The sequence below is a fragment of the Phyllobates terribilis genome, unplaced genomic scaffold, assembly GCF_046119375.1.
Source record: "Phyllobates terribilis strain yellow unplaced genomic scaffold, ASM4611937v1 Scaffold_489__1_contigs__length_1346288, whole genome shotgun sequence".
In the NCBI taxonomy this organism is placed as follows: Eukaryota; Metazoa; Chordata; class Amphibia; order Anura; family Dendrobatidae; genus Phyllobates; species Phyllobates terribilis.
The window spans coordinates 620,893-742,852 of NW_027363249.1; the positions used below are offsets into that span (position 1 = coordinate 620,893).

General features: G+C 45.1%; 1 protein-coding gene across 3 annotated transcripts; it reads right to left on the reverse strand.

Moving 5' to 3' along the window:
* Positions 1-59,407: 59,407 nt before the first annotated feature.
* Positions 59,408-110,437, reverse strand: LOC141230049 (uncharacterized). 3 transcript variants are annotated; one of them, XM_073667539.1, is made up of 7 exons: positions 110,344-110,437; positions 96,897-97,110; positions 96,666-96,767; positions 96,468-96,591; positions 96,296-96,384; positions 92,358-92,418; positions 59,408-61,279 (listed from the first exon to the last, which is right to left on the reverse strand). In XM_073667539.1, the coding sequence occupies exons 1-7, from the start codon at positions 110,367-110,369 to the stop codon at positions 59,835-59,837; spliced, it is 2,061 nt and encodes a 686-aa protein (XP_073523640.1). In that variant the 5' UTR covers positions 110,370-110,437; the 3' UTR covers positions 59,408-59,834. The 3 variants fall into 3 exon arrangements, with proteins under 3 accessions (XP_073523640.1, XP_073523639.1, XP_073523641.1); XM_073667538.1 differs by lacking the exon at positions 59,408-61,279 and adding an exon at positions 87,370-88,996; XM_073667540.1 differs by lacking the exon at positions 59,408-61,279 and adding an exon at positions 87,370-88,996 and having other exon boundaries at positions 96,897-96,980; positions 110,344-110,427.
* Positions 110,438-121,960: the final 11,523 nt, after the last annotated feature.

Sequence of the window (121,960 nt, forward strand, 5' to 3'; positions counted from 1 at the left end):
AAATAATTTTTTTCTTCATTTATCTCTGAAAAAATATTTGGGCTTCTAGCAGCGTGTGGGACTTGTTCTATTAGTCCATCTATACTGACCTCCATCAGGTTGCAAATTAAAAATAATTTTTTTCTGCATCTAGCTCTGAAAAAATATTTGGGCTTCTAGCAGTGTGTGGGACTTGGTCTATTAGTCCATCTATACTGACCTCCATCAGGTTGCAAATTGAATAAAAAAAATTTCTGCATCTAGCTCTGAAAAAATATTTGGGCTTCTAGCGGTGTGTGGGACTTGGTCTATTAGTCCATCTATACTGACCTCCATCAGGTTGCAAATTAAAAATAATTTTTCTGCATCTAACCCAGCCAATAGTTTTGGCCTAATACCACAGTTTGGCCACTCAGCTCTGCTCGGTTACCATCCATTGTTTTTTTGTGCAAACAACTCCAGAGTTGTGAATTAGTTAACCACCAAAATGAGTGGAAAAAGGCCTGCTGCTGGTGGAAAGGGGAATAGGCGTGTTGGGAAGGGGAAAAAAGGTTGTGTCCGTGGGGTAGGTGCAGAAGAAAGACCATCTTCCAGCCAAACTAAAATGTCTACTTCTTTTAGCGGACAATGTGATAAGATCCCTTTCTTACGGCCACGCCAATCGCTACAAATTCCAGATGAGGCACAAAAACAGCAGGTGCTTCAACGGATATCAAGTGCTCCTTTAAGTGGGCTCTCCTCCACATCAACTTCAACATCACAAATACTCCAGTCCTCAAAGGTGTCACCCAAATCGCACTTGCTTCCTCACAGCTCCCAAATCTCCAGCTGCCCGTCTGAGTATGAGGTAGAACAGATGGTTGAGTCTGCAGAGCTGTTTACTCATACTATAGCCTGGGAATCAGAGGTCGACTCCAGCGCTTCTGTGAATCCAGACGAGGAAATGATCTGCACTGATGCCCAGAATCTTTATGAGTCGGATCCAGGACCAGACGCAGAAGGTTCTGACCATAATGTAGACCCTCATTCCCAAACTGTAACTCCTGTTGGTGGAGACAATGAGGAAGACGATGATAAGACTCAAATACCTGATTGGAGCGACAACTTTAGTTTTTTGTCAGGGCAGGAACAGGTTGGCTCTGAGGACGATGGGTGTGATAACGCACAGGGTGATGATGATGAGGTCGGAGATCCCACTTACTGTCAACCCACAGTCAGCCAAGAGATGAGGTCAGCAGAGGAGGTGGAGGAAGATGCTAGTGACGACGAGGTCAGGTTGCGCCTTCCTGGACAGAGACGTAGTACTGGAAGCACGTCAACAACTGCATCCTCAAACACAACTCTGCCTCTCACCACAAGTCGTGGTGGCTCTTCAGGTCGCATGGGTGCTAAGCCTTGCATAGCCTGGGCATTTTTTCAGATCGATAAAGATGACCCAACTCGTGTTATCTGTAACATTTGTCAGCAAAAGCTAAGTAGAGGCCAAAAAATACATAGTTTGAGTACTTCATGCATGAACCGGCACATGGACATGAAGCATAAGTTGCAGTGGGAAGCTCAGTGTGCTACAATGCGGTCTAGCCGGCCGGGCCAACCATCGTCTGCCATATCTTGTGCATCCGCGGCCTCTTCATCCTCTGTGACTGGGGGGACAGCAGTCACACCTGTTTTGGGGCGCAGACCTGCCACCTCTTTACCCGCAACAGCCAGCGTGATTGGCAGGTCATCATTTTCTTTGGAGGTGGTAACACCAGCTGGTCTTGAGCGCTGTCCGACATCGATAGCACCACCTTTGGATCAAGGCAACCTAACATGTCCGCCTGCATCTTCCTCACAGACCGGCAGTTTGCCGGGGACACCCTTATCAACCCCGTCTAAGCACAATAGCCAGCCCTCGGTCCCTCAGATGTGGACAAGTAAAAGACCATTTCCTCCTAGCCATGAGAAAGCTAAGAGGTTGAATTTCACCATCTGCAAGCTCTTGGCTACAGAAATGCTGCCTTTCCGCCTGGTGGACACAGAGGATTTTCGAGACCTTATGTCCGTCGCAGTGCCCCAGTACCAGATGCCCAGTCGGCACTACTTCTCAAAGAAAGGTGTGCCTGCGCTCCACCAGCATGTCGCACACAACATCACCGCTTCTTTGAGAAACTCTGTGTGTGACAGGGTGCATTTCACCACAGACACTTGGACGAGTAGGCATGGACAGAGGCGTTACATGTCGCTGACTGGGCACTGGGTAACTATGGTGACAGCAGGACAAGGGGCTGCTGTCCAAGTCTTGCCGTCCCCACGAGTTGTGCGTCAATCCTCTTTATGTCATTTTTCCTCCACTGCTTCTGCCTCCTCAACCTCCTCTCGGTCTTCCACCTGCACCCAAAGCCTGTCTGGTCATGCCACAAGCTTTCTAACTGCGCAGAAGGGATCCTGCACACCTCCTTACTATGCTGGCAGTAGGGCTCAACGTCATCAGGCGGTTTTTACATTGAAATGTCTGGGAAATGTGAGTCACACAGCTGAGGAGTTGTGGTCAGCTCTGGAGAACCAATTTCATGAATGGTTGTCTCCACTGGACCTGAAACCAGGGAAGGCCGTGTGCGACAATGCTGCAAACCTGGGTGCGGCCCTTCGCCGGGGCAATGTCACACACGTGCCTTGTATGGCTCACGTGTTGAACCTGGTTGTCCAGCAATTTTTAGCCCACTATCCCAGACTAGATGGCCTTCTGCAGAGGGCACGGTCGCTGTGTGCTCACTTCCGCCATTCGCATCCCGCAGCTCAGCGACTTACATCTCTACAGAAGTCGTTGGGCCTGCCACTTCACCGGCTAAAATGCGATGTGCCTACCCGGTGGAATTCAACTCTGCACATGTTGCAGCGACTGTGGCAGCACCGACAAGCCCTGGTGCAATACGTTCTGACGTATAGCCTGGGCCAACGAGATTCAGAGGTGGGGCAAATCACGCTGGAGGAGTGGTCTCAGATCAGGGACCTATGCACCCTTCTGCACAGTTTTGAAATGGCGACGAAGATGTTTAGTGCTGACGATGCCATTATCAGCATGACTATTCCGGTGATTTACATGCTGGAGCACATGTTAAACAGAATTCGGAGTCAGGTGGTGGCACAAGAGGAGGTGGAGGAAGTAGAGGAGGAGGAGTTGTATGCGGAAGGGCTAACATCTGCAAGGTCCAGACGGTCGGCAGCACCAAGGCGGCAGGCATGTGAGGGTGGGGGAGATGATTTTACCAGGGCGCATGGTAGCAGCCAAACTAGTGAGGAAGGTGCAGGAGCCCAGGAAGAAGTGGAGGACGAACTGATGGAAGACTCATCAGATGAGGGAGACCTTGATCACATTTCTGTTGTGCGAGGTTGGGGGGAGAGGACAGAGGAAGGAAGCATGATTGCTACCTCGCCACCAACACAACAGGGACTTGGTGCTCCTGGATGCGCAACACACATGAGTGCCTTCTTGCTGCACTACCTGCAACATGACCCTCGAATTGTGAGAATTAGAAATAATCCTGACTACTGGGTTGCCACACTGTTAGATCCCCGGTACAAAAGTAAATTTGCAGAAATTATTCCTGCCATAGAAAGGGATGCACGCATGCAGGAGTATCAGCAGAGACTGTTGCAGAATCTTACATGTGCTTTTCCACAAAATACCAGTGGTGCACGTAGTGAATCTCACAGTTCCAACTTGCCAACCGTGGGACCGTCAAGTGTTCAGCACTCAAACCGTAACAGAACCACAGTATCTGCTGGTAACATCAATTTTGCGGAATCATTTCACCACTTTTTTAGCCCATCCTTTGCAAGGCCACAGGAGACAAGAAGTCTGACACATAGTCAACGCCTAGAGACGATGGTACAGGAGTATCTCCAAGTAAACATTGAAGCCACGACTGTGTCACTGGACCCTTGCTCTTTTTGGGCTTCCAATCTGGATAAATGGCCGGAGCTAGCCACTTACGCCTTGGAGATCTTGTCATGCCCCGCAGCCAGCGTTCTGTCTGAACGTGTGTTCAGCGCTGCTGGTGGTGTGCTGACAGATAAGCGCACGCGGCTCTCCACTGATAATGTAGACAGACTCACGTTCATAAAGATGAACAAATCATGGATCCGAAACGACTTTTCTACCACTGTGTCATCCTGGGGAGAGTAAAAGCTTGATGATTGGTTAAAATCACCCTACCAACCGTTTTAAGCTTTCAAATTACTAATCATGTTTATCTGTATCTTGACTGGAAAATAATTTGGGCTTTGTAGCAGTGTGCAGCACTGATCCTATTAGGCCATCTATAATAAGCTTCACCAGATTTAAAATTAAAAATAATTTTTAGCTGCATCTAGCCCGGAAAATAATTTTGGGGCTCCGAGATGCGCAAGACACATAAGTGCCTTCTTGCTGCACTACCTGCAGCATGACCCTCATATTGTCAGAATTCAAAGTAATCATGACTACTGGGTTGCCACACTCTTAGATCCCCCAAACTTTTCGATCAACCTTTTCATTTTAATAAAGACCAAAAAAATGGTCATTTTTGAAATTATAAGCATTAGCAGGTTGTTAGAAACTGAAATCAAACAGTTTTCAACTCAAAACTTTATTCTAGGTGATGTTACATTTTCACATAGGTTCGAAAGGAGCTTCTGAACTCTCTCGTCCATTGAATTTGTCAGGTTTTGGATGGTTTCTGCTTCAATTGTTTTGCATGAGGACAGAATACCCTCCCAGAGCTGTTGCTTAGATGTGAACTGCCTCCCGCCATCATAGACACTCCTTTTAATGATGCTCCAAAGGTTCTGAATGGGGTAGAGGTCAGGGGAGCATGGGGGTCACACCATAAGTTTGTCCCCTTTTATGCCCATATCAGCCAGAGATGCAGATGTTTTATGTGCAGCATGAGATGGTGCATTATCATGCAGAAAAATGATCTTGCTGTGAAATACACGGTTCTTCTTCTTGAACCATGGCAGGAAGTGCTGTTTGAGAAAATCCACATACATTATGGAGTTCATCTTTAGCGCCTTCAGGGATCCTAAAGGGGCCGACAATCTCTCTCCCCATGATTCCAGCCCAAAACATTACTCCACCTCCTCCTTGTTGGCGCTGTAGCCGTGTTTGCGTGGGGTGTCCATCAACCAGCCATCCTCCACTCCATTCATCTGGACCATCGAGCGCTGCACGGCACTCATCCGTGAACAAAACAGTTTTGAAATCAGTCTTCATGTAATGTTTGGCCCACTGGAGCCGTTTCTGCTTGTGTGAAGTGGATAGAGGAGGTCGACAGGATGGCATATGCACAGCTGCAAACCTCTGAAGGACCCTGCATCTTGTTGTTCGGGGGACGTTGGAGGCACAAGCAGCTTCAAAAACTTGTCTGCTGCTATGACAAGGCTTTTTTGCCGCTGCTGTTTCAACCTGACGTAATTGCCTGTAGGAAAGAGTCCTCAATTTGCCCTTATCAGCACGCACACGTGTGTACTGTGAATCAGCTACATACTTCTTGATTGCCAAGACACTTCATCCTGATCATCGCACAATGTTGATTGTAGTCATGCCTTGACCTAAACACTCCACAATTTGTTGCTTCTCAGCAGCCGACACATCCTTTTTCTTTCCCATTTTGGCAGAAAATGTAGGCTGCTTAATAATGTGAGAGAGCCTTCTTAAGTAGTCTTGCCTTTCATTGGACACACCTGCCAAACTAATTAGCACAGGTGTCTGCAATTGCTTACAGTGATATAAAGAGCCCTGACACACATCACCATCAATGAGTTTAACTGACAAACAAACAAATTCTTCCCTTATCACTCCTAAACACTTTTTGCATAATAATTTGGAACGCGGTGTACATGTGCTTTTCCACAAAACACCAGTGGTTCACGTAGTGAATCTTACAGTTCTAACTTGCCAACCGTGGTCTGTATGGAATTGTTCAATAAAGGGCCCAAAATTAAGATAACATAGATGGGAGAGGTCTCTATGAATAGGAATTCCTAAGTATTTGATACCCTGTGAGGGCCAGGCAAAGGGAAAGTTGGACTGGATGGAATCCTATATGGATTTAGGGAGGGAGACATCGAGGGCCTCAGACTTCGCTGCATTGATTTTAAAATTTTACCATGTAACAAAGTGATCTATTTCAGCCATAACAGCAGGGATGGATATATGTGATTGAGTGATATATACTAGGACATCATCAGCAAATAGAGAGCACTTGTACTCGGTGCCTCCCACCTCAATCCACCTAATATTGGGGTTATGGCGAATTGATGAGAGCAGGTGCTCCGTCACTAGGATGTATAAGAGAGGGGACAGAGGACATCCCTGCCTTGTCCCATTGGTGATTGTGAAAGGTGATGAAAATGTTCTGACGCACCCCCTGGGCCTTGGGACACCCGGAGCCGGACCCTTTTTGGTGGATGCTGGTGGTTGTAGTCTTCGTGGCGGCGATCCGGTTCCGTGGCTCAGGGCGGTCAAACCAGTGGTGGAACTATTTATGTGGTTTTGATGTTTAAATGTCCGACTACGCCACCCGTGGATTGCGGTCAGAGTGAACCGCCGCTACAGGGCAGACCGCTAAGGCAGAGCGTAGCATAACTCCCCACGGGAGGAGTATAGCCTCAGGGCAGTGTATGCGGAGGATGGGGGTGATGGTGCAGGGCAGCAGCAGTAACGACACGGAGTCAGTGATGCAGTTCAGGGCCTTTACTCACAGTTCTTATTATCCAGACCACGTCTGCAGGTAACGGCTGCCCACGTCGTACTGTGCTCACCAGGTGAGGGGCTCAGACAACTCCCAGATAACTTTGGAGCTCCTTTGTGTGTCCTTTGTCTGGCCTTTCTTACCAACACTTCTGTCCGGCTGCCTCGGGCCTCCTCTTGGTAAACTTGGCGCCAGTTTCCCTGACCCTATGTGGTGCCTTCCTAGCGGGTGGAGCAAGGGGCTGCGCCACATAAAATGTCAGAGCCTCCGGTTTCTAGCTGAGGGTCGTTTCCTGCCTCCACTAGTTCGGGGACCGGTCTCCCCCTTTGGCCTGACCCCTCCACGCAGGTGGATTCGGGCGTGCGGTGGCGACTCGCCCGTCCGCACCCCTGGGATCCCTTCATTCCTCGTTCCTGGAGCCTTCTCCGCTCCTCTTCCTTCCTTCTCCCTCTTGCAGGCCTGGGCCTCTGTTACTAGGCCCGCCTCCGGAGCAGAGCTCATGCAGAGCCCCTGCTCCCTGCCACTTCTGCTCAGACTTCTCTGCACTGAACTAAGATGGTGCCCACCTTTTATACTCCCTTCTCAATGCACCCAGGAACTGCTTCCTCCCTGCTCCTGCACTGCAGGGTTCCCCTTCCTCAGTGTTCCCTCCCCCCACTCCAGCCAGGGACAGGGACTGTCGTGCCCATCTCAGGGGCATATTGGTCGACCTGCCCCACGGCAATGTGGTGTAATGCATGCAGGTGTCGGGTCCTGATCCACACTCCATCCTTATCTGAGAGTGAGATATCACACCTCTGGGTGAGGTGCAATACGTCTGTAGCAACCGAGCCCTCGGTGCTACAGTTCCATTTATCTTCAGCCTAGGTGACGTATTGTGATACAGGGCCGTGATTTTGGCTATAAAAGGGTCCCCTAGACCCCTACCCCAAGCTTTTTAAGAGAATCATATATGGCGTGCCAGGAGACTCTATGGAATGCTTTCTCAGCATCCAACGAGAGTATCTACTTACAAATTTTTAACTGCATCTAGCCCAGGAAATACTTTGTGCCTAGTAGCAGTGTCTGCTAGTCAGCGGATTATCCCGGCTGTTAAGCAAGCTACACCACCTGTAGTTTGGACACTTAATTTTTTCAAAGGAAATGCTTCGGGACCACGGGATACTTAGTGAAGAGCATCAGGAGGCACCCCAAGGCATAGGGGCTGGGACTGGCACTAGGATGCCTTGCGGTGGACAGCCGAGCTCGATCCTTATAAAAGCTTTTTAACTGCAGCAGCTTTAGTGGACGCTACTGGAGCTGGAATTACGCGGCTGCTGGCATGAGACTTGCCCTCCAATAGATCCTTGTAAATGGATTTAAAGTGTATTCATTCAAATTAGAGGACAATTTAAATTAAAAAGCTTAGAGCTGCCTCCACCACAGGGGGGCTCTCTCGACCCACCAGCGGACAGGCACCAGTATTGGGAGAGGGGGGCTGGCCGTCAGGGTTCACCGCGGCTCTGGCACAAACCCGGCGACACGGAGGTGGCACGGGCAGGAGCGGACTGGCCGTCTCGGCTTCTCACTTTTTGGATTTTAGAAGGGCATGACATGCCTATATCTGTGTCTCCCCCTCCTTTTACTCCTCCACCTCTTTTCTTTTCGCATGACTATATGTACTTGTCACTTTTCCATGTGTTAGTTGTGTCTTCTGAGCAGTTTGTCAGCTTTTGGACACCTTTGAAGGTGTTTTCTATGTGTTTCTATGTGTTTTTGTTTGCCTGCCATTGGTTTTAACGGTGTTCGAAGGTGTTCGACGAACAGTTCGACGAACAGTTCGGCGAACACACGGGTGTTCGACGGACCGAACCGAACTCGAACACTACGGGGGTGGCTCAACACTAATCACAACCTCCAGGGTGATATTACCGTACAATGCGAGATCACTAATAATGGCCACAGATTATGAGAAAATGACCAGCTCCATAGTCCTGGAGTTATTATAAATGTCTCTAGCGTGAGGCAGGCACTGGACGAGTGTTGGAGGGAGGTATATTCCCCCAGTACGTCCTTTATGTATCCATGCTGTAGAATCTGCCGTACACTTCTGTTCTAGCAGTCAGACATTTCACTCTGCAGATCACAGGCTCAACATTGTGTAAAACTAACACCGTATATAAGAGCTCTCAGAATAAAAACTAGCGGCATGCCGTGCACTGCCCACATCATGTGTACGGGATACAGGACCTGCAGGACCTGGTACGGCCATTATAGTTGATAGATTAATGATACCTGTGCAGATGAAGGGAAAAAAAATATGTGCAACAACAGGAGGAGAAAGTCTCAAAATGTAATTTGAAAAGTATAATAGAGAAATGGGAAACTTCTGGAGATGCAGATAAGTGGAACCAGGGCGAAACGAAAGAGCAGTCAGACAAGCCAATGGCCTGGTAACAGAGGCCAAGCAGAGCCGGGTATGTGGTAATACAAATGGGTGGTGGACTGAGTCGAGGTTTCGGTAATCATGGTGTAACAGACCGGGCAGACTGACTGGGCAGGAGAGAATTTCATGTTTTCTTGATTATAGCATCATTCAGAGAATTCCTGCTCCTAATTATTAAAAGGGGTTGTCCGCAACTATTTTTTTTTTTTTACCATGGGCCTAAGAACTAAAAGGTATGTATTTGCTAACTATATGCCTGTTGGGCCCGGTGCCGATCTCTGCCATTTCAGAGAGGTCACGGATCGCTCCTGCCAGTGATTTTGCAGCTCCCTGTCTGCTCTGTTGATGGGGTGTGACTGCCCTTGTCATGCTGACTTGACAGCTAGCTCCCTGCTGCCTAACTGCAGGGAGCCATCTGTCAATGAGAATGAAGTTGGCAGTCTCGCCTCATTGATAGAGCAGCCGGGAAGAGGAAGAGCTGTTCTGTTGACGTGAATCAGCAGAATCGCTGTTAGGAGCAGTTCAGGAGTGATCAGAGCCGCCACAGGGTAGAACAGGCAGATAGTGAGCAATTACCTGCCTGTTAGTTCTTAGGCACATTGCATTTTTCTATTTCTGTACGCGTATCGAACACCAAAAGTTCTTAATCCTAGTATACAAATACATGTAGGGAGTTACAATTTATATGTTCGACTGCCCCATCATATGGGCGTGTTGTCGAAATAACAGAATAAAAACAAATAATATTGAAAAATTGAGATTAAAATAACAAAAGAAAAAGAAAAGGTTATAATGTATAATATTATATAGAAAAAAAAACCATGGTATATACACCTCTGATTATAATGCATGGAATATACACGTACAGACCAAAAGTTTGGACGCACCTTCTCATTCAAAGATTTTTCTGTATTTTCATGACTATGAAAATTGTACATTCACACTGAAGGCAGCAAAACTATGAATTAACACATGTGGAATTATATAGTTAACAAAAATATGTGAAACAACTGAAAATATGTCTTATAATCTAGGTTCTTCAAAGTAGCCACCTTTTGCTTTGATGACTGATTTGCACACTCTTGGCATTCTCTTGATGAGCTTCAAGAGGTAGTCACCGGAAATGGTCTTCCAACAATCTTGAAGGAGTTCCCAGAGATGCTTAGCACTTGTTGGCCCTTTTGCCTTCACTCTGAGGTCCAGCTCACCCCAAACCATCTCAATTGGGTTCAGGTCTGGTGACTGTGGAGGCCAGGTCATTTGGCGTAGCACCCCATCACTCTCCTTCTTGGTCAAATAGCCCTTACACAGCCTGGAGGTGTGTTTGGGGTCATTGTCCTGTTGAAAAATAAATGATGGTCCAACTAAATGCAAACCGGATGGAATAGCATGCTGCTGCAAGATTCTGTGGTAGCCATGCTGGTTCAGTATGCCTTCAATTTTGAATAAATCCCCAACAGTGTCACCAGCAAAGCACCCCCACACCATCACACCTGCTCTTCCATGCTTCATGGTGGAAACCAGGCATGTAGAGTCCATCCGTTCACCTTTTCTGCGTCGCACAAAGACATGGTGGTTGAAACCAAAGATCTCAAATTTGGACTCATCAGACCAAAGCACAGATTTCCACTGGTCTAATGTCCATTCCTTGTATTCTTTAGCCCAAACAAGTCTCTTCTGCTTGTTGCCTGTCCTTAGTAGTGGTTTCCTAGCAGCTATTTTACCATGAAGGCCTGCTGCACAAAGTCTCCTCTTAACAGTTGTTGAAGAGATGTGTCTGCTGCTAGAACTCTGTGTGACATTGACCTGGTCTCTAATCTGAGCTGCTGTTAACCTGCGATTTCTGAGGCTGGTGACTCGGATAATCTTATCCTCAGAAGCAGAGGTGACTCCTGGTCCTCTTTTCCTGGGGCGGTCCTCAAGTGAGCCAGTTTCTTTGTAGAGATTTATGGTTTTTGCAACTGCACTTGGGGACACTTTCAAAGTTTTCCCAATTTTTCGCATTGACTGACCTTCATTTCTTAAAGTAATGATGGCCTCTCGTTTTTCGTTACTTAGCTGCTTTTTTCTTGCCATAATACAAATTCTAGCAGTCTATTCAGGAGGACTATCAGCTGTGTATCCACCAGACTTCTGCACAACACAACTGATGGTCCCAACCCCATTTATAAGGCAAGAAATCCCACTTATTAAACCTGACAGGGCACACCTGTGAAGTGAAAACCATTTCCGGTGACTACCTCTTGAAGCTCATCAAGAGAATGCAAAGAGTGTGCAAAGCAGTCATCAAAGCAAAAGGTGGCTACTTTGAAGAACCTAGAATATAAGACATATTTTCAGTTGTTTCACACTTTTTTGTTAAGTATATAATTCCACATGTGTTAATTCATAGTTTTGATGCCTTCAGTGTGAATGTACAATTTTAAAAGTCATGAAAATACAGAAAAATCTTTAAATGAGAAGGTGTGTCCAAACTTTTGGCCTGTACTGTATATAGATAACATATATTTTGCACCATTAATTTTGTTGTAAATTATAGATTTTTATAAAATATAGAAGTATTTAAGGTCATCACAGAGGAGATATGCATCATCAACTTTTAAACAGTTGGTGATGGAAACCCATATTTGTAACTACAGTGTCAAAGATGCTGAGAGACTTATTTGTCTTTTCACTGGGCTGGGTTTTTTGTGAACAGCTGAAGAGATGGGTGGGACGGCTGTTCACCATATCTCCTCCTCTGGCTCTAATTCATGTGGATAGAGACATCGCTACATAGATATATATTCATATATATCTCTATTTATATCTTGAAAAATTGTAGATTTTAGACATATATTATACATAGATATATGATAGATATTATATACTTTAAATAATTCTATATTTTAGTACATACAGTACATACATCATAGCTAAACACATACATATATATGTTTGTTAATGTTGTTATATATATATATGCAAATTGCCTCTTCAGAGAAAAAGAGGACTTGTACTCTATAGCGCCACCTATTGGAAGCAGCAATCCTACAAGTCACAATCAACCCTTTAACGAGTCGTGCAATATGACTTAGGATAAAAGCCAAATCAGAATCTCAATTTGCAGACACGGCGTTTCGGGCTGTTGGCCCTCGTCACTGCAAAGTATGAGAACTGATTTGGCTAGGTGAGAGGCTCTGGACTGAGGTCTTTTTCTCTGAAGAGGCAATTTGCATATTCAATTTCCCAGAGAAGCATTGCATGGCGAATAAGCCTCCTTACCTTGACGTGCCAGAGCCGGTGTGTCACTCTCCATAAGGAGAAACGCCACCCCTTAGACATATCATATACAGTACAGACCAAAAGTTTGGACACACCTTCTCATTTAAAGATTTTTCTGTATTTTCATGACTACAAAAATTGTACATTCACACTGAAGGCATCAAAACTATGAATTAACACATGTGGAATTATATACTTAACAAAAAAGTGTGAAACAACTGAAAATATGTCTTATATTCTAGGTTCTTCAAAGTAGCCACCTTTTGCTTTGATGACTGCTTTGCACGCTCTTGGCATTCTCTTGAGGTAGTCACCGGAAATGGTCTTCCAACAATCTTGAATGGAGTTTCCAGAGATGCTTAGCACTTGTTGGCCCTTTTGCCTTCACTCTGCGGTCCAGCTCACCCCAAACCATCTTGATTGGGTTCAGGTCTGGTGACTGTGGAGGCCAGGTCATCTGGCGTAGCACCCCATCACTCTCCTTCTTGGTCAAATAGCCCTTACACAGCCTGAAGGTGTGTTTGGGGTCATTGTCCTGTTGAAAAATAAATAATGGTCCAACTAAACGCAAACCGGATGGAATAGCATGCCGCTGCAAGATGCTGTGGTAGCCATGCTGGTTCAGTATGCCTTCAATTTTGAATAAATCCCCAACAGTGTCACCAGCAAAGCACCCCACACCATCACACCTCCTCCTCCATGCTCCATGGTGGGAACCAGACATGTAGAGTCCATCCGGTCACCTTTTCTGCGTCACACAAAGACATGGTGGTTGGAACCAAAGATCTCAAATTTGGACTCATCAGACCAAAGCACAGATTTCCACTGGTCTAATGTCCATTCCTTGTGTTCTTTAGCCCAAACAAGTCTCTTCTGCTTGTTGCCTGTCCTTAGCAGTGGTTTCCTAGCAGCTATTTTACCATGAAGGCCTGCTGCACAAAGTCTCTTCTTAACAGTTGTTGTAGAGATGTGTCTGCTGCTAGAACTCTGTGTGGCATTGACTTGGTCTCTAATCTGAGCTGCTGTTAACCTGCGATTTCTGAGGCTGGCAACTCGGATAAACTTATCCTCAGAAGCAGAGGTCTTGGTCTTCCTTTCATGGGGCGGTCCTCATGTGAACCAGTTTCTTTGTAGCGCTTGATGGTTTTTGCAACTGCACTTGGGGACACTTTCAAAGTTTTCCCAATTTTTCGGACTGACTGACCTTCATTTCTTAAAGTAATGATGGCCACTTGTTTTTCTTTACTTAGCTGATTTTTTTTTTGCCATAATACAAATTCTAGCAGTCTATTCAGTAGGACTATCAGCTGTGTATCCACCAGACTTCTGCACAACACAACTGATGGTCCCAACCCCATTTATAAGGCAAGAAATCCCACTTATTAAACCTGACAGGGCACACCTGTGAAGAGAAAACCATTTCTGGTGACTACCTCTTGAAGCTCATCAAGAGAATGCCAAGAGTGTGCAAAGCAGTCATCAAAGCAAAAGGTGGCTACTTTGAAGAACCTAGAATATAAGACATATTTTCAGTTGTTTCACACTTTTTTGTTAAGTATATAATTCCACATGTGTTAATTCATAGTTTTGATGCCTTCAGTGTGAATGTACAATTTTCAAAGTCATGAAAATACAGAAAAATCTTAAAATGAGAAGGTGTGTCCAAACTTTTGGTCTGTACTGTATATATATAGATTGAGGAGACATTATAGATACATACTTACATAGTTTCACCATATATACATAAATAATATAATTATATCATATAATAATATTGATTCATTTATATAGCACTATTAATTCCATAGTGCTTTACATACATTTGCAGCACTGTCCCCATTGGGGCTCACAATCTAAACATCCTATCAGTATATCTTTCAGGTTTCATAGTTCCATCTATCTATCTAATACATAAAAATAGAATCTAATAACATTTCTATGGATTGTCTTTCTGTTCCTATGATGTAAAGTATGAAGCGTTGCCATTATTTGTGACATGATAATAAATTGGATCCTTTCACTTTCTTTCTGTTTTTTTCCTCCACCTTGGAAACGGACAATCACACACACATCAAACTACACAAAACAATGGACCACATCCAATTCTAGTCACAACAGCTTCCAAGAGACCATATAGTGTAAACCCGCACACAGGGAGACACCACATAGTGACCATCACTCAAGAAACACAACACCAGATCCCAAAATACAGCACCCAACAAGGAAGAGACAGTGCACAGGTGTGAACGACGTCAAATGATGCAACAAATACAAGACACAAATGCGGAAGGATGATATAGAACAGGGATGTTGGAAAGCGCAAATGGTGTGACACATGGCCACTGCTCCTGTTAGCACCACTAAGGGTACACAGAGGTTCATTTCACCGCACTCCCCATGCAATAGCATCGGGCCTATTTCTAGTATATATATAATGCAAAATCAGATAAGAGTCAACGAAAATGAATTCTTGCAGCCGACTATAGATTATATTCTAAGCGTCCTGTTTCTCCAAAGAAATGATTAGTGTCTCTACACATCTCAGAGTCAGTTGTTTCTGACCGCAAAGAGAACATCTGTCTACTTTCCACTCATTCTAGGACCTTTCAGTAAAACTATATATACTGTATATATACTGTATATATATATATATACACACACATATATATACACACATTATATAGTTATTACAAAAATGATTATAACATTCCCCCCTTTTGTAAATTTCAATATCACATCTCTGTACCCATCAGGGCTTTTGTTTTCTTATTACGGTTTTCACAGGACCCATCGGATTTCAGAGTCTTGGTTATTTTCGGGGAAGGTATAATGTTCAGAATCATTATCATCAGGTTCCATAGTCTCCATTCCTCCATACATAGTCTTTGTTATGGCAGAGTCAATAAGTCTTTGTGCGAGTCCTCTAATGCACAGTATAGCACAACAGCCACAAACAGGGAGTCCACTGGCCACAATGGCCAGAGATATCAGCGCGGAAGTGACCTGGCCAGACCATTTCCCAAACCATCCTTCAATCCAGGAAGAAAAATTGTCAACATATCCAGAGTTCTCAGCCAGTTTATTAGATAGGGCAGTCAGTCCATCAAGGGCATTGGTGATGCTACCATCAGGAGCTGTAGTATTATTAGGGATGAAATTGCAACAAAATCCTCCAACATACTACATACATCTTCTCTTTCTGCTAAGAGGATGCCTAATGCCATTCTGTTCTGCCAAGCCATGAGGGAAGTTGGTCCTAGCTGCTCAGCTATCCCTTTAGCTGTATCTCGAGTGTAATTAACAAATCTCTGTTGGTTGTAGTATATGTAGTTTATCCAGTCTACATTTTTATTTATTGTCACCCACCATATGATGGACTCCCACCCAGCTGCTACCTGGTTCCTAGCCTTATATTCGTTGGGCACTCCTCTGGGAACTCCAATGTCATCTATGTATACACTAAAATCTAAGGATTCTCAGGGGGTGTCACGCTTCTGTCTACTCCCACCACATACCTTTGACCATGTTCCTGTTGACAATAGGTGGAAGGGCATGACTAGCTGGATAACCGCACAATCCCTTTTAGAACCATACGGCAATCTGGCTGGTATTCTTTTGTCACCACATGACCACCATATGTCTTCTCTCAGGGTGGTCCGTTTTGACCATATGACTGAGTAGTTGGTGTTGTGGGAAACACTGATTAGTTCTCTACAAAAGTCGTCCTGGAGTTCGTCATGTCCGTTCCCAGGAAGACTGAAACAAGTATAGTTACCAGGATAAGCAATCACCTGTTGGTGGATATCTGTTTTTTTTAAGTGGGGGAAATAAAAGTGATAATGTTTTGCATTTTCTTTCCTTATCTGAGCGGACAGGAAGTTTTCCATATAGTTTAATTATGTACTGTAACCCTTCTGGGTCCTCCTGATCATGTAGGGGAAAAGGGACAGTACCTAGCTGTGGTCTGGCTGTTGCTCAAGCTACAAAGTTTAGTTTGTTAAGGCTTTTTGCAGTATATCTAAGCAATTCTAACCATTCATTTTTCTCCTCATAGATTGTCTCTAGAGCTAGTTTATCTTCATAGATTAAGTTAGTGAACCCACCTGTGGGACCCATGGACTCCATTATGGTTCTTTCTGACATACTTTCCTTCGGGCGTGTTTTGGTATTATTCTGAACTTCTATGTAGAAATGTCCTATTGGGTCTGTTCCTGATGCATCAGATCCAATACCATATAACCTTTGGTCTCTCATCTTAGGTTTTTTTTAAAATTAATACTAATTTTGCTACAATCATCCTTTTTTGTGCAACGGGAAGTTTATTTTTTCCTAATGAGGAACCTGGATTTCAAATCTGTGTGGCCATAAATTTTATACCCATAGTCTTGGTTGTCCATCCAGCACAAACCAACTAGTAAACATTCGGACTCCCCTGTTATTTTGGTTTATAACACAAACATATTTTTCTGACCCAGTTAGCTTGGCAGCTTGTTCTCCATCTTCACATCCTTTATATAACAGGCAGAAGTCCATCAAAAAGGTGACCGTCTGACCTACTTCAAAAGTGAGATTTAAATTATTAAATCCAAAACCTCTCCAACCCTCTGGACTTTCCCACCCTGCTGGATCTATTACCTTCCAATTTCCCATAACCATGTGTAGGATTCTCAAAATAACTGTCCCTAGTACATCTTTTTTTTCTTCTACTGCCTACCCTGTCTCCGTCCACCGGGAAAAGGGAAGTGGGTGTCTTCACCGGTTTGAGATGAATTCTCCCTTTTGGAGAACCCCCCTTTGTAGCCGGGTTTATGCTTCAGGAGACTGGGTTTGTTCCCTGCCTAACTTTCCCTAGACTTCCGTCAACCCTTTTAATAGTGGGACAGATGTATCCATGATGTACGTTCAGCAATTTTGACAGCAGTGGGAGTGGTCAATAGGACTTGGTAAGGACCTTCCCACTTAGGCTGGTGCCAGTGTTTCTTCTTTATCACCTTCACAAGGACCCAGTCAGCACGTTTCACAACCTCAGGTTTCGGTAGCAGTTCTCCTGAGAAAAAATTAGGGGTAGACACTTATTTGAGTGTTGTTATCATAGCCAATTATTCTGCTAATGTACAGTCTGATTCCACATCTATTCTCTTGAAGGGTTTTCGCTGAGGTAACAGAAAGTAAGGTAACCAAATGTGTTGGAATAGGTGTAGGATCGGAGCAAAACCTTCAATACAGTCAACATTGTCCCACCTGAGTGTATCATGACATGGGGTCTATTTATCCGGAAACAAAGAGACAACTTAACCCAGAGTTAGGTGATTTGGGTTCCAGTATCACCTCTATGCTGACGACACCCAATTATACACTTCTTCCCCTGACATCACCCCTACCCTAATACAAAATACCAAGGATTGTTTGTCTGCTGTGTCTAACATAATGTCCTCCCTCTATCTTAAACTGAATCTCTCCAAAACTGAACTTCTTGTGTTTTCCCCCTCTACTAACCTAACTCTACCTAACATCGAAATTACCTTGGAGGGTTCAACCATAACTCTCAAGCAGCACGCCCGCTGCCTTGGGGTCATATTCGACACTAACCTCTCCTTTACTCCCTATATCCGATCACTCACTCGCTCTTGTCACCTGCATCTTAAAAACATCTCCAGAATCCGATCTTTTCTCACTTTTGAAACTGTTAAAACTCTTACTGTCGCTCTTATTCACTCTCGTCTGGACTACTGCAACTCTCTTCTGATCGGTCTCCCTCTTACCAAAATTTCCCCTCTCCAATCTGTCCTGGATGCGGCAGCCAGGGTTGTATTTCTGTCCAGCCGCTTCACTGATGCCTCCACCTTGTGCCAGTCATTACACTGGTTACCCATTCGCTACAGGGTCCACTATAAACTCATTTCTCTCACTCACAAAGCTCTCCACAGTTCTGCACCACCTTATATCAACTCTCTCATCTCAGTCTATCGTCCTACACGTGCCCTCCGTTCCACAAATGACCTAAGACTAACATCCCCCATAATCCGAACCTCGCACCTCCGTCTCCAAGACTTCTCTCGTGCTGCGCCAGTTCTCTGGAATGCTCTACCCCAGACGATCCGATTGATGCCTAGCCCTGATGTCTTCAAGCGCGCCTTAAAAACCCATCTCTTTAAACAAGTCTACCACCTCAAATACTCAATAAACTAACTTTCCCCTGTTCCCTCCTAAATACTATTCAGAATCTGTTCCCTTCTCTTCATCTGTCTCCACACCCTCCATGCACACGATAACTGCACTCGGTAATTGAGTATTGCACTTGAACATACGTGCTGATGACCGGATCATACAGCTTTATATGACAATCCTGACTTATTATAATTGCCAGACCTGAAATAACAAGCACTTTCCACCTATTGTGTCCCCCCCATTTCCTTGTAGAATGTAAGCTTGCGAGCAGGGACCTCACTCCTAATTTAACTGTTTAAACTGTCTCACCTTGTATTGAATTTATTGTCTGTACATTAGAGATGAGCGTTGTTCGACTCGAACTGTTCGCCAATCTCAAATTCGAGCTGTTTTGGGCGGTGTTCGAGCCGTTCGGCGAACACGAACGATTTGAAAAAAATTCGGCTGTTCGAGGTTATGTTCGATAACTGTTCGTGCACCAAAATCATAACTGGATTTTTTCTCAGTAATGATGAAAATTAATGTTAATACGCAGTTTGAGTGTACAGCGGGGCGGGGGGAGGGCCAGGGGATGGATCTCTGCAGGAATAATGAAGATCTCCATTTTTTTTTCTCTTTCCCGCATTTACAGTGGGGAGGTGCAGTCTGTCAGCCTATCAGCAGCGCACACACGGAGCGAAGTGCTTTTTTTCACACAAGCAAGGGCATGTGTCATTGGCAGTGTATGTCACATGTCCTTGCCCTATAAGACCCAGCCATTTTCCCTGTCACCACCATTTTCTCACTGCTGCAGCTGCGTGTTAGATGGCACCGCTGTTGCTGTGTGCGCTATACCTTGTTAATTTCAAGCCAATTTTCGCACAAATCTACAGATAGCTTGGGAGTAGGGAATAGTTGTGATTGCAGTCCTTTTAAGGACTAGGTTACATCATTTCCTACGACTTTTATCAGGCAGGTCTGTGCTCTTAAATAGATAGGTTGGGAGTAAAGACTAATTGTAATTGCAGTCCTTTTCAGGACTAAGTTACATCAGTTCCTATCAGTTTTTGCCAGGCAGGTCTGTGCCAGTGCTGTGCAAGTTTTTTTCACAGCATTTGGCTAAATCTAGCAAAGCTAATCCTTTTTGGCCTATTGCAGAGTGTGTTAGTCAGTGGAGTAGCCTATCTGTGTTGCAAGATACACCACCTGTGTATAGAATACCAATTTTTTTACTGCACCTAGTGAAGTAAAACCTTTTGGGCATAGCATCATTCTATTAGTCCATCTATACTGACCTCCATCAGGTTGCAAATTAAAAATAATTTTTATCTGCATCTAGCTCTGAAAAAATATTTGGGCTTCTAGCAGTGTGTGGGACTTGGTCTATTAGTCCATCTATACTAACCTCCTCCAGGTTGCAAATTAAAAATAATTTTTATCTGCATCTAGCTCTGAAAAAATATTTGGGCTTCTAGCAGTGTGTGGGACTTGGTCTATTAGTCCATCTATACTAACCTCCTCTAGGTTGCAAATTAAAAATAATTTTTATCTGCATCTAGCTCTGAAAAAATATTTGGGCTTCTAGCAGTGTGTGGGACTTGGTCTATTAGTCCATCTATACTGACCTCCATCAGGTTGCAAATTCAATATCATTTTTATCTGCATCTAACCCAGCCAATACTTTTGGCCTAATGCCACAGTTTGGCCACTCAGCTCTGCTCGGTTCCCATCCATTGTTTTTTTGTGCAAACAACTCCAGAGTTGTGAATTAGTTAAACACCAAAATGAGTGGAAAAAGGCCTGCTGCTGGTGGAAAGGGGAATAGGCGTGTTGGGAAGGGGAAAAAAAGGTTGTGTCCGTGGGGCAGGTGTTAAAGCAACAGTAACATCTGCAGAAGAAAGACCATCTTCCAGCCAAACTAAAATGTCTACTTCTTTTAGCGGACAATGTGATAAGATCCCTTTCTTATGGCCACGCCAATCGCTACAAGTTCCAGATGAGGCACAAAAACAGCAGGTGCTTCAACGGATATCAAGTGCTCCTTTAAGTGGGCTCTCCTCCACATCAACTTCAACATCACAAATACTCCAGTCCTCAGAGGTGTCACCCCAATCGCACTTGCTTCCTCACAGCTCCCAAATCTCCAGCTACCCGTCTGAGTATGGGGTAGAACAGATGGATGAGTCTGCGGAGCTGTTTACTCATACTATAGCCTGGGAATCAGAGGTCGGCTCCAGAGCTTCTGTGAAATGATCTGCACTGATGCCCAGAATCTTTATGAGTCGGATCCAGGACCAGACGCAGAAGGTTCTGACCATAATGTAGACCCTCATTCCCAAACTGAAACTCCTGTTGGTGGAGACAATGAGGAAGACGATGATGAGACTCAAATACCTGATTGGAGCGACAACTTTAGTTTTTTGTCAGGGCAGGAACAGGTTGGCTCTGAGGACGACGGGTGTGATAACGCACAGGGTGATGATGATGAGGTTGGAGATCCCACTTACTGTCAACCCACAGTCAGCCAAGAGATGAGGTCAGCAGAGGAGGTGGAGGAGGATGCTAGTGACGACGAGGTCAGGTTGCGCCTTCCTGGACAGAGACGTAGTACTGGAAGCACGTCAACAACTGCATCCTCAAACACAGCTCTGCCTCTGACCACAAGTCGTGGTGGCTCTTCAGGTCACATGGGTGCTAAGCCTTGCATAGCCTGGGCATTTTTTCAGATCGATAAAGATGATCCAACTCGTGTTATCTGTAACATTTGTCAGCAAAAGCTAAGTAGAGGCCAAAAAATACATAGTTTGAGTACTTCATGCATGAACCGGCACATGGACATGAAGCATAAGTTGCAGTGGGAAGCTCACTGTGCTACAATGCGGCCTAGCCGGCCGGGCCAACCACCGTCTGCCACATCTTGTGCATCCGCGGCCTCTTCATCCTCTGTGACTGGGGGGACAGCAGTCACACCTGTTTTGGGACGCAGACCTGCCACCTCTTTACCCGCAACAGCCAGCGTGATTGGCAGGTCATCATTTTCTTTGGAGGTGGAAACACCAGCTGGTGTTGAGCGCTGTCCGACATCGATAGCACCACCTTTGGATCAAGGCAACCTAACATGTCCGCCTGCATCTTCCTCACAGACAGGCAGTTTGCCGGGGACACCCTTCTCAACCCCGTCTAAGCACAACAGCCAGCCCTCTGTCCCTCAGATGTGGACAAGTAAAAGACCATTTCCTCCTAGCCATGAGAAAGCTAAGACGTTGAATTTCACCATCTGCAAGCTCTTGGCTACAGAAATGCTTCCTTTCCGCCTGGTGGACACAGAGGATTTTCGAGACCTTATGTCCGTCGCAGTGCCCCAGTACCAGATGCCCAGTCGGCACTACTTCTCAAAGAAAGGTGTGCCTGCGCTCCACCAGCATGTCACACACAACATCACCGCTTCTTTGAGAAACTCTGTGTGTGTGTGACAGGGTGCATTTCACCACAGGCACTTGGACGAGTAGGCATGGACAGGGGCGTTACATGTCGCTGACTGGGCACTGGGTAACTATGGTGACAGCAGGACAAGGGGCTGCTGTCCAAGTCTTGTCGTCCCCACGAGTTGTGTGTCAATCCTCTTTATCTCAAAGTTCCTCCACTGCTTCTGCCTCCTCAACCTCCTCTGGGTCCTCCACCTGCACCCAAAGCCTGTCTGGTCATGCCACAAGCTTTCTAACTGCGCAGAAGGGATCCTGCACACCTCCTTACTATGCTGGCAGCAGGGCTCACCGTCATCAGGCGGTTTTTACTTTGAAATGTCTGGGAAATGTGAGTCACACAGCTGAGGAGTTGTGGTCAGCTCTGGAGAACCAATTTCATGAATGGTTGTCTCCACTGGACCTGAAACCAGGGAAGGCCGTGTGCGACAATGCTGCAAACCTGGGTGCGGCCCTTCGCCGGGGCAATGTCACACACGTGCTTTGTATGGCTCACGTGTTGAACCTGGTTGTCCAGCAATTTTTAGCCCACTATCCCGGACTAGATGGCCTTCTGCAGAGGGCACGGTCACTGTGTGCTCACTTCCGCCGTTCGCATCCCGCAGCTCAGCGACTTACATCTCTACAGAAGTCGTTGGGCCTGCCACTTCACCGGCTAAAATGCGATGTGCCTACCCGGTGGAATTCAACTCTGCACATGTTGCAGCGACTGTAGCAGCACCGACAAGCCCTGGTGCAATACGTTCTGACGTATAGCCTGGGCCAACGAGATCCAGAGGTGGGGCAAATCACGCTGGAGGAGTGGTCTCAGATCAGGGACCTATGCACCCTTCTGCACAGTTTTGAAATGGCGACAAAGATGTTTAGTGCTGACGATGCCATTATCAGCATGACTATTCCGGTGATTTACATGCTGGAGCACATGTTAAACACAATTCAGAGTCAGGTGGTGGCACAAGAGGAGGTGGAGGAAGTAGAGGAGGAGGAGTTGTATGCGGAAGGGCTAACATCTGCAAGGTCCAGACGGTCGGCAGCACCAAGGCGGCAGGCATGTGAGGGTGGGGGAGATGGTTTTACCAGGGCGCATGGTAGCAGCCAAACTAGTGACGAAGGTGCAGGAGCCCAGGAAGAAGTGGAGGACGAACTGATGGAAGACTCATCAGATGAGGGAGACCTTGATCACATTTCTGTTGTGCGAGTTTGGGGGGAGAGGACAAAGGAAGGAAGCATGATTGTTACCTCGCCACCAACACAACAGGGACTTGGTGCTCCTGGATGCGCAAGACACATGAGTGCCTTCTTGCTGTACTACCTGCAACATGACCCTCGAATTGTGAGAATTAGAAATAATCCTGACTACTGGGTTGCCACACTGTTAGATCCCCGGTACAAAAGTAAATTTGCAGAAATTATTCCTGCCATAGAAAGGGATGCATGCATGCAGGAGTATCAGCAGAGACTGTTGCAGAATCTTACATGTGCTTTTCCACAAAACACCAGTGGTGCACGTAGTGAATCTCACAGTTCCAACTTGCCAACCGTGGGACCGTCGAGTGTTCAGCACTCAAACCGTAACAGAAACACAGTATCTGCTGCTAACATCAATTTTGCGGAATCATTTCACCACTTTTTTAGCCCATCCTTTGCAAGGCCACAGGAGACAAGAAGTCTGACACATAGTCAACGCCTAGAGACGATGGTACAGGAGTATCTCCAAGTAAACATTGAAGCCATGACTGTGTCACTGGACCCTTGCTCTTTTTGGGCTTCCAATCTGGATAAATGGCCGGAGTTTGCCACTTACGCCTTGGAGATCTTATCATGCCCTGCAGCCAGCGTTCTGTCTGAACGTGTGTTCAGCGCTGCTGGTGGTGTGCTGACAGATAAGCGCACGCGGCTCTCCACTGATAATGTAGACAGACTCACGTTCATAAAGATGAACAAATCATGGATCCGAAACGACTTTTCTACCCCTGTGTCATCCTGGGGAGAGTAAAAGCTTGATGATTTGTTAAAATCACCTCACCAACCGTTTTAAGCTTTCAAATTACTAATCATGTTTATCTGTATCTTGGCTGGAAAATAATTTGGGCTTTGTAGCAGTGTGCAGTACTGATTCTATTAGGCCATCTATACTGAGCTCCACCAGATTTAAAATTACTAATCATGTTTATCTGTATCTTGGCTGGAAAATTATTTGGGCTTTGTAGCAGTGTGCAGTACTGATTCTATTAGGCCATCTATACTAAGCTCCACCAGATTTAAAATTAATAATAATTTTTAGCTGCATCTAGCCCGGAAAATAATTTTGGGGCACCTAGATGCGCAAGACACATGAGTGCCTTCTTGCTGCACTACCTGCAACATGACCCTCAGATTCTCAGAATTCGAAGTAATCCTGACTACTGGGTTGCCACACTCTTAGATCAACCTTTTCATTTTAATAAAGAACAACAAAATGGTCATTTTTGAAATTATAAGCATTAGCAGGTTATTAGAAACTGAAATCAAACAGTTTTCAACTCAAAACTTCATTCTAGGTGATGTTACATTTGCACATAGGACCCCTTGTTCAAAAGGAGCTTCTGAACTGTCTCGTCCATTGAATTTGTCAGGTTTTGGATGGTTTCTGCTTCAATTGTTTTGCATGAGGACAGAATACCCTCCCAGAGCTGTTGCTTAGATGTGAACTGCCTCCCGCCATCATAGACACTCCTTTTGATGATGCTCCAGAGGTTCTGAATGGGGTAGAGGTCAGGGGAGCATGGGGGTCACCCCATAAGTTTGTCCCCTTTTATGCCCATATCAGCCAGAGATGCAGATGTGTTATGTGCAGCATGAGACGGTGCATTATCATTCATGAAAATGGAATACACAGTTCTTCTTCTTGAACCATGGCAGGAAGTGCTGTTTGAGAAACTCCACATACATTTTGGAGTTCATCTTTACCCCTTCAGGGATCCTAAAGGGGCCGACAATCTCTCTCCCCATGATTCCAGCTCAAAACATTACTCCACCTCCTCCTTGTTGGCGCTGTAGCCGTGTTTGCGTGGGGTGTCCATCAACCAGCCATCCTCCACTTCATCCATCTGGACCATCGAGCGTTGCACGGTACTCATCCGTGAACAAAACAGTTTTGAAGTCAGTCTTCATGTATTGTTTAGCCCACTGGAGCCGTTTCTACTTGTGTGCAGTGGATAGAGGAGGTCGACAGGATGGCTTACACACAGCTGCAAACCTCTGAAGGACCCTGCATCTTGTTGTTCGGGGGACGTTGGAGGCACCAGCAGCTTCAAAAACTTGTCTGCTGCTATGACAAGGCTTTTTTGCCGCTGCTCTTTTAACCTGACGTAATTGCCTGTAGGAAAGAGTCCTCAATTTTCCATTATCAGCACGCACACGTGTGTACTGTGAATCAGCTACATAATTCTTGATTGCCAAGACACTTCATCCTGATCATCGCACAATGTTGATTGTAGTCATGCCTTGACCTAAACACTCCACAATTTGTTGCTTCTCAGCAGCCGACACATCCTTTTTCTTTCCCATTTTGGCAGAAAATGTAGGCTGCTTAATAATGTGGGACAGCCTTCTTAAGTAGTCTTGCCTTTCATTGGACACACCTGCCAAACTAATTAGCATTACTTCAACTTTGATATACAGTAAGGTTTTTAATATAGGCAGTATAGGTACCGTCCCAATTTAGGGTCACCTTGCCGCTGGTGGGACGGCTTGTATACTTTTTTTGATCAAAAATAGTTCACTAAGTACCCTATATTTATTATGCAACTTTGCTTTACATTTATATATAATGATGGTAGGGTATGAGATATATTTTTGTCTTTTGTAGGTTTTGCTTCTTTTTGCTAGTGTGAACATGCTCCTATCTCTTGCATGTCTGCCATCTTAGACCTCAGTTCACATTGCTTGGTTTTTTGTCTTGTTTGCATTCTGTGCAATTTAAGGGTGTGGCATACCCTTTGTTGAGCTGATTAGTATATATGTAGCTTACCACGGGCCTAGGTGGTCTGGAGTTGGGACCCGGTCCTATTTGTCTACCCTTTTATATGCATTACTTCAACTTTGATATACAGTAAGGTTTTTAATATAGGCAGTATAGGTACCGTCCCAATTTAGGGTCACCTTGCCGCTGGTGGGACGGCTTGTATACTTTTTTTGATCAAAAATAGTTCACTAAGTACCCTATATTTATTATGCAACTGTGCTTTACATTTATATATAATGATGGTAGGGTATGAGATATATTTTTGTCTTTTGTAGGTTTTGCTTCTTTTTGCTAGTGTGAACATGCTCCTATCTCTTGCATGTCTGCCATCTTAGAGCTCAGTTCACATTGCTTGGTTTTTTGTCTTGTTTGCATTCTGTGCAATTTAAGGGTGTGGCATACCCTTTGTTGAGCTGATTAGTATATATGTAGCTTACCACGGGCCTAGGTGGTCTGGAGTTGGGACCCGGTCCTATTTGTCTACCCTTTTATATGCATTACTTCAACTTTGATATACAGTAAGGTTTTTAATATAGGCAGTATAGGTACCGTCCCAATTTAGGGTCACCTTGCCGCTGGTGGGACGGCTTGTATACTTTTTTTGATCAAAAATAGTTCACTAAGTACCCTATATTTATTATGCAACTTTGCTTTACATTTATATATAATGATGGTAGGGTATGAGATATATTTTTGTCTTTTGTAGGTTTTGCTTCTTTTTGCTAGTGTGAACATGCTCCTATCTCTTGCATGTCTGCCATCTTAGACCTCAGTTCACATTGCTTGGTAATTAGCACAGGTGTCTGCAATTGCTTACAGTGATATAAAGAGCCCTGACACACATCACCATCAATGAGTTTAACTGACAAACAAAAAAATTCTTACCTTATCACTCCTAAACACTTTTTGCATAATAATTTGGAACACAGTGTACATGTGCTTTTCCACAAAACACCAGTGGTTCACGTAGTGAATCTTACAGTTCTAACTTGCCAACCATGGTTTGTATGGAGTTGTTCAATAAAGGGCCCAAAATTAAGATAACATAGACGGGAGAGGTCTCTATGAATAGGAATTCCTAAGAATTGGATACCCTGTGAGGGCCAGGCAAAGGGAAAGTTGGACTGGATGGAATCCTGTATGGATTTGGGGATGGAGACATCGAGGGCCTCAGACTTCGCTGCATTGATTTTAAAATTTGACCATGTAACAAAGTGATCTATTTCAGCCATAACAGCAGGGATGGATATATGTGATTGAGTGATATATACTAGGACATCATCAGCAAATAGAGAGCACTTGTACTTGGTGCCTCCCACCTCAATCCACCTAATATTGGGGTTATGGCGAATTGATGAGAGCAGGTGCTCCGTCACTAGGATGTATAAGAGAGGGGACAGAGGACATCCCTGCCTTGTCCCATTGGTGATTATGAAAGGTGATGAAAATGTTCTGACGCGCCTCCTGGGCCTTAGGACACCCGGAGCCGGACCCTTTTTGGTGGATGCTGGTGGTTGTAGTCTCCGTGGCGGCGACCCGGTTCCGTGGCTCAGGGCGGTCAAACCAGTGGTGGAACTATTTATGTGGTTTTGATGTTTAAATGTCCGACTACGCCACCCGTGGATTGCAGTCAGAGTGAACCACTGCTGCAGGGCAGACCGCTGAGGCTGGTGTTGTGGGTGCAGCAGAGCGTAGCATAACTCCCCACGGGAGGAGTATAGCCTCAGGGCAGTGTATGCGGAAGATGGGGGTGATGGTGCAGGGCAGCAGCAGTAACGACACGGAGTCAGTGATGCAGTCCAGGGCCTTTACTCACAGTTCTTATTATCCAGACCACTTCTGCAGGTAACGGCTGCCCACGTCGTACTGTGCTCACCAGGTGAGGGGCTCAGACAACTCCCAGATAACTTTGGAGCGCTTCACAGGACCCCCTTTGTGTGTCCTTTGTCTGGCCTTTCTTACCAACGCTTCTGTCCGGCTGCCTCGGGCCTCCTCTTGGTAAACTTGGCGCCAGTTTCCCTGACCCTATGTGGTGCCTTCCTAGCGGGTGTAGCGAGGGGCTGCGCCACATAAAATGTCACAGCCTCCGGTTTGTAGCTGAGGGTCGTTTCCTGCCTCCACTAGTTTCAGGGATCGGTCTCCCCCTTTGGCCTGACCCCTCCACGCAAGTGGATTCAGGCGTGTGGTGGCGACTCACCCGTCTGCACCCCTGGGATCCCTTCATTCCTCGTGCCTTCTCCGCTCCTCTTCCTTCCTTCTCCCTCTTCCAGGCCTGGGCCTCTGTTACTAGGCCCGCCTCCGGAGCAGAGCTCATGCAGAGCCCCTGCTCCCTGTCACTTCTGCTCAGACTTCTCTGCACTGAACTAAGATGGTGCCCACGTTTTATACTCCCTTCTCAATGCACCCAGGAACTGCTTCCTCCCTTCTCCTGCACTACAGGGTTCCCCTTCCTCAGTGTTCCCTCCCCCCACTCCAGCCAGGGACAGGGACTGTCGTGCCCATCTCAGGGGCATATTGGTCGCCCTGCCCCACGGCAATGTGGTGTAATGCATGCAGGTGTCGGGGTCCTGATCCACACTCCATCCTTACCTGAGAGTGAGATATCACACCTCTGGGTGAGGTGCAATACCTGTGTAGCAACCGAGCCCTCGGTGCTACAGTTCCATTTATCTTCAGCCTAGGTGACGTATTGCGATACAGGGCCGTGATTTTGGCTAAAAAAGGGTCCCCTAGACCCCTACCCCAAGCTTTTTAAGAGAATAATATATGGCGTGCCAGGAGACTCTATGGAATGCTTTCTCAGCATCCAACGAGAGTATCTAATTACAAATTTTTAACTGCATCTAGCCCAGAAAATACTTTGTGCCTAGTAGCAGTGTCTGCTAGTCAGCGGATTATCCCAGCTGTTAAGCAAGCTACACTACCTGTAGTTTGGACACTTCATTTTTTCAAAGGAAATGCTTCGGGACCCCGGGATACTCAGTGAAGAGCATCAGGAGGCACCCCAAGGCATAGGGACTGGGACTGGCGGTAGGACACCTTGCGGTGGACAGCCGAGCTCGATCCTTATAAAAACTTTTTAACTGCAGCAGCTTTAGTGGACGCTACTGGAGCTGGAATTACGCGGCTGCTGGCATGAGACTTGCCCTCCAATAGATCCTTGTAAAAGGATTTAAAGTGTATTCATTCAAATTAGAGAGACAATTTAAATGAAAAAGCTTAGACCTGCCTCCACCACAGGGGGGCTCGCTCGACCCACCAGCAGACAGGCACCAGTATTGGGAGAGGGGGGCTGGACGTCAGGGTCCACCGCGGCTCTGGCACAAACCCGGCGACACGGAGGTCGCACGGGCAGTAACGGACTGGCCGTGTCGGCGTCTCACTTTTTGGGTTTTAGAAGGGCATGACATGCCTATATCTGTGTCTCCCCCTCCTTTTACTCCTCCACCTCTTTTCTTTTCGCATGACTATATGTACTTGTCACTTTTCCATGTGTTAGTTATGTCTTCTGAGCAGTTTGTCAGCTTTTGGACACCTTTGAAGGTGTTTTCTATGTGTTTCTATGTGTTTTTGTTTGCCTGCCATTGGTTTTAACGGTGTTCGACGAACAGTTCGACGAACAGTTCGGCGAACACACGGGGGTGGCTCAACACTAATTGTGTCACAAAAATTTTCTTTATTTGAATGTGCGCAGTTGCTTGATTTTGTTAGAAAACACGAAAATCGTGAAAAGAAAATAAATCAAGCTAAATTTATAAAACCAGAAAAGGTAAAATCTTCTCAAAAGCCAATATCAAACTCTCCTAGACTGAGTCATCCCCATAATGAAATGTTATGAAATACGCAGAAGATTTCATATATGTTATAAGCCATATCAGATGATGCAAAAGTCAATTTCTTCACAGTTTCAAAGTTCTGGCCGTCTTCGCCTAAAAATAAAAATGGCTGAAATTGACAGACAGGGACCGGCTCAGAATGACATAATGGAATATAAGCTGAAGACTCTCTTTAAGGATGAAAAAATGTCTTTTCTAAACAGAGCTTTTCTAGACATTTTTGACAGAGAAAGAAGATTTTGTTTAGGGAATGGCTAAGGAAAAAACTAATTATATGTTGCATCAAAGTGTTATACAATATATCATTAGTTATTTATTATTTTATAAAGTAAAATTGTATCATTACATAGTATCTGCTAGTTCATATATATATATACACACACTTGTATACAGTAGAGATTGTGTATAATTGTATTTATAGATATAATTATAGTAATAATTAAAATTTAATAAATTAGAACCTCATATATAAATTAAAGTAGCAATATTTTGAATTATATTAGAACCAACCAATATATGTATAAGATATTTAAATAATTCTGTTTCTTTATGAATTTGATATTTAATTTTATTTCTTATGTTTCCTTAGAGTTTTCATTACAAAGCAGGATTTGATCAAACTCTAAATGGATTTTTCTTTATTCACACAGGAAGTTGGAAAAAATTGCATGATTTTATGTGTATAACATTTTAAAATAACAATATAACTAGTTGAACTATATTATGTGTAACACTTATTAATATTTTCTGTGCATGAAGTGTTTGCTTTACAGCATGACGTGTGACAGCTGCGGCCTTTGAACTTTGAGCAAATAGTATAGAATCCCATTCATTCTATTTTCAGCTGACGTAACTTAAAACCTGGTAGCCAGTAAAAAAAGAATCTAAGACATTTCTATTTTTGCAAGTCAAGAGTATTTTTTTTCCAAGTGTCTTAAATTTCAGTGAATTACTCTCATATTATATTATATGTACTTGGGGAATATTCAAAGAAATATTAAGACATTACATTTAATAGTTTACTATGCGCATTGATAAATTATACAAAAATTTTGGGTATAAATATATCTATAACGTCATATGTGGAATGTTTGACAGATGAGTAAATGAGCAGCTGCTAAGTATGATTTTTGTGAGAGGCCTCACCTCGTGTGCAAGGAAAAAAAAACGTTTCTTTATGTGAATGTACTAATATATATTTAATTCTGAAAAATTATAATACATAATTAATTATTATCTACATAATATATTTCTGTATTTCTTTAGTAATTATTATTTCTTGATTTAGTTAATAGTGGATAAGGGCAACTACACATCAATATGGTTTACAAAGCAAATTTACATTTAGAATAATTTTCCACATGATAATTTTATAATATTAAAGGTTGTTTTTTTAATGGTTACCTAAATAGGTACACACCGCTTCAGACAAATCTATGCTACACATTCATATGAAATTTATGCAAAATATTTATAGAATAATTATTTTTTAATTTGGTTCTGATACATAAATTATTTTATAAAATAATAATTTTTGGTATTAAGGGGAAAATGTGTTTTTTGATCCTGATTACATAATCACTTTTGATCAATACTTTTTTTTCACACATTTTAATGAAGAAGAAATATTAATAAGGTACAATGGTAAAATTAAGAAGGGTATTACATGCAAAGTTGCATAATTTAATCATTTTTGGTAATACAAGGTTATGACAAATATGAAATCATCCAGATAATGGAAATAAGGGTATTTTTCATGGAGAATATAATTACTCTGCATTTGTCATTAACATATTAAGGCCTTATTTTTATTATTATTATTATTATTATTATTATTATTAATTTTATTTTTCATTTTTAAATTTTATTCTTACTTATTTTTTTATTTTTCCATTTTTCATTTATAATTCTCATTTTTTTGATTTTATTATTTCAGTTCAATATCTCAATTGAGAAAACACATTAATATTTAATAAAGTAATGTCTAGTACAAGAATATTGCCTCATTAAATTTAATGAGGGGGTTCGAATATAAGAAGAAAAAATGTTTACATTTTCTGAGTAAACACAAGTCATTCATTCATATATTTATTCATTTTGGTTCATGAGTATACATTCTTTGGTATTATTGGTTTAATAAAGATAAAAACATTTGTTTCAAAACACACTGACATCTATGGGTTGGAAAAGGTAATTACACCCATGACACAAAAATATTCTATCACATGGAGAACTTGATTAATAATGAATTACTATCTATTATTGTTTATTATTCCAAACATAATTAATTTGATATTTTGATAATAATTAGATGGATATTATTGATTGCTATGGTACGCTGTGATATTATAGGTTAGGAAAATTGCCAGATTTGGTATCCGATTAGGGAATGAAGACTTCAATCAAGACATCGCAATTATGAATTCTATTTTAATAAAAGACTTTTAATATTTATTAATCAAAGAGATTCTCAAAGGTTATAAGAAGAAGCAACCGATATCCGGAAGTCTCAGAAGGTAAAGATGTTGTGAATGCTGAGTGTTATAATAGACTGTGTCAGATACAATTCACACCACTGATCACCAGGACGGCAGAGGATGATGATCCTATATGTACTGGGTTGTGTTCAAGTTTCATCACGTTCCAGTGGTTTCTTATCACCTGCAACGCTTCAATGAAAGCTGGTGAGCAGGTAATACCTGGCATATGTGTCCTGTACATAAAGGACTGAGTACTGGTTATGGTGCTATATTAAGCAGGGAAGTGTCAAGTTAACCCTTGCTTTGCTGACCAAAGACGTCACATCTGTTTCAAAAGTGACACGACACCAGTGCGGATGACACGGAGGATTCCAGAATGATCCAAAGACAATCCAACGTAAGTCCAGTTCACACCGCACAGATATTAAAGCTACATTTCATCCATGGACTTTGTTTTGTTATTAACATTTAATGTATGGACTCTGATTGACACATGATCTTCTAATAAAGAGCACAGTTTATGGACTGAACAATGATGAATACAATTATGGACTGTACAATATCTACACGCTGTCATTTATTTCAAAGGAGTTTTCATCTAAAGACTGTGTTATAAAAGAACCAAGAAGAAGACGAGACGAAGACCCGATGACATCAGATGATGACGATGGGACCCGTGATTACTTCAATTTAGATATAGGGAAGTATAATTATACATGTTAAATGAATATTAGTCACGGCTTACCATAACATGAATTCACATCATTATATAACAATAATCCGATAGTGATATTATTATTATTATGGACATTAAATGATATTGCCAAGGAAGAAGAAGAAAAAAATGATCCTGTTATCCTAATGATGAACCTATCTTTTTTGAGGATTTCAGATGTCTTTCATCCTCAAAAGGGGGAATTGTTAAATATTAATTACAGATATTTATTTTATTCTTAATTATTGTTAAATATTAATTATGGATATTCATTTTATTCTTAATTCTGAGTTCTATACAAGATTGCATCAGCCTCGTGCTAAGGGTGTCTAGATGACATGCGCTATTTGTGTGTGTATTTTTAGTTCACTACCATATACAAAATAACAGGTGCTATAAAAGCCCATGCTAGAGAAAGGGAGGTGGCTTGCCATTCCACAGGACACAAGACAAGGATCCGTGTGTAAACCAGCAACTAATGTAGGCCCAGGAAACACATTCTTTACCCGGACACATGTGCAGGATCCAAGGGAAAGATGGGTGAATCTCAACAATTAAGCTAATTATGGACAATCACTCTGTAACTATCTAATTATTGTATGTACCTGCTGCAATCTGATTATTTTTAATGGACAATCCAAGAATAAATCAATATTTTTTTTATAAGAAAATCTTGATATTGATACTTTGCGAAGTCCTCGATAGAGAAAAATAATACAGAAAGAAGTATTATTTAACACCACCACATCCACATCCCCGTTCTTTAACGTCACCCTTTCCCATATTGAACGCTTTATGAAAAAAAAATCCCTGGCTTTATTTTTCACAAGTACCCTCACAGATGTGTTATGTATAAATTCCCTGTAGGTAGTAATGTGTGGGTAATTTGTTTTAGCTTTATTAGACACGGCAACAGCAGACTCAGGAAAATTACTGGAAAATAGCGACGTTTGCATATCTCAGCAGGCTTTGCGCCAGTCGCACAACTGCTAGATAAATATACGCTATTTCAGCAATAGGCCAGGAATATTATTTAGCTGAAAAAATAGTTTAGTACATGCTGGTATATTATGGTACTGGATATGAAACCCTGCCTCTCTCCCTACTCCCATAATCTGTTCCTACATTATACACAATGCACAACCTACAAAAAGAGTGGAGTGTCAGAGCCCAAAAAAGAGTCAGGTCAACATCATAATTGTTCCAGATAAAAAATCAGTTTTATTGTGTATTAAAAATATGAAAAGGAGGTCCCACAGACACTCCTAAATGGAGCACAACCAATGAAATAGTAGTTCATAGGTGAAAACTACACAAAGGACAGAGAGACAACCATGTGAGTCCACATATATGGGAACATGAAAAGAAGTGACAAGATTATCAATCCAAGTATCAATAAATCAAGTTACCAAGTAATTGGACAACGTAACTTACAAGCACAGTATACAATCATGCATATGTGTTATCCTGGCATCATAACAGTAAAGGTACCCATAAGACGTGTAACCTTCTATGATGTCCAGAAATATACTAACCTTGCTTGGGAAGAGAAATTGACACTGACATAAAGATGAGTCATAACATACCCATAGTGCTGTATGGACCGGTGTCTCGTTGGGGCCCCTACGCGCGTTTCGCATGAGGTTCTTCGGGGGGCGTTGTCCACAAAGTTGTGCCAGGATAACACATATGCATGATTGTATACCATGCTTGTAAGTTACGTTAAACAACCAAAATATCCAGATCAATATATAGTAAACGTCTGGACAAAGAAGAGATATCAGCTGCATATAAAAGGTAGGTGGTGACAGATATAAGGTAATTAATTTATCTATCCATACCTTAGCCACAACTCAACTAACACTCTTAGAGAAGGGCCCTACCTATTCTCCCTCTCATCATCTAGACCAGTTCACGATGGTGAAAGATACACATCTAATTGCAAGGAAACTCATTTACAAAAAATTACTTTACAAAACAGCGTTACATGACCTATTTCCTACCAGAGAAGAAAGGGAAGCATTGGAAACCCTGGAATCTCTGGAGAAAGTAATTCAGAGGTTAGTGACTTTCTCCGTAATCTATGTAACAAATCTAAGAAATTTCCAGCCCTCAGCCTATGTCCTGCCATTGAGGTATTCACTAAGATGGTCACTTTGGAAATTGAGAATCTTTCACAATGTACGCCTTGAAAATCTAACCTAAGTAAAATGGAAAAAATGGCGCTAAAATATTTCCAAAAATTGAAAGATGTTATTTTTAAAACTGCGGACAAGGGGGGAAACCTCGTCTGGCCAGTCAGCCTTTACAAAAAGCAGGCATATAAACTTCTGAATACCCCCCATTGTTATAAAAAACTTTCTCATAATCCCCTATCCTCTTTCCAGGATGAATTGGTGTCTATCCTCGAAGGGGCATTCAAACAGAGTGTGATACCAAAAGAGCTGTTGGATATGGTGCGCAAACTACAGCCCCATTTGGCCACCTTTTACTTAATTCCAAAACATCACAAAAATCTGATTGATCCGCCAGGTAGGCCAATTGTTGCCGGTATCGGCAGTTTGTGTGAAATTATATCTAGTGTAATTGATCACTACTTGAAGCCCTTGGTCTCTGGCCTGCCCTCCTACAAGATAACAAGGCCACCCTACACAGATTGGATCACCTCTGCCTCGGTGACCATATAGTCATGGTCACTGCAGACGTAGAGACACTTTATACGTCCATCAAACATGAAGATGGTATTAGGGTAGTATCGTGGTATCTGAGGTCAAATGGTCTCAAGCAGTCCCTGGCCAAGCTGCTCGTGGTCCTCCTGGAATTTGTCCTTCGACATGTTTATTTTCAAAAAGAACATCTACTTACAACAACAGGGCTCCAATATGGGGGCCTCCTGTGCCCCCTCCTATGCCAACCTTTTTTGGGGGGCGTGGGAGCGGGATATATTCCAGGGGGATACCAATGTTGAGATGGACTTGGTCCAGGGAAGGATGAGATACATTGATGATATATGGTTTGTCTGGGAGGCTAAGGCCAGAGATTTGGAGAGGCTTATAACCAAGCTGAATGATAACAATTTGAATACTCTGCTAACATATAAATTCAGAAGAAGTCTGGACTTCTTGGATTTAAAAATCGGGGTATCTGAGAATGGTATTATAACTACTGACTAGTGTTGAGCGAGCACTAAAATGCTCGGGTGCTCGAAGCTCGGGCCAAGCTCGCCGTGATACTCGGGTGCTCGACCCGAGCAACGAGCCCAATGTTAGTCTATGGGAGACTCGAGCATTTTTGCGGTGGCACCCCCAGCAGTCTTTTAAAAGCCTAACAAGTGCCCAAAACGATAGTGACAGTGCTCAAATGACATGGGGACAGCATGGGGATCGCCCCAGGAAGCATTTCTGACCCCCAGGTCACTGCTGTCAACAACGTGGTCAGAGGTATTAAGCCACTTTTACAGGCTCACAATAAAACGAAAGTGAAACTTTTTTCCTGTGAAATATGTTAAGGAACATCCTTTCCAGGGAAAAGACTTGTGTATAAGTTAAAATAAATGACCAAAAACAAAAATACTCCTCCACACCTTCAGCTATGTTCACAAGTAGCATTTTTTATGCGTTTTTGCACTTTTGTATTGCTTTCAACTATGACAAATGCATTCACCGGGAAATGTCATTTTAACATTTTACAACCTTATCTGGCCATGTGCTGTGTGACACATGCATAAAGTGCTGAAAAGACATGGGAACAGCATGGGGAAGACCCCTGGAAGCATCTCTGACTCCCAGGTCACTGTCTAAAAGTGTGCCCATCATAAGTGATCCTTGCCGCATCAGAAGATGCAGACTTGCAACTATCCCCATGCAAGTTCTAGTCCCAGGCAGTGTTCAATTGTACCTCCCCCATTCCTTGCAATACAAGCGCAAGTATGCAGCCTGCCACCCACCCACCCCCAGGCTGCAATACCATACTGCTTGCTTGCTTGAACTTGAAATTGGGCCTTTTAGGCATGTGGAGGCGGAATCTGGCCACCACGTCATGGCTGTGTTGGCAGCCTGGAATCCATACTCAGTCCCCAGCCGCCCGGCGGCCGGGTGTTCATACTCAGTCCCCAGCCGCCCCGCGGCCGAGTGTCCACACGGTCCCCAACCGCCTAGGGGCAGTCGGGTGTCCATAAACGGTCCCCAGCCACCCCCATTTCTCCTTGGAACATCCCCCCACACACTTTTCTTAGCCCGGCCTGCTTTAGGCAGCATTGTACGAGCCCACCAGAGAACCAGACTCCTCCGGTGGGCCCTGACTTCTCCATCGGTGGAGTTGAGAGTGCCAAGGTGAGGAGCATGATGATGATGACAGAAGTTAGCATCTGCTATGTTTTCTTTTAATGCAAGTGTAAGTGTGCAGCCTGCCACCCACCCACCCCCAGACTGCAATTCCATACTGCTAGCTTGCACTTGAAATGGGGCCTTTTAGTTTAGAGGAGGCCGAAGCTGGCCACTACCTCATGGCTGCTTCGGCAGCGAGGTATCCATACTCAGTCCCCAGCCGCCCCTATTTGTCCTGGTGTGCCTTATACATAAGATTAAGCGCGTATACCAAAACATTACCTGTGCCCTCCCCAGTGCATTTAGTGGGAAGGAGAGTCTATTCCGCTGTAGTGTGTGCATGCCAAACCCCTGTTCATGGTACATGCGAAGAGGCCTCCCACCTTGCACCTGTCGTTGCAGACTTGCAACTATCCCCATTCAAGTCCTTGTCCCAGGGCAGTGTTCAATTGTACCTCTCCCATTCCTTGCAATGCAAGCGCAAGTATGCAGCCTGCCACCCACCCACCCCCAGGCTGCATTACCATACTGCTTGCTTGTTTGCACTTTAAATTGGGCCTTTTAGGCATGTGGAGGCGGAATCTGGCCACCACGCCATGGTTGTGTCGGCGGCCTGGTATCCATACTCAGTCCCCAGCCGCCTGGTGGCCGGGTGTCCCCGCTTGCTCCCCAGCCTCCAGGGGGTGGCCGGGTGTCCATACTCGGTCCCCAGCCACCCCTATTTGTACCGGTAACCTTTCCCACACTTTTCTTAGCCTGGCCTGCTTTAGGGCAGCATTGGCCGAGCCCACCGGACTATCAGACTCCTCCGGTGGGCCCTGGCTTCTCCATCAGGGGAGTTGAGAGTGCCAAGGTGAGGAGCATGATGAGGATGATAGAAGTTAGCATCTGCTTTGTTTTGTTGTAATGCAAGCGCATGTATGTAGTAGCGGCTAGGCCTGAGGAGGTCAGCGTTTTGGCGCATATCCTACCTCCTCCGAGGATTGCTGGATGTTTTCCTGCTACTATTCAAGTTCTATGACTCCCGTTAAAACAAAGCTTCAGGTGATAAATGATGGATGAGGTAGTGGCAAAGGAGAAAGAGCAGGAGGAACAGGGACCATTCACATCAATATCAGGCCAGTCAACCAGATATGTCTTGTAGGATATGTTTCTGTAACAAAAGGAGCAGTTCGGCTACACAGTTATAGGGCATACAGTGAGTGCAATGCCTACCAAAAATTTCGAGCCACTCCAATGCCCCTTGGAAATGACATGGAGGTCAGAGGGCGTTAACTAAACCTTTTTTTCCCATTTATAGCAACTGGGTCTCCTGTGCACAGTTGGCCTAAGCAGTGAATGGAAGGCTTTCCAAAAATTATGAGGTACTGCAATGCCCCTTACAAGAGCCATGTGTGGCACCCCAGGGGTCTGGTCACCACAGTAATAGAGATTACGTCGGAGAGCAAGTGGGAGGTTTCCTGGTCAAGATCCCTTAAACATGCAACATCCTCCTGCCCCAGTCCTGGGAGGGGAGAATTCTGCCCTTATAAACTGGATCTGGGGTGGGGTTGAGTGAGTCAGAGAACAGAGAACAGTCAGAGTCAGAGTGAGAGCAAGGGAAAGTAACAGCAAGGAGCTCTGTAGGAGCTAGGAGCTAAAGACCAGGGGCTGGAAGCTGAGCAGAGCTCGCCCTGGCAGAAGACAATAGGAACCGGACACAGGAGTCCGAAGCTGTGAGGACTTATATATCCAGCAGCAAAAACCCGCCGGCAGTGGATTTCAGGTCCTCTGGCCATAGAAGCCCGGAGGCTCAGTCACAAGCAAGGGACCAGCACCGCCGTCGTGGAGCGGAGGCTAACAGAAGGCCCCAAGTCACCAGCCATACGGGTGAGCACTACACGGTACACTCAGGGACGTGGGCTACTTCTACCCGCTTACAGCAAGGTAGCCAGGAAGAGTGCAGACAGACGGGAAGGCCTACAACTCCACCTGGCCAGGGGAACTCCTGCTTGCTCACAGACTGACCAGGCCTCTTATGCTAGCCAGTACTCCCGGGAGGGTCTACCTTATAATCATCAGTAAAGACCCTGAACTGCACTGCAAAGACTCTGAGTCATTCCTGCTGCGCTCGTGCACCATCACCCCCATCATCCACACTCACTGCCCTGAGGCTATACTCCTCCCGAGGGGAGTTATCCCATTTTATGCTGCGCACACAACACCAGCCTCAGCGGTCTGCCTCGCAGCGGTGGTACTCCCTGACCGCAATCCACGGGTGGCGCAATCGGACAATTAACCTCAAAACCTAAGAAAGATTGCCACTGGTTTGACCAGCCTGAGCCACGGGACCGGGTCACCGCCACGGAGACTACAGACCCCAGAGACCCGGCACCGGGTATCCCACACACGTGTACACACGGCCCAGGGGGCGCGTCACATGCAGTACAGCATATTACAAACATAAGTCCCATTATTGGGGAGTGGGCCTCCCATAGTATTTGCTTATGCTTTCCCAGCAAAAGCTGCCAAAAATTAGGACGGAGCAACTTGCAATGCCCCTTACAAGAGCCATGCAGTACAGCATATTACAAACATAAGTCCCATTATTGGGGAGTGGGTCTCCCATAGTATTTGCTTATGCTTTCCCAGCAAAAGCTGCCAAAAATTAGGACGGAGCAACTTGCAATGCCCCTTACAAGAGCCATGCAGTACAGCATATTACAAACATAAGTCCCATTACTGGGGAGTGGGTCTCCCATAGTATTTGCTTATGCTTTCCCAGCAAAAGCTGCCAAAAATTAGGACGGAGCAACTTGCAATGCCCCTTACAAGAGCCATGCAGTACAGCATATTACAAACATAAGTCCCATTATTGGGGAGTGGGTGTCCCATGGTACAGTCATGGCCAAAAGTTTTGAGAATGACACCAAAATTATATTTTCACATGATCTGCTGGCCTCTGGTTTTTATTAGTGTTTGTCTGTTGTTTATATCACATACAGAAATATAATTGCAATCATATTATGAGTACCAATAGGTTATATTGACAGTTAGAATGAGTTAATGCAGCAAGTCAATATTTGCAGTGTTGCCCCTTCTTCTTCAAGACCTCTGTAATTCTTCCTGGCATGCTCTCAATCAACTTTTGGACCAAATCCTGACTGATAGCAGTCCATTCTTGCATAATCAATGCTTGCATTTTGCCAGAATTTGTTGGTTTTTGTTTGTCCACCCGTCTCTTGATGATTGACCACAAGTTCTCAATGGGATTAAGATCTGGGGAGTTTCCAGGCCATGGACCCCAAATCTCTATGTTTTTTTCCATGAGCCATTTAGTTATCACCTTTGCTTTATGGCAAGATGCTCCATCATGCTGTAAAAGGCATTGTTGGGCGCCAAAATGCTCTTGGACGGTTGGGAGAAGTTGCTCTTGGAGGACATTCTGGTACCATTCTTTATTCCTGGCTGTGTTTTTAGGCAAGACTGTGAGTGAGCCGATTGCCTTGGCTGAGAAGCAACCCCACACATGAATGGTTTCAGGATGCTTTACAGTTGGCATGAGACAAGACTGGTGGTAGCACTCACCTCTTCTTCTCCGAATAAGCTGTTTTCCAGATGTCCCAAACAATCGAAAAGGGGATTCATCAGAGAAAATGACTTTGCCCCAGTCCTCAGCAGTCCACTCCCTGTACCTTTTGCAGAATATCAGTCGGTCCCTGATGTTTTTTCTGGAGAGAAGTGGCTTCTTTGCTGCCCTCCTTGAAACCAGCCCTTGCTCAAAGAGTCTCCGCCTCACAGTGCGTGCAGAAGCACTCACACCAGCTTGCTGCCGTTCCTGAGCAAGCTCGGCACTGCTGGTAGTCCGATCCCGCAGCTGAAACAGTTTTAAGATACGGTCCTGGCGCTTGCTGGTCTTTCTTGGGCGCCCTGGAGCCTTTTTGACAACAATGGAAGCTCTCTCCTTGAAGTTCTTGATAATGCGATAGATTGTTGACTGAGGTGCAATCTTTGTAGCTGCGATACTCTTCCCTGTTAGGCCATTTTTGTGCAGTGCAATGATGGCTGCACGTGTTTCTTTAGAGATAACCATGGTTAACTGAAGAGAAACAATGATACCAAGAACCAGCCTCCTTTTAAAGTGTCCACTGATGTCATTCTTACTTAATCATGACTGATTGATCGCCAGCCCTGTCCTCATCAACACCCACACCTGTGTTAATGGATCAATCACTAAAACGATGTTAGCTGCTCCTTTTAAGGCAGGACTTCAATGATGTTGAAATGTGTTTTGGGGGTTAAAGTTCATTTTCTGGGCAAATATTGACTTTGCAAGTACAGTAATTGCTGTTAAGCTGATCACTCTTTGACATTCAGGAGTATATGCAAATTGCCATTACAAAAATGAAGCAGTAAACTTTGGAAAAATTACTATTTGTCTCATTCTCAATACTTTTGGCCATGACTGTATTTGCTTATGCTTTCCCAGCAAAAGCTGCCAAAAATTAGGACGGAGCAACTTGCAATGCCCCTTACAAGAGCCATGCAGTGCAGCATATTACAAACATAAGTCCCAGTATTGGGGAGTGGGTCTCCCATAGTATTTGCTTATGCTTTCCCAGCAAAAGCTGCCAAAAATTAGGACGGAGCAACTTGCAATGCCCCTTACAAGAGCCATGCAGTGCAGCATATTACAAACATAAGTCCCATTATTGGGGAGTGGGTGTCCCATGGTATTTGATTATGCTTTCCCAGCAAAAGCTGCCAAAAATTAGGACGAAGCAACTTGCAATGCCCCTTACAAGAGCCATGCAGTACAGCATATTACAAACATAAGTCCCATTATTGGGGAGTGGGTGTCCCATGGTATTTGCTTACGCTTTCCAAGCAAAAGCTGCCAAAAATTAGGACGGAGCAACTTGCAATGCCCCCTACAAGAGCCATGCAGTACAGCATATTACAAACATAAGTCCCATTATTGGGGAGTGGGTGTCCCATAGTATTTGCTTATGCCTTGAAAGCAAAAGCTGCCAAAAATTAGGACGGAGCAACTTGCAATGCCCCTTACAAGAGCCATGCAGTACAGCATATTACAAACATAAGTCCCATTATTGGGGAGTGGGTCTCCCATAGTATTTGCTTATGCTTTCCCAGCAAAAGCTGCCAAAAATTAGGACGGAGCAACTTGCAATGCCCCTTACAAGAGCCATGCAGTACAGCATATTACAAACATAAGTCCCATTATTGGGGAGTGGGTGTCCCATGGTATTTGCTTATGCTTTCCCAGCAAAAGCTGCCAAAAATTAGGACGGAGGAACTTGCAATGCTGGCACCCTGGTGGTATAGTGGTGGTGGAGGCTGAGGATAAGGAGAAGAAGATTAAACAGCCGAAACGAGGAAGCGGATACCCATGTGTGGGTGTGAAGCGGTGCATGTGAATACACCTCCAGAAATAACACAGTGGATTTGACTTTATGTTACTCTGCTGTCATTTGGTGGTGATGAGAAGTCTGGCCCAATCCAGCCCTTGTTCATTTTGATAAGGGTCAGCTTATCAGCATTGTCAGTTGACAGGCGAGTGTGCTTATCAGTTATAATTCCCCCAGCGGCACTAAAAACACGCTCCGATAACACGCTAGCGGCAGGGCAGGCCAGGACCTCCAAGGCATACAGAGCGAGTTCATTCCAAGTGTCCAGCTTGGATACCCAATAATTAAAAGGCACAGAGGAATCACGGAGGACGCTGGTACGATCGGCAAGGTACTCCCTCACCATCTTTTGAAACTTTCCACTCCTTGTGAGAGTACCCTGCGCCTCAGGGCCTGTAAGCTGGGCGGGTGTCAGAAAACTGTCCCAGAACGTTGACAGTGTTCCCCTGCGTCTGCTGGATTGGAGTTGCATCTCTCTCGCCTGTACGCCTTGGTTGGGCAACGAACTGTGACCTCTGCCGCTAGCGTGTTCAGATGGGAATTTTTTTAAGAGTTCTGCAGCAAGGGCCTTCTGGTATTGCCCCATTTTTGTAGACCTCGCCACCTCAGGAATAAGAGAGTGAAAGTTCTCCTTGTAGCGGGGGTCTACAAGTGTCACCAACCAGTAATGACTGTCACCCAACATTTTGACAACGCGAGGGTCACGGTTAAGGCAGCGTAATATAAAGTCAGCCATGCGTGCCAGACTGGTAACGGGCAAGATTTCCGTGTACTCACCAAGATGACGACTGACCATGCTCTCCTCCTCCTCCTCCTCTTCCTCCTCCCCCCTGTCCTCAGGCCACCCACGCTGAACCGACGGTATGACACTTGTACAGGTACTACCGTCTACAACGCATGATAGCAGCTCCTGTTCTTCCTCCTCCTCCTCTCCCTCATTGTCCCCCAATGCACGTTGGGATGAGATGAGGCTGGGCTGTGTGTAATCGCCCACTACGGCTTCTTGATCCATCTCATCATACTCTGGCTGCAATGCCTCCTCTTTAATTCTCTGCAGAGAGCGTTGCAAAAAACAGACAAGTGGGATGCTGACACTAATGATGGCGTCATCGCCACTCACCATCTTGGTGGCCTCCTCAAAGTTTGTCAGGATGGTACATATGTCAGACATCCAGGTCCACTCCTGAGGTCTTATGTGTGGAGTCTGACCTGAATATCGACGGCCTTGTTGCAGCTGGTACTCCACAACTGCTCTCTTCTGCTCACAAATCCTTTGCAACATGTGGAGGATAGAGTTCCAACGTGTGGGGACATCACACACCAGTCGGTGTGCCGGAAGCTGCAAACGCTGCTGCAACATGATTCTATGAACACAGCAAGGGCAGCGGCAGCTGTAGCCGACTTGCGAAAATGAGCTGACAGGCGGCGTTCTTTCACGAGCAGATCTGGCAACTCGGGGTACGATTTAAGAAACCGCTGAACCACGAGGTTAAGCACATAAGCCAGGCATGGTACGTGTGCGATCTCACCTCGACTCAGAGCCGCCACCAGGTTACTGCCATTGTCACACATGACCATGCCGGGATGTAGGTTCAGCGGTCTCAGCCACAGATCTGCCTGCTCTTTCACAGCTGTCCACAACTCACAAGCAGTGTGAGGTTTATCACCTAAGCTTATGAGTTTCAGCACAGCCTGTTGCCGCTTGGCGGAGGCAGTACTGCAATGCTTCCAGCTTGTAACTGATGTGGTGATATCTGAGATGGAGGCTGAACATGAGGAGGAGGAGGAGGAGGAGGAGGAGGAGGAGGATGCGCAGGAGCTGTACACTGTGGGGGCAACTCTGACTGACATAGGGCCCGCAATCCTCGGTGTGGGGAGGATGTGTTCCGTCCCAAGGTCCGACTGGGTCCCGGCTTCCACTATGTTTACCCAGTGTGCCGTCAGAGAGATGTACCGTCCCTGGCCACAAGCACTTGTCCACGTGTCCGTTGTCAGGTGGACTCTCCCAGTAACTGCGTTGTTGAGGGCACGGCAGATGCTTTGGGACACGTGCTTGTGTAGTGCGGGGATGGCACACCGGGCAAAATAGTGTCGGCTGGGGACCGAGTACCGAGGGACGGCCACCGCCATAAGATTGCGGAAGGATTCCGTCTCCACCAGCCTAAAAGGCAGCATTTCCAATGCAAGCAGTCGTGAAATGTGCGAATTTAGGACTGTGGCCTGTGGGGCGTTAGCTGTGAATTTCCGCTTTCGTTCAAAGGTCTGGGATATGGACAATTGAACGCTGCGGTGGGACGTGGACGTGGACGTTGATGCTGTTTCTTGAGAAACTGCCATAACAAGTGAAGACTGAGAGGAGGGGGCATCTTTACATGCAGTATGGACAGGGGATTGCCTTGCACACACAACAGGGGGTTCTATTGCACGCACAACAGTGGAAGAAGCAGTGGTGACACCCGCTGACACTGGTCGTGGACCCTGGGTTTCGCCCCACAAAGTTGGGTGCTTTGCTGCCATGTGCCTGATCATGCTGGTGGTGGTCAGGCTGGTAGTTTTGTCACCCCTGCTGATGCTGGCATGGCAGGTGGAACATATGGCCTTTTTGGGGTTATCAGCAGAGTCTTTAAAAAAATTCCAGACTCTGGAAGACCTACCGCTTGTACTGGCAATGTCCCTCGTGTTGGTGTTACGGGGAACGGTTGCCTGCCTTCTGTCTGCGGCCACCACACTGCTTCTTCCTGCCTGTTGGGGTACTCTGCCTCCCTCCCCCTGTGTGCTGCTGGCCTCACTCTGCATGTCCTCCTTCCACGTTGGGTCAGTTACTAGATCATCCACCACCTCCTCCTCTTCCACTTGCGCACCACGATCCTCCTCCTCACTTCCTGGCAATTGTGTCTCGTCATCGTCCACCTCTTGTGACAGATTGCCAACGTCGACTTCCTGTGGCCGTGGCTGTTCAAATATTTGGGCATCGCAACATGGGATCTCCTCTTCCACCACTTCAAGCGTATCAGGCGAGGGGCCCAAATATGGAAATGGACCAGTGAACAGCTCTTCAGAGTGTCCAAGTGTGGGATCACTTGCTGTCTGACGACACTCGGCATGGTGGGAGGAAGGAGCATCAGGGTGAGGAGGAGTATGCGGTCGAGACTCACGGCTACTAAGAGTTGACCGTGTTGAAGACAGACCGGAGGTGGTGGTGCCCAGGTAACTGGAAGTATTGTCTGCTATCCAATTAATAACCTGTTCACACTGATCAGTTCTCAATACTGGTGTTGTTCTGTGCTTCCCTAGTAATTCGGTCAAGAAGTGGGAGCGAGAAGATGTGGCTGTTGGTTGTGGCACATTTTCACCTTGGCCACGGCCCCGTCCTCTGCACGAACCATCACCAGAACGTCCACTTCCACGTCCCTTGCCACGCGCCTTGCCCATTGTAAATGAAGTAAAATAGCTTACACTTGCACTATCAATGTAAAAAGGGTAATAAAGAGTAGATTAGAACCGTGGAAGAGGAAAACCACAGTTATTGTTTACTGGGGTATACCACACTTTTTTAAATAGAGATATTTGCGGCTGAACAGTGAGCGACACACTCAAACTGCTTTTTTTTTAGATACCAAAGGCCCAAAACTGGATAGTACAGCGATTTGACCCGTGGAACTGCGAAACCACACTGGGATGTCGGGCCTACACAAGACTATTTTCAACAGATATATTTTTGTGTCACAACAGTCAGGAGACACTACTGTTTTTCTTTACGGAAAAAACTACCAAAACCTGAATAATAGAGATTCTTTACCGTGGAACAGCAAAACCACAGTTATAATTTACTGGTGTATACCAGGCTTTTTAAAATATATATATATTTGCGGCTGAACAGTGAGCGACACACTCAAACTGTTTTTTTTAGATACAAATGGCCCAAAAGTGGATAATACAGAGGTTTGTACCGTGGAACTGCAAAACCACACTTGTATTTCTCGGGCCTACACCAGACTATTTTCAACAGATATATTTGTGTCTGAAAAATCAGGGAGACACTTTTTTTTTTTTTTTTTTACAGCAAAAAATGCAAAAAGCAGGATAATAGAGATTTTTTACCGTGGAACAGCAAAAGCACACTTCTGTCTCTCTGGCCTACACCAGACTATTTTCAACAGATATATTTGTGTCTGAAAAATCAGGGAGACACTATTATTATTTTTATACAGCAAAAAATGCCAAAAACAGGATAATAGAGATGTTTTACCGTGGAACATCAAAACCACAGTAATAATTTACTGGTGTATACCAGGCTTTTTAATATATATATATATTTGCGGCTGAACAGTGAGCGACACACTCAAACTGTTTTTTTTTAGATACAAATGGCCCAAAAGTGGATAATACAGAGGTTTGTACCGTGGAACTGCAAAACCACACTTGTATTTCTCGGGCCTACACCAGACTATTTTCAACAGATATATTTGTGTCTGAAAAATCAGGGAGACACTTTTTTTTTTTACAGCAAAAAATGCAAAAAGCAGGATAATAGAGATTTTTTACCGTGGAACAGCAAAAGCACACTTCTGTCTCTCTGGCCTACACCAGACTATTTTCAACAGATATATTTGTGTCTGAAAAATCAGGGAGACACTATTATTATTTTTATACAGCAAAAAATGCCAAAAACAGGATAATAGAGATGTTTTACCGTGGAACATCAAAACCACAGTAATAATTTACTGGTGTATACCAGGCTTTTTAAAATATATATATATTTGCTGCTGAACAGTGAGCGACACACTCAAACTGTTTTTTTTTAGATACAAATGGCCCATAGAACTGCAAAACCACACTTCAATTTCTCTGGCCTACACCAGACTATTTTCAACAGATATATTTGTGTCTGAAAAATCAGAGGCACACTTTTTTTTTGGGGGGGGGGGGGGGACACCAAAAGGTTAATAATATGGGTATTTGTACATTGTGAAGGAGGAAAAAAAAAAGAGGATTTAGATAAAAAAAAAAGGATTTTTCCTGGCCCCCGGGACCTGGAGCTAAGTCCAGCAATTTCAGCAACAGGAGCAGCACACAGGACTGTAATGCAGCGTTTGCTGGTATAACCACTGCGTCTCCTATACAGCCTGCCTGCCTGATATACCTGGGATGGATATTAGTCCTGAGAAGGACTGTTTGTTTGATCTGGCAGCCTTTACAGACCCTACACTAACTATTTTGCAGGATATATCTCTCCCTAAATCAGCAGCGCTGTCCCTACACTGTCTGATCCGGAGCGACTGTGTCCAAGATGGCGGCGCCCGGTTTTAAATACTCGAGGTGACGCTGTGCGGCCAGCCAATCACTGTAATGCCCACAAACAACATGGCTGCGGCATTACAGTGACTGGCTGGCAATCCCTGCATGTTCATTGGCTCTGTAAAGAGCGCCAAACATGCAGGGCGGAGACCCGAGCTCCCGCCCGAGTAAACCGGAAATGCTCGGTGCTCGAACATCCCGAGTAGCGTGATGCTCGGGCGAGTACCGAGCAGTGTCGAGCATGTTCGCTCAACACTACTACTGACATATTTAGGAAACCAACTGTGACAAACTCGTTGTTACAGGCAGAATTGGCACACCCACCCTCCACCATAAGAGGAATTCCAATAGGTCAGTTCCTTAGGGCCAAGAGGATATGCTCTAATGAGAAAACATTTGAGGAACAAGCGATAGAATTGGCTAATCGGTTTGAAGAGGGAATATAGCCGTAGCTTAATCAGACGGGGTTACAGGATAGCAGCACGAACCCCAAGAGATCAATTAATTTATGGCAATAAAAAATACAACAAATCGGAGGAGGTATGATTTATTTCGGTATATAACAATCAGTGGCCTGAAGTGAGATCAATTTTACAGAAGCACTGGCAAGTTCTATTAACAGATCCTATCCTCCGTCAAATCCTCCCCCCAGCACCCTCAATGGTGGCGAAGCAAAGTCCAAACTTAAAAGATCTGTTGGTTCACAGTCACTATGATCTGGAGAGATGTAGAGATAAACAGGATAACAGGAAAGAGATTAATGTTTTTTTCCCGTGCGGACTTTGTAAGGCGTGTGGTTATTTCAAGAAGGCAAAGAAGTTTGATAATTTTGGTGGCTCCAAAACATTAGAAATAAGGGCACATTTAAATTGTACCTCGAAGGGCGTAATTTATTATGCCCAATGTCCTTGTAAAAAGATATATGTCAGACTTACTACTAAAGAATTAAAAATTTGAGTAAGAGAGCATGTTGGGGATATTATCAAAGCCAAAATGGTGGAAGACCCTAGCACTCAAAACTTTACCACGCCATTTTTTACATCACCATCAATGCAGCCCAAGAGAATTCCACATCATAGATATTGATCAAGTCACCATGGGAGCAAGAGGAGGGGACCTGGGGAGGATTTTATCACAATTGGAGAGTAAGTGGATCTATCGACGGGGTACCCTAGCACCGGCTGGACTTAATGAAAGCTTTGGGTTCAGTTCCTTCCTATAATTGAGGCTAATGAGTAGATGGGGGTTTCTTTTAATATCTTATGGTTTTATTGTATATGTATTGGTGCTTGTTTTTAATCATCCTTAGGAAAGCTTTTGCCTGGGTTGATGGGTCGTGCGGGATGTCCGTTTCCAGTGGCTGGGGGACCAGCTCAACTGTACGAGCAAGGCAGTTGCGTGTCTATCCTCGCGGATGACCCTATACGTGTGGGATAGAAGACTACAGTGACAATATAGTCGTCTATGTGAATTATTGTATCACTATGTTAGATGTGGGTTTTAAATGTATAGGGGTTATTTTATACTAATATATACAGTGGGTACGGAAAGTATTCAGACCCCTTTACATTTTTCACTCTTTGTTTCATTGCAGCCATTTGGTAAATTCTAAAAAATTCATTTTTTTCTCATTAAAGTCCACTCTGCACCCCATCTTGTCTGAAAAAAACAGAGATGTAGAAATTTTTGCAAATTTATTAAAAAAGAAAAACTGAAATATCACAGTCTGCAGTTTACCTGTATTCATAGGCCTGTTTTACATCATGGCATACCTATCTATTATCTGTATGACCATCATAGTCACTGAAGCACTGGCACCTTAAACTTTGGCATTTTAGGCTGTATTTTTTCATTAGGATAGTCTCTTCAGTATTGATTTAAATTAAGTTATGTTACCATCATGTGTATGATTCATGTCACTTAGTAACAAGTGCATTGTATATATACGTATATGGCATTATATTAATTAATTTCTTGTTTACTAGTGACGTTCAATTTTTTGGCCTTTTTAGGGGGTTAATTTTCCATCCTAGTTCATGTATGTGTCGCTCCTTTATAGAGGTTGTTGCCCTGTCTTGTTAATTGGTTTTATCAATTTGATGAAATAAAATCTATACCTTTTATATGCAGCTGGTATCTCTTCATTGTCCAGACGTTTAGTATATATTGACCTGGATATTTTGGTTGTTTATTCATGTTGAAGTGTCCAGGAATGGAATAACATAGGACATTTAATGTACCGTATATTCCGGCGTATAAGACGACCTGGTGTATAAGACGACCCCCCTACTTTCCTGTTAAAATATAGAGTTTAGGATATATTCACCGTATAAGACTACCCCTTTTCCAACGCATATCAAACACCGGTAAAAATTAAAAAAAAACAGATTTGAATTTAACATGGTCCTTTTTTAATTTAAATTCTTATGACATGCAGGTATATAGCAGGAAAACTGTCACTCATAAACATATTAAAATAGGGGGGACCCCACGTCATTTTTTTGGGATCCCCCATTTTAATAGCTAGTAAAGGCTAGGTATTCAGCTGGGGGCTGATATTAGTAGCCTGGGAAGCTCCGTGGGTATTACCCCCTTCCCAGGCTTCAAACATCTGCCCCAGCCGTCTGCTTAACCTCCGCTAGAGACTATAATGATGGTGGATCCCACGCCAATTTTCTTTTTAAAAAATCCTTTATTTTAACACTAAATGACAATTGAGGGGTTAATAAAGATGCAGTCCCTAAATTATTATTAATTTTGTAATTAATTTTTCCCAAAAATGTTGACGTGGGCTTCGCCATATTTTTGTGTCCAGCCAGGTACAGCAGGCAGGAACGGGCTGCCCCCAACCACCAGCTGCCTATTTGTACCTGGCCGGACACAACAATATAGGGAAGCCCTTTTTTTTAAAATTATTTCATGAAATAATTAAAAAAAAAAAGACGTGGGGCTTCGCCCTATTTTTGTGTCCAGCCAGGTACAACTAGGCAGCTGGGGGCTGGAATCTGCAGCGCAGGGAGGCCCAAGCTTTCTGCCCCCCCCCCCCCGCTGCAAATTGCAGTCCGCAGCCACCCCAGAAAATGGCGCGTTCATAGAAGCGCCATCTTCTGGCGCTGTACCCAACTCATCCAGGGCCCTGGTGCGGTGGCTCACTGGGTAATAAAGGGGTTAGGGCCAGCTTGGTATTATCAGCTGGCCCTAAGCCTGAAATTCATGGGGTCACGCCAATATTAGACATGACCGCCATGAATTTCTAGTAAAGTAATTAAAAAAAACACAACACCCAGAAAAAAGTCCTTTAATTGAAATAAACACACAATTCTTTATTGTTCTAAATTAAACCATACTTACCGCCACGCCCATTCCAGCTGAAGCCAACGATCTCCTGCAATAAAAGTAAAATAATAAACCAACCTCATCCTTACCTTTCCATGGTTCCCAGGACCGGTCCAGCTCTGCTACATTCACATGACAGGCTGGACCGCAGCAGAACGCTGCCATCCATCCTGTCATCCCGCAGACACTGAGAAGCGCAGGCATGCTTGCGCTCCTCAGTGTCTGACTGTGACGGCATCCAGATGAGCCGAGATCATGTCCAATGAACTCGGCTCACCTCATGCACGTCACTGACAGCGTGGGAAAATTCTCCTGCTCCCCGCATGCGCAGTAGAAGTTTCCCACGCTGTCAGTGACGGACGTCCAGGAGGTGAGCTGAGTTCATTGTCGGCTCATCTGGATGCCGTCACAGCGAGACACTGAGGAGCGCAAGCATGCCTGCGCTTCTCAGTGTCTGCGGGATGACAGGCTGGATGGCAGCGTTCTGCTGCGGTGCAGCCTGTCATCTCGATGTAGCAGAGCTGAAGCTGTCCTGGGAACCATGGAAAGGTAAGGATGAGGTTGCTTTATTATTTTACTTTTATTGCAGGAGATCGTTGGCTTCAGCTGGAATGGGCGTGATAGTAAGTATGGTTTAATTTAGAACAATAAAGAATTGTGTGTTTATTTCAATTAAAGGACTTTATTCTGGGTGTTTGTGTTTTCTTTTAACTTTGACTATGGGGTTAGTAATGGGGGCGTCTTATAGACGCCTCTCCATTACTAACCTGGGCTTGATGTCAGCTGGCATTATAAGCTGACATCAACCCCAACCCTATTACCCCCTGCCACCGCACCAGGGCAGCGTGGAAGAGTGAGGCTAAGTGCCAGAATTGGCGCATCCTATGGATGCGCCATTTCTGGGGCTGCTAACGGCTGGTGTTTCTAGCCTGGGAGGGGGCCAATATTCATGGCACCCTTCCTGGGCTATTAATATCAGCCTCCAGCTGTCTGCCTAGCCTTTGCTAGCTATTAAAATAGGGGGGACCCCACGTCATTTTTTTGGGATCCCCCATTTTAATAGCTAGTAAAGGCTAGGTATTCAGCTGGGGGCTGATATTAGTAGCCTGGGAAGCTCCGTGGGTATTACCCCCTTCCCAGGCTTCAAACATCTGCCCCAGCCGTCTGCTTAACCTCCGCTAGAGACTAAAATTAAGGGGAACCCCACGCCAATTTTTTTTTAAATAAATCCGTTATTTTAACACTAGATGACAAGTACAGTAACCAGCACTGTCACTGTACTTCATATATATGTGACTGACATGTTTCTATCTATCTAATCTATGTGTGATGCTCTATTCTTTCTATTCTAAATTGTCGGGTACAGATGCTGAATTGCCGGCCGGCTTTTTTAAAGAGACGGTGCATGAAAACACTAATATTTGTTTTAATAAATCCTTTACACTAAATGACAAGTACAGTAAGCAATACTGTCACTGTACTTCATATATATGTGACTGACATGTTTCTATCTATCTAATCTATGTGTGATTCTCTATTCTTTCTATTCTAAATTGTCGGGTACCGGCTTATGCCGCTGCTGAATTGCCGGCTTTTCATATATTGTCACAGAAGCGATGCGAACTTCCCTGCTCCGGACACAGCGCAGCGCTTCTGTGACAAGTGAAAGCTGTCGGCACAGAAGCCCTGCGCTGTGTACGGAGCTGGGAATACGCAGCGATGTGTCAGTTTCAGCACAGAAGCGCTGACTGTCTGGACCTACCGCCGCCGTATTTTAACTCCCTCCACCTTATATTAACTCCCACATGGCAGGGATACGGCCACGGCAGCTTATTAACACCCCCAGAGTATCCCCGCATGTCAATTTCTGAAAGTTCAAAAGCATTACCGGCGTATAAGACGACCCCAGACTAGACAGAAGATTTTTCAGTCTTCAAAAGTCGTCTTATACGCCGGAATATACGGTAATTAATTGTAAGTTACGTTGTCCATTTACTTGGTAACTGGAATTATTGATACTTGGATTGATAATATTGTCACTTCTTTTAATGTACCCATATTTGTGGAGTCACATGGTTGTCTCTGTCCTTTTTGTAGTTTTCACCCATGACCTACTATTTTATTGGTTGTGTTGTTGGGAGTGTCCGTGGGACCTTCTTTTTAGATTTTGGATACACAAAAAAACATTATGATGGTGACCTGACTCTTTTTGGGGCTCAGTCACTCCACTCTTTTTGTAGCTTGTACTTTATTGGGAGTGCCCACATATGAACTATGGTTTATCTATACCGCCATGTTCTTCGGTTTATATGCTTCTGACTATACACAATGCAACCTAGCAGAGATCTGCAGCATGTACTTGCAATGCTAACACCCTGCCGCCCTTTTCCTCTCCCTCGTATTAAATCTCACTCTGCGCTATCTCAACCTAACAGAGAACTAATCTTCATTCTAAATAGCTCTTAAAAGACACTCCCTATACGCTGCTTTCACTCTCCCTACGCTCACACTACGTTGATGTAATATGAGCAAGATGGCGCCGGCAGGGCTTAAATATCCCCCTACGATGCTGTAAGGCCAGCCAATCACAGTAATGCCACAACAAAGATGGCAACGGCATTACTGTGATTGGCAAGCAAGCCCAGCATGTTCATTGGCTACAAATAAAGCGCCAACCATGCTGGGTGGGTCACTCAAATATACCGAGGTGAATAGCTAATGACTCGTCGAATAGCCTGAATTGTGTACTATTCGTGCGAGTAACAAATAGTGCCGAATGTATTCGCTCATCACTAGTAAAAAGACATAAATCCAAGTGACACATTCATTCCTGCTCCGAGTGTGTAAAAGGTTGTCATAACTCTGTCTCTCTGAGATTTGAAGTTACCTTTTAATACAAGTAATTTCGTGTCCATGATGCTGTGATCAGGGATAAAAAATGTTTGGCCACAGGTAGATCTATTCTTTTTTTCTTTTATTGTGTGGCGATGAGAATTCATCCTTGTTCTAAGTTTTTGCCCCATCTCCCCTACATACAGACCCCCAGTTGGACATTTGGTACATATGACGCGCCCCCTGGGCCAGTGTTGTTTGGGGGATACCCGGAGCCGGATCAGATGGGGGTTGTAGTCTCCGAGTGGCGGTGACCCAGTCCGTGCCCAGGGTGTCAAGCTCAGTGTGTGGCAGTCCTACAGATGTTGCTGGATGTTCTTTAGTGTCGACTACGCCACCCGTTGATTTGCGGTCACTACGGCCGCCGCTGCAGCAGGGTCCGCTGAGGCTGATGGTGTGTGTGCAGCTTCTGATAGTATAACCCCCAACGGGAGGGGTATAGCCTCAGGGGGTCAGTTGCAGAGGATGGTGGTTGTGGAGGTGCAGTGAGGATGGTAATGAGACTCAGAGTCGGGCTGTGCAGTTCAGGGTTTTTACTTACTGCTTTTGTTTGGTCACTCCGGCCTTGAGTGACCGCCCGAGCCGTGCTGCGTCCACCAGGTTCTGGACTCGGCCAACCCCCAGGTGATTCTGGAGCGTGGTCCTGAGCTCCCTTTCTGACTTGTCCTTCTCTCTGGCCTTCCCCACCAGGGATCCACCTAAGTCCGGCTCCCTCGGGCCTCTTGTTGGTAAACCCTTGTCTCTGGGTTCCCTGACCCTATTCTTGGTCTGCCTTCCGGGTGGATTTAGTGGGTGGTCGTGGCAGATCCTGCCCACGACCTCCGGTCTCTGGCTGAGGATTAGTGCCCTCCACCAGCTTGGGATCCGGTACCCTTGTGCCAACTCTTCACCCTCTGGTCTAATTTTGGGATCTTGGAGTTCCCTCTTCTCCCCCTCTGGGTCCTTCTTTCTCCTCTCTCTCTCTTGGCCTTGGAGCTGCTCTTCTCCTCTGCTCTCTTCCTCTGACTCTGCAAAAAGACTGACAGACTGACTGACTGTCCCTCTACAGAAGACTGACCCTGATCTAAGATGGTTCCCACCTTATATACTCCCTCTATGTGTGAGCTCAGGTGACCAGCACCCAATGAGCTCCTAGCACTACCCAGACTGCTCCCCCTATCTGCCCCTACACTACTGGGATGTTCCACCCCCCTCCCACTCCAGCCAGGGACAGACACTGTCGTACCTGCACATATATTAAGTGGGAGTACCGTCGATCTGTCCCCCGGAAATGGGATGTATGTAGTGCATGCAGCCTACTGAGCTCAGTTCCACACTCCATCCTTACCCGGGAGTGGAATACCACACCTCTGGCTTGAGGTGCAATACCCCTGTAGCAGCCGAATCCTCAGGGTGCTACATTCCCCCCTGGTAAATCACAGCACGTCCTCGGGCTGTTAAAGATAAAAACATCCAAAACATACAATTATTTTTCATAAACATCAACATATAAACATATAAAACATCATATATATATCAGCAATAAAACGTTTTCATAAATAACATTCTTGTAAACATTCCTGTCTCTGGTTCCTCCGGTCACGGTGCAACTTGTGACCGGGTAAAGTGCGACAGTCTCTTGAAGAAAAATGGTTTTCCCATAAAACCAGTAGGGGGCGCTTTAGGAAGCGCAACTATATACAAAGGGGATATGGCCGCTCCCAGTCCTCGGCCAGGTATTAGAAACTAGGGACACACGGGCATCAGTTCACACTTTGTCCCAACGGGGAACATATTTTAAATAAGTAACAGTTCTTGGTACCCCGACGGGCAACTTTATACAGTCTCTCTCTACCGTACTTCAACGACGGCGTCCTCCTGCTCTTTCTTGTTGGTTGGTTTCAGTTTCAGACCCGTCCGGGTCCTCTTGCTCCTCCTCACACCGCAGCTCCTCCTCCGTCAGGCGATGCACATGGAGGGCGTAGGGTCCTTTGGCACACTTGTGCCGGGTGAAGGTGACCTCGTCCCCTACATACAGGTCACGACCTCTGTGTCCCTCCGGCAGATGGCTTTCTACGTCTCTGCGGGTCACAAAGACGTCGCCGGGGGTATGATGGTCTCTAATGAAGCCCCACCCATGCTGAATGTTGAATTTTATCACAGTCCCGGTGGAAGGGGGACCATGAGCTGCACGGGGATTCCTCCTGGTCCGGCTCTTCTGCTCCGCGCTCCTTATCTGTGCTTGCTGTTCCCGGACCCGCCTCTCTCTCCGCTCCTTCTCGAAGACCTCGAGCTGCTGGCGGCAGCACTCTGCACGCTCCGCTGCGGCCGCCCGAGTCTCCTGAGTGAACCCCATGAGGTCTTCTCCGGTGGGGTCCCACTCAAACTGTGCCTCCTCCAGCGTGGGTGAGGTCCTCTTTACAGGCTTCGGAGCCGGAATCAGGGGCTCGCACATGGGCCTTGCTCTCTGGAGTTCCAGCTGAATGTACTCCTGGGGCCATACAAAGGGCTGCCCATCCGGGCACGTATGCTGGGCAAATAGATTTTCACCCAGGTGCGGAACTCTAGATGTTGAGGGCGCGTTGATGGTAGCGGCGCCCGGGTTGACCAGGCCTTGCGACCAGGCTTGGGGCACCCTAAAGGCAAAGGGCACCGTAAGAACGGCGGCGCCCTGGGTTACTCGGCCCTGCGACCAGGCCGGTGGCTCCGCGGAGGTAGGGGGCGCTGTTGGAATTGCGGCGCCCGGGGGTACTAGGCCTTGCGACCAGGCTGATGGTATTTCCTGCTTGGCCACGCTCGAGGTCGAGGCATGTGACGTCACAGGGGTCGCGGCCGCGGTTTCCGGTTGAGGCCTAGTCGGCGGCGGTGACGATGCAGCGACGGGCACGGCAGGGGGAACTTCGGGCTCTGCGACGGGGAGCTGGGGCAGGCACGCGGTTTCCCGGCTCGGGGTAGAGACGTCCCCTTTACCTGCCTCCGTCCGTTCAGCTCCCTTCTCGGCGCCGTCTCCGGCCTTCAGTCCTCCTGCACCATCTTCAGAGGCGGTCTGTCTCCTCGTCTCGGGTGGCGTGCTCCGCCGTCGGGTTTCGGTCTGCTGGGCCATCTCTCGGCTCCACTCCGCCAACGTCTCTCGCTGTACCCGGGCCATCCTCCGTGCGAGGCTCTCCAGCGCAGTCTGTGCACACTCCCGGTCTCGGGGGAGCTGTGCCAGGACCTCCACTAGGCCTAGTGGGGTTGTGGCATGTAGCAGGCTCCTGACCACTGGGTCGGTGCTGCCTGACTCTCCCTCCATCTCCGGGTAGGCTTTCTCTGGACTCCTCTCCAGACTTCTTGTCTCCGGGTGCGCTCTCTCCAGACTGCTCCAGGCGACACCCATCTTTGCTCTCTTGTTCTGTCTCCGCCCACATTGAGGGTGGTCCCGGGGCAGCTTCAGTTCCAGGGGCAGTTCTCTTACGCTGATGGACACTTCCAGCATCACAGTCTCTGTTGGTGGGCGCGGTTTCCGCTTTTGGCGCCATTCTTCGACCTGGCCCACGATGGGAGGTGGCCTCTTGCCACCCTCTGGCACGCCCATAATGGCGTCCGCTCTTCCAAGGCGGGAAATCTTTGGAAATGGCGGGAATCGTCTCCCAGTGGCGGGAAACTCCATGGATGGCGGGAAAAAGCTGTAAATGGCGGACAACCGGCGGGAAACGACCTGTGATGGGGTCCGTTGGCGGGGACCCTCCGGAACCGGCGGGAGACTTCTTTTTAAGGTAACGGTGAACTTTTCTTCAGGCACGCAGTACCCGGTTGTTGCGGGCACGTAATCCTGCCGACTACGCCAAAGTTGACGCGCCCCCTGGGCCAGTGTTGTTTGGGGGATACCCGGAGCCGGATCAGATGGGGGTTGTAGTCTCCGAGTGGCGGTGACCCGGTCCGTGCCCAGGGTGTCAAGCTCAGTGTGTGGCAGTCCTACAGATGTTGCTGGATGTTCTTTAGTGTCGACTACGCCACCCGTTGATTTGCGGTCACTACGGCCGCCGCTGCAGCAGGGTCCGCTGAGGCTGATGGTGTGTGTGCAGCTTCTGATAGTATAACCCCCAACGGGAGGGGTATAGCCTCAGGGGGTCAGTTGCAGAGGATGGTGGTTGTGGAGGTGCAGTGAGGATGGTAATGAGACTCAGAGTCGGGCTGTGCAGTTCAGGGTTTTTACTTACTGCTTTTGTTTGGTCACTCCGGCCTTGAGTGACCGCTCGAGCCGTGCTGCGTCCACCAGGTTCTGGACTCGGCCAACCCCCAGGTGATTCTGGAGCGTGGTCCTGAGCTCCCTTTCTGACTTGTCCTTCTCTCTGGCCTTCCCCACCAGGGATCCACCTAAGTCCGGCTCCCTCGGGCCTCTTGTTGGTAAACCCTTGTCTCTGGGTTCCCTGACCCTATTCTTGGTCTGCCTTCCGGGCGGATTTAGTGGGTGGTCGTGGCAGATCCTGCCCACGACCTCCGGTCTTTGGCTGAGGATTAGTGCCCTCCACCAGCTTGGGATCCGGTACCCTTGTGCCAACTCTTCACCCTCTGGTCTAATTTTGGGATCTTGGAGTTCCCTCTTCTCCCCCTCTGGGTCCTTCTTTCTCCTCTCTCTCTCTTGGCCTTGGAGCTGCTCTTCTCCTCTGCTCTCTTCCTCTGACTCTGCAAAAAGACTGACAGACTGACTGACTGTCCCTCTACAGAAGACTGACCCTGATCTAAGATGGTTCCCACCTTATATACTCCCTCTATGTGTGAGCTCAGGTGACCAGCACCCAATGAGCTCCTAGCACTACCCAGACTGCTCCCCCTATCTGCCCCTACACTACTGGGATGTTCCACCCCCCTCCCACTCCAGCCAGGGACAGACACTGTCGTACCTGCACATATATTAAGTGGGAGTACCGTCGATCTGTCCCCCGGAAATGGGATGTATGTAGTGCATGCAGCCTACTGAGCTCAGTTCCACACTCCATCCTTACCCGGGAGTGGAATACCACACCTCTGGCTTGAGGTGCAATACCCCTGTAGCAGCCGAATCCTCAGGGTGCTACACATATAATTAAGTACACTACATTAGATGTGATGCAGCTGAAAGTACCTGGGATCTTGTGGTCCTGATGTGAGTTGGGAATCTTTATCTTGTCCGTGGTCATTATAAATGGACAGGTTTACATTTACAGTTGGTGAGGATGATTTTTGTAAGTTTCACCACAAAGGTGAAACTATCCTCCCGGTCAGTTTGCTTTACCTCCCAGTACCTTTTAATTCTAACAATGTTAGGCTTCTGGGAGATTATACTTGTTCCTTTTATTTTTGGTTCTCCTTAGCTTGCCTACTTTGCCCTATATGAATGTATTTTAGTTTCTCACTCAGGGTTTTCATATTTTATTTCATACTTTCCTTTCCCCTGGTTGACAGTGTGTTGCGGCCTCCCCTCTGGTTCCTCCGGAGGTACGAGAAACTCCTCAATGGCCTAATAGAGAGTTAGGTCCATGGCGTTTTTAGTTGTGCAACTAGGGCCTTTCTAGTCTGTACAGAGACTAGTTGGGTTTAGCTGCGGCATTCTCCTCTGTGTGGGTTCTCCGGCGGCTATCAAGATGCGCTTTCTGGTTAAAACATTTCCCACATTTTGAACATGAAAAATGCTTCTCCCCTGGGTGAGTTCTCTGATGTTTGATAAGATTTGATTTCTTTGCAAAATATTTCCCACATTCTGAACATGAAAATGGCTTCTCCCCTGTGTGAGTTCTCTGATGTTTGATAAGATTCGATTTCTTTGCAAAATATTTCCCACATTCTGAACAAGAAAATGGCTTCTCCCCTGTGTGAGTTCTCTGATGTTCGATAAGCGTTGATTGCAATGTAAAAAAGTTCCCACATTCTGAACATGAAAAAGGCTTCTCCCCTGTGTGAATTCTCTGATGTCTAATAAGATTTGATTCCTGTACAAAACATTTCCCACATTCTGAACACGAAAATGGCTTCTCTCCTGTGTGAATTCTCTGATGTGTAATAAGATTTGATTTCTTTATAAAACATTTCCCACATTCTGAACATGAAAATGGCTTCAACCCTGTGTGAATTCTCTGATGTGTAATAAGCTTTGATTTCTCTTTAAAGCAGTTCCCACATTCGGAACATGAAAATGGCTTCTCCCCTAAGTGAGTTCTCTGATGGCTGATAAGATTTGATCGATTTGCAAAACATTTCCCGCATTCTGAACATGAAAATGGCTTCTCCCCTGTGTGAATTTTCTGATGTGCAATAAGATTTGATTTCTTTATAAAACATTTCCCACATTCTGAACATGAAAACGGCTTCTCCCCTGTGTGAGTTCTCTGATGTGCAATAAGACTTGATTTCACTGTAAAGCAGTTTCCACATTCTGAACATGAAAATGGCTTCTCCCCTGTGTGGGTTCTCTGATGTGCAATAAGACTTGATTTCACTGTAAAGCAGTTTCCACATTCTGAACATGAAAATGGCTTCTCCCCTGTGTGAGTTCTCTGATGTTTGATAAGATTTGATTTCTTTGTAAAACATTTCCCACATTCTGAACAGGAAAATGGCTTCTCCCCTGTGTGAGTTCTCTGGTGCCTAACAAAATCTGATTTCTGATTAAAACATCTCCCACACTTGGAGCAAGAAAATCTATTCTCTGCTGTGTGGATTTTTTCATGTTTAAGAAAAGACTTTTTGAGGGGAAAACTATTTCTATATTCTGAACGTGAAAATGGCTTCTTTGCTTTAGGAGCAATTTGTTTTTTAATGCTTATTTTGTGACTTTGATTTTCCTTAGTAGTTGGTAATAAATCAGAAGACAGGACCTGTTTCAAATGATCAGATGACAGATCTTTGCTGTGAATGAATGATGGTATATCTGGAGAAATGGCATTCACTTCAATTATATCCTGTGGGATCTGAAGATCAACTGATTTAAAAATTGAAGATGTCAGCTGTCCCTCTGATCTCCTGGTACAGTCATCTGCCAAGAATAAAACAAATTATTATTTTTTAATAAAAAATCCTTGTAATTATATATTTTTGAACATTTGTACTTAAACTGTCTGTAAAAATGGCAAGTTATGCAAAAAAAATTGAATTATTCACCAAGACAATGACAGTTCACAGTCTAATAGAAAACCTCATAGCATGAACCAGTAAAGTGTGGTGTTCAATTGTTTGTTCAGTCTGCCTCCCAAATAGGGAATAAAAAGCCACCAAACAATGTTATGTAGGCAAAAATAATACCAAGAAAAACTTCTATTAATCTCACAAAAAAACAAGTCCCCACTCAGGCCCATCATCTGAAAAACAGAGGTTTCCATATTATTAGTGGCTCAAAGGCTCTTGAAAAGCAACATGGCTTCCATAAACCAATCCAGCAATATCTTATCTCTCAAAGTCAAACCTCCCCCTCGCTTCTGAGCCTTGCAGTGCGCCCAAACCACATTTAGCATCCATGTATTTGGCATTACTATAGTGAGAAGAACCCACTTAATTTACGGTGTGTGTCTCCTGGAGCACAATCTGGGCACTATGTGTTGGGTAATGAAATTATATATTTGTAATTTTCACTCTCCAACATCCACTGCGTGCTAATTTCCAGAAAGTGCCTGTGGAGTCAAAATAGTCACTTCTCCTATAGATTAATTCACTGAGGAATATAATTTCCAAAATGGAGTCACTTTATGGGGATTTCTCCTGCTCTGGTTTTCTGCCATTGTGTCATATAAGGGCTTCTGCAAATGGTGGGTTCTCCTACTGTGACATCTGCTTCTGTCACCAGGAGCCACCTTTTTCCCTTCCCCCATGAGAGCACCATACGAGAGAGTAGGATCCACCCCTATTACCGGACAGGAAGCCCTGGGCACAAAATAAAAAGGCAACTCCCACTTCCTCCTTCAATGTGTTTCCTGTCCTCAAGGATGTAGAAGCCTGGAGCTCACGGCTGGAGCAGCCATAAATCATGGAACACCAGTGAATCATGGAACACCATGCTAAGTTCTATAGCTACCTCATGTGAGTGGCAATGAGCAGGGGCCCAGTTGGGCGCTGAAATGATAACATCAGCCTGGAAGAATCTAAATTTAATGATTCCGTACCTACCTACGTTTGTTTGGCCTAGGCCTCATGGCTTGTGTATTGAGCCTCATGGTTAGGCCTCATGGCTTGTGTATAAAGTCTCACAGCTAGGCCTCATGGCTTGTGTATTGAGCCTCACGGCTAGGCCTCATGGCTAGGCCTCATGGCTTGTGCATTGAGCCTCACGGCTAGGACTCATGGTTTGTGTATTGAGCCTCATGGTTAGGCCTCATGGCTTGTGTATAAAGCCTCACAGCTAGGCCTCATGGCTTGTGTATTGAGCCTCACGGCTAGGCCTCATGGCTTGTGCATTGAGCCTCACGGCTAGGACTCATGGCTTGCGTATTGAGCCTCACGGGTAGGCCTCATGGCTTGCGTATTGAGCCTCATGGCTAGGTCTCATGGCTTGCGTATTGAGCCTCACGGCTAGGCCTCATGGCTTGCGCATTGAGCCTCATGGTTAGGCCTCATGGCTTGCGTATTGAGCATCACAGCTAGGCCTCATGGCTTGCGTATTGGGCCTCACGGCTAGGCCTCATGGCTTGCGTATTGAGCCTCACGGCTAGGCCTCATGGCTTGCGTATTGAGCCTCATGGCTTGCATATTGAGTCTCACGGCTATGCCTCATGGCTTGCATATTGAACCCCACGGCTAGGCCTCATGGCTTGAGTAATGAGCCTCACGGCTAGTCCTCATGGCTTGCGTATTGAGCCTCTCGGCTAGGCCTCATGCCAATTCAGGTGTAGGTTTATGACTCACGTTGGCCTGTCTGAAGGTTTTTTCAGACCGCTTCATAGTTGCGGAAAAATCTGCCATGTTAGGTCTAGGATTTTCCTCAGATGTCTGCCTCACGGGGGGTTGCCTGGTTAGCCAGACAACTTGGGGCTTGTAGATCTGTTTCACTAAAGTCTCAAAACTTCACTATCCTTTACTAGCAATATTACTAATATTGGTAAGGAAGGTCTCTGGACGATGCCCTCGGTCTGGGTTGATTCTATTAAATACAGTCCAAAGGATAGCTGCTGAGTAACAGGTCCAGTCAATCCCTCATACTTGGATAGAATATTGAACTAGTCTGCATTTAACATCTATGTCCCAGTGGTCTTCTTGGTAAAGGTGTGAATGGGGGCGCTAAAAGAATAATACCAATTTAAGTTCAGTTTATCTTCACAATCTGGGATCATTAGTAACGTAACATAGATTGAATAAAGACCTAGGTCCATCAAGTTCAACCTTTCTCCCCCAATTGTACTCTGACACTAACTTACTGGAACTAGGCCTCACAAATGTATTATTACCTTTTTTATTATAACTTCACTATTACAATTATAATGAACCAGTTTATAATTTTTAATTAGTTTTATTTTTTTGTATTTGTAATAATGGTTTTACTAAAATCCCTATACCTAAAAACTGTTGATCCAGAAGAAGGCAAAACCCAGGACACATTCAGCAATTAGCATCAAGGGGAAAAAAAAAAATTCCCTCTTGACCCCAAGAAAAGGCGATCAGTCCTAGAACCCTGGATCAAATGTACTACTATAGGTGTAATATTTTATCTAATTTAACTGTAACCCACAATGTTATGTGTATCGAGGAAATCATCCAGCCTTTTCTTTTTTGAAAGCTGTTAGTGTCTGCCCTTACTACCTCTTGTGGTTGGCATTCCACAGTCTGACAGTAAAGGACCCTTTCATATTTTAGGTGCTGGAATCGCCTTTCTTCCACCCGTAATGAGTGCCCCTGGTCCTTAGTATGGTCTTTGGAGGGAATAAGTCATGTGCTAGTCCTTTGTACTGACCACACATATATTTATAGATGTAAATGAGATCCCCCTCTGAGGAGTTATTTTTCTAAGCTAAACAAGCTCAACTTTTTCAACCTCTCATCATATGAGAGGCCTCCATCTCTTTAGATGAACTGGCTGATAAACATCAGCAGCTCAGTTCCCCCCATCCCCTCCTGGTTGAAGGTGCAAGAGGAACATGGCTACGCTAAGCTTAAAAGAAACCACTTCGAATGACCTTTTGGACCTCAAGTGATTAAACTCTCTATTCCCCATATCCCCCTGATAGGAAATGGTAGGAGGAGCTGCGAGTTGTAGTCACCGGTGGGGGGCTGAAAATCCAACATTTGCCCCAATCTACCCTTCTGGCTTACAGTGATAAGAAACTTGATTGTGCCAAGAGGGCAGCACTATACCTGTCTGACCTCCTAAGGGAGGTATGAGTTGGTTGATAGACTACCAATTGCCCCAATCTACCCTCCTGGTATGGAATGGTAAGATAAACTTGATTGTGCCAAGTAAGGCAGCACTATACCGATCAGCCTTCCTAAGGGAAGTGCGAGCTGGACTCACTGGTAACTATGGTTGATAATCCAAAAATTGCCTCAATCTACCCTCCTGATTCGGAATGGAAAGATAAACTTGATTGTACTGAGTCGGGCAGCACTAACGGCCTGCCCTACTAAGGGAGGTATGAGTTGGACTCGCTGGTATGGGACTGACGAACCAGTAAATATCCCAGTCCATCTTCCTAATGGAGTTGCCCGACAGACATGATTATGCAGGATCTGGTAAAATTATTTCAAGACCAGTGTATCCTCCCAGTTAGAAGTGCAGATGGACAAATTGGAAATTAAGTCAATGGAACCATATTACACTATGTATTCTTGCGATTAAAGTCATAAACTGGTAGACTCAACTAAGTGGCGAGTTGGTTAAATATCCAGTCAGTGCGCTCTTGGAGTGATAAGACGGCAGCGCTGCAATAAACCTATAAAAGGAGGAATTAGTGGATGAGTTAAAATGTCCTTGTATCGGTGAGACTCCTGTGGTGAAGGAGAAGCATCTTTGCTAGTTAAGACGAATGCCTTCACACTGAGGTAAGACTGTTCTGATTATTACTCAAGCACAGGATGATACGTACTTAAGGTACATGTTTAACGGGACGGGATGCTAATACCTTAGCTTAAGACCATCTGAGATTTGACCAATACCATAAGAGATCTAGATCTCTTTCAGAATGAGTTGCTTTGAAAAAAAAAAGTGTATCAGAGGTGATGGTTATCACTCAGTTTACGTAGTTTCTTTGCTTGAAAACTAATAAATTTTTCATTTGAACTATTTTCATCTAACAATCTACATGGTTGGATTATAAAGTTGCAGAATTAATGCTATTATAGGGGAATAGTGTAAATACGATCATTCCTGAATAGTGTTGAGCATTCCGATACTGAAATATCGGGTATCGACCGATATTCGCGGTATCGGAGTTCCGATACTTTTAGAATATCGGATACCGGAATCGGAAGTTCCCATAATGCCTGCACTCTGCAGGATGACAAGCTGGATGGCAGCGCTCAGCTGCGATCCAGCCTGTCATCAGAATGCCATCCCAGCGTGGGAGAATTCTCCTGATTGTTTAAAAGCCGGCGGGCGGTAAAAAGCCGCCGGCTTTTAAACAATCACACAGCCCCATACTGCTTCCCCGCAGCCTCCCATCCCGATCCTAAGTTAGGACCGGGCGGGGAGCGCAGCACCAAGGAGCGGGGAGTGAAGGACCCGGGCGGGGAAGCCGGCAGTGAAAAGACTATACCGCCGGCTTTCCCGTTCTGTGCTGCGTTCCTCGCTCCCTGATGTATGTGGTATGATGTATGATTGGTGTGTGCGCGGTGTCTGCGCAATGTCTGCGGGTGTCTGCGTGCAGGCATACATAGGTCGATGTGACACTATTACTCCCATCGGCCTATGTCTGTCTCCCGTCCACTCGTGCCAGCAGGATCAGCTTGATGGGAGCAGTAGTTCCCATCAGCCTGATCCTGCTATTTAAATTGCCCTACTGTGTCCTTTAAACTGCCCCATATGTTATTTTGGCCCCCATAGGTTTATATTTTTGGCCCTATACATGTTTTATTTTTTTAGGCCCCCATATTTTTTTGCTTGTTTTTGGTCCCCAATAAATTTTAAATACATTTCATTGGTGGCCAGTGGTTACCTAAAATAAATTAGTTTATACATTACCTGTCCCTGCCGATCGCCACATAAAATAAAGTAAAAAATAAAAAAATACACCTATACTCACCTAGACACCTAATTCCCCGAAGCCATCGATCACCTGTAATAAAATATAAAAGAATAAACCACAATTTTATCCTTACCCCTCCGTAGTAGTCCAAATCGAGTGTCCCACGATGATCTCCAGTTTAGAGCAGCCACATAAAATGTGACCGCTCTAAACCGCAGCCTCCGCTACAATGACGGGGCCATAAAGCAGCCCCGTCATTGTATAAGCTGGTTCGCCGGAGTTCAGGCAGCACTGCTTTGGTGAGCTCCTTTACGTCCCCGCTGACCGTGAGAAATTCCCACGGTACAGCAGGGCCGTAAAGGAGGTCACCGGAGCATCACTGACTGAATGCACTCCGGTGACCTCAGTCAGGGGCTCACGCTGCCGGGAGCGGACGTGTTCCCGGCAGTGTGAGCTTACAGCAGCAATGACGGCTGTCACATCTCCAGATGTGACAGCTATGCATGGGAGATCAGCGCAGGAAGGTGGACAGGTAACTATTTTTTTTTTTTTAGTAAACTAAGAATTAAATAAAATTGTGTGTTTTATTTCAAATAAATTATTTTTTTCTGGGTGTAGTGTGTGTTTTTTCTTTTTAACACTTTGTAGGTTAGTAATGGGGGTGTCTTATAGACGCCCATCATTACTAACCTGGGCTTCATGGCAGCTGGCGCAGACATGAACCCCACCACTATTACCCCCTGCCACAGCACCAGGGCAGCGTGGAAGAGCGAGGCTAAGCGGCAGATTTGGCGCACAAATAGGATGTGCCAAATCTGGGGCGGCTGAGGGCTGCTGTTTCTAGCTTGGTAGAGGGCCAATATTCATAGCACCCTTCCTGGGCTATTAATATCAGCCCCCAGCTGTCTGCCTAGCCTTTGCTAGCTATTAAAATAAGGGGACCCCACGTCATTATTTTTTGGGTCCCCCATTTTAATAGCTAGTAAAGGCTAGGTATTCAGCTGGGGGCTGATATTAGTAGCCTGGGAAGCTCCGTGGGTATTACCCCCTTCCCAGGCTAAATGACACTTGAGGGGTTAATAAAGATGCAGTCCCTAAATTATTATTTATTTTTTAATTAATTTATCCCAAAAATTTTGACATGGGCTTCGCCATATTTTTGTATACCAGCCAGGTACAGCATCCAGGAACGGGCTGCCCCCAACCCCCAGATGCCTATTGGAACCTGGCCGGACACAACAATATAGGGAAGCCCTCTTTTTTTATTATTATTTCATGAATTTCATGAAATAATTAAAAAAAAAATATGTGGGGCTTCGCCCTATTTTTGTGTCCAGCCAGGTACAACTAAGCAGCTGGGGGCTGGAATCCACAGCGCAGGGTGGCCCAAGCTTTGTGGGACCCCCCTGCTGCGAACTGCAGTCCGCAGCCACCCCAGAAAATGTCGCGTTCATAGAAGTGCCATCTTCTGGCGCTGTATCAAGCTCATCCAGGGCCCTGGTGCGGTGGCTCACTGGGTAATAAAGGGGTTAGGGCCAGCTTTGTATTATCCGCTGGCCCTAAGCCCGAAATTCATAGGGTCACGCCAATATTAGGCTATGTGCCCACGATGCAGAAATGAAGCAGAAATTTTCCTGACCATTTCCGCATCTCCTTGCCAGAAAAAGGCATGCGGATTCTATGTGCGTTTTTGACGCGTTTTTGAATACAAATAAAGTTAGTGAAGAAAAAAAAAGGCCAATTTGATGTCATTTCCTAGTCCAACCCCTATTCAATGTATAAAAAATAAAAAAAAGGGTGGGCTCACGCATATTTTTAAGGAAAAGAGGGAAAGCTGAGGGCTGATTTAATAGTCTGGGAAGTAGCCAAGGATCATGGCCCCTTCCCTTGCTATTAATATCAGTCCGCAGCAGTTAGCTTAGCCTTTACAGCCCATTCTACAGGTGGGACCCCCCCCCAAAAAAAAAAATAGGGTCCCCATATAAATTGGAGCCAGCAAAGGCTAGGCGGACAGCTGCGACCTGATATTAATAGCCTAGAAAGGGGCCATGGTTATAGGCCCCCTCCCAGGCTATAATATCAGCCCTCAGCCGTCCCAGATTTGGCACATCCTATTTGTGTGCCAAATCTGGCGCTTAGCCTCGCTTTTCCACACTGCCCTGGTGTGGTGGCAGGGGGTAATAGTGGTGGGGTTCATGTCAGCGCCAGCTGCCATGAAGCCCAGGTTAGTAATGATGGGAGTCTATAACACACCCCCATCATTACTAACCTACAAAGTGTTAAAAAGAAAAAACACACACTACACCCAGAAAAAAAATAATTTATTTGAAATAAAACACACAATTTTATTTAATTCTTAGTTTACTAGAAAAAAAAAATAGTTACCTGTCCACGTTCCTGCGCTGATCTCCCATGCACAGCTGTCACATCTGGAGATGTGACAGCTGTCATTGCTGCTGTATGCTCACACTGCCGGGAACACGTCTGCTCCCGGCAGCGTGAGCCCCTGACTGAGGTCACCGGAGTGCATTCAGTCAGTGCAGCTCTGGTGACCTCCTTTACGGCCCTGCCGTACCGTGGGAATTTCTCACGGTCAGCGTGGCCGTAAAGGAGCTCACTGGAGCAGCGCTGCCTGAACTCCGGCGAACCCGCTTATGCAATGACGGGGCTGCTTTACGGCCCCGTCACTGTAGCGGCGGCAGCGGTTTAGAGCGGTCACATTTTATGTGGCTGCTCTAAACTGGAGATCATCGTGGGACACTCAATTTGGACTACTACAGAGGGGTAAGGATAAAATTGTGGTTTATTATTTTATTACGGGAGATTGATGGCTTTGGGGAATTAGGTGTCTAGGTGAGTATAGGTGTATTTTTTTATTTTTTACTTTATTTTATGTGGCGATCGGTGGGGACAGGTAATGTATAAACTAATTTATTTTAGGTAACCACTGGCCACCAATGAAATGTATTTAAAATTTATTGGGGATCAAAAACAAAAAAATATGGGGGCCTAAAAAAATAAAACATGTATAGGGCCAAAAATATAAACCTATGGGGGCCAAAATAACATATGGGGCAGTTTAAAGGACACAGTAGGGCAATTTAAATAGCAGGATCAGGCTGATGGGAACTACTGCTCCCATCAAGCTGATCCTGCTGGCACGAGTGGACGGGGGACAGACATAGGCCGATGGGAGTAGTAGTGTCACATCGGCCTATGTCTGCCTGCACGCAGACACCCGCAGACACCGCGCACACACCAATCATACATTATACCACATACATCAGGGAGCGGGGAGCGCAGCACAGAACGGGAAAGCCGGCGGTATAGTCTTTTCACTGCTGGCTTCCCCGCCCGGGTCCTTCGCTCCCCGCTCCTTGGTGCTGCGATCCCCACCCGGTCCTAACTTAGGATCGGGATGGGAAGCGGCGGGGGGAGCAGAGGATCGGGATGGGAGGCTGCGGGGAAGCAGTATGGGGCTGTGTGATTGTTTAAAAGCCGGCGGCTTTTCACCGCCCGCCGGCTTTTAAACAATCAGGAGAATTCTCTCACGCTGGGATGGCATTCCGATATTTGTGTCCCATTGACTTGCATTGGTTTCCGGTATCGGCGATATCCGATATTTTTTGGGTATCGTTCCGATCCAATCCGATCCGATATTTCCCGATATCGGAAGGTATAGCTCAACACTATTCCTGAATGAACGGTGGATTGTGACTTTTCTTTTGGAATAGCTCAGATCTGTATCTTACCCTTTCTAGTTGTATTAGCTCTTGGTACTTGGCTAGATTGTGGTAGCCAGAAACTCCCCAGGATGGAAATCTCAAACTATAAAAGTGTCCGTTCGGCTTAAATACATTTCCTGGGGGGACTTAACGTTACACCTTAAGGGATATAAAATACTAAATATTTCTGCTGGTTTTGAGATCCCTATTTTGGCAATCTGGCATGCTCTATCTACTCTTGGTAGCATAGAGTTGGGTAGTTTTGAATAATTATGAGATCATTGACCCTAGAAAAGGTTTAGGGCCCAGATCTTGGCCTTAAGTGGGACCTTCAATTGAAAATGCCAACAAAATTAAAGTTGAAACCCTAGTCAAAGCCTGGTTAAGGTTACCAGGTTCCCTGAATCGATTAACTTCTGCTTCTATTACACGCTGAGTCTTAGTACCAGTTCTTATATATTTCAGTTGTTGGTTAGTTGATTTAATGAAAACAGAATATCTAATCAAATCTGTGAAAGATATTCAACCATGTATATAAGTGAGGTCTCTAAATATAGACCCTTCTCTGGGAGATAAAGAGGAAAGAGTGTAGTAAAAATCCTTTTTACTCTTGTTGGTGCTTTTGGTTTAAGCTCCAAATCGATAGAGATTATGTGGATAGTGCTTCAAGAAGGAAGATTGAATAATATCTAAAAAAATCACAATCTGTTGAACTAGGATATTTCGGGGATCTTTCTTCAGGTGTAAGATCCTACATGGGTGCTCCCTCCCTATTGAAGGGCTCCGTTGCTTTCGTCTCTCGTATGGTGCTGTTATGGGGGAAGGGAAAAACGATAATCACTTACCGGTAATTTGATTTTCCTGAAACCCATGACTGCACCCTAATTTTCCCTCCCTCTGGCTTTTGGTTGATGGTTCTTAGTCTTCTCTTCTCACAATGAAGAATGTGCTTGAGTGAATGTATAAATAAAAATGATGATGAATTGGGTGACTCTTACTTGACTCCTGGAAAACACATTGAAGGAGGAAGTGGGAGTTGCCTTTTTATTTTGTGCTCATGGCTTCCTGTCCGGTAATAGGGGCGGATCCTACACTCTCGTATGGTGCTGTCATGGGTTTCAGGAAAATCAAATTACCGGTAAGTAATTACCATTTATTCATTCAACAGGCAACGCTGGTGATGGAAGAGTCGTCGGAAGAAGCTCTGGGTGGCGCTGGCTCTGTCCAGCCACTAATAGCCCCAGCCCCCTGAGGAAGCCAGACATGGCGAAACTTGTTGGGGTGGCTATGTATATATTTTTGGTAGCACTAGGGAACCTGTGTATGTCCTAGTAAATAATCTGATCAATTAATCTATAAACTGCAGACAGAGGAAAACTATAATGAATATAATGAGCTCATGATATCAGATGTATCGTAATACTATACAGTTTCTAGAGACTTAATATCACAGTAAGGGCACAGACAAACTAGTGTAGTTTTAATTTACTTCTTTACCACATTTTAGTAAAGCAGTAATAAGACTTTTTTATACACCCCTCAAACAGGTTTTTTTTTACCATCTCGGTAATTTGTCAATATGCATATGACAGAAAATACCCAAAAGTGACACCATTCTAAAAACTGCATCCCTCAAGGTGCTCAAAACGACATTCAAGAAGTTTAGTAACCGTCCAGGTGTTTCACAGGAATTAATGGAATGTGGAAGGAAATTTTTAGTTTCACAACAGGAGAAAATGGACCCCAAAATTTGATGTGCATTTTCTCTTAAGCATGCTGATATCCCATGTAGGGGAAAACAACTTTTTGGGAGCATGGCAGGGCTCAGAAGAAAAGGATCGCCATTTGACTTTTTAAATGTAAAATTTGCTGGAATAATTAGCGGACGCCATGTCGCGATTGGAGAGCCCCTGATGTGCCTAAACAGTGGAAACACCCCACAAGTGACACCATTTTGGAACCTAGACCCCTCAAGGAAGTTATCTAGAAGTATGGTGAGCACCTTGAACCCCATGTTCTTCACAGAAGTTTATAATGTTGAGCAGTGAAAATATAGAAAATCTAATTTTTCCCACAAAAATGTTTATTTGCCCCACATTTTGCTTCTTCAAAAGGGTAACAAGAAAAATTGCACCACACAATTTATTGTGCAATTTCCCCTGAGTATGCAGATACCCCATATGTGGGGGACAACTACTCTTTGGGCGTACGACACGGCTCAGAAAGGAAGGAATGACGTTTCTTTGATGGAATGGTCTGCAGGTGTCATGTCATGTTTGTAGAACTCCTAATGTGCCTGAACAGAGGAAAACCTCCACAAGTGAACCAATTTTGGAAACTAGATCCCTTAAGGAATTTATCTGCCTTATTATTTGGACTATAAAATGCATTTTTTAACAAAAAAAACTTGTTAAAAAGTGTGTGCGTCTTATAGTCCGGAGGCAGCTTCCTGTGATGGAGGAGAAAGCTGACATCGCATCCTCCCCAATCACAGAAACCGGAGGCTGCAGGAGCTGAGCAGCTGAAGGACCTTCTGCAACAGTAATTTCAAGATCTTTCAGGTCTGCGAGTGTCATGTTGCATTTGGAGAGCCCCTGATTTGCCTAAACAGTGAAAAACTCCCACAAGTGACCTCTTTTTGGAAACCTGACCCCTCAGGGAACTTATCTAGATGTGTGGTGAGCACATTGAAACCACAGGTGCTTCACAAAATTTTACAACGTTGATCTGTGAAAACGAAAAAAATATATTTTTCCCACAAAAATGTTGTTTTAGCCCCAATTTTTTTTCATTTTTACAAGGATAGCAGGAGAAAATGGACCCCAAAATTTGTTGTGTAATTTCTCATGAGTACGCCGATACCCCATATGTGGAAGAAAACTACTTTTGAGGCGCAGTGCAAAGCTCAGAAGGGAAAAAGTGCCATATTGGAGTTCAGATTTTGCTGGACTAGTTTGAGGGTGCCATATCACAGAGCCCCTGAGGTGCCAGAACAATAGAACCTCCCCCATAAGAGACCCCATTTTACAAACTAAACCTCTCAATGAATCAATCTAGGGGTGCAGTGATCATATTGACACCACAGGGGGGGGGCACAGAATTTTATACTATTGGGCAGTGAAGAAAAAATAATATTTTTCCCACTAAAATTTTGTTTTAGTCCTAGATTTTACATTTTCACACTGGGAAATGGATAAAAATGGCACCAAAATTAATCGCACAATTTCTGCTCAATGTAGAAATACCCCATATGTGGCTGTACAGTACTGCTTAGCCACACGGCGAGACTCGGGAAGGACGGAGCGCTATTTGCCTCCTAGAGCAAAGGACTCCATATACAAAGCCCCTAAGTGCTAGAAGAACAGAATCCCCCCTCAAGTGATCCCATTTTGGAAAATATATCCCTTTGGGAATTTATCTACAGGTGTAGTGAAGACTTTGACTCCATGGGTGTTTTCCAGAAACAAGCAGTAGTGGATGTTGCTGAGTGAAAATTGCAAACTGCCATTGTAGTACCCAGTACATAGTAGTTCCTGTACATAGTGCCCAGCTCATGCTTCTGAAGACATGCACCCGTTAATTAGGCCGACTCTCATCGCTACAGAAATGCCAAACATATGGACGCTAACTGCGGTTTGGGCACACTGTGGTGCTCAGAAGGGAGGGGAGCATTTGCATTAGGGAGAGTAGAATTTGCTGAATTTCTTTTGGGGGACGAGGAGCCATTTTCACTTTTCCAGAACCTCTCTGCTACCAGTAATGTGGTTAGTCCCTCATTATATGGGAACTATTGGCAGTGAGACGTCAAACTAGTAGGAGACGCCCTCTAGTGGACGTGTTCATTATCAATGACTATAGGTGATACCATGGAAAAGATAATATAGTTTCTCTCACTGGTGACAAATTAATAAATTAGAACTAGTGATGAGCGAGTATGTTCTGTTAACCCTTTCAGCTAGCACCGAGTATCTTCAGCGTGCTCGGTGTTATGTTAAAATCACTCCTGTGTGCATGATTTGCAACTGCTTGACAGCTTTAATACATGTGAGAAATGGCTGCTTCTTAAGCATTCTTCACATGTATTAAAGCTGTCAAACAGTGGCAAATCATGCACACGGGAGTGATTTTAACATTACTCTGAGCATGCTGAAGATACTAGGTGCTCGCTCGAGCATGCTCGCTCATCTCGAGTAACGAGCATGCTCGCTCATCTCGAGTAACGAGCATGCTCACTCATCTCGAGTAACGAGCATGCTCGCGCATCTCGAGTAATGAGCATGCTCGCTCATCACTAATTAGAACGTGTCAGTAAGAAGATAGATAGCATTCATCTTGAGACAAGTAGAAGCGCAAGGAAGCGCGAAACGGCCGTCATCCACAATATGTTCCACATACTCCCCCGCTCTTAGGTTTTAAAGTGATGAAATAAAGACTGGTATTTTTACAGTCGGTGAGTGCTATCTATCCTCTTACTGACACAGAGGATAGCTCACTGTTTCCATTGAGATATGCACCCGACTTGCATGGGATGAGGTGTCCTGGCTGCTTTTGTAACATTGCTGCTTAAAGGGGTTGTTCGGTACTTTTAAAAAAATGCCAGTGTGTTTTAATGATAAATACAACCTTCCTTTTAATTACCTCGCGCTGCTGATACTGCCTGTGAGCAGGTGGCCACTCACAGTCAGCACATGACCCCACGCTGACGTCACGACAAGAGAGGCGTGACTCAGCGCTGGGGTCCCCGCGGTGGCTGCTGGGTTGTGGGCGGAGTTATTCCCCTGCGTCACACCCAGCATCCACCGCACGCTTTCCCAGTGAATGAGAGCGCGTGGTGGAAGCCGGGTGTGACCCAGCAGCCACTGGTGGAACGCGGAAGAGGGACCCCTGGCTGCAGCCGCAACTTGTCGTGACATCAGCGGATGTCAGCGCCGGCTGCAGCCGGGGGTCACGTGCTGCCTGCGAGCGGCCACCAATAGCGCCGCTCACAGGCAGTATCAGCAGCGCAAGGTAATTGAAATACACAGGTGCCGGCTTTTTGTCTTTATCTCCGATAATAAATTAGAATGCTTTACATCAAGAACATATAAAGACCACACATTCATTGTAATTTTAAAATTGCACAAATTTTCTTTTATTGTTATTGGTAAATATATATATTAATAGAGAATCTTGAGTTGAGGGATTATTTGCTTATGGCAATTAGTTAATAAATTACTAATACCCTATGCTGATTCCAAGAACAGTTGAGGTGTTGCTGTCAGATTATCCTGAGACATAAAACTACACAAAGCAAATGGAAGACATTTATTAGCATCCTGAATAGGACCTGTGCACAATATATATCCTATGGGAATAAACATGCTAGAAATAGGAGGAAACCACTATGGCTAAATAGAGCTGTAAGGGGCGCAATAAGTGACAAAAAGAAAGCATTTAGAGTACTAAAGCAAGTAGGTAGTGATGAGGCATTAAATAAATACAGAAAATTAAATAAATTCTGTAAAAACTAAATCAAGGCAGCAAAGATTGAGACAGAGAGACTCATTGCCAGAGAAAGTAAAAATAATCCCAAAATATTCTTTAACTAGATAAATAGTAAAAAACTAAAAAATGATAGTGTTTGCCCCCTTAAAAATAGTCTGGGTGAAATGGTGGATGTGGATGAGGAAAAAGTGAATATGCCAAATGATTTTTTTTCAACCGTATTTACACAAGAAAATTGCATGACAGAAAACATGATTAGTGATGCCAAAAATTCTCCATTAAAAGTCACTTGCTTAACCCAGCAGGAAGTACGGCGGCCAGTGGCATCCGGCAGGCCAAGCGACTGCTATGGGGCCCGTGAGCTGGGGGGGCCCCATAGCAGTCCCCCCCTCCTTCACTCACCGCTCAGCTGCTTGATTGCCGCCGCCGCCTCCCACCGGCACTGTCTTCAGGCATGGCAGTGCGCTGTGTGGCTGTGTATTGTAGTAATGACACGGCAGGGGCGACACTGCGTTTTTAATTGTGCTTGTGTCGCCCCTGCCGTCGCCCCTGATGAAGGCAGGCCCCGAGGGGGTTCCTGACGAAGGGAGGCCCCGATGGGGGCCCTGATGAAGAGAGGCCCCAAGGGGGGCCCTGATGAAGTGCCGTCAATTAAGCAGCGCCGGTGGAGCAGGAGGGGGGCCCTGATGAAGTGCCAGCAATCAAACACCGCCGGAGGTCCTCCCTGCGGAGATGTTGGGGAAGCGGTGTGGGCCCCAACGGCGAGTGGACCGCTCGGATGGTCCAGGGCCTGTGATGGCCATCAGACAAGCCGGCGGCCCTGCACAGCTGGACTGGACACAGGCTTGTCGCCAGATTCACCAATCCCCATATTAAGTATATTTCTAATGTGTCTTGTGTGTATGTCAGTGTGTATGACTGTGTATATATATATATATATATATATATATATATATTTATGTCTGTTTTATGTGTTTTTAAGAATGTGTTCAAATATGTACGTATGTCTGTATGTGTAGTTATCTGTGTATCTGTTTGTGTATGTGCATGTGCATGTCTGCTTACCGTGTGCGCGACGTGTGCGCGCGCGCATGTCTGCGTAACGTGTGCACGCGCATGTCTGCGTAACGTGCGCGCGCACGCATGTCTGCGTAACGTGCGCGCGCATGTCTGCGTAACGTGCGCGCACATGTCTGCGTACTGTGTGCGCGCGTGCGCATGTCTGCGTACTGTGTGCGCGCGTGCGCATGTCTGCGTACTGTGTGCGCGCGTGCGCATGTCTGCGTACTGTGTGCGCATGTCTGCGTACTGTGTGCGTGCATGTCTGCGTACTGTGTGCGCGCGCATGTCAACGTACTGTGTGTGTGCATGTCTGCGTACCGTGTGCGCATGTCTGCGTACTGTGTGCGCGCGTTCGCATGTCTGCGTACTGTGTGCGCGCGTGCGCATGTCTGCGTACTGTGTGTGTGCGCATGTCTGCGTACTGTGTGTGTGCGCATGTCTGCGTACTGTGTGCGTGCATGTCTGCGTACTGTGTGCGCGCGCATGTCAACGTACTGTGTTTGTGCATGTCTGCGTACCGTGCGTGCGCGCATGTCTGCGTACCGTGTGCGCGCGCATGTCTGCGTACTGTGTGCGCGCGTTCGCATGTCTGCGTACTGTGTGCGCATGTCTGCGTACTGTGTGCGCGCGTGCGCATGTCTGCGTACTGTGTGTGTGCATGTCTGCGTACTGTGTGCGCGCGCATGTCTGCGTACTGTGTGTGTGCATGTCTGCGTACCGTGTGCGCGCGCATGTCTGCGTACCGTGTGCGCGCATGTCTGTGTACCGTGTGCGAGCGCATGTCTGCGTACCGTGTGCGCGCGCATGTCTGAGTACCGTGTGCGAGCACGCATGTCTGAGTACTGTGTGCGCACGTGCGCATGTCTGCGTACTGTGTGTGTGCGCATGTCTGGGTACTGTGTGTGTGCGCATGTTTGCGTACTGTGTGTGCGCATGTCTGCGTACCGTGTGCGCGCAAGCATGTCTGCGTACTGTGTGCGCGCGTGCGCATGTCTGCGTACTGTGTGTGTGCGCATGTCTGCGTACTGTGTGTGTGCGCATGTCTGCGTACTGTGTGTGCATGTCTGCGTACTGTGTGTGTGTGCGCGTGTCTGCGTGCTGTGTGTGTGCGCATGTCTGCGTAATGTGTGTGTGTGCATGTTTGCATACAGTATATGAAGGATGAGGGGACAGCCTGGGCCCTGTGTACTATACCTATATTTCTCTACGGTATCTGTGCATCATGAATGGTGTATGTATTAAAAGGCCCACTGAGACTCTTTCGCCCGGGGCCCACGAAAATCTGGAGTCGGCCCTGGTTGATAGCAATGATGGAGGAGGGAACGTCATGTGACACTCTCTCTCCCATCATTCCTCCTCTGCGTCTGACGCAGCGGCGTGATGACGCTCCACGCTCTGTCAGACAGTGGAGCTGGCAGCTACTGAGGTGATGACACAGACGCGCTGCAGAGACTGAAGCAGTAGGGAACGAGGAGCGGTAAGTATGTATTTATTTATAAATCAGTGAATACTGATAAAACTGGAGGACTGGGGGCTGCATTTTACCCTATAGTGGGGGGAAGCTGCATTTTACCCTATGGGGGGCTGCATTACGCAGGACCATGGGGTGCATTATACTGTGTTGAGGACCATGGGGAGTGCATTATACTGCGTGGAGGACCATGGGGAGTTCATTATACTGTCGCATTATACTGCATACAGGACCATGAAGAGAGCATTATATCGTGTGGAGGACCATGGCGAGTGCATTATACCGCGTGGAGGACCATGGCGAGTGCATTATACAGCGTGGAGGACCATGGCGAGTGCATTATACCGCGTGGAGGACCATGGCGAGTGCATTATACCGCGTGGAGGACCATGGCGAGTGCATTATACCGCGTGGAGGACCATGGTAAGTGCATTATGTAACATACCTGGCGGCGTCCTTGCATAGTGGTCCATCTCCCACTGTGCAAGAGCGCGCACTTGATCTCCAGTCCAGTTTGCTAGCCTGGCTTCCCTCCATGCTGTCTGTTTGCCTCTGTGTCTGCTGCTTAAGGACGGCACCCGATCACTTCCTGCTTTTTGTACCTGCTGCAGGCACACCCCTTGTGCGTCCTCAGCCTATTGCTGTCTGCCATCTGGTATTTAACCCAGCTGCTCCAATGAATCCCTGCCTGAGCATTGTGTTCTATCAGTTGGCCTTTGGTCACTGATATGCCAGGTCCCGTTTATGTTTCCTGCCTTCGGTATCGGTTCCCGTGTCTGAACTGTGTCCAGTCTGTATTATCTTCTAGCTTGTTGTCTTCTGCCTATCCTGGAGGCTGTATTTCCAGGCCTGTGTGAACTCGCTCCTGCCTGTTCGTTCCGCCTTCTAGGGACCGCATACCTAGACCCGCTCCTGTATCTTGCTGCTGTGTCTGTTCTTGTCTGAATACTCTCCTAGCCTGTTTTGTTTTTCTCTATGTTCGCACTTTCCCTTTTTTCTGCAGAGTCTGAACTCGTACCTAACTCCTGCTCGTTGTCACTGTACTTCCGTTTGTGAGTTTGTGGTCCACTCGCTACTTCTCTGCAAGTACCCTGTGGGTATCTGGTTCTGCCTTTCCCTTCTAGTCTGTTCCGTGTGTACAGAGCCCTGTCCCCACCGCGTCTGCGGTTTTCGCTTTGCTCAGCTCTGTCCACCGTGTCTGCGGTTTTCGCTTTGCTCAGCTCTGTCCACCGCGTCTGCGGTTTTCGCTTTGCTCAGCTCTGTCCACCGCGTCTGCGGTTTTCGCTTTGCTCAGCTCTGTCCACCGCGTCTGCGGTTTTCGCTTTGCTCAGCTCTGTCCACCGCGTCTGCGGTTTTCGCTTTGCTCAGCTCTGTCCACCGCGTCTGCGGTTTTCGCTTTGCTCAGCTCTGTCCACCGCGTCTGCGGTTTTCGCTTTGCTCAGCTCTTTCCACCGCGTCTGCGGTTTTCGCTTTGCTCAGCTCTGTCCACCGCGTCTGCGGTTTTCGCTTTGCTCAGCTCTGTCCACCGCGTCTGCGGTTTTCGCTTTGCTCAGCTCTGTCCACCGCGTCTGCGGTTTTCGCTTTGCTCAGCTCTGTCCACCGCGTCTGAGGTTTCAAATTTGTCTCCCAGTCTGTACTGGACCCTACCCAGCCTGCGCCCTAGTCTGCCTGTTCCTGTATTCCCCGGTGTGGGTCAACAGCCGTGTCCGGAGTCTGACCTGGAGTAGACCCTGGTTCCTCTGCTCGGTTCCTCCCTGGTGCACTGGCGTCGTATGCCGTTGTGCGACCTTGGTCGGATCGGGCAGATACTTAGTTATGCCCCTCCAGGCACTCTCCGGTTCATGGCACAGTGGAATCACTACATAAACACGCACACGCCAGTCAGTCCGGGCGTGTGCATTACACATTATACCGCGTGGAGGACCATGGCGAGTGCATTATACCGCGTGGAGGACCATGACGAGTGTCTTATATCGCGTGGAGGACCATGACGAGTGTCTTATACCGCGTGGAGGATCATGACGAGTGTCTTATACCGCGTGGAGGACCATGACGAGTGTCTTATACCGCGTGGAGGACCATGACGAGTGTCTTATACCGCGTGGAGGACCATGACGAGTGTCTTATACCGCGTGGAGGACCATGACGAGTGTCTTATACCATGTGGAGGACCATGGCGAGTGGAGTGTCTTATACCGTGTGGAGGACCATAGCGAGTGCATTATACTGTGTGGAGGACCATGGCGAGTGCATTATACTGTATACAGGACCATGGGGAGAGCATTATACTGCGTGGAGGACCATGGGGAGTTCATTATACTGCGTGGAGGACCATGGGGAGTGCATTATACTGTATACAGGACCATGGGGAGAGCATTATACTGCGTGGAGGACCATGGGGAGTTCATTATACTGCGTGGAGGACCATGGGGAGTTCATTATACTGCGTGGAGGACCATGGCGAGTGCATTATACTGCGTGGAGGACCATGGCGAGTGCATTATACTGCGTGGAGGACCATGACGAGTGCATTATACTGCGTGGAGGACCATGGAGAGTGTCTTATACTGTGTGGAGGACCATGGCGAGTGTATTATACTGTGTGGAGGACCATGGCGAGTGCATTATACTGTGTGGAGGACCATGGTGAGTGTCTTATACTATGTGGAGGACCATGGTGAGTGTCTTATACTGAGTGGAGGACCATGGTGAGTGCATTATACTGTATGGAGGATCATGGCGAGTGCATTATACTGTGTGAAGGACCATGGCGAGTGCCTTATAATGTATGGAGGACCATGGCGAGTGCATTATACTCTCTGGAGTGTGGAGACTTCCCTCTCGTTGGTTCCTGCACTAGTTGGGAGAGATAATTATCCTTGATATATTACTTATATTACTATATTACTTATTACTATGTACAAGTATATGAGGGGACAGTACAAAGACCTTTCTACTGATCTTTTTACTCTGAGGCCTGAGACGGGGACAAGGGGGCATCTTCTACGTCTGGAGGAAAGAAGGTTTAATCATAATCACAGACCGGCATTCTTTACTGTAAGAGCATTGAGACTATGGAACTCTCTGCCGTATGAAGTTGTAATGAGTGATTCACTGTTAAAATTTAAGAAGGGCATGGATTCCAGAATTCTCTCACTACACCTGGAAGGAAGTGGGAGGAGGCCTGACAGGAAGTGGTGGAGGCGGAGCCTGCCGTGTGCTGCAAGAGTTGTGCTGTGTGTGGAGAGAGCTCCTGGGAAGGAAGAAGAGCCAGGCGGAGGTGACCGAGCGGACCGGGAGGACCAGTAGGAGGCGACCGGAGGGACGAGCGCAAGAGAGCGCTGTGGCAGCGTGCAGTGCCGGCCAGCGGAGGGTGCCAGGTGGTGGTGACCAGGAGGTGATCAGGAGGACCGGTAAGAGGCGACCGGAGGGACAAGCGCGCTGTGATAGCGTGCAGTGTCCCTAGAGGAGGTGAGTGAGGGGCAGGAGGCCGCGATAAGCGGCCCTACTGAACCCAAGTGTGTACTGTACTGTATTGTATTTGTATCTGTATTGTAATTGTATTGTATTCCCTAGTCCATATTTAATTGATTACCCCCCGTCCATATTTAATTGATCACCCCCGTCCATATTTAAATTGATTCCCCTGAACACCCCCGTCCATATTTAACTGATCCCTCTGACCACATTAAATTGACCCCCCCGTCCTCATTTAATTGATCCCCGACCACCCCCCGTCCATATTAAAGTGATCCCCCTGACCACATTTAAATGATTGACCCCCCCAGCCCATAATTGATTGATCCCCCTTGTCCTATTTAATAGATTCCCCTTGTCCACTTTTACTCATCCCCAGTCCCTATCTATTTGCCTTATCCCCCACCATATTTAATTAACCCCTGTCCATAATTAATTGATTGATTCCCCAGACCACAATTAATTATTTCCCCAGTCCATATTTATTGATATTATTGATACTTATTGATCCCCAGTCCTTAGTTAATTGACCCACCGTCCATACCTATTTATTTGCTTTACCCCCATCCTATTTAATTAAACCCCCTGTCCATAATTAATTGATTGATTCCCTAGTCCACAATTAATTATTTCCCCAGTCCATACTTATTGATCCCAGTCCATAGTTAATTGACACACCGTCCATACTTAATTAATCCACCTGACCCACTCAGCTGATCCCCCGTCCATACTTAATTGATACTTAATTGATCCCCCGTCCATACTTAACTGATCCCGCGCCGATATCTAATCGATACACTTGCACATCCCTAATTGATCCCCGTCCATACACCTATATATAAATAATTGTGTTTTGTACTTGTACATATATACTGACTGTATCCCCATATTTAGAATGACGTCCATGTTGGCCGGAGCCGTGCAGTGTACATCTTGCGCAATGTATGCATTCCCTGAGCTACCGCTCAGGGATCCATACTGCTGCGAGAGATGTGAGCATATCGTGCACTTGGAAGCCCAAATCCTGGATCTAAGTGCTCAGATAGCGGTACTGAGGAGCATCGACAACATGGAACGGAGTTTGCTGCTCACCGAGCAGACACTCAATGGGTCAACACTGGGGGTGGAGCTTAGTGGGGAAGCGCAGGCTGAACAGGCAGGGAGCTGGGTAACAGTTAGAAGGGATAGAGGGAAGAAGTATAGGAAGGCTGGTTCAGAACCGGCATTATTGGAGCACGACAGATCCTCTGACCGCCGGGGGAGTGTATGCTCCAGTAATGAGGGGGAGGGGGGAAGTGTAGGGCAGGCTAGACAGGTCCTGGTAGTGGGTGACTCTATTATTAGGGGGACAGACAGGGCAATCTGTCACAAAGACCGGGATCGCCGAACGGTGTGCTGCCTCCCTGGCGCTCGAGTCCGGCACATCGCGGATCGGGTTGACAGGTTACTGGGTGGGGCTGGCGAAGACCCAGCGGTCATGGTCCACATTGGCACCAATGACAAAGTGAGTAGTAGATGGAGGGTCCTTAAAAATGATTTCAGGGATCTAGGTAGGAAGCTTAGGGCAAGGACCTCCAAGGTAGTTTTCTCAGAAATACTACCAATCCCGCGAGCCACACAGGAGCGCCAACGGGAGGTTAGGGAGGTGAATAAGTGGCTAAAGAGTTGGTGCAAGGCAGAAGGGTTTGGGTTCATGGAGAACTGGGCCGACTTCGCTGTCGGCTACAGGCTCTACCGTAGGGACGGGCTGCACCTCAATGGGGAGGGTGCAGCAGTGCTGGGGAAGAAGATGGCTAATAGGTTGGAGGAGTTTTTAAACTAGAGACGGGGGGGGAACCAAGGAAATAGGTGGGATGTGAGGCAAGCAAGGGGGAAGGGGAGAAGTGAATATAATGAGGGTGGAGAGGGGGGTGGGGATAGTACAGTTAGATCGTTAGAGAAGAATAGGATGCTAAATAACCCCAAAGTTTTATCTTGCATGCTGACCAACGCAAGAAGCCTGACCAATAAGGCGGATGAGCTGCGGGCGCTTATATCGGAGGAGAGGTATGACATCGTAGGTATAACAGAGACTTGGCTAGACGATAGCTACGACTGGGCGGTAAATTTAACAGATTATAGTTTATTTAGAAGGGACCGGAAACAGGGGAAGGGCGGAGGAGTCTGCTTATATGTAAAGTCACGTCTAAAGCCCAGACTAAGGGAAGATATAGGAGAGGGAGAAGAGGGGGTCGAGTCCATGTGGGTAGAGATAGAGGGGGCAAAAAATAATAATAAAATATTACTGGGGGTCTGCTATAAGCCACCCAATATAACAGAGGAGAATGAGAAACTGCTATTAGGACAAATAGACAAAGTAGCAAAACATAATGAGGTGATTGTAATGGGGGACTTCAACTACCCGGATATTGACTGGGAAACAGAAACCTGTAGATCGCAGAAAGGAAAAAGGTTCTTGACAAATATTAAGGATAATTATCTCTCCCAACTAGTGCAGGAACCAACGAGAGGGAAGGCCGTGTTGGACTTAATATTGACTAATAGGCCTGATAGAATAACTGAGGTACAGATAGGGGGGCACCTAGGTAATAGCGACCATAATATTATCGACTTCAAAATGCCCTTCAGTAGGGTTATCAATAAGGGAACAACAAAAACATTAAACTTTAGGAGGGCGAAGTTTGATCAGCTGAAAGAAAGCCTTCAACTTATTGACTGGGACAAAGTTCTTAATCAAAGGAATACGAATAGTAAATGGGGAAACCTTCAAAAGAATTCTGAATACTCAGTGCGAGAGATATATACCGTATGGGAATAAAAGGGCCAGAAATAAGAGGAAACCAATATGGTTGAACAAGAACGTAAAAGGGGCGTTAAATAGCAAAAAAGAGGCATTCAAGAGATTAAAACAGGAAAACAGCAAGGAGGCACTAATGTGTTACAAGGAAAAAATGAGAACCTGCAAAAAACAAATAAAAATAGCAAAGGAGGAAACAGAGAGACGTATTGCTAGGGAAAGTAGATCAAATCCCAAACTGTTCTTTACGTATATAAATAGTAAAAGGATTAAATCGGATAATATTGGACCGATAAAAAGTGAGGAAGGCAAAATCATAGAGAAAGATGAGGATAAAGCTAATCTATTAAATAAATTTTTTTCGTCAACTTTCACAAAGGAAAAAGAACTAACAGGCGAAATGAGAAGTGACAAGCTTAATCCTCCACTAAGTATGACAAATCTAACCCAAGCTGGGGTACAGAAACGCCTCAGTAACATTAAAATAAACAAATCACCAGGACCTGATGGCATACACCCACGGGTACTAAGGGAACTAAGTAATGTGATAGACAGACCGTTATATCTTATATTTAAGGACTCTGTTGAGACTGGGTCTGTACCACTTGATTGGCGACAGGCGAATGTAGTGCCAATATTCAAAAAGGGAGCAAAAAGTAACACCGGAAACTATCGGCCGGTGAGTCTGACATCCGTTGTGGGCAAAATTTTTGAAGGCTTTATTAATGAGGCAATTATGGAGCATCTTGATGCTAATAATCTATTAACCCCGAACCAACATGGATTCATGAGGAATCGCTCCTGCCAAACTAACCTGATTGACTTCTACGAGGAGGTTAGCTCTCGAGTAGATCAGGGGGAACCAGTGGATGTCGTGTATCTCGACTTCTCAAAAGCATTCGATAGCGTGCCACATAATAGGTTGGTATACAAAATGAGAATGATGGGGCTGGGGCAAAATGTTTGCAAGTGGGTAGCTAACTGGCTAAAGGATAGAAGGCAGAGGGTGGTTATAAATGGAATATACTCAGATTGGGTAAGCGTCACTAGTGGGGTACCACAGGGGTCTGTACTAGGCCCAATGTTATTTAATATCTTTATTAACGACATAGTCAACGGGATAAATAGTAAAATAGCAATATTTGCAGATGACACAAAGTTATGTAAAACAATTAATACAAAAGAGGATAGTGAAGACCTACAGAGGGATTTGGATAAGCTGGGTAGGTGGAGCATTAAATGGCAAATGAGGTTTAACGAGGAGAAATGTAAGGTCATACATATGGGAAGGAAAAATGGAAGTCACCAGTACTCACTGAATGGGAAATCATTGGGGAATTCAGAGATGGAGAAGGACTTGGGCATCTTGATTGATAGCAAACTAAATTGGAGTGCCCAAAGTCAGGCCGCTGCTGTAAGGGCAAACAGGGTAATGGGATGTATCAGAAGAGGTATAGCTGCAAAGGATGAGAACACTGTACAAAGCTCTGGTCAGACCACACTTGGAATACTGTGCTCAGTTATGGGCCCCAATATATAGAAAGGATATAAATGAGCTGGAAAAGGTACAAAGGAGGGCAACAAAATTAATAAGGGGAATGGAGGGACTGCAATACCCAGAGAGGTTGGCAAAACTAGGACTATTCAGCCTGGAAAAGAGAAGGTTGAGGGGGGACATAATAAATGTGTACAAATATGTTAGGGGACAGTATAGAGACCTTGCCCGGGATTTGTTCAAAAGGAGGGATATTATGGTAACAAGAAGGCATTCACTAAGACTGGAAGAGAAAAGGTTTCAGCACCAGCATAGGAAGGGGTTCTTTACGGTAAGAGCAGTGAGAATATGGAATTCACTGAGTGAGGAGACGGTAATGTCGGATTCACTACACCAGTTCAAGCGGGGACTGGATGCATTTCTAGATACCAGGCAGATTTCTGCATATACTTAAAAATAGAATAAAATAGTAGGTTGATACAGGGATTTATTCTGACTGCTGGTTTCAGAGTCGGGAGGGAATTTTTCCTCAGGTGAAGATTGGCCAAATCATTTGGGGTTTTTGCCCTCCTCTGGATCAACTTTAGCAATTACAGAACTAACAGGTCGAACTTGATGGACGCAAGTCTTTATTCGGCTTTACTAACTATGTAACATTGCTAGGCACAACTACCTGGGAGATAAACAGTGCTTGCGGACCAGCTAGGTGTTGAGGCTGATGGTGATGCTGAGCAGCATCAGCCCTGGCTGGACTGAAATGGGAGACCACAGAAGGTCCTGGACCCATTTCAAATCCACCACCAGACTGACGCCTAACAGAGGGTATATAAAATAGATATTCAACCAGACCCAAAAAATGCCTATTAGGTATATCAGAAGATTATATGGAATTTGACCCAATTTCAATAGGGATTTCACATATTTTATTTAAAACTAGGAAACATATTGCATCCAAATGGATTAACCCCTCACCTCCAGAAATTAGTGAACGCAAAAACAGGGTAAATAATATTATCAGATTAGAAAAAGGGGTATATAAAAAATGAAACTCAATGAATAAATTTGAGAAAATATGGGGCTTATGGTTGGATACACCTGGAATGCCATCAAGGGGGTTATTGTTGGAGAGACAATGACTTATGGGAGAAGGAGGCTAATGGCGAGGTCTAATGTTTCATTGTAATGTATATTGGAATTCATTAAATGTGGTATGGGTAATATAGCACACCTATATGTGTATAGGATTATAATGTTTATTACAATATTATGGTTATATAAGAGATTTCAAGAATGTTAATTGTAAGATATAGTAATTGCAAGTTATCAGACGGTAATGGACAAGCTGAAAGGATATATAGGAGAGATGCACGTATGTCATCCTATGGTATGTTATTTTATTATTGTATGTACTGGTTTCCTGTTTTGTAAAAAAAAAAAAACTAATGAAAAACATCTCAATAAAAATGTATTGGATTAAAAAAAAAGATTAGAAAAAAGGCTTCTCCCCTATGTGGGTTCTCTGGTGCCTAATCAAATTGGATTTCTGGTTAAAACATTTTCCACATTCTGAACAGGAAAAAGGCTTCTCCCCTGTGTGAGTTCTCTTGTGACTATCAAGAATCATTTTACAATTAAAACATTTCCCACATTCTGGACAGGAAAGGGGCTTCTCCCCTGTGTGGGTTCTCTGGTGCTTAATCAAACCTGATTTGTGGTTAAAACATTTCCCACATTCTGAACAGGAGAAAGGCTTCTCCCCTGTGTGGGTTCTCTTGTGACTATCAAGATTCATTTTACGATTAAAACATTTCCCACATTCTGAACAGGAAAAGGGCTTCTCCCCTGTGTGGGTTCTCTGGTGCTTAATCAAACCCGATTTCTGGTTAAAACATTTCCCACATTCTGAACAGGAAAAGGGCTTCTCCCCTGTGTGGGTTCTCTGGTGCGTAATCAAACCTGATTTGTGGTTAAAACATTTCCCACATTCTGAACAGGAGAAAGGCTTCTCCCCTGTGTGGGTTCTCTGGTGCCTAATCAAATTGGATTTCAGGTTAAAACATTTTCCACATTCTGAACAGGAAAAAGGCTTCTCCCCTGTGTGGGTTCTCTTGTGATTATCAAGAATCATTTTACGATTAAAACATTTCCCACATTCTGAACAGGAAAAGGGCTTCTCCCCTGTGTGGGTTCTCTGGTGCTTAATCAAACCTGATTTGTGGTTAAAACATTTCCCACATTCTGAACAGGAGAAAGGCTTCTCCCCTGTGTGGGTTCTCTTGTGACTATCAAGAATCATTTTATAATTAAAACATTTCCCACATTCTGAACAGGAAAAGGGCTTCTCCCCTGTGTGGGTTCTCTGGTGCTTAATCAAACCTGATTTCTGGTTAAAACATTTCCCACATTCTGAACAGGAAAAGGGCTTCTCCCCTGTGTGGGTGCTCTTGTGTGTATCAAGATTCATTTTACGATTAAAACATTTCCCACATTCTGAACAGGAAAAGGGCTTCTCCCCTGTGTGGGTTCTCTGGTGGCTATCAAGATGATCTTTCCGGTTAAAACATTTCCCACATTCTGAACAAGAAAAAGGCTTCTCCCCTGTGTGAATTCTCTTGTGTCTATCAAGAAACTTTTTACGATTAAAACATTTCCCACATTCTGAGCATGAAAAAGGCTTCTCCCCTATGTGAAGTCTCTGGTGATCAACAAAAACTGATTTCTGATTAAAACATTTTCCACATTTGGAACAAAAAAATCTATTGTCCGCTGTGTGTATTTTTTGATGCTTAAGAATAGACTTTTCAAAGGTAAAACTATTTCCATTTTCTGAATGTGAAAATGGCTTCTTTGCTTTAGGAGCAGTTCGTTTTTTAATGCTTATTTTATTTTGATTTTCCTTAGTAGTCGGTAATGAATCAGCAGACAGGATGTGTTTCATAGAATCAGATGATTGATGCTTGCTGTGAAGGGATGATGGTATATCTGAAGTAATGGCATTCACTTCAATTGTATCCTGTGGGATCTCAAGATCGTCAGAATTAAAAATCTCCTGTCTCTCTGATCTTCTGGTACAGTCATCTGCCAAGAAAAAAAAACAATTATTAATTTTGAATAAAATGTCCCTGAAATTTATATTTTTGAACATTTCTACTTAAAATGTCTAAACAAACACATTCCTGGGCTATATGGTAATCCAGGGAAATGAAGAGATACATGCTCAAGTTTAAAAATCTATTTTATTAGACACAAATCTAAAATATAGAGGAATATTTAAAATATTTTAAATATTCCTCTATTTTTTAGATTTGTGTCTAATAAAATTGATTTTTAAACTTGAGCATATATCTCTTCATTTCCCTGGACTAGCATGTAGCCCAGGGATGTGTTTGTTTAGATTGATTTAGAAGTGGTATGCAATCTTTATTTATTTGTCTATGGGATTCTTGTGTTAATTGTACTTAAAATGTCTGTAGAAATGGGAAGTTATTGACAGAATGACAGTTCACAGTCTAATAGAAAACCTCATAGGATGAACCAGTAGAGCGTGGTGTCCAACTGTTTGTTCATTCTGCCTCCAAAATATGGAATAAGAAGCCATCAAACAATGTTATGTAGGCAAAAATAATAACAATAAAAACTTCTACTCATCTCACAAAAAACAAGTCCCCACTCAGGTCCATCATCTGTCAGTAGAAAAACAGAGGTTTTATTAGGCTCTTGAGAATCAACATGGCTTCCATAAACCAATCCAGTAATATCCGCTCTCCCAAAGTTAAGTTTCCCCCTCACTTCTGAGCCTTGCAGTGTGCCCAAAACAGATTTAGCATCCATGTATTTGGCATTACTATAGTGAGAAGAACCCACTTAATTTACGGTGTGTGTCTCCTGGAGCACAATCTGGGCAATATGGGTTGGGTAATAAAATAGCATATTTGCAATTTTCACTCTCCATCATCCACCGTGTGCTAATTTTTGGAAAGTGACTGTGAAGTCATAATAGTCACTTCTCCTATAGATTAATTCACTGAGGGTTATAATTTCCAAAATGGAGTCACTTGATGGGGATTTCTACTGCTCTGGTTTTCTGCCATTTTGTCATATTAGTGCTTCTACAAAAGGTGTGTACCATCTCCTCTGGGACATCTACTTCTCCTCCTGCTTCGACTTGTGTGACGTCTGCTTCTCTAACCAGGCACCGCCTTATTCATCTTGCAGGCAGCGCTGGTGATGGAGGAGACGTCAGAACCAGAAGCTCTGGGTGGCGCAGGCTCTGTCCACCACTAAGATTAGGGTTGCTGGGACCAGTAGTACCATCCAGTCTGGCAGTATGGGGGTGTGTGCTGTCCAGCTGGAGTAATCTGCTCCCTGCTTCAGCCATTTGGAAAGCACCGCACCCTACTAAAGCTGGAAGCATATTGCCGGAAGCTGCCAGATACAGCCTTGTTCTCCTCTGGTTCAGTCCTCTGTGCTCAGCCCCCGGCTTGTGTATTTGTTTCCTGTTGTGACCTCGGCCCGTTTACTGACTACTCTTGTGTCTTCTGATTTTGTATTTTCTCTGCCCTCCTGGTTGTGACCCGGTTACCTGACTATTCTTCTTCCCATCTCACTCCACCGAATACCAGGTAACACCGTGGCCCAAGCCTAGGGGTCTCTGTGTTAGTCCAGATCCATGTAGAGGGGTTAAAGGGTGATGAGCAAAGTAATTTTTGAAATCTATAAACGGATAGATAAGGCAAGCCTGTTCGTGGTAGCCATCTTTTGAGCTTCCAGGTGACCATAAACAGCTCCCCCAATACATTGTGTCTGCGAACTATTCCAGCAAAATCTGCATTCCTAATAGCTAAATGTCACTCCTTCCCTTCTTAACCTGCCATGTGCCCAGACAGTAGTGTACAACCGTATATAGGGTATTGTCAGATTCAAGAGAAGTTGAAAAATAATTTGTAAGGTCCATTTGTTTTCTATTATCCTTTGTGAAGAATTCCAAAGTTATCACCACATAAAGTGACACACGTCAGATTTGAAAAATGGCCCTGATTAGGAACAGAAAACTGGTTGCAGGAAGGGGTTAAAGCAGAGGAGTACTGAAGTCAAAAACTGACTATAGACAATAAAACATCTACTGAAATGATCAAACTCAACAGTCTTCATCAGAGAAAAATGAGTAACTAGTGGTGAAACCTCTCTGGGGTAATTAGAGTATGGGGCTCGGGGGCTCTTGGCAATCTAAACTATCGTATGGGACAATATTTTCTGTCAGATGAGAAGAAATTTTAGACATTGAAAGTGAACTTTTTTTATAATACTGCAGAGCTGAGGTGTCTTAAATTTAGATCTCGGACATTTGGAAGAGGCAATGGAGATCTTTCTGAAAGAACTACCAGGGAGTTACAGAGTCACTTAAGTGAGGCAGGCCAATCCCACCACAATGAAACTATCATACAGAATGAAGGTATAAAAAAAGAAAGAATATAAAAACATGTAACATCCCCAACAACAACGTATGTATGAAGGGAGAAATCCAACACTAAACTGGAGTTACACTAATTTATGGTGGACCATTGGAGCTACTATGAGTCCTGACCAGAAGAGTAGAGAAAGTATTAGTGCCCCCATTTCAGGAGAGATTGTGCAGTAATCTGAATTCCTTAGGATTGAAAACATAATGGAATTTATGACGTGGAGTGAATCCATGAAACCAGGGCTCGAGCCAACACATCTCCTGCAGGCGTGAATAAATGTATATTACAGCCATCAGCCACACACAGCTTAGAGATGTATCATGGCACAGGTGTAATGCTTTTTGTATAGTTAATCGCGATCCTGTTTGAAGTTAATTGGTTTTAAAAGATATTGAAAAGTCAGGATAAAGGGAAACTCTGTTGTTATTGTACAGAAATTCACACTGGGCCCTCACTGCACAATTAATGTTATCAATCATAAAAGTGAAGTTTGGCCAGAAAGACTGGACCTGGTCTTGTAGGGACCATATGAGGACATTCAGCAGCACAGAAGGGAGAGAAGGTAGATTCATCCTATAAGATATCAGGGTTCTAGGAAGCCAACAGCATCATTACCCTCCGCTTTCTCTTAGAGGTCCATCATAATATTTTTCTTCAAGTGATTTTCTAACTTGTCAGCACATTCTACGTACGCTGTCATTTAGCTTTATAGTTTACAGATCTGGGTAGGTAACAGTCAGCGTCTCCTAATCCCAGGGGGTAGGTGGATCCTCCAGGTTGTAAGTTCTATAGAAAAGGGCTTTCACAATTTCCCAAAGTAAATTGAACATTTTCGGACGGAGGAGAATGTTGTGATCTAGATGCAAAATGGTGATCACACGATTGTGATACGACCGGACTACACCACCGATAAAGCAGCCACAGCCGGTGACTGAGAAGAATCTGTGACTTCTCTGCATTTAGTGGTCACTACTCACCTGGGTAGTCATATGTAGGAATCTCCTCTTTACATCGCTCATCACCCCTCACATCTTCACCCTGAAACAAATATTATAAAAGTCAAAGACAGATGGAGAAGTCCCATGTATGATCAGTAGTGTTGAGCGATACCTTCCGATATCGGGAAATATCGGATCGGATTGGATCGGACCGATATCCAAAATATATCGGATATCGCCGATTCCAATACCGGAAACCAATGCAAGTCAATGGGACACAAATATCGGAATAAAAATAAACCCTTTCTTTCCTTGTAGGTTAATTCTACATGAAGGAAAACAACTAAGAATAATGTAGAATGACATGAAAAGCCGGCAATTCATCAGCGGCATACACCGGTACCCGACAATTTAGAATAGAAAGAATAGAGCATCACACAGCTGAAGCTGTCGTGGGAACCATGGAAAGGTAAGGATGATGTTGCTTTATTATTTTACTTTTATTGCAGAAGACATTGGCTTCAGCTGGAATGGGCGTGATGGCAAGTATGGTTTAATTTAGAACATTAAAAAAATTGTGTGTTTATTTCAATTAAAGGACTTTATTCTGGGTGTTGTGTTTTTTAAATACTTTACTAGAAATTTATGGCGGTCATGTCTAATATTGGCGTGACCCCATGAATTTCAGGCTTAGGGCCAGCTGATAATGCCAAGCTGCCCTAACCCCTTTATTACCCAGTGAGCCACCGCACCAGGGCCCTGGATGAGTTGGGTACAGCGCCAGAAGATGGCACTTCTATGAACGCGCCATTTTCTGGGGTGGCTGCGGACTGCAATTTGCAGCGGGGGGCAGAAAGCTTGGGCCTCCCTGCGCTGTGGATTCCAGCCCCCAGCTGCCTAGTTGTACCTGGCTGGACACAAAAATAGGGCGAAGACCCACGTTTTTTTTTTTCTAATTATTTCATGAAATTCATGAAATAATTAAAAAAAAAGGGCTTCCCTATATTGTTATGTCCGGCCAGGTACAAATAGGCAGCTGGTGGTTGGGGGCAGCCCGTTTCTGGATGCTGTACCTGGCTGGCATACATAATTATGGCAAAGCCCACGTCAAAATTTTTGGGAAAAATTAATTAAAAAATAATAAAAACAAATAATAATTTAGGGACTGCATCTTTATTAACCCCTCACGTGGATGGCTTAATAAAGATGCAGTCCCTAAATGTGTTTTTTTTTTTAAATTTTATTGAATTTTTCACCAAAAATCTGACGTGGCCTTCGCCATATTTTTGTGTCCAGCCAGGTACAGCAGGCAGGAACGGGCTGCCCCCAACCACCAGCTGCCTATTTGTACCTGGCCGGGCACAATAATATAGGGAAGCCCTTTTTTTTAAATTATTTCATGAAATAATTAAAAACAAAAATACGTGGGGCTTCGCCCTATTTTTGTGTCCAGCCAGGTACATCTAGGCAGCTGGGGGCTGGAATCCGCAGCGCAGGGAGGCCCAAGCTTTCTGGGCCCCCCCCCGCTGCAAATTGCAGTCCGCAGCCACCCCAGAAAATGGCGCGTTCATAGAAGCGCCATCTTATGGCGCTGTACCCAACTCAGGCGCTGTACCCAACTCATCCAGGGCCCTGGTGCGGTGGCTCACTGGGTAATAAAGGGGTTAGGGCCAGCTTGGCATTATCAGCTGGACCTAATCCCGAAATTCATGGGGTCACGCCAATATTAGACATGACCGCCATGAATTTCTAGTAAAGTATTTAAAAAAACACAACACCCAGAATAAAGTCCTTTAATTGAAATAAACACACAATTTTTTAATGTTCTAAATTAAACCATACTTACCATCACGCCCATTCCAGCTGAAGCCAATGTCTTCTGCAATAAAAGTAAAATAATAAAGCAACATCATCCTTACCTTTCCATGGTTCCCACGAAAGCTTCAGCTCTGCTACATTGACATGACAGGCTGGATCGCAGCCGAAAGCTGCCATCCAGCTTGCCATGCCACAGACACTGAGAAGCGCAGGCATGCTTGCGCTCCTCAGTGTCTCGCTGTGACGGCATAAAGATGAGCCGAGGTCATGTCCAATGAACTCAGCTCACCTCATGCACGTCACTGACAGCGTGGGAAAATTCTCCTGCGCTCTGCGCTTGAGCAGGAGAGTTCTCTCACGCTGGGATGGCATTGAGATGACAGGCCATCCTTCATAGACACTGCAGAGCGCAGGCATGCTTGCGCTCTGCAGTGTCTTTGAAGGATGACAAGCTGGATGGCAGCGCTCAGCTGTGATCCAGCCTGTCATCTCAATGCCATTCCAGCGTGGGAGAATTCTCCTGCTCAAGCGCTGAGCGCAGGAGAATTCTCCCACGCTGTCAGTGACGTGCATGAGGTGAGCTGAGTTCATTGGACATGAGCTCACCTCATGCACGTCACTGACAGCGTGGGAAAATTCTCCTGCGCTCAGCGCTTCAGCAAGAGAATTCTCTCATGCTCACTGCATGCGCAGGAGAATTTTCCAACGCTGTCAGTAACGTGCATGAGGTGAGCTGAGTTCATTGGACATGACCTCAGCTCATCTTTATGCCGTCACAGCCAGACACTGAGGAGCTTCACTGAGGAGCTTCTCAGTGTCTGCGGCATGGCAAGCTGGATGGCAGCTTTCGGCTGCGATCCAGTCTGTCATGTGAATGTAGCAGAGCTGGAGCCGTCGTGGGAACCATGGAAAGGTAAGGATGAGGTTGCTTTATTATTTTACTTTTATTGCAGGAGATCGTTGGCTTCAGCTGGAATGGGTGTGATGGTAAGTATGGTTTAATTTAGAACAATAAAGAATTGTGTGTTTATTTCAATTAAAGGACTTTATTCTGGGTGTTTGTGTTTTTTTTTAACTTTGACTTTGGGGTTAGTAATGGGGGTGTCTTATAGACGCCTCTCCATTACTAACCTGGGCTTGATGTCAGCAGGCATTATAAGCTGACATCAACCCCAGCCCTATTACCCCACTGCCACCGCTACAGGGCAGTGGGAAGAGCGAGGCTAAGTGCCAGAATTGGCGCATCCTATGGATGCGCAATTTCTGGGGTGGCTGGTGTTTCTAGCCTGGGAGGGGGCCAATATTCATGGCACCCTTCCTGGGCTATTAATATCAGCCCCCAGCTGTCTGCCTAGCCTTTGCAAGCTATTAAAATAGGGGGGACCCCACGTCATTTTTTGGGGGGTCCCCGATTTTAATAGCTAGTAAAGGCTAGGTATTCAGCTGGGGGCTGATATTAGTAGCCTGGGAAGCTCCATGGGTATTACCCCCTTCCCAGGCTTCAAACATCTGCCCCAGCCGTCTGCTTAACCTCCGCTAGAGACTAAAATTACGGGGAACCCCACGCCAATTTTTTTTTTTAATAAATCCTTTATTTTAACACTAAATGACAAGTACAGTAATCAACACTGTCACTGTACTTCTTATATATGTGACTGACATGTTTCTATGCATCTAATCTATGTGTGATGCTCTATTCTTTCTATTCTAAATTGTCGGGTACCGATGTATGCTGCTGCTGAATTGCTGGACGGCTTTTTTAAAGAGACGGTGCATGAAAACATTATTATTTTTTTTAATAAATCCTTTAACACTAAATTACAAGTACAGTAAGCTGAGCGCTGCCATCCAGCTTGTCATCCTTCAGAGACACTGCAGAGCACAGGCATTATGGGAACTTCCGATTCCGGTATTCGATATTCTAAAAGTATCGGAACTCAGTATCGGAACTCCGATACCGCAAATATTGGTCGATACCAGATATTTCAGTATCGGAATACTCAACACTAATGATCAGCTCTAATCCTGTCATCCCCTCCGTTCTCACTACACAAATATAAAACATATAATACTGGTGGATAAAACAAGACTGAACAAAAGACCTTTACAGCCGTCTACACATCATAGGGGAGATCTCATGACATCTTCTCTGTATCTACCTGAGGAACATTGAGATCTTCTTGTTTACAGTCCTGACGAAGAAGAGGACGGGGACATCTCTCTGGTGTTGTCCTCTTACTGGATAGATCTGGAGGAAACACATACAGGGACTGAATTCATTCTTTACATACAGATAATTATAGGCCGTGTGTATTTAGTCCTGTCTATTACCTGGTGATGTGAGGGACTGGGGAACCTCCATCATGATGTTCCTGTACAGATCTGTGTGTCCTTCTAAATACTCCCACTCCTCCATGGAGAAATAGACAGCGACATCCTGACATCTTATAGGAACCTGATACATACAATGATACAGTCATCTCCCCGATCCCTTCATAGTGTTACTGTATAATGTCCCAGCAATGTCACCTCTCCAGTCAGAAGCCCAATCATCTTGTAGGCGAGTTCTAGGATCTGGTCATTGATGTCCTCATGTATCAGGGGGTGAGGTGGAGGTCCTGTGATTAATCTCTGGTTATGGAGAGACACATTAATAAATCTCACTACAGACATTTCCAGAGTCCTCACCTCTCCAGTTTTGTTCACCTGTTATTCCCATAGATAAGAATAATTAAATGTGATGTCATCAGAATCTCTCACCTCTCCAGTAAGCCGGAAGAGGATCTCTAGGGTGAGATGTAATATCCTCTCCGCCATCTCCATCTTGTCCCTGTCCATATCCATCTTTGATGGGTAAATCAGGAAAATTTTGTTATATAGAAGATCTTCACTGAGAGGATCTGATATTGTAGAGACCCGAATGAGGAGAAGATAAGCCAATGGAACATCATAAAAATCCTGTGCAATAATACAACTATTGGAGATAACGAGGGGAAACATATAAGGAGATTTATTATTTGACAGTATTTCGTTTTTTCTTTACATCTAGTAATAAAACCTATATATTTTAGGCCACAGACAACAAGCAGTTTCTTCCTCAGAGTCTGCAGCTGAATACGTTTCTCATAGACTCACTGTCAGGGAAATATTGAGAAAATATTAACAATTTCTCCCAAGCCCCTCTTCCCTCTCACCTCTTCCTTATCCACCATTTGGACCAAATCAACTGTTTCCATGCAATTTAACACATACAGCAGAAGTCACTTGTAGACAAATGCAGCACAAAAGGTGCTACTGACCCACTTAACATAGGAATGCATCTCCCCGTAGCACAGACCTGGGATAGGTTGACACCTTCCAGCAGGGGCAGAGATTGAAGGAAAACTCATTTAGGCTTCAAAGGGGTTTAACACAAACTCCAGGATGTCCGGAGCTGATACGAAATATGAAATATTGTAAGTTCTATAACTCCGCTAATAATGGGACCCATGTTTTTAGTGGCAGGGTCAGCCAAGGAACAATATGCTTATTTTATCGTAGCTGTGAGTCCCTCCGGGTAGCTGGGGTGCAAAAGTAACAAAATAACAGACAACAACTATGTCATGTGTGGTATCTAAAGGAAGGTAAATTCATAACGGAAAAAATGGTAGAGCCAGCCCCCTTAATGTCATCCCAGGTGCTGTGTGGGCAGTTCTCCCCTTAGGCATAAAAGAATCCAAGGAGGATGGATGAGTATTCATTGCCAGGGGGGTATAGAGACTATAATAAACGGATCTTGTTCGATAACAGTCAAATCAATAAGTGGGGCGCCCCCCTCCAGCTAAACGGAATTGTCTCTGCGATCTATTACGTAAGTCTTCTTTAATCCTGTTTATATTGTGTAACTGTATATTCTGTACTGTATTGTCCCCTTTGTAAAATCCTTGTATATTTTTCATAACACTGCCTTCCTTTTGGATTAAATATAAAATGTAATAGTCCTGTTTCTTTTGCTCTGTAATCGTTCCCTCCCCCGAAGCCATATACCAGAACGCAGGCGTCCGACCAGGCCTGTATTATATTTCAAATCTGGACGGTGGTGGCAGCGAACAATAATAATTGGGTTATCGTGAAGCTGACAGTGACCGTACGGGGGCATATACACATATCCCCACAGAGTGACGACAACGGTGGGAGATTATGTAATCTCCCCGGTGTCGTCTCTTTGTGAGTTCATGACACCTTCCATAACGCTAATTCTTGTCTCATTTTCCGACAATGGAATTGGAATTAGCAATACTGCAGGAGATATTCATTACAAGTGACATGAGAAATAACTACGTCATGATGAGGCAACATCTTCTACTAAGGCTCTAAAACCATATTTGGCCAGAGTCCGTCACTGACTACTGCACCACTGGCCATCTATATGAAAGTTTCCCATCTTCCCCAGACTGTAATCTTTTATCAAGTTAGATCTCATGTCTGATTCACACACAGAAGTGTGAGGCTTTTATAAAAGCTGTTTTGTTTGCACAAACACCGTGGACAGAAATTATTTGATACTAAAGTCTACATGTACAGTGTATTATGGGGTTTACTTCTGGCCTTAGGCTTTCCTATATTACAAGAAAAAAAAACTGAAAAAAGCAGATATTAAAAAGTTTCAAAAGAAAACTGTCACCAACAATTCTTGTAAAAAAAAAAACATGCAAAAAGCAGAAGACACATTGTCATTTTTTAACATGTTAAACATTTGTGTTTGTTCTTATATGAATTCTTTTGAGCACCAGAACATAGATGTACACCGCAAGGATGGCACAGGTGTGGCTGCAATAAAATCCCTGGCAGTTTAACCACTTGCTCCTGCAAAAAGCAAACATGGCATCTAAGAAGGTTTGACAGAGTTCGGCTGAATGACCTTCCTCCCCCAAGTGCTCAATAGTATGGGGCTGCCTAGCTACTATGATACTTAAATGCCTAATAATGGTGTTTGGGCCTGCAATGTACGAAAGTCTATTAGGCCGGGCCAGAGGCAGCGTTCAATAAGTTACCTTTTAACGCCCCCAGACACATTAGACTAAAGCTGCATGAAAGCACTGATTTCGGGGGGGTTTGGTAAACTATATAATGTTTTTGGGGGCCTCCCAACAGATAATGTCAGGGCAGAGAAGGATCTATGATCCTGAATTTCAGAGGCTAAAATGTTTGTTCTTCCTGTAGATAGTCCTCGGCTAGAGGAGACTCTCTCATACAGACCACAGAAAAGCTGGAATATTTGTGTGTATGGGAGAGTCGGGAGAGATAACCGTCTGCCAAATGACCGATCAGTCAACAATTATCTCATGTGTATAGGGACGTTACTATTGCACAGGTAGTGATAATACACCGCACTACAGTAGTACAGTGCATCATCTGAGCAATCAGAGGCTTCTGTGTTGTATGATCGCACTAAGGAGAGTTGTTTAAAAAAGTTTATATAAAAGGTTTAAAAAAAGTTTTAAAGTGAAAATATCACAGTTTTAGCAAAAATAAATATTCGTCACTATAGGGAAAACATGCATATAATGGGAAAATGGAGAGGGAGGTCAGCTCACTGTTTATTCAATGCACTTTGTCTGAAGATCACCGCATGGAGCCGCCCTGGTCAGGGACATTTCAAGGTTCAAGTAGAGCAAGGAGGAGAGATGGATTCTCCAGCATGGTCTATATTGTTAAAACCTCACATTGAGGCTGTGTGCCCACGATGCGTTTGTCAAGCGTTTACGCTGCGGAAATTCCGCAGCGTAAACGCTTGGGAAACGCTTGGTAAACCTTCCCCCATGGTCTCCAATGAAAATCCGCACTTTCAATGCCCATGCTGCGTATTTTTCCGCAGCGTTTATGCTGCGCTCAAAAATACGCAGCATGTCCATTAATTTTGCGGACACGCAGCGTAATCGCCGCCATTGACTTGCATTAGAACGCGCCAATTCCGCATCTGTACTTGCATAATTGGCGCGTTCTAATGTGCGGATGGTACCCAGGCCTGGAGGATAGAAGACTCTCCTCCAGACTCAGGTACCATAGAATATGTAAATAAAAGAATTTAAAACAAAAAATAAAGATTATACTCACCTTCCGATGTCATCCCGGTGTTTTGTCCACGCCGTCCGGTCTCTTGCAATGCTCGCGCTGTTGTGAAGGACCTGCCATGACGTCACTGAGTCATGTGACCCATCACATGACTCAATGATGTCACCGCAGGTCCTTCACAACAGCGCGAGCATTGCAAGAGACCGGACGCAGCAGAGATGACACCGGGAAGACATCGGAAGGTGAGTATAATCTTTTTTTTTTATTTTTTACCATTCTTATTCTTTTTTTAACTATTACTTGGTCACAATATATAAATCCATGCCGGTTGCACGGATTTATATAGTGTGACCAACTTGTCAAGCACTTTCCAAGAGATGCTCAGAATCGCTTGGAAAACTGCTTGAAAAAACGCATGCGAAAACGCTGAAAAAATGCTTCTCTCTGGCAGAAAAAACGCATGTAAATCTGCATGCGTTTTTTTCTGCCAGAGAGAGGCAAAAACGCTCTGGATCAAATCTGCTACGTGGGCACATAGCCTTATTGTGAGTTCATAAAACTGTTGTGATGGCATACCACCAAGTGCCCGCATAGGAAACCAATGCTTATTCCTGATTTGTAACATGTGAGTCTCTGTGATACTTTTATATCCTTCCCTTTCCTGGGTGTCCAGTGATTACTGAGTACTTCTCAGACAATTTAACCCTGTATTGTATGGAAGTAAAAGAGAATACACAAATACAACTCATGCATGAGACATTGAATAAAATCACTGGAAATCAAAGACAAATACAATTAATTGTACTGTAATATTAATCCTGTCTGATGTCCATTCCCTGTGGGGCTCTAGTGTGTAATTTAAATATCCAATATGACTTTCTATTTAAGATTTTTCTTTTCATATCTCCACCTCTTAATGGTTTATAAGCCTTTTCTATTCCTAATATCTGAAGGATCTGATATCCCCTTTATTTTTTTTGTGAAAAGCGTCTTGAAACCACAGACAGGTTTAATGCTGTGGGATTGATTGCGTCAGATAAATGTCTTCTAATACATTTTTTTAGTGGATCAGACGTGAATCCCACATATTGTAGTTAACTCTCTATACACTCTATTAAGTAGATGACCCCCTATAGTGTTACAACTGATGAAATTGTGTATTGCAAATTGTAGTCCTGTTAGGTTTTCTTCAAATGTGTTGGTTTTATTAACCACTTCGCACCAGAGCCTGTTTTTGCCTTCGTGACCGGGCCAATTTTTTCAATTCTGACCACTGTCACTTTATGAAGCAATTACTCTGGAACGGATCCCCCTGATTCTGAGACTATTTTTTCGTGACATATTGTACTTCAGGATAGTGGTAAAATTTCTTCGATATCACTTGCGTTTTGTGAAAAAATCGGAAATTTGGCGAAAATTTTGAAAATTTTGCAATTTTCAAACTTTGAATTTTCATGCCCTTAAATCAGAGAGATATGTCACACAAAATAGTTAATAATAACATTTCCCACATGTCTACTTTACATCAGCACAATTTTGGAACCAAAATTTTTTTTTGTTAGGGAGCTATAAGGGTTAAAAGTTGACCAGCGATTTCTCATTTTTCCAACAAAATTTACAAAAACATTTTTTTAGGGACCACATCATATTTGAAGTCACTTTGAGGGGTCTTTATGACAGAAAATACCCAAAAGTGACATCATTCTAAAAACTGCACCCCTCAAGGTACTCAAAACCACATTCAATAACTTTATTAACCCTTCAGGTGCTTCACAGGAATTTTTGGAATGTGGAAGAAAAAAATTAACATTTAACTTTTTTCACAAAAATGTTACTTTAGACCCAATTTTTTTTATTTTCAAAGGGGTAACAGGAAAAAATGGACCCCAAAATTGTTTGTGCAATTTCTCTTGAGCAAGCTGATACCCCATATGTGAGGGAAAACCACTGTTTGGGCGCACAGCAGGGTTCGGAAGGGAAGGAGCGCCATTTGACTTTTTGAATGTAAAATTTGTTTGAATAATTAGCGGACGCCATGTTGCATTTGGGGAGCCCCTGATGTTCCTAAACAGTGGAAACCCCCCACAAGTGACACCATTTTGGAAACTAGACCCCTTAGGGAACTTATCTAGATGTGTGGTGAGCACCTTGAACCCCAAGGTGCTTCACAGAAGTTTATAATATTGAGCTGTAAAAATAAAATTTTCACATTTTTCCCACAAAAACATTTTTCATCCCTTTATTTTGCATTATCATAAGGGTAATAGGATAAATTGCACCATGGCGTTTGTTGTGCAATTTCTCCTGAACACGCTGATACCCCATATGTGGAGGCAAACCACTGTTTGGGCGCACGGCAGGGTTCAGAAGGGAAGGAGCGCCATTTGACTTTTTGAATGTAAAATTTGTTTGAATAATTAGCGGACGCCATGTTGCATTTGGGGAGCCCCTGATGTTCCTAAACAGTGGAAACCCCCCACAAGTGACACCATTTTGGAAACTAGACCCCTTAGGGAACTTATCTAGATGTGTGGTGAGCACCTTGCACCCCCAGGTGCTTCACAGAAGTTTATAATATTGAGCCATAAAAATAAAATTTTCACATTTTTCCCACAAAAAATGTTTTTCATTCCCTAATTTTGTATTATCATAAGGGTAACAGGAGAAATTGCACAATGAAATTTGTTAAGCAATTTCTCCTGAGTACGCAGATACCCCATATGTGGGGGAAAACCACTGCTGTGGTGTACGGCAGGGTTCGGAAGAGAAAGGAGCGCTATGTTGGCTGGGATAGGTTGCAGACACCATGTCACATTTGAAGAGTCGCTGACATGCCGAAACAGCAGGAACCCCCACAAGTGACCCCATTTTGTAAACTACACCTCTCAAGGAATTCATCTAGGGAAGTAGTGAGTATTTTTTAATTTTTAAATTTATACCATTGGGCAGTGAAAAAAGCATAATTATATTTTTACCACAAAAAAATGTTTTACTCTCAGATTTTACATTTTCACACAGGGCAATGGGTAAAAATGGTGCCGAAATGAGTCACACAATTTCTTCTAAAAGTGACAATACCCCATATGTGGCTGTATCGTACCGCTCAGCCATACGGCGAGATCTGGGGGGGGATGGAGTGCTATTTGACAATTGGAGAACAAATTATTGTAGAATAGGCATTTGGATTTGGGAGCACAAAATTTTCTGAATTTCTTTTGGGGGGCAAGGTGTTATGTTCTGCTACCAGAGCTAAGGAAAGAGAGGAGATCTGTCCCTACGATAGAACTCAGCTTAATCCCTACGATGTAACAGGGGACCTGATCCTGCGATCAGACCTGCTAAAGTCCTAAGCTAGTCTGTACGGAGACCTATAGATGTGGGGAAGGAATCCCTACAAGTACTAAGGACTGGGAGGAATAAGGGACACCTCCTAACAGAAATAGCAGCAGACAGACGAACAAACAAAATATATAGAACATAGAGGTCAGTAGACCAAGCAAACTAACAGAGCAAGACAAAGAGCACAGGCTAGCTAGAAAGTAGATATACAATGAAGTCCAGCAAAGCCAGAAGGGCGGAGCAGGATTAAATAGGCCAACAAGGTCATGTGACCAGCAAAGGAAAAAAAAACTAAGAGCAAGGTTCTAACACAAGGGCCATTTCGCTTTTCCAGAGCCTTTCTGCTACCAGTAACTTGGAAGTCCCTTATATTTTTAACAGATGACGGACCTGAGTGGGGACTAGCTTTTTTTGAGGACTGAGTTGAAGCTTTTATTGGGAACATTTTACGTAACATTTATCCGGCGCTCTAGGCTGAGCACTTACATCGGGGTTTCCATCTAAATTTCAAAGTGATGTAATTCAGATGAAACCCCTGCGGGATCCATTCACTGTAATGAGGCAGCAGAGTTACTCTGGACTCCGTCTGGCCTCTGTTTAGCGGTGTCCTTTTTTTCAGAAGTGCACAAAACTGTGGCCAACCGCACTTTTATGCACGCCTAAAACAAATGACACCGTGGGATCACAGGCCAGACGGCATTCACAGTGGCCTATATCTGCCTCATTACAGGGAATCTTCCATCATGGGTTCCGTCTGAATCACGTATTTCAGAGATTTACACGGAAACTCTGGCGTAAGTGCTCAGCGCAGAGCGCAGGATAAATGTGAGCAGAGCCTTACTGCGATCTTTGGGAGACATAATAAACAAATCAGTAGCAGGTGAAGAATTGATTTTATTTATTTTTTTACGCCGTTCCTCGTGTGATATAACTGATTAGATTACTTTATTCTTCGGGTCGGTGCGATTACAGAGATACCAGATTTATATCGGGTTTTTATGACTGACAGCTGTCACACACTAAGACGCTTTTTTTTTTGCAAAATCTAGTTTTTGCATCGCCATATTTTGAGAGCTATAATTTTTCCATATTTCGGCCGACAGAGTCATGTGACGGCTTGTTTTTTGCGGGACGAGTTGACATTTTTATTGGTACCATTTTTGGGTACGTGACATTTTTTGATCGCTTTCTATTCCGTTTTTTGGGAGGTAAAATTAACAAAAAACAACAATTCAGGAATTGTTTTTTGAGGTTTTTTTTTATGTCGTTCTGCGTGTGGTGAAAGTGATCAGGCAGCTTTATTCTTCGGGTCAGTACGTTTACAGCGATATTACACTTACTGTATATTTTTTTATGTTTTGGCGCTTTTACACAATAAAACAATTTTATAGAAAAAATATTTTTTTTGCATTGCTTTATTCTGAGCGCTATAACTTTTTTATTTTTCGGCTGATGGAGCTGTATGGCGGCTTTTTTTTTGCGGAACAAGATGACGTTTTCAGCGGTACCATTTTTATTTCCATTTTGCTTTTTGATCGCATTTTTTTCCACTTTTTGTTTGGCGATATGAGGAAAAAGCATAGTTTTTTGCTCCGTTTTTTATTTATTTTTATTACGGTGTGCACAGAAGGAGTTAATTAGTGTGACAGTTTTATAGCTCGGGTTGTTTCGGACGCGGCGATACCAAATATGTGTACTTTTTTTATTTTTGCATAAATATACGTATTTATCGGTTTAATATTTTATTTATTTATTTTAATTTATTTTGTATTTTTTTTTTAACAGTTTCAAAACATTTTTTTTACTTTTTTTTACATTTTTACTTAGTCCCTGTATGGGACATTAATTTTTATTTTTCTGATCGCTGATCTCATGTAATGTAATAGACATATATTACATTACATGAGATCTTCACACAGTCAGTGTGTCCTGCCAGGCTTCAGCTGCAGGCTGACACTGGCAGGACACCATATATGGCAGAGCTGGAGGCTGTCATGTGACCTTCAGCTGCCATAGCAACCCAAGGTCCTGGAAGGTATCAGGGGTCTTCGGAGAGGTAAGTATACCACCCCCTCTCCTCCTGCTGTCTTCTATATGCCGCGATCACTATAGATCGCGGCATATAGAAGACAGCAAAGGGTTAACATCACTGGGACCTGATCCAATCAGGTCCCGATGATGTTCCCTGTCAGAGCTAACGCTCTGCACCGCTCTCGGAGCGCTTGCAGGACCCTGGGGGTCCTGAGCGCTGCGAGACCACCCACCGTTTTTAAACGTCCGCGCTGCACAGAGCCCAGGCAGCGCGGATGTTTATGTACAGTGGGCGGTCGGGAAGCGGTTAACATAGTTGCATGCTTTACAGGGTGTATGTCCACATTATATTATATATATATTCTTTATTTTTATATAGCGCCAACATATTCCGCAGAGCTTTACATACATTATCATCGCTGTCCCCATTGGGGCTCACAATCTAAATAAAAAAAAAACCTAACCAAGGATAACCAAGTTACATTGCGTTTGATATTTGTTTCTTGAAAATAACTAGTTGAAAGTTTTCCGCCACGTGTAGAAGCCTTTTTGGATACAAAAATCAAACAAAATATGCAAAAGAATTTACAAAAGTCTGGAGGATGGATCTCAGACATCAAAAAAACTAAGTTTGAAAGAAATATCAAAGACAACGAGTCAAATTCAATTTACACATGGAAGTGAAACAAACCAAGAGCTACTGTTCTGAAATACAGGTCATACAATAAATTCAAAGGAAATAGAGGAGAGCGGAGGTCAGCTTCACAAATCCTAATGTGTCCATGGGTTCCTCTAATTATAATTCTCTGAGGACAAATCTGATGGATCAATTAAAGACAGATGGAACAAAAATAAATTCTCAAGTATTCCCCAAAATCCAGCACAAAACAACGGGCGGGCAGAAAGCACAAACGTGCCCGGACATGTGCGTTCCACGCCGGAGTGCATCACAGTCTCCTATCTGCGAATGCGCATGTCCAGAAGCATGCGTTCCACACCAGAACGTATAATGGTTTTGGATTGCATACCACCAACATAGGATTTTTCTATCTCTGAGATCAGCGTCATGGGAGACTAAAAACAAGTATTGCACATCCTCCCATCATGCAATAGGCGTGTAGATCTACTTTATCACTACATAAGATATGGGATGATGGCCCACAGTATATTCCTAAATGGTCAAATTTGACCTCTATTGCACAATTAGAGATACACAAGGATCACCACACTTGTTAATTAATAAATAGTATATGTGGAATAATTGCTAAGTAATAATTTTGATATAGAAGCTCAGATATCTCGATGAAGTACAATAATATGTGAACCCCATTCACAGGGAACTGAGTAGCAATGGGTAGAGTATACAATCTAAAAATATAATCCAGAATGGGGCTGTATTCACACAAAACAGGCATAAGAAATTTGCTCATTGCGTCCCTTAGGGGCCAGTGAATTCAGTATAACAATCCACTTACTTTCTTTTTTGAGGATACATCTATTGTGATCACCTCCTCTCACATTGGGTTTAACCATCTCAATGATACAAAAGGAGATGTCTCCAGTTTGATCTCAATGTACACTGTTCATATGTCTCGCTAATGGGGTGTCCCAACCATGGCGTATACTGCCCAAATGCCCCCCCGCACTCCTCCTAGACTCCCTCTTGATCTTGCCTACATAATCTAGGGGCAGGTGTGATCATATATACTAGTCCTGAGGAATTACAGTTGGAATAATCCCACTAGAAAAAGATTTTAAGCATGGAGGAACTCAAGAAAGATTTACATGGATCCATCCAATTAAATGGACAATGTTCTCCAAATCTAAAGAAACGGTAGATTCCTCTATCTAGCCAAGTCCCCTTGGGTGCAGGTTTTTTATAAAAATTGTCAGGGTTCCACAGTGACGACACCGGGGAGATCACACAATATCTCACCGTTGCCGTTACTCTGTCCGGATTTCATCAAGGAGTGGCGAGCACACGATCCCGACTACCCACTACGTAGGTATCGGCAAGCGACCAGTGAGCATATGGCATCACACCTCCAGATTCCAACGCATGGAATGTGTCTACGCCCCCGTACGGTCACTGTCAGCTTCACGATAGCCCAATTACAGCAAAAAAGAAAAATAATTATTAAATTTTATATTTAATCCAAAAGGGAGGCAGTATTATGAAAAATATACAAGATTTTACAAAAGTGGACAATACAATAAATAAGTAGGATTAAAGAAGACTTACTATAATGATCGCTGAGACAATTCAATATAGGTGAAGGGGAGACACTAAGCTTGATTTGACTGTTATCGAGCAAGATCCGTTGCTATAATAAATACATACTCCCGCAAAGAATACTACTCCAACCTCAGCAGATTCTTTTATGCTGAAGTGAAAGACCGGCCCACACACCCCCTGGGATGACATTACGGGGGCTGGTCTCCAGCCTTCATATCTTTATTAGATATCTGTTTTTTGTGATAACTTATTGTGGGTTGATCGTAGAGGCCCGAAAGTGATACCATTTTTTCCATTATGATTTTACCTTTCTCAAGAGACCTCACACGGTATAGCTGCGATCTGTTATTTTGGGACTTTTGCGCCACAGCCCCCCAGAGGGACCTACAGAGACAGGAAAATATCCATATCATTCCCAAGCTGACCCTGTCACTAAAAATATGGGTCCCTTCATTTTGAGAATTATGAAACTTTAGTTATTCCGAAGATTCTGCAGTCTTTGTTAAACCCCTTTTGAGCCTAAACGAGCCATTTCCTCTTTCCTTCCATCTCTGCCCCTATGCTGGAAAGTGTCAATCTATCCCAGGTCTGTGCTAAGAGGAGATGCATTTGTATGTTAAGTAGAATAGGCTACTGAACTTCTTGTACTGTTTTTTGCATACCAACAGCTGGAGTGTCAGCTCTCCTCTGGTGACAAATGGTGGATAAGGGAGGGATGAAGAGGGGTTTCAGGGACAGAGAGAAATTGTTAATACTTTCTCAATATTTCCCTGACAGTAACTATGCACTAAATGGTCCCTAATTGTCTGACCGTTTCTGAAAGTTATTGTGGGAGTAGATCCCACAGGACCCTCAGGTCCGGATCAGCCACAAGTATATCCCAGTGCTTTCTGAGGATATGAAAGATACAGTCACTCTGATTGTCGTAAGTTTTTCTTACTCGTGTTGTCCAATCTTTTTCTTGGTCTCTAGGTTAGGTATGGAGGAGTGTCTGTCTCTCCCATTTTTCTGGGAATCCAAAATGTACCATGAGTACCCTTTTTCCCTGAATCTGATGTTCAGGTCTATTGTCTGTATATTAAAATCTGTGACATTAGAGCAGTACCCAACCGTAAAAACTGGCCCTTGGGTATTTTTCTTTTTATGAGGATGGGGTGGTGGCTATCCCACTTCAATAGTTTATTAGTGCTTGAAGGTTTATGATAGATGAGTGTTCCTAGGGTCCCATTGCAATCCTTCTTGATTAGTACATCCAGGAAAGGCAGCTGGTAATAATTAAACTCTGATATAAATCTCAGGCCCACTCTATGGATATTGAGTTCTCTGACAAATTCAAAAGATTGTTCACTCGTCCCTGACCAGATGATAAAAATGTAGTCAATATATTTGTACCATACCCCAATATATGGATGCCACCACTTATGATCATCCCTGAATATTGTAGTTTCCTCCTACCAGCTCAGGAATACTTTAGCATGTGAGGGTGCACAGAGGCTCCCCATCGCAGTACCCCTGAGCTGGTGGAAGTACTTCCTGTCAAAAAGAAGTTATGAGTAAGAGTGAATTTTAGAAGATCCTCCATGAAGTCATTATGTCTGCTACACTCTATTGATTTTGATTTCAGGAAATATCTTACTCCTCTGATACCATCTTCATGCAGTATATTACTGTACAAAGCCTCGATATCTAGTAAGGCCTGCTCCCCTACATGCATGTATACATGCTCGAGGGTCTACATGTAGGGGAGCAGGCAAAGGGAAAACCAACTCCAGAGGGATTATTCCAACTACAGGACCTGAGGCTCTACTGGGGGAACATTATACTGTGTGGGGGCATCATACATACTGCATAAGGAGCATAATGGGGGTATTACACTGTGTGGGGGCATTATACATACTGCATAAGGGGCATAATGGGGGCATTACACTGTGTGGGGCATCATACATCCTGCATAAGGGGCATAATGGGGGCATTACACTGTGTGGGGGCATCATACATACTGCATAAGGGGCATAATGGGGGCATTACACTGTGTGGGGGGCATCATACATACTGCATAAGAGGCATAATGGGGGCATTACACTGTGTGGGGCATCATACATCCTGTATAAGGGGCATAATGGGGGCATTACACTGTGGGGGGCATCATACATCCTGCATAAGGGGCATAATGGGGGCATTATACTGTGTGGGGGGCATCATATATCTTGCATAAGGGGCATAATGGAGGCATTACACTGTGGGGGGCATCATACATCCTGCATAAGGGGCATAATGGGGGCATTACACTGTGTGGGGGCATCATACATCCTGCATAAGGGGCATAATGGGGGCATTACACTGTAGGGCCAGTAAAGGGGTCCTGTACTATGAGAACACTACGTTTCCTCCCTTCCTGCCTCCATAGTTGGGTCGTATGTATCTATTACAGGAAACAGAACAAAAACCTTATGATTCTTATAAAGGGGCAACACAAGACCCCAAAAGAGTCTCCGTGCTGAAGGGGTTAATGCCCCCTGCGCCCAGTAATGGGGGGTCTCCACATACCTCCACCTGCAGAGCCGCCACCACATATATGGCTGCTCTGTGCGCACAGGAGCTGTGATGAGGTCACAGGAGGGGAGGAGTCAGGGGTCACATGATCAGGGGCCTCAGTTGATGCAGGACTCTGCTGTGCTGGTTGTCATGGTGCTGGATGAGCTGAAGTTTATGTGTGGGGTCAGGAGGGGTTTACAGTGTGGATGTAGCGGAGCCGCGTGTGTACGAGGTGTACGGAGCAGAGCCGTGTGTGTACGAGGTGTACGGAGCGGAGCCGCGCGTGTACGAGGCGTACGGAGCGGAGCCGCGTGTGTACGAGGCGTACGGAGCGGAGCCGTGTGTGTACGAGGTGTACGGAGCAGAGCCGCGTGTGTACGAGGCGTACGGAGCGGAGCCGCGCGTGTACGAGGCGTACGGAGCGGAGCCGCGTGTGTACGAGGCGTACGGAGCGGAGCCGCGCGTGTACGAGGCGTACGGAGCGGAGCCGCGCGTGTACGAGGCGTACGGAGTGGAGCCGCGCGTGTACGAGGCGTACGGAGCGGAGCCGCGCGTGTACGAGGCGTACGGAGCGGAGCCGTGTGTGGGAGGCGTACGGAGCGGAGCCACGTGTGTACGAGGTGTACGGAGCGGAGCCGCGTGTGTACGAGGCGTACGGAGCGGAGCCGCGTGTGTACGAGGCGTACAGAGCAGAGCCGCGTGTGTACGAGGCGTACGAAGCGGAGCCGCGTGTGTACGAGGCGTACGGAGCGGAGCCGCGTGTGTACGAGGCGTACGGAGCGGAGCCGCGCGTGTACGAGGCGTACGGAGCGGAGCCGCGCGTGTACGAGGCGTACGGAGCGGAGCCGCGCGTGTACGAGGCGTACGGAGCGGAGCCGCGCGTGTACGAGGCGTACGGAGCGGAGCCGTGTGTACGGAGCGGAGCCGCGCGTGTACGAGGCGTACGGAGCGGAGCCGTGTGTGTACGGAGCGGAGCCGCGTGTGTACGAGGTGTACGGAGCGGAGCCGCGCGTGTACGAGGTGTACGGAGCGGAACTGCGTGTGTACGAGGTGTACGGAGCAGAGCCGTGTGTGTACGAGGTGTACGGAGCGGAGCCGCGTGTGTACAAGGTGTACGGAGCAGAGATGAGGGGCTTATTACAATTTGATTTGCACCATGACGGGTGATGAGTGGGAATCGGCGTCTTTAACGTCTGAGGGTTTATTCGATAATCTCGTCCTCCCATTTGGATTCTCCAATGCACCAACAGGATTTCACCACTTTCTGAATGATATTTCTCTGATTACTTTGGGAGATTTCTTGTGATTTATCTTGATGATATAGAATTTTCTCTCCTGATTTGGATTCTCACCAGGAACATGTCCGTGTAATATTTCAAAGATTGAGGGAGAATTCTTTGATGAAATTGAGAAATGTTTTTTTTTTCTGTTCAGGAAGTTTCATTCCCGGGTCATTTTATCGGCTGATGGGTTTGCGATGGATCCTGGGAAGGTGAAAGCCATAATAGATTGGTTCCAACCTAGTGACCTGAACGCATTGTAAGGTTTTATAGGATTCACCAACTATTATAGGAAATTCATTAGGGGTTTTTCTCAGATTACTGACCTCACACGTAAGGGGGCGGATCTCAAGGTTTGGCCACCGGATGCTATGAGGGCTTTTGAAAAATTTAAGGAGTGTTTTATGTCTGCTCCTGTTCTAATCCAACCCCATCTCCAAGAACCATTCATTGTGGAGGTAGATACTTCATGGGTCGGGGTAGAGGTCATTTTCTCTTAGGGTTCCAAAGCTCTGACCAATTTGCAGCCATGTACATTATTCTCAAGAAAATTTTCGTCTGCAGAAAGGAAATTATGCTGTTAAGAATTATGAGTAACTCGTTGTTAAATCAGCCTTTAACCCCTTTACCACTGAAGATAGTTTGCACATTAATGATCAGGCCAATTTTTACAATTCTGACCACTGTCACTTTATGAGGTAATACCTCTGGAACGCTTCAACGGATCCCACTGATTCTGAGATTGTTTTTTTCGTGATATATTGTACTCCATGATAGTGGTAAACTTTATTTGATATGGCTGGTGTTTAATAAATAACATTTCCCACATGTCTACTTTACATCAGCACAAATTTGGAACCAAAATTTATTTATTAGGGAGCTATAAGGGTTAAAAGTTAACTAGCGATTTCTAATTTTTCCAACAAAATTTACAAAACTTTTTTTTTATGGACCACATCACATTTGAAGTGACTTTGAGGGGCCTTTATGACAGAAAATACCCAAAAGTGACATTCTAAAAACTGCACCCCTCATGGTGATGAAAACCACATCGCAAGGGTAACAGGAAAAAAATGGAACACAAAATTGTTGTGCAATTTCTCCTGAGCATGCCGATACCCCATATGTGGGGGAAACCACTGTTTGGGCGTACGGCAGGGCTCAGAAGGGAAGGAGCGCCATTTGACTTTTTGAATGTAAAATTTGCTTGAATAATTAGCGGACGTCATGTCGCGTTTGGGAACTCCTGATGTGCCTAAACAGTGGAAACCCCTCACAAGTGATGCCATTTTGGAAACTAGATCCCTCACGGAATAGGGGGGGCAGCATCGTGTTGTGCGGTTGTTTTCCTGCAGGAGGGACTGGTGCACTTCACAAAATAAATGGCATCATGAGAAAAGAAGATTATGTGGCAATACTGAAGCAACATCTCAAGACATCAGCCAGGGAGTTAAAGCTTGGGCAGAAATGGGTCTTCCAAATTGACAATGACTCGAAGTATACTGTCAAAATGGTAACAAAGTGGCTTAAAGATAACAAAGTCAATGTTTTGGAGTGGCCATCACAAAGCCCTGATCTCAATCCTATTGAAAATTTATGGGCAAAGCTGAAAAGGCCGGTGCGAGCAAGGCGACCTACAAACCTGGATCAGTTTTGTCAGGAGGAATGGGCCAGAATTCCGACCAACTATTGTGAGAAGCTTGTGGAAGGATATCCCAAATGTTTGACCCAAGTCATTCAATTTAAGGGCAATGGTACCAAATACTAATGAAATGTACTGTATGTAAACTTTTGACTTTGCAGTAAGTAATAAAAATGCCTTAAAACATTCTCTCTCTCTCATTATTCTGGCATTTGGCAAATATTAAAAATTATGGTAATCCTAATTGACCTAAAACAGGAAAGGTTTATTCTGATTTCATGTCAGATATTGAGAAAAACATGCATATGTGTCTTTTTATATAGTGTATGTAAACTTCTGGTTTCAACAAGCTGTGTGTATGATATACATATTACATTTAATAAAATACATATCTATATATTTAATATAGATAATTATATATTTTGTAATATTTTTATAACTTTTTTTTTTTTTACTTAGTCCCACTATGGATGGGACTTCCACTTTCTGCAGTCTGATCACAGTTATATGTATAGCTGTTATGTACTGCAACTTAGAACTAAGGAATAGGAGGGAATAGCATTCCCTGCACTGAGACTCAGCTTTACCCTACACTGGGGTGGGTGCCCTATTCCTTATGAATAGCCCCACCGAAACTCCTGCACTGAACTCAAACGAAGACCTGTAGGAAAGGGAAAGGGGTCCCTAAAAGATCTAAGGACTGGGAGCAAAAGCAGGAGACCTCCTAACAGAAAAGTTAGTTGCAGAAACAAAAATTAAAGGAAACAAAACTGGTGGAACAAGAAGTCCCAGGATAACAATAGTCCAAAGCAAGAAGAACTAAACCAGGCTACTTAGCCAGAGCACGAGCGTTACAACACTGATGTCCAGCAGGGAATGGGTGCCAGGTGCTGGGTAATAAAGAGTGCAGAGATCACGTGACCAAGAAACCCAGCACCAGAGGAAAAGACTAGAAGCCAGCAAACCAAAACAAGATGGCAGATAGTAAAACAACATAAATTGTAACAATAGCAGTGCAGGATCACTGCTATACAACAGACACAAGTTATTTTGAACATGCACTGCGCATGATCAAAGTAACTTACTGGGGCCTGGTGACCCAGATGTCGTCATGACTAGTGTTGAGCGAATTTGTTCGGCATTTCAAGTTCGGGTTCGTGTTCGGGGTTCTGGCTTGTTTGCGCAAAAAAATCGGCTCCGCCCACGAACATCCCTGATTTGCAATGCTGTCACGCAGATGTTTCTGCGTGACAGCGTTGCAAATCAAGGATGTTCGTGGGCGAAGACGATTTTTTGGCGTGAACAAGCCGGAACTCCGAACCCGAATTTGAAATGTCGAACAAATTCGCTCAATGCTAGTCATGACAACATCGGGTCACCATGGCAATGATCGGGACCCTGCACTGACAGCACAGGATTTGTGATACAAGAATAGAGGGGCATCTGTCCCCCTGCTCACTTGCTAAATGCTGCAGCGATTGCAGCATTTAGGGGGTTAAAGTGCAGGGAGCGGTGCGGTCAACACTCCTGACACTGCGTGGCGGGTGTCAGCGGCAGCCTCTGTGTGGACACGATCACACAGTCGTAATAGTACGTACCTGGTCTATAGGGCACAGGGACGTACCATTACTGATAATGTCAGAATGGGGTTAAGGAATGTAGACGTTTTCTGGAGGGGGCAGTTCATCAAGTCACTTACCATAAGAATTTAGTGTATATTGAACCACCTAAATGGCTAACTCCTAGATAGGCCTGAGGGTCCTTATTTTTCTCTAGATTTAATTTCTCTATCACGTTCAGGCCAGGGTTCAAGAATACGAAGGCTGACGCGCTATTACAGAGTTTAACTTCAGTTTCTGCTCCAGAACCTCCATTCTCCCTAAGGCCATTGTGGTTTCTTTGGTATCCTCAGAGTTGAAAGCTGAGATCCGTAAAAAGGTAAATTGGTGGCTCCTTCCACCACTCCTAGGTTCAAATTATTAGTAGTTGTGTACCTAAGATTGCGTTTGTTGCAGGAGTTTCATGATTCCACCTTGAGTGGTCATCCTGGGGTCAAAGATTTGTGGAAACTAATTACTAGGCTTTTTAGCGGCCGCCTATGAATAACGATACTAAAGATTTTGTATCCTCTTGTGAAGTTTGTGCATGAGATAAAGCCTGTGATAATCTCCCAGCCGGAGTATTTGCTCCATTGCCAATTGCAGAAAATTAGTGGACTCATCTGTCCATGGATTTCATCACGGATTTGCCTCTGTCTGGTGGTAAGACTATTATTTGGGTGGTGGTTGACAATTCAGTAAGCAGGCTCATTTTGTTCCTTTGTCAGGGTTACCTAATGCTGAGACACATTGTTTATTTGTCATTGAGATTGCATGGAATTCCTCTTAACATTTTGTCTGCTAAGGGAGTGAAATTTGTCTCCAAATTCTGGAGAGCTTTTTGTAAAAAACTGGGGATTAACTTGACATTTTCCTGTGCCTACCACCCTGAAACCAAAGGTCAGAAAGTAAGGGCCAGTCAATCTTTAGAACACATTTTAAGGTCTTTTTGCGGCTCAGCAGGAGGACTGGTCTTCATTCTTGCTTCCTGCTGAGTTCACCTTTAACATTCGGATCAATCAGTCCACTGGACTCTTGCCGTTTTTTTTTTTAAATTATGGTTTTCATCCTCATTTTGGTGAATTTTCTCACATAGGTCCTAAATATCCTGGTGTGGAGGTCGCCATACAGAAACATGGGGATGTTTCATACTTACATAGGATGAAAATAGACCTAGATCCATCAGGTTCAACCTTTCTCCTTCAATTCTACATTTGTTGTCACTAAATTATCTATAACACACAATGTTATGTGTACTGAGGAAATCATCCAGCCCTTTTTTAAAAGTTGTTATAGTGTCTGCCATTACTACCGTTTGTGGTAGGCCAATCCACAGTCTGACTGACTAAAGAACCCTTTCCTGTTTGCTGGAATGGCCATTCTTCCACCTTTATTGAGTGCCCCCTAGTGCTTAGTATGGTCTTTAGAAGGAATAAATCAACTAGAAATATTTGCCTTTGTGCTCTCCATAGACTCCCGAGCATCCCCTAGGAATAAAAGTAAATTATCTGTATACAATGCCACTTTCTCTTCCTTGGTCCCATATTTAAATCCATTTATCTCAGACGTTTTATTAATTACTGCCGCAAAAGGTTCAATTGCTATTGCAAATAATAAGGTAGACAGGGGGAACCCTTGTCTTCTACCTCTGTGCAAGAAAAATTGATTAGACATAGAGTCATTCGCTCTTATTTTTGCAAATGTGGCCAAATAAAGCAATTGCATCCATTTTATAAATTAGTCACCAAAGCCCATCTGCCGCAACGTAGTCCACAAATATTGTCATTCTGGTAGTGGACATGGGATTTCTAGAGATCCCATCCACTATACTGTAACATCTGGACGCTGTGGGTTTGATGCTATATAAACACGCAGCGCCAAACCTGCAGCGGCTCCTGACAGTAGCCACGTACCCAAACTCAGCGCAGCATGCCAATTTCTGTAGTTGGACACGCCAGTCTCCGCTGCAGATTTTAACCAATTGAAGTGTCATTATATGCGGTGGATTCACATGCACCGACAACAAAAGTGCGGCATTAGAACACCGCATTTTGGACGCAACAACAACATGTTGTATCCAAAGAACTGCTGAGTGCTGATCGAAGGGACATAGCGGCTAACGAACCAGCTGTGAGATGTTAATTATGGCCAAGGACCATGTCTGCCTAATGGCACCTTCCCAGGCTAAAATTAGCAGCTCACAGCAACCTCATAAATTACATGAATAGAAATGCTAATGAAGATTGGGTGAATGGGACTAGCTGACACCTAGCTCTTTAGTTTGGTCGTGTCAAGGTGTCAATCAGACCTTTTCATGACCAAACTTAATTAAATTAAAGTAAAGAGTTAAAAAAACACACAGACACAGTATAAACACTTTATTTGAAATACAACAGACCCATTCTTTAATAATTTAAATGAACCAATATACTCACCCCAGTTCTTATGGTAATCCAAGGGTTTAAGCAATGTCCCACCAAATAACTTTATTTAGCTCCAAAAAGCATTCATTGATGTACAAAAACGCTTCAAAAAACGCATGTAAAAACGCATCAAAAACGCATGTAAAATCTGCATGCGTTTTTTCTGCCAGGGAGAGGCAAAAACGCTCAGGAAATTTCTGCTTCAAATCCGCATCATGCGCACATAGCCTATTTGAGGCCCCTGAGACACTGATGAGAGTAATGGAATGATTGCTGATTGCTTACACTGATGAGAGTAATGGAATGATTTATCTTTACCTATCTCCTGTATGGCCTTATATATGCATAAGATCCAGCCCGCACGTGTTCCTCTGCTTACTGTAACTGAAACGAAAATTAAACTCTTGAGGTTGAACACATTACAGGAGAGATTTGTGCACCTTTAACTGATGAGTAGTGATGAACGATACCGTGGATGTTCGGGTTCGGCGGGTCCTGCTGAACATCTAAAAAAACCTTTGGTTTGGTGGTTTGGGTACCCGAACGGTATCTGAACCTAAACCTCATTCATATAAATGGGGAGGCCCGAACATCTGTGGTTTCCCATGCTGTCATCTGCCTGACTGTGTGGGAAACATGGGCTCTGATCGGCGGTAAAATCATTACCACGGGTCAGAGAACTGCGGGCTCTGATAGCTTAGGCCCACAGCTGTGACCGTCGATAAAAAGCTTACCGCTGGTCACAGGCGTCGGCTGATTAGAGTTTACTACTCCCATCAGCCTATGCCTGTTGTAGGCAAGGTGTCTCGCTACAGCGAGAGCAGGGGCCGCTGATGGGAATAGACTTCAGCCGGCACCTGTGCTTCAAGTACAGAAAGAAAAAATTTAAATAAATATTGAAAGAAAAAACACAGTTAGCGTATGTGCACACGATGCAGAAATGAAGCAGAAAATTTCTGCATCATTTCTGCATCTCCCTGGCAGAAAAAACGCATGCAGATTGTGCATGCGTTTTTCCTGCGGAATACATGCGGATTCACATGCGTTTCCGCATGTGGATTGACAAGCGCTTTCCAGGTGATTTTAGCATCACCTGGAAAGTGCTTGACAACTAGGTCACACTATATAAATCCATGCAAACAGCATGGATTTATATAGTGTGACCCGAGAGAATGGTAAAAATAAAAAATACATGTATACTTTACCCTCTGATGGCCCGCGCTGTCCTGCTCAAACCGTTCTCCCGGCAACTTTGAATTGAAAGACCTGCCGACGTCAGCGTCACGTGACCCGTCACATGACTCTGACGTCAGCGCAGGTCCTTCAACTCACTGCAAAGTGCCGGGAACCAAGCAGGAGCGCTGCGCGGGCCGACAGATGGTAAGTATATATATATATTTTTTATTTTATTCTTTTTTTACAGCTTTTTTAATGGTACCTGGGTGTGGATGAGACTCTCCTCTCCTCTACACCCGGGTACCATCCGCACATTAGAACGCGCCAATAACGCAAGTACAGATGCAGTCTTGCGGAATTGGCGCGTTCTAATGCAAGTCAATGGCGGCGAAAACGCCACGTTTACGCAAAATTAATTGACATTCTGCGGATTTTTGAGCGCAGCGTTTACGCTGCGGAAAAATCCGCATCATGGGCACAGCACATGCAGATTTCAATTGGGGAACATTGCTTCCCTTCTACCATGCGTTTTTCATGCATTTCCGCGGCATTTACGCAACTGCAAAAACGCCGCGGAAACGCATTAAATGCGCATCGTGTGAACTCAGCCTTATACTCACCTAATACTTAATCCCCGATGTCCTTGTCCCCTGGAAAAGAGAAAAAAAAGACCATTCATCTGTCTCCTCCCTACCATTCATCTGTTTCCACACCCTCCATGCACACGATAACTGCACTCGATACTTGATTATTGCACTTAAACATACAGGCTGATGACCGGATCATGCAGTTTTATACGAAAATCCCTATTTATCATAATTGCCAGACCTGAAATAACAAGCACTTTCCACCTATTGTGTCCCTCCTATTCCCTTGTAGAATGTAAGCTTGCGAGCAGGGACCTCACTCCTGATGTAACTGTTTAAACTGTCTTAGCTTGGATTGAATTTATTGTCTGTACATGTCCCCGCTTAATTGTAAAGTGCTGCGGAATATGTTGGTGCTATATAAATAAAAATGATTATTATTACTATTATTCTAAAAAAAAAAGCATTATAATATTCACCTTTAACGCCTAATCTTCGATGCACTGTCCCCTGTAAAAGAGAAAAAATGACAAACTGCCATAATACTCACATGTCTGGCGTAATCCACATCAGCAGTCACATCGGTGACTGCTCTACAAGACAGCTGGTTACACCGCAGTGGCGGTGTCATAACTGAGATCACCGGGGTTCATCAGCTGATCAACTCCGGTGAACTTTCTCAGGGCACTTCTATTTCCATTTCAATTAGAAGCCTCCATTAGTAACCCAATAGAAAAAGTTTGGAAATAAACACACAGCCTGAATACATTCCTTTATTTGAAATAAAAGTCCACACCATTTTACACATTTATTTAAAAATAAAAAACAGAGTTAGGCAAGTATAACACCTAATGATGCCCTTATCCCCTGTAAACAAGAACAAATAAAAAATATATAATAATCACCTGTCGGGCGTACATGACAGCCGGCTACACAGACACACGCAGTCTCAGTGTGTAAATAAATAAATGACAGGTAGTGTGAAGCCGGCTGTTGTGTAGAGCAGTCACATCAGTGAATGGTGGATTACGCCCGACAGGCGAGTATTATGGTGGTTTATAATTTTTTCTCCTTTACAGGTGACATGAGCATCGGAGAATAGGCAATAAGGTATTATACAACTTGTACACACGCGGCTCCGCTCCGTACATCTCGTACACACACGGCTCCGCTCCGTACGCCTCGTACACACACGGCTCCGCTCCGTACGCCTCGTACACACACACGACCCCGCTCCGTACGCCTCGTACGCGCATGGCTCCGCTCCGTACACCTCGCACACACGCGGCTCCGCTCCGTACACCTCGCACACGCGCGGCTCCGCTCCGTACGCTTCGTACGCGCGCGGCTCCGCTCCGTACGCGCGTGGCTCCGCTCCGTACGCACGTGGCTCCGCTACTTACGCCTCGTACACACACGGCTCCGCTCCGTACACCTCGTACACACGCAGCTCCGCTCCGTACACCTCGTACACACGCGGCTCTGCTCCGTACGCCTCGTACACACGCGGCTCCGCTCCGTACACACGCGGCTCCGCTCCGTACACCTCGTACACACGCAGCTCTGCTCCGTGCACCTCGTACACACGTGGCTCCGCTCCGTACACCTCGTACACACGCGGCTCCGCTCCGTACACCTCGTACACACGACTCTGCTCCGTGCACACGACTGCTCCGTACACCTCGTACATGCACGGCTCTGCTCCGTACACCTCGTACACGCGCGGCTCCGCTCCATACACCTCGTACACACGCGGCTCCGCCCGCACACCTCGTACACGCGCGGCTCCGCTCCGTACACCTCGTACACGCGCGGCTCCGCTCCGTACACCTCGTACACGCGCGGCTCTGCTCCGTACACCTCGTACACGCGCGGCTCCGCTCCGTACACCTCGTACACGCGCTGCTCCGCTCCGTACACCTTGTACACGCGCGGCTCCCCTCCGTACACCTCGTACACGCGCGGCTCCGCTCCGTACACCTCGTACACGTGCGGCTCCGCTCCGTACACCTTGTACACACGGCTCCGCTCCATACGCCTCGTACACACGCGGCTCTGCTCCGTACTCCTCGTACACACGTGGCTCCGCTCCGTACACTTCTTACACACGCGGCTCTGCTCCGTACACCTCGTACACACGTGGCTCCGCTCTGTACATCTCGTACACGCGCGGCTCCGCTCCGTACACCTCGTACAAGCGCGGCTCCGCTCCGTACACCTCGTACACGCGCGGCTCGGCTCCGTACACGCGCGGCTCCGCTCCGTACACCTCGTACACGCACGGCTCCGCTCCGTACACCTCGTACACGCGCAGCTCCGCTCCGTACACCTCGTACACGCGCGGCTCCGCTCCGTACACACGGCTCCGCTCCTTACGCCTCGTACACACGCGGCTCCGCTCCGTACTCCTCGTACACACGCGGCTCCGCTCCGTACACTTCGTACACACGCGGCTCCGCTCCGTACACTTCGTACACGCGCGGCTCCGCTCCGTACGCCTCGTACACGCGCGGCTCCGCTCCGTACGCCTCGTACACGCGCGGCTCCGCTCCGTACGCCTCGTACACGCGCGGCTCCGCTCCGTACGCCTCGTACACGCGCGGCTCCGCTCCGTACGCCTCGTACACGCGCGGCTCCGCTCCGTACGCCTCGTACACGCGCGGCTCCGCTCCGTACGCCTCGTACACGCGCGGCTCCGCTCCGTACGCCTCGTACACGCGCGGTTCCGCTCCGTACGCCTCGTACACGCGCGGCTCCGCTCCGTACGCCTCGTACACGCGCTGCTCCGCTCCGTACGCCTCGTACACGCGCGGCTCCGCTCCGTACGCCTCGTACACGCGCGGCTTCCGCTCCGTACGCCTCGTACACACGCGGCTCTGCTCCGTACACCTCGTACACACGCGGCTCTGCTCCGTACACCTCG

What these genes read in the sequence shown, in the direction of transcription:
- LOC141230049 (XM_073667538.1), bottom strand. Translation starts at nt 110,369, where the DNA reads ATGTGGTGGCGGCTCTGCAGGTGGAG. An exon ending in TGGCGGCTCTGCAGGTGGAG is followed by an intron (nt 97,111 to 110,343) that starts GTATGTGGAGAC and finishes TATCTCCAATAG; the next exon opens with TTGTATTATTGCACAGGATT. An exon ending in TCCTACATATGACTACCCAG is followed by an intron (nt 88,997 to 92,357) that starts GTGAGTAGTGAC and finishes TTTTCTTGGCAG; the next exon opens with ATGACTGTACCAGAAGATCA.